We start from the raw sequence: 143402 nt of genomic DNA, 5'->3' as shown, positions 1-143402 counted from the left end.
GTATCTGAGTGTAACTCACCCTGAATTTCTGAGAAAGGTATGAGATAAATCCAAATCTCTTTCCATCCCCTCAATACTAAACCAATTTAAGTTTTATAAATTGGCACACCTGGGTCTATAATCTCTCCCTCTCTCTGTCCCCTCCTTGGGCATATCCAGCATGTCAGTCTCCTTCTTGCTCCCAAATGGCAGATTTGGCAACTCTTCCTCCCCCCTTTCTCTGATGATGAATTTTAAATCTCTCCCTCTCTCTGATGAGTTCAGCATTTCTTGAGTCTCACTTGACAGATGCAGCATTTTTCCTCCCTTCCCTCAGTGGATCTAACATCTCTCCTTCTCCGTCTCTGCCCACTAGATGAGTTCAGTAGCTCGAGTCCCTCTTCCAAACTAGATAGTATCTCTCCTGCTGCCTCTGTCTACCCCTCCCCAAACCTGCTTCTTCCAGCATCTCGTGCCTTCACTGATGAGCAACAGCTGCAGTGATTCAAACAAATGGCTTCTGGCTGCATTTGGGACCTTCCTTTGGCTATGTCCCGCCTCCTATGATGCAACTTCTTGTTGCTATGCTGGAAGGATGTGGGCAAGGGGATGGGAAGGTTCTCTGAAAAGCACTCCCCCCTACTCCCTCTTCAAAATTTTAAAGGCTGTGGAGAAGGCTGTTCGATACACTGCTCGCGCCAGCCTCATTCTTCCCTATGACATCACTTCCTGTTCACAGGATCAGAAGTTGACATCAGAAAGAAAGTCAGCCGGTGCAAGCAGTGGGTCACAACTGCCTGCTCACGATTGGCAAAGATCTGATGAGGTACAGGGACAGAAGTGGGGAATGTGCTGTAGAAGAGTGCGTCTGGGTGCACGGTGCTGTAATACCGTGCACCTTCACCTCAGGCCCCAACTTCCTCGTTATGCCACTGCCTGCAGCAACAGAAAATGACATTTTGCTAAGATATCACCTGCTGCCTGAGGAGGAGGTAGCTTGTTGATACCGTGGCCGAGGTCTGTCAAGATGGAGACAAAACGTCAAGTGGGTGGGTTTGGGGGATGTGATTGGGCAGAACTGAGGGTGTGGCTAGGCAGAGTGGGGTAGAGTTGGGGGTGTGGCTTAAATCTCCCTCTCAAAGATTAGACTCTTTTGGAAGCTCTGAAACATAGCTCTGGAAATCCCTTGTTTGAAGCCCACATGTATTCTTAGCCAAGATGAGGAGGGAAATTTTCAATAAGGCTAGTTTGTTCAACAGATCACTATTTAGCCAAGTAAACTGCTTTGAGAATTGCTATATCTGGGAAAAATCTTATAAAGCATTTTCTGCATCCCATCATAATAATCCAATATTTTTCTGTCGAGGTCAAGGATATGTGTGTCTAAATATTGTAGATGTTATATGCACTCCCTCTGATGTAGTCCTGTGACTTTCTGGCAGCATCAGCTTTCATGTTTCAAGTTTTCATTAAAATTTGATAAATTGCTTATCCATTTCCTAAGCGATGTACAAAAAACTAAAAACAGGAAAATAAAATATAGACTAAACTCACAGACAATCAACAAGAATCAAGAGGATAGGGAGGAGAAAATACATTTTCGTAAAAGGAAAACACTTAAGGTAAAAACAAACATGATAAGGGAAAAGAGATGCGTCAGAAAGAGGAAAAAAGAAAAACTTCTCCTTTTCATTATTGTAGGTGGAAAGCTAACTTGCTATTGGTTATCTTTTCATTGCGCTCTATACGATGCGATCATGTGACCCCCCTTTTTTCTTTGTTTTAAAGCACCCGAGTAGTTCGTGCCATTTTTACTTTCCCTTTGATAGTATTTTCAACGCTGCTGCTCGACTGCACGTGTCCTCTGAGGAAGGCGTTTTCTTAGACGCCGAATCAAGGATCCTTGTTGGGATAACCGTTTCCAAATAAAGACACCTTCCTTGCCTTTTCTGTCTTTTTATTGGTTATCTTTAGCCACTGCCGATGACCCAGTGCAGGCATCAGAGCACAGAATGTTGCAGCTTTTATACTAAGCAGGAAGGCCTGAATCACAGAGCAATAAAACAAAGGAGTCAATTTCTGGCTGAAATTCTGACAGGGCAAGGATTTCTAAACTTTGGTTTCGTTGTTCACAGAAGAAAGGGCTCCTTAAAAGCTAAGAAATGGAGATCCATCTTCAACCTGGGGCGCTCTGGCAATGACTCCAAACGCAAGTCTGCCAAGATGGATGAGAAAGGTAACTGGGCTCTAAGCTCTGCTTCCAGGTTTCCTGAATCCAGTTCTTGCTAAAATATGAGAAGTTATCTATGTCAAGTTATATCTGTTGCTTTCATAAAGGTTGCAAATTAATCCGTCAATCATCTATACAAATATAGGTTTCTGTCATCAAGAACAGACTAAGCCAGTCCTGATTTTTTCTCACACTTTCCAGGCTTTGTGTTTCCAAATTGGTCTTGTGCAATGTTCCAATTTTTTCCCAATAGACTGTTCCCTACCCAAAAACACATGGATTCATTTGATCTGCATAATGCTTCTCTTATTTTATATTTGCAGAAGGCAAATCTGGTAAAATGAATCTGAGGCCTGCTAAAAGCATGGATTCTTTGAGTTCTATGCCCTACACAAATGAAGGTAAGCCAACTAACGTAGTAAACCCATCATGCTGCTGGCACAGCTTGAAGAATTTTACACTATATCATTCGAATTCTATGGAGGCAATTCTGTAAGTGGATGCTTTCTTCAAACACCTTGCTACCATATGATGAGAGCTTCTTCTGTAATAGCATACGGGTGCTTAGATTCCATTGCAGCCTGATATCAGGAGGTATCTGCAGTTATACCAGCTATAGCTCTGTCTGTACCTGTGGGTGCACATCATCACCAGCTCCCGACTCCACCTCCTCCCGGCATTGTACATTAAATCTTCAGGGCAGCCTCTGCACAGCATCAACAAGCAGACCTGCCCCCAGAAGTAGAATGAAGGGTTCCGGGGCAGGCCTGCTCGTTGACGCTGTGCGTCGGCTGCCCCAAAGATATAAAGTACAAAACAGGAAACACGTGGGCACCAACCGTCAACTGCCAATTCTGGGGGAGGCCTTGGCCTCCCCCGTTCCGACACCTATGAGTTTTACATCTAAATGGCAGCCCTGTCCTTGCCCCTCCCATGTGAACCTTCCCTTGTAGTTATGCATTGTTCACTTGTATACCCTCACAGAATAGAAATCAATTGATTTGCTGCTAGTTATATGCAGGATTAGACCTACGGCCTGGCCGCCATGAGCAAGCCCATTCTTACCATCGGAAGTTAAGCAGGGTCAGGCCTGACTAGTACCTAGATGGAAGACACTCTAGGAATACCACGTGCTGTAGGCTGAGAGACCCTATGTTGGGCAGCAGTGATATAGCAGAGCCACACAGGAGAAGGCAATGGTAAACTCTCCTGTTCTCTGCCATGAAACATCACAGGGTGGATTCCTCACTGTGCACGTTGCCATGAATCAGTGGCCAACTCAGTGGCATAATTCATCCATCCATATGCATGATTGCCATTTTTCCTGTACATTTATGTACTCAAGGGTTGAATCATTTTATAGGATCACCCTTCATGAGAGAAAATGATTTTAACCTGCAGATACAAGCTTCTGAAGACATCTCGGTGCATAGAGAACATAAACCCACCCTGCACACCTTGCTTTTATGAAGTTGTAACCACAGAGTTGCCAATGGACCTGGTTGTAAGAGAGATCCTTTATGCTAGCCTAGTTTTTTTTTTTGAATTTGCACTTTGACCCATCCTTAATGTATTGGTGGATCTATAGTCCATCAACTGTCATCTATAAAGATAACAAAAAGTTAGGAAGGGAGTAATCAGAAAGCCATGGCTGGTCTGGTCTGAGGCTTCCCTGACTTTGGGCCATGTATATTAATGGAGGTTTCTCAGGCCCCACAGCTCCAGCTTTCGTACCATCTGCAGATTTACAAGCCACTGGCACTGTGAAGAGTGCAGTTTGATGCTTTGGAATCAGCAATTCCAGTAATTATCCCAGCATTATATGGGTCTTTTGGATTCTGTAGACTATTTCCATTGTGGAAAATCATTCCAGTACTTGTGGGAAATACTGGCTCTGCCATTTTCTTGTCTGACACAAAAACATATGTAGATCTTAAAGCCAAAACAACTCCCCTCAAACAAAAACCAGAGGACTATCCCAAAAAGTTGAATCATGCTTGTCTAAGAAATATCAGTGGAAGCACAAGCTAACACACAGAAAAACTAGAATTAAGGTATGCATCAGCCTAACATGTGAACTCATATTTTCTCCCACTTTGTGTCCAAAGAAAGTACAGAAACCTAGAATATAATAGTAAAAGCCTATCCCTTCTATTACAATGCCACATATCCTACTTGTTCTTCAGTTTTACCCCTCACTTCCAAACTGTAAAGGAACCTCTGTTGAACCCAAGGACTGTTTTGCTTCTTCTAGAGCAACAGACTCTTCATGGGGTCACCTTTCTCCAACCTCAAGCCTTAGTGAAAAAATACTGGCTCTTGCATGTTGTATTTTTGTAACCAGCTTGGTACATGATTTCTAGTACTACTAAAGTAGATATGCAGTATTAATTCATTATTTATTTTTTATTGTGCAGGTATTGAATAGGTATAATACATTACTGAATGATAAGTAAAAGCAAAATGATGTAACTGATACAAAAACTTCACATGAATATTATTTGTGACATCTGTAAAATAAAAAGAAACAATGAATAAATACCGTTGGCCCACCCTGTATTTTTCTTTGCTTTATGAATTCAGATCACAACGGTCTGATGAAGAAACGGTCCCCGAACAATCAAGTTCCATTCCGGCATGGGAGCATTGGCCCTTGCACTCAGCCTGAAGATGGCCAGGACCTTCTGGAGTCAGATGAGTATCCCCAGGAAAAAAGCAAAGGGGAGGAGAGTCAAAACCTTTCAGAATTTGAGACAGAGACCACCACCAAATCAGAGCCCACCACTCCTAAACCAGGACGTGCTTCACTGGTGGGGACCCCGCAGGGCCGTTCACCGAAAGCGGCACGGAACCGGGCAGAGAAATGTGCCGGGGTCCATATCTCTGGGCCCTTTTCGGTCACTGTCCCCTTTCACATTACCTCCAATCTTACTCTGTCCCGCCTGACCCGGGGACTGGAATGTCCAGCCCTGAATTACTCCATCGTAGATCACACTGAGTCGGAGAACACCTCGCCACAAGAAGATGACTCATCTAACCAGAATGAAGTGAGAGAGCCTCAGGAAAAAGCCAAGACAGAAGGTAATGCTGGTGAGTTTTGAGGATATATAGTTTATGTGATCATATAGTAACATAGTAAATGACAGCAGATAAAAACCTGAATGGTCCATCCAGTCTGCTCAACAGTCACACTCATTATATAAAATACTTGATCATTGCCTTTCTTTGGCATTTCTGAGAATAGACCAAAAAAGTCTGCCTTGCACTGTCCTCACGTTGCCAACAAGCCCTCTCCAGTCCATCCTATTCCTAAACCATATGGCCTACTGGTAGAGCTGCTCCCTCTACACCCAGAGGTTGTGTGATTGAATCCTAGGGCTGCTCCTTGTGATCCTAGGCAAGTCACTTAATTCTCAATTGCCCCAGGTATAAAATAAGTACTTGTATATATGTTAACTGCTTTGAGTGTAGTTGTGTAATATAAAAAGGCCGTATTTAGGGAGAGTGTGGTGCAGTGGTTAAAGCTAGAGCCTCTGCACCCTGAGGTTGTAGGTTCAAACTCAAGCTACTCCTTGTAACCCTGGGCACGTCACTTAATCCCCCCATTGCCACAGGTACATTAGATAGATTGTGAGCCCACCGGGACAGACAGGGAAAAATGCTTGAATACCTAAATAAATTCATGTGATGTCAGTGGGAGAGCCAACAGGGTCGCAAAGAGCATGCTGTAGACCACTGCAAACAACTTCTTCAACTAGAGGTATGGAGGAATGGGAAGAGGTGGGGGAGTGGAGAGGACGAGGGGTGTCAGCGCCTCCACCAACTTGGTAATCAGGGCAGACCATCCCCCACCCCCCTTACTAGGCCACATGTGTAAGTGATAATATTCTGTAATAAAAGTAGTATGCAAATGATACATAAATATGCACACCAAGTTCTAGACCAGATTCCAGGTGTGCCGCATGATGCCAGGGAGGAGGAGAGGCATTGGTGCCGGCTGTCTGCCTACAGGACATGACAATGCCTCTTCTTCTCTCCATGTCTTCCCTTCCAGAACCCCCCACTGGTGGCTCAGGGCCCATCTGGAGGGCCTTTGCGCATGCGTGGTCATCGACGTGATGCTTCGCATCAACGTCCGTGCACTTCCGGATGCCTTGAGCCATGGCCTCCTATGGGAAGGGCCTTAAACACCATCAGCCAATCAGAGCCTCAGGCCCCTCTCCTGTTGTACCGGGAAGGAGGGGGAAGAGGCAGAGGGGGTGGAGGAGGGGTACCAGTGCCCCCAACTTGGCGCCCTGGGTGAACAGCTGCCCTTGCCCCCCCTTTACTTCTCCACTGAGAGGAGTAATGACATTGAAATGGCGCCTACTCCACCATTTTGGTTGTACCTCCCCAGAAGGTACAAAGGAGAGAGAATGCTGTTTCCCTCCACTGATTCTTAACCTCTTTTTATTTCACTTTATGGCAGAAAAGACAGAAGCGCCTGACAGCCTTTCTTTGGAGGTCCAAGACTCTTTTTCCTTCTTAGACAACCAAGACGGTTGCCTGGAGACCAGCTTGCCCGAGCTGTGTGGTAATGGCCCAGCAGACATGGATGATCCCACTACTCTGGAAGAGAAGATGCCACAATATGCTGAAGACCCCATGGGCTACTTCCTAACAAGCAGTGACATGCTGGAGGAGGACATCAGGAGTAGGTTCATGAATGCATTTACCATGCAGGTAAGGATGGTGAACATTTCTATAGCATAGATGGTGTCATCTATTCAAGACACAAAGACAAAACAAATGCATTTCTTGATCTCGTATTATAGTGAATGTGGTTAAAACTAAGCTGCCCAATATTTAGCCCGCTTCAGTAAGTGGTGTCTGAGCTGCTCGCAGCTGCAAGATGAATTTACCCTGAATATTCATAGAAACATGATAGCAGATAAAAGCCAAGTGGCCCATCCACAGCATCCACTATCTCCTCCTCTGCCTATTGGCTAAAGTTCTTAACATTTCCATCTCCTCTTCCTATAGGCTAAGGCTCTTTACATCTGCACTGTGAGGTCATAGAGCTTTATCGTTATAGAAACATGTCGGCAGATAATGGCCCATCTAATCTGTCCATCCGCAGTAACCATTATCTCTTTCTCTCTCAGAGATCCCATGTGTACATCCCAGGCCCTCTTGAATTGATATTCAGGTTTTAACAGTCATCTGAAAATTAAGCAAATGCTGGCCAATATTCAGTCCGGCACCCGGTTAATTTCAATGCATAAATTATGAAAGCCTTTTTTTGCCGTCCTAAATTCATGCATTTATGTGGTTACTGAGCAAGTTAACAGACTGAAAATTGACGTTAACTGACCCAAGTAGGTGCTCTGTCCATGCTCTGACCCTGGCCCACCCCTAACCTAACCAGTTAGAAACAACCTTCTAAAAACATGGCTTTTTAATAAATCTCTACCAGGGGTCGAAAGAGACTCAGACTAGTCACCCAAAACAAATATAATGTTAATGGTCAGCTACTATTATGATACTGTATATTACCTCAGACTGTAGGTATAATTTAATAACAATTTGATTATGTAGCATATAATTCTTGGTAACATTTTTAACTCTATACAAAAGTCTATGTAACAATATGTTGCCTGTAACCCACTTAGATCTCTAATTAATGAGGATTCGGTGAGATATAAGATTGCACATAACATAACAAAAGCACTTATCTGGCCTGTATTAGGTGCTGGCCACAGAAGTGCTTTATTAAAATTTCCTGCAAAGGTAATGGGGCAATTTTATAAACTAGACATCAATCTTAATGTACTTTTTATACACATAATATGCGTTGCCCTACAGGGACAAACCGCAGGTCCATCAAGCCCAGTATGCCCACTGGTTGCCTATCCCACAGTGGATAACTTACAAATTACTTCTTCTCACATTTAAAACTAGACTTGTAAACACATCAGCTTTTATCGATAAACTCCTGACCCTTTACAGCCCATTGAGAACTCAGAATCTATTATTAATACCCTCCATCCATGAAACTGTCTATGATACTTTGGAATGATACGACCCTTGACCTCAGATTAGAATATTCAAATCCAAACTCAAAACTTTCCTATTCAGAGACGCTTTTAATACATGACATTGAAACTTTCAGCCAAGGATGACAAGCTTTTATTAAGAAGCTCTCCCCACCCTATCGTGATTCCCTCATTTACTTCCCTTTTTTTATCTCGATTCGTGTTACTTTCATTTTATATATTAATTTTATTGTAAACATTATTGATAGATGGTATATCATGTAATTAATAGATTTGAAACTTACCTGGCAAGATCCTAAGGAGTAAAACAGATTTTATGACAGCCTAAGTATTATTCTGCAAACATAACACGTACCTGCTAGGAAGTATGTACCATACAGGTGTGAAACACAAGCAGAACTCTCACTTTCTTATCTACCAGCCCTCCCCTTTTACTAAGCCACAGCAGAGGTTTCAATCGCAGACAGAAGTGCTAAATGCTCCGATGCTCATGGAATTCCTAGCAGAATCAGGCCCCAGGCTGCGGTAGAAACCTCTACCGCGGCTTAATAAAAAAGGGCCTTATTTAGGTTCACAGACTGCATATACATAATCAAAACTTCAAAACAAACAATACATACAAATAGTAATATAAAAAGAAACAAAACAGGTCCTTAGAAATAGTCATCAGTCCCCAACAGACCCACTATTGCTCATATATTCAGCATACCACAAAAGCCTGTTGGCAAAGCAAGGTTTTAAGTTGCTTCGTAATCTGAATATTGCTCAGTTTTTGAGGTAAAGCATTCCAAAATTGTGGACCTATAACAAAATATTGACTGAAAGTTTTGCTCCAAGTAAACTAGCAATTTAGAAGGAACCACCAACAATCTTTGAGTACTTGATCTTAATTAGGGTTACCAGATTGTCGGGAACAAAAATCTGGATCCATGGCCTCACCCACAGGCCCACCCTGTTCCACTCAACCACGTTCCATTCCGCAACCCCCCCCGACCTGTTTGCTCGTTGGGATGGCTTCTGCACACGCGCTGGTGTGACACAATGACATCAAGCGCACACAAATGCTCCACTAGAGCGGTTTGTAAAGGGGGGGTTATATTTTGCACAATACTAGGGGACATCTGTGGTGTTGCCTTGTATGCAGAGTCTGGCTTCTTGGCTGTTTAGTTTAACTTTTGTCCATATATTTCTATTTTTAGTTTGTGATTACTTATTCCATACTGGGCGAGGGTATATCCTATTTTTAGAGGGTGGCCGGAGGAATTTCCAAAACCTAGCAGTTTCTCCTGGTTTTGTGAGGCCTCGAGATCCAGGCCATGCCTGGAGGGCTTCTGCACATGCGTGGATGTCGTGATGATGTCACATGCATTGCGCGTGCACGTGATGTCATCACGTCAATGCTCATGTATGTGTGGAGGTCCTTCAGACGCAGCCCCGAGTTTGAGGGAGACGTGAGGTTCGTATGGGGGTGAGGCTGGGGTGGGGCCAGGTATCCTCTTTTTTAAAAGAGGAAATCTGTTAACCTTAAGCTAAGTGGCACTGAATATCAGGCAAAATGTTCACTGTTTTAACACGTTTATCTCTGTATATGCAGAGTAGCAGCCACCTTTGAAAGAAAGACTGATAAACAGAATTCTGTAGCTAATCCAGCACAGTTATGTAGTTTATCAAAAGTGAGAAAGAAAAGCAGCAGCTGAAAGGCCTGAGGGAAATGAAACCAGAAGTGAAAAATGTTTTCTTGTCTGTGTGTTTTGCATTCCATTCTGATCTTTTTGAAACCATATCTAAAATTGTTTTCTTTTTCACTCGGAACTGGCAGATGGAGGAATTCTCAGTGGAGCCACCTCCAGATGACCTGTCCTCTGATGAAGATGGCGAGCAGATGTACTATATGGCCACTTGCTGCTCCAGCACTGAGGAACTCAGCAAAGCGGTAGAGGAAAACTCTGAAGATGTGTTTCTAAGTGCTTACGATGATCTCAGTCCGTTACCCAGGGTTGCTCAGATTCCCCAAGAACTCTCTGAAGACCACATTTTGGACATGTCCACAACAGTGGAAGGTATCTCCAAAAAACCAGCCAATGTGCATCTCAGGAGAATGTCTGAAGGGACAGATCCTGCTACAGATCCTGTTGGGCCCTTGCCATCCACAGATGTTGGACTCACTGAGATACATCTGCTTTTGCCTTGTGAAGATGCAACAAAAATGGAACAATGCCTTCTAGCTGACCCTCGTGCTCGTCTTGACCAGCTTGAAGACCTACTAAAGAACATAGGTGAGGACACTGCAATTAATTCTCCTCCAGTTATCAAGGAAACACAGGAAGATGGTGCTCTACCTATGGAAACACAGTGTCAGTTCAGGGCAGAATATCCCAGCCAATATGGACCTGAAAAGGTTGTGCTACGCACAAATGATCCAGTTATAGGAAGCCAAAGGGAAAATCAAAATACAGAAAGAGGTCATCCTGAAGAAGAAAATGTTTGTACAGAACAGCCTACAGCATTCCTTAACCAATCTGATGAACACCAGGCCACTGCTCCTACTTCTGATTTTTTTGTGGAAGCTGATCTTGGCAATCTGGCAGGGAACCAAGGAGGAGCTACACTTCTAGACCAAGAGAAATGGTTCACAGATGATAAAGGTATGCCCCATCCAATGAAAACAGAGGATGTGTGTTCACTCGATGCCCTGGCTGAAACCTTTCTACATGAACTGGGGAAACTAGAACCAACAGGATTTCCCCAAATACCTGAAAGCAAGTCACACCCTGGAGTTTATCCGGATGGAAGTGTTTCCATGAAAATAGCTTCCACTGTTGCTAGAATCCAGCAAGTGAAATCGGTGCCAGTTGTACCTCCTAAGCCCCAGTTTGCTAAGCTCCCTCCTGCGCTAAAGAGCAAAATTCATGTGGGACCAGCTTCCATAGGTAACAAAGAGAATGGACTGAGCACTAGTGGCAAGCACAGCAGGTCAGAAAAGAGTTGCAGTGTGGATATTACTGATAGTACATCACCCTCCCTCCAGAAACAGCGTCAGTCCAATTGGCGCAATGGCGGAAGCATATCTTTTGATACAGCTGTGGCTCTTGCTAAAGAGAGGCAGTCATCACAACATCCAGTTAGAAGGATGCAGACCTACTGTGCTGGTGATTCGCATGAAACGCACGGACTCTCTGAGACAGATAAATCCCTGCATATTCCCAAACTTGCATCCAAGCCAGGAGGACAGAGATCAGGGAGGCCTCTTAGCTGTATAAACTCTCCATCTTCACTTGAATACCCAACTCTAGGGATGCTCTTTTCCCATGAAGCACCAGGTGACTTGGCTTTGGAATATGAACAAAATACAAGTCTGGACTCATTGGCCAGTGTTCAACAACTTCCTACAATAAACAGGTTCAGTATGCCAAAAATAGGTCAAAAATCAGACATGGAAGACACGCTGAATAATATCCACCAACAGCGGCGGTCGTTGGTGTAGCAAATATTGTTCAGATGCAGACTGAATCATGTCAGAAAACTTAAGAACTACTTTGCCTTTGTGGCTTAAAGGGGCATACCAAACGCCGGGTGATATCTTACCATATTTTGCCGTGTTTTCATGAGGAAATGACGTAACCATTTTAGATTCAGATTTCATTATTTTCTGAAGCACAATAAAGACATAGTGTCTGACTTTGGACTGGTTTCTACCTCCTTTATAAAGAATTTGGGGCAAATTAGTCAGCAGCAAACCCGAAGATTCAATGCCAGGCCATTCTAGTGACAGGCATTGAATTTACAGTCTATTTTTGCCGCCAAAAAATATAGGCTGCTAAGCCGATATTCGTTGGCTGGCCAGCTCAGTTACAGTGGCCAAAGATAGACCTGCTACACTGTTTCCCTGAAAATAAGACCTATCCTGAAAATAAGCCCTAGCATGATTTTTAAAGATGCTTCTAATATAAGCCCTACCCCAAAAATAAGCCCTAGTTAAGATCAACCCTCGAAGCCCCCCCAAATGTCCCCAACACTCCCTGACTCCATTCCTGCTCGATTTGCCGAAAAAATCGGACTTGATTCAGCAATCCCCACCTCAGTAAGACCTGTCATACCTCCGCTTTGAGGCCTCCTAAAGCAGCAGCGTTGGCAGCGCTCTGAATGGGCTGCTTCACGGCCTTTCCTGCTGGGGCCTTCCTTCTGCCACATCACTGAGTGCTGCCACTGTTGCTGTTTTTGGAAGCCTCAGAGCAGAGGTATATCAATCTCAAAGTGAGAGGGTCGGTGGGTTCTGCTGCACAGGGGGCTGGGAGGGAGGGTAGGAAAGATGCTGCACATGGGGGGAGGGGGGAGAAAGGAAAGAGGAAGAATTGAGGTAGATACGAAGGGAGAGATGATTGTTGTACATGAAAAAAAATAAGACATCCTCCGAAAATAAGCCCTAATGCATTTTTTGGACCTCAAATTAATATAAGACAGTCTTATTTTCGGGGGAAACACAGTATATATGCAGGTTTATGTGGCTGCTCAACTTAGCCATTGAATATTGCACTAACTGGCTATGTTGTGCGACATAGCCGATATGTAGGCTAGCCACTAAGCGCTATTATTCTGCGCTATTATATCGTTTTAAAATTATTACCACATAACTTCATGGAGTTTCCCTTAGTCTTTGTATTTTTTGAAAGAGCAAACAATTGATTCACATGTTCATTCACATATCGGGCCTGATTCTGTATAGGACACCGGTCTTGGTGGCTGCCTAAGAAGCGGCCGAGAATCATATGTCAATCACGCACTGGTGTCCAATACAGAATCGCGTCTACCTTAAGGAACAGATGCCTTACATCCTGATTCTCTAACCGCTACCTATGTCAACCAGAGTCGGTTAGAGAATCGCGCCTGCCTGATCATGACACAGAAATCCATGATCAGCTGAGCCAGCAGGATTCCCCAAAACCATGGCTTCAGAGAGTCCTGTCAGCTTAGCAATTCCCCTGCCATGATCAGCTCAGCTAGTTGTGACAGGCAGAGAACCCCCAACACCCACCACCAAGATCGGCAGGAGGGATGCCCACTCCCTCCTGCCTGATACCCCCAACACCCCCCCCCGGCCGAGATCAGCAGGAGAGAAGCCCCCTCCTGATGCCAGGCCCCCTTGAAACCCCCCCAACTCAACACCCCCATACCTGTAGAGGAAGACTGGTAAGGGGATGCCTACTCCCTCCTGCCAGTAGGCCTGCTTCTTCAAAATGGCGGGCCTTCTCGTCTCTGGTGCATCCTAGGATATACCGGGGAGGGGTCTAAGGTCCTGATTTGTCCAGATACCTAATGCACCTCTCCTTAGGTACCTGGGTCAGTTAGGGCCTTAGGTCCCCTTCCCGGTGCATCCTGGCATACAGCTACAGTTTCAGGGAGTCCTGAAGCTCAGCTGATTGGGAATTCCCGTGACGCAATCAGCTGCAGCGTCTACTTTTACAACTGGGAAATGTAGGCCAGCATTTTGCAGGCCTACATTTAAGGTGTCTGTCACGGGTCTATGGAAACACTTAGGGACACTTAAAAACACCCATGGCCCCTTCTACTATTCCTTCGTTATGTACTTATTTACCCTCAGATTTTAATAGCCTCCCTTTAAATTTCCAGGCTTCTACTTGGAATCAAGCACTTAATCAGGGTCTTACTATGGTAGCTACTACTTCTAAGACTTTTTCTCATCATTCTGGACCTCAATGGTTTCATCATGGCCTCTTTCTTCTACGCCAACATACTTGATGCACAGAAAAAATCTGGAGGAAATGAAAAACTGTTCAGTCCCTTACTTTTTACAAGCAAACTTATTCTATCATTTTCAGATAAAGCAAGCTAAGAAATCACATTACTCTTTACAAATTCAAGATGCTGCTAATAGACAGCGCTGCGTGCGTCTCGTAGCGCTACAGAAATAATTAATACACTTCCCCCACCTGATTCACAGTTTTAGGACTCGCGATTTCCTAAAACTGGAATCACCCCCACCTCCCCTGGTGGTCTAGCGGTCTTTCGGGGCAGGAGCGATCTTCCTATGCTCCTGCCCTTTGCAGATCACTCATCCAAAATGGCTGAGATAGTCTCGAGTGACTACGAGAACTCACGGCAGCCATTTTGGAAGAGTGATCTGCATGGGGCAGGAGCATAGGAAGATCGCTCCTGCCCCGAAAGACCCCTAGACCACCAGGTAAGGTCCAGGATGCCAAGGCGGGGTGGATCAGAATCGGCCCAAAAGTTATTCGCAAATTTTCAATATTTGTGGGCCGGCTCTGCCCCTAACCCCCATGAATATTGAGGGAGGAGTGTAGTAGTAGACCAAAAAACCTCTTTTCAATATTGCATGATCTTACTACTTCTCCCAATACTGCTTTAAAATCAAATCTTAGTCTCGCTCGATCTTGCTAATTTCTTCAGCTTCAAAGTAATACAGCTTCATAACCTTGTTATTTTGCTACTATTAAATCTACTGTCTACCAATCACCTAATGTGTTTGGACTACCCTCCTGTGAAACTATTTTAGTCACTCTCTTGAACCTTCTCCAGTCAGCCTTAGACAGGGGTAATAATTATCTTGTTAGTCTCTCTTGATCTTACCTGTGCCTTTGATATGGTTGACCACTCTATTCTTCTTTCATGTCTCCAAAATTCTGCTATCACAGTTAATGTTCTTTCTTGGTTCAGCTCCTTCTTAAGTAGTTCATACATGCATGAAATCCAAGTGAGGGCAGGGAGGAGGGAAGGCAGCAGGAAAAGCTCTGCAATATTGCTGCCAACTGCAGAACTTGGAAAGTTCTGATCACTGGACCTGGGGGGGGGGGGGGGGGGAAGGTGGTCATCATTTTGTGAGGCTTGGGGATCCCCACCAGCTATAGCAAGGGAGCTGTTCATTTTGAGGGGGCCTAAGCTCAAAGTGGGAGGTCCAGCCCCCTCTCATGGTTAAGCCACTGATTGTGAAAGTTCATGACCCTACAATTGTGTTAAAAATGAAGTACAGTAGTTGCTGAGTTTAATTTTTGGGGATTTCCAGTTCAGCTTTGGTATTCATATTTCTATTCTAATCCATTGTTCTATATTTGGTGAAGGTCTGTCTGTCTGTTTTGTGTGTGAAGAAGTAATTTAAAGGTGGGTAGGGAAATTGGGAGACATGCAGGTAGAAGGGGGCAACACCTTAATTTCTGCCCTGGGCCCCAGCAAGTCTAAAATCAGCCAATTCCATGTAGTAAAAAAGAAGGAAGGAAGACCAAATGGCAGCCAGAGTGGTTAACGAGCGAGGTGATCTAATCTAATTCTTAGTCTTATATACTGAATCATCGCCTAAAAATAGGAGCTCGATTCAGTTTACATAATTAGATCACAAAGAAAGATCCATTAACATTCACTGGAGCTATTGCCTAAAAAGCGATGCAAACCTAGTGGTTTTTAAGGTTTAGCGAAAGATCTGAATAGACGAGCACAATCTAATTTGAGGAGATGGTCCATTCCACATCGCAGTTAGTAAGTATGGAAAGGAGTGTGAAATTTCACTAATGGACTTGATTCCAGTTGATGGAAAAGAGAGCTTTATTCATTTGAGTTGTTCTCCTGCCTGAAGATCTGACAGATCTCTATCCCATGTCTTCTTAGGGAGCCATTCCATTCCCTTTATCACTCTTCTCTGAACTTTTTTTTTTAGATCTGCCATATACAACTCTCAAGGTGCTGTTGCATCATCGATTGATTGGGGGGGGGGGCATTATGATATTTTGAGTGGGGTTTTTTTGGGGGGAGGAGGTGGGGGTTCATTTAATTCTTGCTATTTTGACCACCACAACATACAGAGCAGAGAATTTCAATGTTTTGTCTACTACAGTGATGCTAAGATCCTTTTCCCGAGAGGTGGACTCTTGAAAATGGAATTTAGACTCCTCCAATCTAGCCTTTGGCATCGGTTTCCCTTCTAGGCGTCACATTTAACCTATTTAGACGCCAAAATCCCTCACATCTTTAAAAAAAAAAATGCTGCTCGTTCAGAGGGGGGGTCAAACCTTTCCCCCACCCTAACAATAAAAACTACTGCTGGCGTTTCTTCCACCTCCTCCTCCTCCTCCTCCTCGCAGGTGCCATCCTAAAATGGCGCCCACCCGGAAGCAGTCGCCGCCGGGCGAAGGAGGAACTTCCGCCCGAGCAATCATGGCGCCCAAATGGCGCGAGAGTGCGCATGCTCACATCTCCATGGCGCAGGGGACGGTGAGTGGAGGCGGAGAGGCGTTTGGGGTGGGGGGAGCAGCGGGAAGAAAGTAAGCGAGGCGCGGGGGGACGTTGTGCGGATACGTTTTGTTGGTGAGGTGAGGGGGGGGAGGGGAGGAAGAGGAGCCCCGGGGGCTGGCGCCGTTCTGCTTTGTTCCCCCCCCCCCCATTTATTCGTTTTCTATCCTGTTGTCCCCCCCCCCAAAGAGCTTACAGCTTAAACATAGCTGTTGTAGCGTTGACAGCATTCCAGAAGTTTCCTAGACAAGGAAGTCTCCGAACTTGATGCAAACTACAACAATTTGCCTAGTAAATCCTTGTCACTGCCTGTTCTGCTAATGCAAGTTTTGAGCCTGATGGGACTGAGATCTGGGTCCCTACCAATGTGCATTTGAAATGGCTGTTTCTTCTCTTCCCCCTCCAAATCCCCAGTTTTAGGCCCCCCCCTAAAGGCCCCCCTCCCCGGTGGTCTAGTGCAGTGATTCCCAACCCTGTCCTGGAGGAACACCAGGCCAATCGGGTTTTCAGGCTAGCCCTAATGAATATGCATGAGAGAGATTTGCATAGGATGGAAGTGATAGGCATGCAAATTTGCTTCATGCATATTCATTAGGGCTAGCCTGAAAACCCAATTGGCCTGGTGTTCCTCCAGGACAGGGTTGGGAACCACTGGTCTAGTGGGTTTTCGGGGCAGGAGCGATCTTCCCACGCAGGAAATAGCTCGAGAGACTACGGGAGCTCAAGGCAGCCATTTCCAGCGAGCGATCTGCCCCGAAAACCCGCTAGACCACCGGGGAGGGGGAAGCGGGGGTTAGGGGCAGAACCAGCCCGAATATTATTCGCGGGGCCGATTCTGCCCCTAACCCCCGTGGATACGGAGGGAGAAGTGTCCTGGCGCTTCCTAAAAATGCGATCGTGTAAGGGGCATATATAAACCTTACGAATGCCAATTTTGCGCGATGAACCGGGGCACGACATTAACTCGGTCACTTGCATGGCATTAAGCCCTTGCAATCTTTCCTTTTCGTTTGGTAAGGAATTGTTCTGTTGTTCGCCCCTTTTTGGAATAAGATTTGGTCGACTATTAACATGAAATAAAATTATGGGAAAATGCTAAATGCATTGACATTCATTTATATATATTCTTATTTATTTCATGTCAGGTACCTATTTAACCCTCTGTTTACTTATAAGTTTTAAAGTAATTATTGTGCTCAGTGCCTCCACCAAGGTCATAGCTGGACCAAGATAATTAAGGAATTGTGCAATGATGGTTCCTTAATTATCTTGGTCCTGAGTAACAAAAAAACTGCAGTGGGAATAGAGCTGAAAACCTCAGGGTGCTGAGGCATTTGCTTTACTTCCAGGCTATTCTTGCACTGTAGAACTTAGGGTCTTAGAATTAGAGAATGACACGGGGGACAAATTTTTCCCCATCCCCACAGGAGCTCGATTTCCCCGCCCCCATCCCTTCGAGTTTTGTCGCTGCCCCTGTCCTGTGAGCTCAGCCTTAACTGCACAAGCCTAAAGCTTATGATTTTAAAGTGTTTGAGGCTTGTGCAGATGAGGACAGAGCAGGCAGGAAAAAAACTCGACGGGACGGGAAAGTTAGTTCCCATGGGGAAGGGGGGGGAAACTTTGTCACCGATAGAATGTCAGATGATCATGTAAGGCACTGGGTGGTACGAGGGTGTCTCTAGTTGTCTCAATGGGCTTTTAAATGCTGGCCACCCTATTGTTGGCTAAAATGTCCTTGTATTTACAGGTGATATAGAGACCTTGACTTTAAAGTACCTTGTTCAGCTTATTTGGTCTCCAACATCATTTTTTCTCAAATTTGTAGCATTTTGGGTGGTACAGTCATTTCTGTGGAACTAGGGTTACATAGATGAAAGCAGAATAATACCAGTTGACTTATCTCGTCTCCCCAGTTTTTCCCACTCACACAGTTGTCTCATCGGTTTTCTATCATCCTGTATAAATAAGTGTATAAGATGCCGTGATTAATTCAGTAGTTCAAATGATAAACTACTAAAGCTGTTTTTGAACAGCTTGATATGTCTAATAGTTAAATTTCACAGTCCCGTTTCTGTTAGTCATAGAACGTAACAAGAAGTAAGGCTAATTGAGTGCGTTTAGTCCACCTAACTTCATTTTTGGTGTATGCCACAGTCTTCCAACTGTTCTGTAATTTAGAACAGCGGTTCCCAACCCTGTCCTGGAGGACCACCAGGCCAATTGGGTTTTCAGGCTAGCCCTAATGAATATGCATGAGAGAAATTTGCATATAGTGGAAGTGACAGGCATGCAAATCTGCTCCATGCATTTTCATTAGGGCTATCCTGAAAACCCAATTGGCCTAGTGGACCTCCAGGACAGGGTTGGGAACTACTGATTTAGAAGATCCCAAGCCTGCCAGTTGGGTTTTCAAGATACCCACAGTGAGTGCTTGAGAGAGATCTGCATGCATTATTTCCATCTGGTATATCTAGGTGGGATCCATCACTTCCACTAGGGATCCTATATGCTTATCCCATGTTTTCTTGAATTCTGTTATTGTTTTAATCTTCACTGTCTCCACTAGGAGACCATTTCTTTATATTACTGTCCTTTACACAAAGAAATATTTGTTGACGTTTATGTTAGAACTTTATGCCATGATTTATTTTTTAATGATCCGGTTTTCAAGCTATCTCAGTGAATGTACATGAACCAGTTCATGCAAATCTTGTACATCTCCATTACAGAGATCCTAAAAACCTGACTGGGTTGAGAGCTCTTCACATGTAGCATTTTTTCGAATTCAAAAGATTTGATGCTTGTCCATTGTTTATTATTTTGATGTCCAACACATCCCTTTTTTTTCTCTAGTATGCTTATAAGTTCTTGCATCTCATATGGCTTTTGGTATAGATTGCCTTTAATTGTCTGTACCCTTTCAGAGGTATGGCCTCTAAAACTTGACACAGAAGATGAAGGTTAGTTAATGACTTCACCTTCTTGTTTTTTCTAATGGTTATGGTTCTCCTTATGCACCCTAGCATTCCTCTGACCTCCATATCATGCTGTTTCACTACTTTACAAGATAATCAAATACTATTCTCATAACCCCAGATCTTACTTCTCCCTTTTTATTTTAAAAACATTTTAACGAACCATTTCCATAACAATTCACTTAAACCAATCGCATCTCAGTACATCTTACTGTTGAGTTGCACAACCAGAGACAGCTACAGGGAAATTGATGGTTTCTGTATGGTTGCATCTCGGAAGCAGTCTGGAGAATTGGTTAGGGAAGGAGCTGTATAATATGAAGATTATGTCTGTGATTTTACATCAAAGAGAACCCCTACATGGGTGAGAGTAATGTTGGGATTGTATGGGGGGTGGGGGTAATCTTGGAATGGGATTGCTGGATGGGGAAAGATCCTTTTTTGGAATAAGTGGATTGGCAGGGTGAGAAACAGCAACCAAAACACATTCAGAAAATTGAAAATTAGATGGAAACAAAAAATGTTCTCAAAAAGTGGAGAAAAGACCTCAGTAAGACCTTAATTACATAATATTTAAAGATTTTATGAACTGCTTAAACAGAGGTTTTTAACCCACTATAACCAAACTTAAGCATTTGTTTTTGTGAAAATAATTTATTAAATGAACTTAACATTAATGTGCTATTTCCAGCAATATTGCTTGTAACTTCCACCATCCAAATTAAGAAATCGGGCAGTAAAAATGTAGCCTCTTGGCATCTTTTAGCCATTCAATTCTTTAGACCGTGAAGTCTGGTCTCTGTGTCTTTCGGCTGTTCATTTCCTTAGGATGTAACTTAGCTGCATTCTCTTGTTGTAAACCGTCTTGATCTGAAAGGTATGACGGGATATAAATAAGGCTGTTATTATTATTATTTAGGATGGATTCCTGCAAGGACCCTGTTTCTCTCAAGATGCATCAGGGGAACCAACACAAAAGCCTTATACTAATACATTCTGTCAGCAACTTCCATTCAAAAATCACCCCGGTTTCTGTTCTTGGCGGTGCATACCTATTTCTCACCAGTGATTGTGTGTCCCCCCTTGGGATTTCTGCTTTCCTTGTGCGCGATTGCATCTTATAAGAAAGCTTGAGGAGTAGTTCAGTTCTTCTTAGATCATACTCATTCTCTCTGCTTTTTCTGTTAACAGATTTTTGAAAAGACAATCTTTTTCTTCTGATCCCTGCACAATATCACTCACATAGGCAATGAACAGAGCTTGCCCCAGAATTTATTTATTGGGATTTATTAACTGCCTTTTCATGAAGAGATTCACCCAAAGCGTTTTTACAATACTGTACCTTGAATACTAATCAGGCTCCAAATTTAGTCAACCTGGCACTTGTGGTTTTGTTTTTTTTCCTAGTTTTGCCACCTCCAGCAAGTTTATATTCTTTCAGAGATCCGGCATAAGGAATTGGACAGAGTATTTTAGGTCAGGCTGTAGTTTCTGACCTTTGTGTTGTCACTTTTCTGATTAGGGACAACATTTGCCCTTCGGCATTCTGGAAGGATCCTCCCATCTCCATGGATTACCGGTAAACAGATTTATAGAGGACCTGCCAGAACATTTCTGAACTTGCCGTATATATCCTGTCTGGGCCCTTAGTTTTCTCCACTTTTGTTTTTCTAGTTTCACAGAAACCTCATCTGTAAATGGTGCAACACCTTTATTGCCATATACACCCTGCCAATAATTTGTAATTCTTCTCCTGTCCTTTCTGTAGTGAATGTCAAACTGAAGTATTTGTTTAATATGTCTGCTTTTATTTTTTTAATAACTCATCACTCTCCAAACAGTTGCATTTCTCTTCTTTCACACAGTCCCGTTGTTGCGTTCCCTTCTTTCACTGATGTACCTGAAGAAGGTCTTGCCACCTTGCTGAAACTATCTTTGCTGTCCTCTCTTCCACCCTCAGCTTCACCTTCCTGGTTGCCCTCCCATTCCCTCCAGCTTTATCAGAGGTTTGGTGTCGATTGGATTCAGATCATAATCACGGCTTTGTATTCTCGGAGTACCCTATCACAATCCTTGTTGTGTTTATCATTTGCTTTGAATTGGATGCAGAATGGACATCATCGAGAATGACATGGGGACAAATATGTTCCCATCCCTGCAGAAACTCAATTTTCCCATCCTATCCCCGCGAGTTTTGTTGCTGTCTTTATCCCTGCCCCATTCCTGTAAGCTCTGTCTTAACTGCACAAGTCTTGAACACTTATGATTTTAAAGTGTTTGAGACTTGTTCAGATGAGGACGAAGCTTGCAGGAATGGGTAGGGACAGGAAAAGAACTTGCCTGGATGGGAAAAATTTGTCCCTGTGTCATTCTCTACTGCCGTCCCTAATACCTGGCTCCTTTCCTATGCTGCCCAAGGCCTCACTGCAGCATCCCGCCTGGAAACTTCCGAGGACGCTGTCAGAAGAGGTGGGGTGGGACGCTGCAGTGAAGCCTTGGGCGGCACAGGAAATAAGCATGTATTCAGCATGGCTGCTCTTTTATTCAGGTTCAGCGGGCATGGGGAATTAGGGAAAGATAACGAAGAAAGTTGTTCAGGGAATATGTTTTCAATCGGATTAAAAAGATTGCAAAAAAAAAAGTACATCTATATGACCTTTTGTAAGGTGTTTAAGGCTTTCATGTCTGTTTCTACTGGAGTTCAGAGAAAGAAAGATTGTTAATAATGATGACCATTGTTAGGTGAATGTATCCTAATTTTTAAAATAAGATTAGAAATATTATGTTTGAATTTTCAAATCATATTTTTAATTATGTAGTGCATTTTTATGATCCTTTGTTTAACATTAGATATTTATGTTATTAGTTTTACTTCTATGTAAGAGAACAAGTTCATGACCACGTTGTGGCCCTGAAAAGGCTTGAGTTTTGGTGCTGGTTACTAACTGGCATCGCGGTTCATCAGATGATCTGTTATCTCCGATTAGGTACTGGAAGAAAATGCCTTTTGATTTTGTGCTCTTAATTTGTATATATAATAGCAAGAGTCTGAAAGTGATGCTAACTGGTTTTTAAAAAAAGGTCTGAGAGCTGAAAATGCATTAGCCTAGCACAAACGCAATAAATGATGGCAAATAAAGACCCATAGGGTCCATCCATTCTGCCCAAAGAGGTGGCCAGAGCCATGCCCACCACCTTACCAACCATATAGGCAGCCAGGCATGATGATGTCTTGATTATAACCATCATCATCCCCAGGTATTGATGACTGTATTCAACTTACCAGTCAAGATGTCTTCCCCTCCTCTCAAGCTGCACAGCACCCTCACTTGGCAGATGATCTACAACACAGGAATTGCCAAATCTTCTTTCAGTCTTTTGCCATTTGTGTGAGTCTGTAGAAGTCTGCCGGCGTTGACCTTAGTCCCCACTAAAATTGAATGCTAAGAAATGCAAGGTCATGCATTTGGGCTGCAAAAGCCTAAGGGAATGGTACAGTTTAGGGGGTAAAGAACTTATGTGCACGATGGAAGAGCAGGACTTGGGTGTGATTGTATATGATGATCTTAAGGTGACCAAACAGGTTGAAAAGGTGACGGCAAAAGCTAGAAGAAATATGGCCAGTAGGAAAAAGGAGGTATTGATGCCCCTTCATTTTCTGTTACTTGTTTGCACCCAACCATAGCCCTGCTTATAAGCAAAAGAATTTATTTCCCTAACTCCTAAGCTAGCACTATAGATTTCCCAGACCAATCGGAGAATTCTCTTAAAACAATATGCAAGTGTTTCAGAGACCCCTTGTATGTCCTTTCTTCTTATGGGACCTCTCTAAACCCTCGCATGCAGGTTCCTTGGGTCGTCCTATTAAATTATCACCTTCTGGAAAAGGTCCAGGTTACACGTGCTAGAAAGCGTAGAGAGTGTGAATGAAATTATATTTTCATCCTTCTGTAGACACAAAACACTGCCTAACATTCTTTGTAAAGCTGCTTGGATGTGCAAAGGAGTTTGAACATATTTTACCTGGTTTCCTGCCCAACTGACTAACAAAATGCAAAGATTCTTTACATGTCGTACTCTTTAGGTGCTGTTTCCTTTCATATCAGTCCCCCCACCCCTTTTTTAATTAGACATATCATTTCAGAATGTCAGAAACCTAGTTTAAGGCAGATTTTGGTTGTTGATAGCTGATAATTGCTTGGGTTCTTATAAATTTGAGTGACGTCTTGTTTCCAATTGCAGGCATTAAAATTTGAGCTTGTGAGCTGGCTGGTGTAGTGAGGAGGTGGTCTTCTCATGAGTGACAGTAGGGAGAGATGAAGGGGTAAGTACAAGACACCAATGTCGCTGCCCCTCTTGCTTTTACGAGACTCCAAGGTCATGTTAGATCAGAGTTTCCCAACTTCTTCAATCCAAGTACCCCCTAAATCTAACAAATATCAACCGAGTACCCTCGCCCAAGCTCTGCCCCAGACCCCATCCCATAATAATAGTACTAATTGTAATGCAATTTCTTCCATCCATTTTTCATATACACACAATATGATCTTAATACATAATAATAATAATTTTATTCTTGTATACCGCCATACCCAATAAGTTCTAAGCGGTTCACATCCGTTAATTAAGATCCGCGATGACACACGGATTTACAAAATTTTAACAAAGTTACAGGCAACAAAGAGGGGAGCGTGGGAACGCTTTAACAGAGATTAAGCAGAGGTATAAGCAATAAAGAAGGTAGGGTAACCACAAAATTTTTTAAAAAAACCAAAGTACACTGTATGCAGAAAAAATGTTAATTGTCATTTATATTTGTTTGCTTTTTTCAAAGAGGTCAAGGCAGATGACTTTAAAATATGCAATGCCACCTCAGTAACAACTATAGAAAAATAGACAAAATAAAGTGCAAAACTGACGCATTTCGATCACTAAATTGAAAATAAAATTATTTTTCCTACCTTTTGTCTGGTGATTTCGTGAATCTCTGGTTGCACTTCCTTCTGACTGTGCATCCAATATTTCTTTTTCTTTCTGCTTCCTCTCCTTCAGACCTCATTCCCTTCACCCAATCAAGATCTTTCTCTGTCTGTCCATGAGTCCAACTTTTCTTTCTCTCTTCTCCATCCCTATTGGTAACATGTCTCCCTCTCTCTCACTGCCCATCTGTCTTGAGAGATCCAGGCATCTCTCCCACCTCCTCTACTTCCACATCCAACATTTTTCCTTCTCTCATCCCCTGGATCATGTGCAGCATTTTTCACCACTGCCCACCAGCCCCATGCCCATTTCTCCTTCTGTCACCCCTCTCCAGCACAATGCCACATCTCTCTCTCCATCACTATGTCCAACATTCTTCCCCTTTGCATCCCCTTCAACCTGCCCTTCTGTTCCCTCTCCACCACCATATCCAACATTTCTTCCTCTCATCCTTCTATTCCCCATGCACTCCTCTCTCTGCCCAGTTTTCCTCTTTCTTCCTTTCCCCATGTGACCATCTCTTTCCCTCTCATTCATACACTCATGCCCAACAATTTTCCCTTTCTATTCCCTCCTTCCTATATCCTATTAGTGCCCCCTCCCTTCCTTCTGTGTCCTGAGTTTATGCCCCCTCCCTGCCTTCCAGCCTTTGTCCCAAAATTGTGCCCTTCCAATGTCCCAACACGCTCCTTCCCCCCACCCCCCTTTCTCCCTTTGTCCAAGATCATGTCCTCTCTCTCCCTTACTTGCTCAACGGCACTCGCTTCCTTCAGGGCTGTCCAGCTGGGCTGCTCCTTCTGCCTTCAGCAGCACTTGTTGCAAGGAAGCATGGGCAACGATTCATACGCTGCACATGGCTGACCCACAAGCCTTCCCTCTGACGTTGGAGAGAAGGTTTCCGGGTCAGCTATATACAGTGTGAAAGAGCCGCTGATGTGTCCTCCCAAGAAATGCCGCTGAAGGCAGGAAGGAGGTAACTGGGATCCCCCATTGACTGGAAGGCTTTCCTCTGACATCAGCTTTGGTAGAGGTGGGAAGGCGGGCAGGAAGGAGGGATCCCAGCAGAGGGGTATGCATACCGTGTGTTGACAAACACTGTGTTAGATTACAAGCGCTCCTGACCACATAGTAAATTGATAGGGCCCTTTGGGACTGCTACAGGGCTTTTTATAGTGTGGGCTTTATTTTTTTGAGGAGGATCCTATGGAGAATCCTAAGAAAGGAAATCTATGTATATTGATGGTTTCCAGGTGTTTGTTTGTTTTATGCTTTAAAAAAATCAGAAGGTTTTTTCTAGTCTGGTGAGCCGATTGTTAAACTTATCATTTCATGGTGAACAGCGCCTCCATGTGGACAGCAAGGGAAATGCTATTTTAAACTCCAGTGTATAGGTAACATTGTGTGTTTTCTGCTTGCAGACAGCAAAAAACAACTGAATCTGAAGAGGGAGCAATACAGGTTCAAGAAGGTGTGTAAGTTTTCTTTCTCACTAATTTAGATTTGTTAATTTACAGAGCTTTATCAGGATATCTGGTGTGATTTATTGATTTATTTTTTAAAATATGGTTGCAGTTTTTCTTCTCTGCGAGCACAAGCAAGTTAAACAAGAACAGTCTTTCTTTCAAAATGTGTTATCACTGCTGACCAGTTTATGCCAATATACTTGCACCAAACAAGAAAAGGAGGAAATGGGGGTATAGTCAATCTAAATACCTTTACAAAATCTCCCCAAAAGAGAATTGAACACCCAGCAACAAGCACTGAACTCTGATACCACATGAAAGCCAACAAAAGAAAAAGCCTCAGTTATACCGGAGGGAGGAAAAAAAACCACCCATCCAGATGGATCCGTCCACCATAGGCAGAAAAAAACTTTCCTGGCTGCTATGTATATCTAGAGAAGTGCAAAAAGAAAAACATGAGAATCAATCATATATATTTCTAATTCCACTGTGCAAAACTATGCTTGCAGCAACTGCAGACTTAAACTAGAGGTTCAGGAAAAACTATGTGCAGCCAGCCTACGATCGTTTCGTGGCTGACATGCCACTTCTTCAGGGCTGCAGGAAACTGTTTGACTTGCTGCTCCTCTGGGTTCTTCAGGCAGTTTTTTCTGCCTATGATGGATGGATGGTTGGGTGGTCATTCCCCCCTCCTGTATAACTGAGGCTGTTTCTTTCGTTGGCTTTCCTATGGTATCAGAGTTCAGTGCTTGTTGTTGGGTGTTCAATTCTCTTTTGGGGAGATTTTGTAAATAGTATTTACAGCGTGTGTCAATGACATCCGTCTTTACCAGCCCACCTTCAGACTTCATTAAGGGGTATCTTTAAGATTGCGAGCATTTCCAAATGTCTTTTGAGAAATGCCATGTTCTTCAAGAATGTGGCTCTTTCCCTGCATCCACTTCTTCTTTCTGTCTTTAGCCCATGTAGAGCAGTAGAGTAGCAGAAAAAATACCCCAGAAAGATGATGGAAGAACACTGCATTAGGCAGGAAGTTCAAAGTATGGGTCTTGAGCAGAGTAACTGAAAAATTATTTTTTAAATGATGAACCCTGAAGGGAAAATAAATCTGAATATCAAATAGTAACACTTTTTCTTAAATTTCTGGAGGGCTTTATGTTTAACTATATTGCTTCCTGGTGAGATTTAATAGAATATAACATAAGAACATAAGAAGCCTTGTGCAAAAGGAGTTAGACCAGTCTTAGAGCCTAGGCTTGATATTGTGGGCCAGTGGCAACACTACCATACTGGGGAAACCTATGCTCAGTTTCTGGGCTATCAAGAAAAATAAGGGAGACCCAACTAACACCTCACAGTGGCGCCAACTGACTGGCATCGTTTGGAAGTTTGTCTAGCCCAATCACGGGGTGAAATGGGGGAGGCAAGAGAGGATGAAAATGGTAAGCCAGGATAAGCAGTGAATGTAGACTCATGACCCCATTGCTCCAGTGTAGGCCAGTTACAGATGTGCAGAAAGGAAGGTGGGAATCGAGGTTCAGCTCGCCTATGTTGCCAAATTACTCTTGTTTCTGGCTGCTGTTCTCCATCTGAATTGGTTTTCCTTTTTTTTCCCCACCTGCCATATAATTGTGCCTTTCTCCTGCTTTTCCTTGACTCAGTGGCGACAGGAGAGGATCCAACCAGCGTGGCTATTGCCAGTATCCAGTCAGCTGCCACCTTTCCTGACCCAAACATCAAGTACGTCTTCCGTACCGATAATGGTGGGACACAGGTATGGAGGCGGGACTGCTTTTGTTATATCACTCCTCAACCCCCAGCCCTTCCTTGTTGTGGCAACTCAGTCAGTCATATGTTTTTTAATTATCTGGAATGGGATCCCATTTAGTATAAGAGGACCAGGCTCTTTTCAATTATTTCGTAAAAATTTGAAAACATTATTATTTTTAAAATAATTTATATTCTGCATAGTTAGATTGTGAGCCTTCGGGACAGTAAGGGAATTTTTCAAGTACCTTTCTTATTTCTAATCTTAATGTATATTTTCTGTAAACCGCTTAGAACCTAACGGATGTAGCGGTATATAAGAAATAAATTACATTACATTACATTACATATCCTACAATTCTATGCGGATTACAAATTATTCAGGTTCTCAAGCATTATTCCCTAACTGTCCCGGTGGGCTCCCATTCTATCTAATGTACCTGGGGCACTGGGGAATTAAGTGACTTGCCCAGTGTGGGATTCGAACCCACAACCTCAGGGAGCCAAGGCTGTAGCTCTAACCACTGCACCACACACTCCCACTTGTTTTCAAAATATCTTGATATCTTTGTTTGTTTTATATTTCTTCCCCTTTATTTTATTTCTTTTGTAATTTCTAATTTTTTTAAATTCTTTTGTGAACCAAGTTGAGCTCCTAATTTTGGTGATGACCCGGTCTATAAACCTAAGATTTAGTTTAGTTTTAGATTTCCCTTCACCCAATTGCCCAAAATAGAAATGAAATCTCTTGGGTCCCAAATATAGCAAGAGATCAAAGTCTTGGTCTGTTGGAATGTAAAGGAGTGGGGCATTTTGGGGAGTAATATTTGGGTTCCGAATGGGAGGTTTTTAAGTTCTGAATTTCAGAAGGCTTGCACATGGGTTCCAAGATGAAGACCCTGTAGTGCTCACTCAACATGAAATTCACAAGGGCTTTGACTTCTTAGTATTTAGTGTTAAAAGTCACCTGAAAAGCCTGAGAAATGCATTTCCCCTTACTCTCTCGCCCTGGAGTGCACAGAGCGATGGTGTCTTTCACAGGCTAGCATATGCACCAATTGTGAGGTGTTCATTTTTCAGCTAATTAGGAGTTCAATCCATGTTTATCTGTTTGTTTATGCCACGGGTACTAATGCTGGGTACTTTTTTGGTGCAATCAAATACATATGTTTGTGTCAGTGCAGAAAAAGCACAAAAACTGAGTAGAGTATAGAAGACAACCTAGAGGAGGGGAGAAAGTCCTGGGGAAGTCGTGTTTCCCCACATATTTTCTTTTTGCTTTGAGTCCTCTTGGTTTTGTCGTTCTGTGTGTCTGAGCAGTTGAGAGATGTTCCTTTTTTGGTTAACATAGTAAATGACCTGAACCGTCTATCCAGTCAGCCCATAAGTTATACTCATTAAAAAAAATACATGATTAGATGAACCTGTCTCTTCTTTGATATTTCTGGGCTGTAGAATGTAAAGTCTCACATGTTGCGATAGCAAATCACTGTATAAGAATGGATTCCTATGGATTCCAGCTCAGGGTGTTGTTTTAATCTCAGCCCTGTTTTACTGGGATATGTTGCGATATATCATACTTTGGTTGTTTGCTTTGCAGGGAAAGTGTAGTGAGCATGTTAGGCTGACCTGATCTTTACTTCTCTCAGCAGGTGATGTATCGTGTCATCCAGGTAGCTGATGGCCAATTGGATGGCCAGACAGAAGGTACTGGTGCCATCAGCGGTTTCCCTGCTACACAGTCTATGACCCAGGTACTGCTGAATATCTAATCCCAGTGGTCTTTTCCTGTCTCCCCAACTGTTCACAGCTGGTGATTTAGCATCAGGCATTCCCAGAATCGGCAGGCTCCTCCTAAAATTCCAGTGCTACTTCCAGTCTGGTTCCTTTTAGGGCTGGGACTTCTATATAAAGCTACTTGTACCACAGACACCACCAAAGCTTTTTTTCTGATTGTTTTATCCTTGTCTTCCAGGCCGTCATCCAGGGCGCATTCTCCAGCGAGGATGGTGTGGAGACAGATGCTGTCAGTACAGAGACTCATTATACCTATTTCCCCACAACCGAAGTAGCAGATACCAGCTCATCCATTGGCCCCGGCACCACTAATGCCACCGTGGTGACCACCCAGAACTCTGATGCTCTCCTAGGTCAAGCTGCACCCAGTGGCACAGGTTAGACCTTTTGTTCGGTGCCTTAAACTCATGACTTCATCGGTTTGCTTGCACAGCCTCTAGATTTCAAAGGGAAATCGCAGCACTCTTACCAGGCAGAAACCCAGAGCTGAGATTGTGATGTCATAATGCTTCATTCCACCAATACCTAAGAGCCAACCTCAGCAGTGATGTCACAATGGCTTGATTGTCCTGGACTTGGCTCACATAAGAGCATAAGATCTGCCGTACTGGGACAGAGCGAAGGTCCATCAAGCCCAGCATCCTGCTTCCAACAGTGGCCAACTCGGGTCACAAGTACCTAGCTAGAACCCAAGTAGCAAAACAGACTCTATGCTGCTTATCCTAGGAATAAACAGTGGTCTTCTGACACAATATGGCCTAACACCCATCAGTGTGTAGCCAGCCCATTACAGCATTGCTGAGTATTTTATTGATAATCCTAGATGGGGAAAGTGTGATGGATATGAAAAAAGGTAATCCATTTCTTTTACCCAGTTGGAGGCATCTATTGAAAAATGTGACCCTTCCCATGAAATCCATGTTTGGTTTTCTTGATGCTTTTCATAACTGGATCATGTAGTAAAAATGTTTTTATGCCCTCAGCTTACTGTTGATGTGATTGCTTGTTGTGTTAAGGTGGCACAGATCTTAAAATTTCACCATGTTAACCATCTCATCTCTTATGCTGATTGGACAGGACAGTTTTTTGTGATGATGTCACCACAGGAAGTATTGCAGGGCGGTGTTCAGAGGTCAGTCGCACCTAGAACTCATCCGTATTCTTCGTGAGTATCTGCAGTTGGCTTGATTTCTGGTGCTTTCAAAAGAAACCATCAAAATATGTAAAAATAAAAAAAAGAGAAATTAATGGAGACATGAGGGAATATGGATAACAGAGTTGCACTAAATACTTACTTTAAAACATGTTTATGATTGCTCAGGAAGAAATTGGGATTGAGCTTCTGTTCTTGTGTCGACACACATACTTGTATGTTATATCACATTCATTATTGGCTTAATTAGGAGTTGATAATGAGTGATTGTTGGGCAAGACTGAATGGACAATTAAGGTCATTATCTGCTGTCATCTACTATGTTGCCTGGTGTACCTGAATGTAACTCACCTTGAGTACTACTGAAAAAGATGTGAGCAAATCCCCAAAAATACAGTAAAACCTTGGTTTGCGAGCATAATTCATTCCGGAAACATGCTTCTAATCCAAAACACTTGTATATCAAAGCAAATTTCCCCATAAGAAATAATGGAAACTCAGACGATTCGTTCCACAACCCAAAAACTTTAATACAAAAATATTGTACGTACTTGTATTGCAAGACCTCGCCCGTTTAGAACAGTCACTACACTCCTGCAACGTCGGAGAGAAAAGAACCATCGGCTCAGTTGTGATGACGTGACGCATATACTGTACATGCTTGTATTGCAAGACCTCGCTCGTTTATCAAGTTAAAATTTAATAAAACGTTTTGTTCGTCTTGCAAAACATTCGCACACCAAGTTACTCGCAATCCAAGGTTTTACTGTTTACAGTGTAGTTTTCAATAAGAGATAAGAACTGTAAAAACAGCAAATTTACACCATGAAATATATTATATATAAAATATAAGTATGGAGGAAACCTGGTGCATAGTTCCTGACTGAGGGCCCACTTGGGAGAAAGATATGAAATACAGAAAAATAATCCCTGTGATCCCAACAGAGATCCATTCCAGTTGATCAGGAGGAAGAGGAAACTAATGTGCAAAATAATTTTGAACTGGTGACTTGAGTGACAATACTATGCAGAAGGCAAGGGCCCAGCTATTCTTAATTGGACTACCCAGGACTGGGCATACTGTAAAGGGTGGGAGGGTATCTTGATCATGACTCGGTGGTACTTGTTGGCCAGACTAAGGGTGCAAACTTACCTGGCCTCTGGAGGGAGCTCTGATGTGTAGCCTCTTGTCAGAGACATTCCACAGGGTACAGAAGGTTCCAGAAGCAGAAGAAATTGTTTATTGAAACCTTCTATACCACTACTAATGACTGGGGAGTCCATTCAGAGCAGTTTACATGAGCTTCTGTAAAGGTGTTACAATACAGCGTTGGTGTTTTCTGAAATGCTAGAGGCTGATTTCAAAAGCATACCAGTATAGTGTATCCTTGGTTCTTCCAGAGCTTGCCTGTTGTTGTGATGTTTGGGGGGAGGAGGGGATTTACAAAGTCTTAAAAACGTAGAAAATAGTTATTTGCAGAAATGCTCAGGAGTTTAAGAATATACAAGTGTGTGTTGGCAAGAGAACACTTGCTTTTCAGTACATAAGCATTCCTGGGAGCGTAATTTGTGTGTAGCTGGGGCCAGTTTGCATATTTTCTAAAATATGAATGCATCGCAAGGGCACACGTAGAGTTCACACTCACCATTTATGACTTTGGTGCAGGTGTAAATTGAGTGGCACTGGTTTTGGGTGTTAGTGCACAGAGATGTCTACGTTACCCAAAAAACAAAAAAGGAGCAAAAAGTTATTTCACAAATAACCGGGAAAGGAAATCATAACAAAAATAAACATGAAAACCCGGTAAACATACAGCAATTTCTATGTTAGAATGCTGAAAAGTGCTCAGGAGAAGCTGGAGTCAAGGCCTAAACATAGAATCTCTCCTTTTTCAATCGCAGCATTTCAAACTAATAGGTTTAACTGAATATTACTGTATTAAATTATGTTTAGACAGTTTGTATTCTATGGATGGAGGGTCAGTAATGTATTATGATATATGAATGTGTATTGATTAATGGGGGGGTTTGTATTCTTAAAAAATGATAAAGCATTTCTAACTCGCTAAATGCTTCATTCAGATAAGTAGACATTTTTTATAAGATTATTGCAGTTACGAATGGTCTTGCTCAAGACTTTTGAAATGCTGTGATTGAAAAAGGAGAGATGACATGTTTGGGGCTGGACTCCAGTGTGGTCTCTCTTCAGCTCTCTGAGCACTTTTCAGCAGGTTAATGTAGAAAGTTCTGTATGCTTACTGGGTTTTCCTGGTTATTTATGACACTTAAGTGAAAAGTCAGTGGCAGGGTCTCGGTTACACTTGGTATCCTGTGTTTTTGCAGGATTGTAATTGCTGAGTGTAATTATCAAAATCCTGGGACAGAGGAAGAATCTTAAGTGCCCAGCAATGCCTCTGGTACCAGTTTTTGCAAGTAATCATCGACCACTCTCTCACTCTTCTCCCCATGTGTTGACAAAAGTTTGCACCTCACACTGTACCATCCTTGTTTTATGCGTAACCAGTTTTGATCAAACTTAGGAAAATCTTGAGACGCAGTGTACCTGTGTGGTTGTCTTTCTACGAACCATCTTTCTCAAGGGATAAATTGTCCCACAGAAAAAAATCTGGAAATAGCTAATAGCTCTTTTCTAGTAAATTTGGTTCCTGCATTTATCTTGAGCTTCTAGAATACTATATTAAGAGCTATTAGCTCACCAGATCCAAACCATCTTGTTGCTGGTATGGTAACATTGACACCTCCCCACCCCACCATTTCAATGTGCCAAATACACTCCTTGCATGTTTTGGCAACATAAGATAAATGAATAGAGGCAGAGGAGCCATCTCTTCATTGCTTTGTTTTCTCTTTCGTCTTGAATTTCCTGACTTCTCTTCCGGGTCCCCCCACCCTACTTTTTTACCCCTAGGAAGACTGATGGGCCTCGCACATCCCGGGATGAGAAACGCCGAGCGCAGCACAATGAAGGTACAGGAAATGATGTGGATGGGGCTGATGCACCTCTGGGCCAAGTCCAATCACATCTCCAATATTTGAGAGGCTCTAGAGCAGTGGTCTCAAATTCAAACCCTTTGTAGGGCTACATTTTGGATTTGGAGGGCCTCAGAAAAAAATTAGTTAATGTCTTATTAAAGAAATGAGGTAAAACTCTTTATAGTTTATAAATCTTTCCTTTTGGCTAAGTCTTAATCATAATATTGTCATGTATAGCTAAAGAGACATAGGATCAAGAAACTGTTTTATTTTACTTTTGTGATTATGATAAACAGACCGAAGGCCTCAAAATAGTACCTGGCGGGCTGTAAGTTTGAATATTTACTAATTCTACTCATTTGCCTTCCATACTTGTTGGCTGATGTGCCTCTGTCTGTAGGAAGGGTGACTCCATGACTCCATATCAAGGATCTTTCAAAAACAGAAAAATCCCAACTTGAAACAGTGCATGAGAAATATTCTTTCAAAACACACACAGAGATATATTGATGTTGATATCGAGTAAGAACACACTCGCTTATTTAGAAGGAAAGTAAAAGTTTTTTTAAAAGATGATAATCACAACTCTTTTGCAGGAAATACCTGTACCTGGAGTTGTTATATCTTATCCCCAAACAGGGCAATTCATTGTGAGAACATCCTTGGACCTTGTAATGTGTATTTCATAAACCCCAAAATAATATGGTGAAAAACCTTCTATGAAATCTGTGTTTTTTAATAAGTATTATTCAGAAAAAAAAAGTTCAATCTCCTAGTCAAATGCCCATACAGTCCACGCAGTGAATTGAAAATTGTACTTACCTTAAGCGATCATGATTCACTGTCTGTAGCCAGCTCTATAGAGCTGTTTAGCGCCATCTTCAATCCTTGATCCTCTCCTCATGACTGGCGTTTCCACCTTGTCCAGTGGTTTTGCTCCAGAAGAAGGGGGTATATCCTCCGAAACGGAGCTCTGTAGAGCAGGCTGATTTTCTGGCACGCTATGGACAGTGAATTTCAAGTTTATTTAAGAATTTTATAAACTGCCCAATCAGTCTTCTAGGCAGTGAACATGACGTTAAAAATTATGATCGCTTAAGATAAATACAATTTTCACTGTGTGGACTACAAATTAATTGTATGGGAATGTACATTAAGAGATTTCACAGAAGGTTTTTCACCATATTTTGGGGTTTATGAAATACACATTACAAGGTCCAAGGATGTTCTCACAATGAATTACCCCGTTTGGGGATAAGATATAACAACTCCAGGTACAGGTATTTCCTGCAAAAGAGTTGTGATTACTGAGTACCTTTATCACCTTTTTAAAAAACTTTTACTTTCCTTCTAAATAAGTGAGTGTGTTCTTACTCGATATCAACATTGATATATCTTTGTGTGTTTTGAAAGAATATTTTTATACTCCATATCAAGGAAGACAGGGTGAGCCAGTGAAGACATGAAAGTGGAACCCCCCTTTTTTGTTAGAGAAATCAGACGGGGAATTACAATTAACGTCTCTCCATGTGAGCAGTGGGGGGCAAAACCAGGACTGGTGCAACATGTGTCCCCTGTGCATGGAGATAGTTACCCTGTTTTATGTATCACAGGCTTGGTTCTCGGCTATCAAGAAGCAGACAAGTAATGGCCAAATTGAGGTTGTCGGTCTCTGGGTTGTTGGGGGAGCCAGCTGTAGTTTCATAGCCGAGGATGATTGATGGATTTGGTTAGATGGAAAAGGATTAGAATTAACCTCTGTTCTATGGCAGAAAGAGAATGCAGTTTGGTCCCAAAGTATGAATAATACATAGCAGAATGTGGAGGTTTTCTATTGTGGGTTTTTTTTTACAACACTAAGAAGTACTTATTAATCCTGAATGTAAGTCACCTTGAGTTGCTTTGAGACACTTGTAGCAGAGGTCATGGTGTAACGAGCTATCCGATTAAATTATCCCTTTTCTCTCTGCTCTTCTGATCAGTGGAGCGCCGCCGTCGAGATAAAATAAATAATTGGATTGTGCAACTGTCCAAAATTATCCCCGACTGCTCCATGGAAAGCACCAAATCGGGGCAGGTAAGGGACACGGCGTGTCAGCTCTCTGGGGTAAGTTCTTGGCTTCTCGGCACTCCATGGTAGTGGTAATGTTGCTTTTGTTTTACACTGAAACCTGGACTGGTGGGGGGGATGCAGTATGCTGAATGAGCCCAGATGACATGCTGGGCAGTGAATCCAGATTGTTGCATCTCCCCCCACCCTCTCAAGAGGGCTTCATGATTCCCCAGTCAATGCTCAGAACTTGCAAGCAGGGTCTTGCCATATCACAGCTCTGACTTGCAAACCATCATTTGCTCTCCCTGAGAAATGAAGAAACCAAAAAGGCCCAACTCATCAAATGCTCTTCCCTTTGGCTGTGTGAGTAGCCCCAGCTCTGTATGCGATATGTAGCAGGAAATCAAAATTTGCAGCAGATTTCTGTTGTGTTCCCAGCATCCTTTTGGTGTGTTCAGATTGGTCTAATTTGTGCCAGCTTTTTGATTGCCTGAATGATATGGCAAGAGCCGCTTGAGAGTTCCAGTGTTTGAAATCTCCTTTCATTTCTGTTTGTATTACTGTGCTTATATGTGATCCTCTGTCATTGTTATATGTGTGCACTGGGGAAAAATTGATTGTGCTCTAGAAGGGGGCTTAGACACACAGGGTAGACGGCCTTGCATACAGATTTGAAGGTAGCACTTAGTACCAAAATACTGCACCAGGAGAAAAGGGAGTGCTAGGATGTCTTAACAAAGCAGGACTGGCCTATAGTCTCTCCTCCCAGCATCTGGATCATTTGGCAGCTCTGTACTTAGCCTAGAAGAATACATCTCCCAGTCAGGTTTCACTGTATTCTGAATGTGGTACGAGGGGGTACTGAAAAGTTCTTAGCCCAACCAAGAAGGGAATGACGTGGAGCCATGAAACGTACAAGTTAGTCCATATATTCACCCCTAAGTTCAACACACTTGGCAGAACGTATCTGAAGTATCTGTAACCCTTCCAAAAAGTACTCTAATGTCTGGTCACTGAAATACTGCTCTGTTGCTGCAATCACCTCTGAATCACTCGGAAATTGTTGCCCTTTCAAACTCTTTTTAAGGTTTGGAAACAGAAAATAGTCAGATGGAGTAATATCTGGTGAGTAGGGTGGATAGTCTATGCACCGAAACCATCCATCGTTTTGCCAGCCTTATGAGCAGGTGCATTGTCTTGCAAAAAGAGAACTCCTTCCCGCAGCTTCCTTCTCCTTTTTTCTTTCAATGCTTCCTTTAATTGGCACAGCAAGGTACAGTAGTATTCTGCTTTAACTGTTTGGCCCCTTGGAAGATCGTCAGTCATTACAACACCTTCCTGATCCCAAAACACTATGGCCATGACCTTTCCTGGTGACGTTTGGCTCTTGAATTTTCTTGGCCTTGGAGAATCTGAGTGCCACCATTGCACGGACTGTTTTGTCTCAGGATCATAGTGGTGTAACCATGTTTCATCAACAGTAGTCATTTCAAAAAAATTGGCACCAGCTTGCTGAAAATGCTGCAAAATCAACTTGGAAACGTCCACTCGACATTTCTTGCCAGCATTCAAACATTCGGGCTGACACTTGGCTGACAGCTTCTGCATGCCCAGCTGCTCATGGATTATACACCAAAAACATCCCCTGGACATCTGTAATGTCTCAGTAGTTGGTTGGGCTGAGAACTTTTCAGCACCCACTTGTATATGAAGTTATGTGATGCTTTATTTGACAGTTATGTAAGTAGAAAAATAAATGATTTGTAGTATTGAGTAGAATGATCTAAATATACATTTTTGTGTCTTACATTGACTCTCTTTGGTTTAGTTTGTGCCATTTTCTCTATTTTGCTGTTTTTACTCAATTCTACCACACCCCCTTGCAGAGTAAGGGAGGAATCTTATCAAAAGCCTGCGATTACATTCAGGAACTGAGACAAGGCAACCATCGTCTTGCTGAAGAGCTGCAGGGTCTGGATCAGCTTCAGATGGACAATGAGCTCCTGCGGCAGCAGGTAAGAGGTGCCTTCTCCCTCCCCCCCCCCTCGACCACACACTGTAAGATCAGCTTCTATCCTTGGGAGCTGCAATCAGTTCTGTCCAGATTAGCTAAGTGTCCAAATTATATAATTAAACTAGAAATATGCAGCCCATGGCTGTCAGTATTTTTAAAAATGCAAGCCATTGTGAGCTGATTTAGACGTAAGAATAGTCTTACTGGGTCAGACCACTGGTTTCCAACAGTGGCCAATCCAGGCCACAAGTACCTGATAGAAGATCAAATGGTAGTAACATGAATGTTCAGACTGGGTCTTGTGAAGCCTCTGGATGTTATCTGGGTACTGCCACTGTTCAAAGCCCATACCCAAAGAGCTCTCTGGGCAAGTCAGGGCTTCTGTTTATGCATTGGAATTGAATATCCGATAACTGCTGGCTCTGTTCCCAAATTGCCCCAACACTAACTGGATATAGAGCTCTTATAATCAGACAAGATATTTAGCGGCGCTGTCTGGTTATCATGTTGGGACCCAGGTAGCTCCCACCAAATATTGACCCCTCATTCTTAGATCAAGTGTGTGTAGATAAATCCCCTAGATACACTCGGTGGCTATTCTGGAAAGAAAATGAAAGGAGGTCGAAATGTTCTGGAACCGTCTTGTTTGCAATATCTTTCCAGTGTGTGGGAAAGAGATAACTTGGTAACTAGCTTCAGCAGGAGATTTAAGAAGTTTATGGGACTGTGGTTCAGTTACAGGCACTAGTCAGGTAATGCACGTGTGGGTCTGAAGAACAGTTGCTGATACACTTAGACACTCCTTGAGGTTGTCAGGTTCAAGTTTTATTAAAAATTTCTAAACGATTACATAATAAAAATGGGGGGAAAGGAACATATAAAGACAGACATCGACTATAACTTACTTGAGTCTCAGGGAATTTATACAGAAAAGAAGAACATAGAGGCAGTTGATTTAGTTTCTCTCTTAATTTTTATGGCCAAGATACTCTCATGCCACATTAACCCTTTATTTGCACCTCCAAATGCCTCTTACTTGGCACTGTTGCTCTCATTCAACATCGAGTTACGTAAAGCAGCCTTTTCACCATCTGCCAATTAAAGGGTTAAATGAGGCTGGCAAGTCTCCTCCCCCCCCCCCCCCCAGTTTGGCTTTGCTGAGTCAGCCGTGTCTCTCCTTCCTCTTGCCTAGCGAAGGGGCAATTTGAGTCCCTGAAACCAAGCCTGGTCGAACCACTCAAATTGGAGTAACTTCAACCCTTGATTCGCTCCTGTGGAGACATAAGCTAAGTTTTTTCTATCTCTAGCTAAGGAGGTTGAGACTGAGGCAGAGTGCTACTCTGTTTAATTGATTGTATCACAATTGCACACACAGAGTGTTTGATTTATAAAGTATATTCACATTTAATTTAAATGCATGATGGTGTGCGAGTCATTGCTCTCGCTATTGAGCCATCAAATAAGCACTGGATTGGCGACATTTGTTGCTGATTCCTTAAGCTTACTTTCCCACACTGAGGGTACACCTCTTAGCACTATTTTTGTGACAAAGGTGTAGCTTTTGTGATCCATTGTTTGCTCTCTGCTCCCGTCTAGTGGCAGTCGCTGCTTTTTTTTAGTGTCTTAAGTCTGAATCTCTTGTCATACCCTTATTTCTTCTGGGGGTTTGTTTTTTTTTGTTCCCCCCTCCACCTTTTAGGTTGAAGAACTGAAAAATAAGAACTTGATCCTTCGTGCTCAGTTGAGTCAGCATGGTGTGGAAATTATTATCAAGAGTGATGCACACTGATTGCCAAGCAGAGGACTTGGATAGACTGTAGATCAAGAAGAGAGCCAAAAGATACCTCTTTGCTGTCAAAGATCACCGTGCTACTAGGTTTTGCAAAATGGAATATGTACAACTTTTTTGCAGTGATGATTCCCTGAAATCAAGACTATAAATTGTTTCATTTCTTTGCCTAATGAAACCTGTTTGCTTTTGACCTAAACCTCCCATTGGAATCGTGAGCAAAAAAAAACATCTATTGTGGCTTGTCTGTCTGGGGCATCCATCAGTTGTTCCAGTCCACAGAGGAGACTGCATCTTAGTAGGGAATGTTTTGTCATTGAAAACAAACTTTTTACCTTCAGGATTAAGTGACTTTATTATTATTATTTTTTCTAATCTCTGACTTTATTTTCTGCAAAAAAAAAAAAAGAGAGAGAGGACTTTTTGACTTAAGGAATACAGGTACTAGCATTGTCACATTCTTTGATTGATAGAGAGTTGCTCTTGGGTTTGAAACTTTATGCAAATAGAGGAAATTCAGAAATATTTATGTGGTCTGAAAAGGGGAAGCTGGGGGCTGCATCAGTGTTGCTTTATGTGTTTGGATAGTACAAAGAATGAAATTTTGATACTGATCTGAAGTCAGGGTGGCAGTTGCTGATGTGCAAAGATAAATGGCATGATGCAGGGCCAGTAGCCAAGTTTGACGTCAGGAGGCAGTTTGGGAAACGCTGGGCAAAGGCCTGTTAAAGGAGAAAGAAGCTATTGAGTCAACCAATACACTCCTTGCCTATTTGCTTGCTTTTCATTTTTCTCCCTGTCCCGTAGCAATGTTAAGTATCCACTTAGTATCTGCTGTTGTAAAGGAATGTGTTGTAAGTGGCAAGTTAGAACTTGCAGGGAGCTCTTTGAGATGTTAATGCTTATTTTTTATTTTCTTGATGATTAAGGTAGAGATTTTTTTGTGTATAACAGGAGCACCCAGAATAAAATTCAGGTACCTGCTGGAATTTTTGAGCTTGGTTTCCTTTTTTGTTTCAAGGCAGAAAAAAAACCCCATGCAAAGGTATAACGGGTACTGGAACATCAGGAAGGCAAGGCTTTCCTCCCTTCTGTGGTTTAGGGAAGATGGAGCGCTACAGCTTCATCTTCTGTGGTTGTATAGAAATAAGAGTGCTGCAGGGTGGACCAAAACCTCAGCCAACCTTAGAAAAAAATACTCATTGAAGTCAAGTGATTCTGTTTATCTGCATCTTTGGAACTGCACCTCTGAGAGGAGCACATTGAAAGGATGTGGTAAAGCTTGATGGTAACCCATAAATGAGTGTCGAGGAGGGGAATCCCTTTCCATGGCTAAAGGGAAATAGAAGAACAAGATGGCCAGGATGGGTTTATGGCTTTGCTACAGCCGCTCCTAAAAACAACCAGCTTCATAGGTGGAGCTCAGCCTCTTGCATTTTCATATTCATGCTGCTTCACCGCAGCAGAAAAACGTAAATAAAAGAGCAGAGCAGTGGCAGAATAATACATACTTTAAAAAATGTTTTCTCTACATGAAAAGGAACCCCAAACTCACGGTGATTTGGATCTTTCGATCTTAGAAGCTTTTATGACTTGTGCTTTGCTGTACTCAAGATACTATTGCTAATACCTTATTTTCTATTAATGGGGGTGGGGGTGGGGGGGGGTAGGGCATAAGGAATAAAGCATTGCCAAAATAATCTAAAACAAAAAATGAAGTATCTGCTTTTCAATAATTTTCACCATCTTAAACTAGAAAATTTACCTTTTGTATCTTTTCTGAATTGTGTTACTGTCTTTAAAACAGTTGTAGATAAAAACAAAACATTTTGCTATTTTTTTTTTTTTAATTGTAAGGTGAAATGGAGTTTGAATAGGTGGGTGTAGGTTTGCAGTTTTGGGTTTTTTTAATTGTAATATTGCTTTTCTTTTTGTAAAGAAAAATGGTTAAAAAAAAAAAATTAAATTACTGAGAATTTTCAGTGTCTTTCCCTCTTGATGGTGTCAAAGCGTGGCTAGGAAATAAACACACTGACCCCCGTCTTCTACAAAACTGCGCTAGTGGTTTTTAGTGCAGAGAGCTACGCTGCTTCCGACGCTCATTGAGTTCCATTCAGTGCGGCTCCCCATGTTAGAAACTGCTAGCGTGGTTTCGTAGAAGAGGGGGGTTAATGTAAGAAGTTTTTGAGAAGCTGAAGGGGGAGTGGGGAGGTGGATTTTGTTTGGGGGACCCCTCACATCACTGAGGGCTTGTGTGAGTTACTCCAGTAACTGATTTTATCCCAGGACAAGCAGGCAGCTATTCTTGACTGATGGGTGACGGCACCGACGGAGCCCCGGTACGGACAATTTTAGAGTGATTGCACTCTAAGAACTTTTTAGAAAGTTCTAGCTCGGCCGCACCGCGCACGCGCGAGTGCCTTCCCGCCCGACAGAGGCGCGCGGTCCCTCAGTTTCTTAGTTTCCGCGGAGCTAAGAAGACGCGTTTTCAACGGCTGTTGAAATTTTTTCCTAACTTGCCTTCCCGCTCGCGTAAACGTTTGGCTTAATTTGCCTTTTTTCTTTCTTTTATTTTGCTAAAAAAAAAAAAAAATCTTTCATTTTTTTCTTCAATTTTCGGTTTTCCCCGGCGGGGCCTTCTGCCACCATCGAAGCCTCGGCCTTCGATTTGGCGGAAGCCGTTTTTCCTTTCATGCCCCCTCAACCGGGTTTTAAAAAGTGCCAGCGGTGTGCTAGGCCTATATCTCTCACGGACCCACACAACTGGTGTTTACAGTGTTTGGGTCCTGAGCATCAGGCCTCTTCTTGCACCCGCTGTGCTACTTTGAAAAAACGAACATTAAAAAATCGCTTAATTCAACAGCGATTGTTGTTCGGTGCCGAGATGTCCGACCCCGTTCCTTCGACTCCGGCTTCGGCACCGATTCAGTCGGCACCCTCGTCTTCGACGCCGCGTGATTCCACACCGGCATCCCAACAGTCAGGTAAGCCGGCTAAGAAGCCTTCCCCGCTGGAACGTCTTCCGGCCTCGAGTGCAGTGAGCCCAATCCTGCCGCCGGTTCGACGCCAGCGGAAGCGCTCCGCCCCTATAGAGGTGAGTCCCTCGACATCGGGCTCCTCATCTCCGGGGCGTCGAGCGGCACCGCAGGTACCGCAGAAGAAAAAAGCGGTGCCGGTGCCATCCCTCGATGACCGCATTACGGCCATCCTTCAGGTGCAGCTTAAGGAGCAATTAGAACGACTCCTTCCTGCTATCATGACACCGAACCTTCCGGTGCCAGTTCGCACCGAGCCATCGGTACCGGTTGTTGAACAACCCGTATCGGTACCGATTGTGGAACCCGTATTAACCGCTTCCACTGTTTCGGTACCGCTTCACCTAACCTCATCGGTATCGATGCCAGTCCTTGCACCGGAGCCGAGAGCTCACCATCAATCGGTGCAGACTTCGGCACCGGTACGTCCGATAACTTCTCCGGACACGGTATCGATGAGGTCGGGTAAGTCGATGCGCAAAACCCGACACATGCAAACGTCGACACCTGAGTCTCGGGACCATTCTTCCCATGTAAGGGACCCTGATCTGTGGGGAGACTCAGAGGAACCCTTTCTTTCTGAAGGAGAATGTTCCTCAGAGGAGGAGGATTCGGCTGTCCCCGACCCATCCTCCAAACAAGCCACTTCCTCTTTCTCTAGTTTTTTGAAAGAGATGTGTGAGTCCTTGTCCATTCCTTTGGAGGCTGAATCCAAAAAGTCTAAAGCTTTTTTGGATGCCCTTGATTTTGATCAGCCTCCAAAGGAATTTTTGAAACTTCCCCTTCATGACATCTTGAGGGAAACTTTCTATAAGAATTTAGAGACTCCTTTAACTGTCCCAGGGGCCCCACGTAAACTGGATTCTCTATATAAGGTAATTCCCATTCCTGGGTTCGACAAACCTCAACTACCACATGAATCCTTATTTGTCGAATCCACCCTTAAAAAGACTTCAGGAGCCAGTGTATATGCATCTGTCCCTCCTGGCAGAGAAGGAAGGGCCATGGATAAATTTGGTAAGAGGCTCTACCAAAATGCTATGTTAGCTAATAGGGCTAGTAATTATGCTTTTCATTTTTCTTTTTATTTAAAGCATCTCCTTACCACCATGGCTTCTTTCGAGAAATATCTTCCTTCACGAAAGCATTCCGCTTTTCACACATGCTTGTCGTCTCTTCTCCAATTGCGTAAGTTTATGGTGAGATCCATATATGACACTTTTGAACTTACATCCAGAGCGACAGCAATGTCAGTAGCTATGCGTCGTTTGGCCTGGCTTCGGGTATCCGAGCTTGATGTTAACCATCAAGATCGGTTAGCCAATGCCCCATGTCTAGGGGATGAGCTCTTTGGGGATTCCATGGACTCAACCACACAAAAGCTCTCTGCTCATGAGACGCGCTGGGATACCCTGCTTAAGAATAAAAAGAAGCCTCCTCCGCCAAGACCATACAGGCAGCAATCGGCCTATCAACGCCGTTTCACAGCCCGTCCATTGCCTACCACTGCTCAACAACCTAGGCGTCAGAGGCAACTGCAACGTCAGCCTCCCAGACAACAGCAACAACAACAAGCTGTAAAACAACCTCCTCAGCAGAAGTCTCAGCCCTTTTGACTTCATTCTCCGCAGTATAGCCAGTATCCCTATTCCTGCTCTCCTGCCTCAACCAATAGGAGGTCGACTTTCTCTGTTCCTCAGCCGGTGGGAAGTGATCACTTCGGACCAATGGGTCCTCAACATCATCCGCCACGGCTACTCTCTCAACTTTCAGACTCTCCCACCTCAAAGCCTGCCAAAAGAGTCTGCTTTGAACAGTCCTCAATCAGCCCTCCTTATTCAGGAGGTCCAATCCCTCCTCCTTCTGAACGCTATAGAGGAAGTTCCTCTAGATCAAAAGGGGCAGGGATTCTACTCCCGTTACTTTCTAGTTCCCAAAAAGACAGGAGATCTCAGACCCATCCTGGATCTTCGCGATCTCAACATTCATCTAGTAAAAGAAAAATTCAAGATGCTTTCTTTAGCCATCCTTTATCCCCTTCTAAATCAATACGACTGGCTATGCTCCCTCGATCTCAAAGAGGCTTACACTCACATACCGATCAATGTAACCTCAAGACCATATCTCCGATTCATGATCAATCATTGTCATTACCAGTACAAGGTGCTGCCCTTCGGTCTTGCCTCATCTCCAAGGGTATTCACCAAATGTCTCATTGTGGTGGCGGCTTTTCTACGCTCTCACCACCTGCATGTATTTCCTTACCTGGACGATTGGTTGATCAAAGACACTTCTGCCCAAGCGGTCCTTCTGGCAACCAACCAAACCATCCAGTTTCTACAACTTCTGGGATTCGAGATCAATCTACCCAAATCCCATATCATTCCCTCTCAGAGACTTCAATTCATTGGAGCAATCCTAGATACACTCCTCATGAGAGCTTTCCTGCCATCCAATCGTCTTCAGACCCTTCAGTCTCTATGTCACCAGGTACTTCCTCTGCCGTCCATCTCAGCAAGGCAAATGATGGTGCTCTTGGGACACATGGCATCCACAGTTCATGTCACACCTCATGCCCGTCTTCACCTGCGCACTCCTCAATGGACCCTTGCGACCCAGTGGTCCCAAGCGTCGGACCCTTGCTCACGACACATATCTGTGACATCATCTCTTCGTCAGTCTCTTCAATGGTGGTTGGTATCCTCAAATCTATCCAGAGGTCTTCTGTTCCATCAGCCTCCTCATCAACTAGTCATCACCACCGACGCCTCTCTTTATGCATGGGGAGCTCACTTGAACGAGTTCCAGACTCAGGGTCTTTGGTCAGCCCAGGAAAGGAAGCATCAAATCAATTTCCTGGAACTCAGAGCGATGTTTTACGCCCTCAAGGCCTTTCAACACCTTCTCTTTCCTCAGGTCCTTCTGTTGTGCACAGACAATCAGGTTGCGATGTACTACATCAACAAACAGGGTGGGACAGGCTCTCGCCTTTTATGCCAGGAAGCTCAGAAGATCTGGACTTGGGCCATAGATCATCATCTCTTCCTGAAAGCTATATACATTCAAGGGAAACAGAATTCCTTAGCGGACAAACTCAGCAGAATTCTCCAACCTCACGAGTGGACACTCGATCCCGTAACTCTGCACTCTATCTTCAATCAATGGGGCACTCCTCAGATAGACCTCTTTGCAGCTCCTCACAATCATCAGCTGCCCCTTTTCTGCTCCAGACTTTACTCTCCACACCGTCTAACAGCAGATGCTTTTCTCCTCGACTGGTCGAATCTGTTCCTGTACGCCTTCCCTCCTCTGCCTCTCATGTTGAGAACCTTGTTCAAGCTCAAGAGGGAACGAGCCACCATGATTCTGATTGCTCCGAGGTGGCCCAGGCAACATTGGTTCTCCCTTCTACTTCAACTCAGTTCCAGGGAACCTTTTCTTCTTCCTCTGTTTCCTTCTCTGCTTACGCAACAGCAGGGAACCCTTCTGCATCCCAACCTCCAGTCTCTACACCTGATGGCTTGGTATCTCTCGGGCTGAACTCGACTGATACTCTTTTGTCTCAGCCCGTTCGTTCCATTCTGGATGCCTCCAGGAAACCAGCCACTCTACAATGTTACCATCAAAAGTGGACAAGATTTTCTTCCTGGTGTCTTCTTCATCATCTTGATCCCACTTCCCTAGCAGTGGAGACGTTGTTGGATTATCTTCTTTCTTTGTCTGATTCTGGCCTGAAGTCCTCTTCCATCAGGGTCCACCTCAGTGCCATTGCAGCTTTTCATGAGCCAGTCCATGGAAAACTTCTTTCAGCTCATCCCCTGGTATCCAGGTTCATGCGTGGGCTTTTCAATGTGAAACCACCTCTTAAAGCCCCTCCGGTTATCTGGGATCTCAATGTGGTTCTTTCAGCTTTAATGAAGCCTCCATTTGAACCTTTAGCTACTTCCCCTTTCAAATTTCTCACTTGGAAGGTACTTTTCCTTGTTGCTCTTACCTCTGCCAGGAGAGTCAGTGAGCTTCATGCACTGGTTGCAGATCCACCTTTTACGGTCTTTCATCATGACAAGGTGGTTTTGCGTACACATCCAAAGTTTCTCCCCAAGGTTGTCTCGGAATTTCATCTCAACCAATCCATTGTTCTTCCGGTTTTCTTTCCCAAACCTCATTCCCATTCTGGGGAACAAGCTCTGCATACTTTGGATTGTAAAAGGGCTCTTGCTTACTATCTGGAGCGTACGAAACCCCACAGATCAGTTCCCCAACTTTTTCTGTCCTTTGATCCGAACAAATTGGGACGTCCTGTTTCTAAACGCACGTTGTCTAATTGGCTAGCAGCGTGCATTTCTTTCTGTTATGCTCAGTCCGGACTGACACTGGAAGGTTCTGTCACGGCCCATAGAGTCAGAGCAATGGCAGCATCTGTAGCTTTCCTCCGTTCCACTCCTATTGAGGAAATCTGCAAAGCTGCTACTTGGTCCTCAGTTCACACTTTTACATCTCATTATTGTCTGGATGCATTCTCCAGAAGGGATGGTCACTTCGGCCAATCTGTATTACAAAATTTGTTTTCTTAATGGCCAACCTTCCCTCCATCCCTCTTTTTGTTAGCTTAGAGGTCACCCATCAGTCAAGAATAGCTGCCTGCTTGTCCTGGGATAAAGCACAGTTACTTACCGTAACAGGTGTTATCCAGGGACAGCAGGCAGATATTCTTGCGTCCCACCCACCTCCCCGGGTTGGCTTCTTAGCTGGCTTATACTAACTGAGGGACCGCGCACCTCTGTCGGGCGGGAAGGCACTCGCGCGTGCGCGGTGCGGCCGAGCTAGAACTTTCTAAAAAGTTCTTAGAGTGCAATCACTCTAAAATTGTCCGTACCGGGGCTCCGTCGGTGCCGTCACCCATCAGTCAAGAATATCTGCCTGCTGTCCCTGGATAACACCTGTTACGGTAAGTAACTGTGCTTTTCAGTAGAAATGTTCTTTCTTGTTTGTATCTCCTGACCTACGATGACATGGCATAGCCACTTGGGCAGCCTGGAACCAGTGCAGTTGGTTGGTTGCTTTTCTTTCTTTTGATGGCTGACTGGTTGAGTTCCAGGTGCCCGGGGGCTTAGGGCTCCCATATTTAGGCAAGTGGCTGTGTAGAGAGAGAACCACTTCTCCAGCTTTAGCCTGAAAGATGCAATATATAAGCCTAAGGTTTAGTTTAGTTTAAAAGATATCAGGCAGCATTTTGGGACAAAGACTTATCTAATGTTATCTATGTCTACTTCTTACTCACAGTTTAGGAGACAACCAAAACTTTTTTATTTCTGAAGTTTCTTAGCCCTTGGCTACTTTTTTCTCTTCATTGTAGTCAATCTTTTGTAAACCGCATAGAACTCATTGGTATTTGCGGTCTAGAAATAGATTTTTATGTTTTGTTAAAGGTAGCAATAGCTTTTTTGGAAGCTGTCTTCTTTACTTCTCCACTGCAAAGCTGCTGCATCTCTGACACAGGAGGGAATTTCCCATAGCCAGTCAGGGTGTCGTATGCCTCAACGCTGCAGTTTTTGGGGCGGGCAAAAATTTAGGAACATAACTTGGGCCACATAAACTTAGGAGCTCACTTTTTTGTTGTTGTTGAATACTGGGCCCCATGTTTGCAGACAATGCAAAAATTTGTAACAGGAGAGATTCTCTGGGAGGGGGATGAAAACATGAAATAGTGATGTAGGTCTGGATGGGCCCAAGCCACTCAAAACAGTAAGTAGTAGCCACCTTTCTCCCCTCTCTCCCACATCTATATCCAGCATTTGCCCTGCTAGCTGACCCACAGCCCGGCAACTCCCCCCCCTCTAAACCTTCCCCTTCCCAGTGTACCACACACCATTGCAGGTGGGGGCAGTAATGCATATTCGCTGCCTGTGCTGGCTCTGCATTCTACCCTCGGCTGTGCCTCGCCCTCACTGATGCTGCTTCCTGTTTTCTTTCTGGCGAGGCACAGCAGAGAAGCCTGCGGGGCCAACGCAAGTAGCAGATGCACATTGCTTCTGTTGCTGGGTCATGGGTAGGAGAGGGTGGCTACAAATGCCAGATCAAGGGCAGAAAGAGGAGGCAAGGTGCTGGCTACACTACTGCTATGACAATGTCCTGAGCATATTGGAAGAATTGCTCCAAAAAAGCACCACAGTGACTAGACCCACTCAGAGAAAGAAGGGAAAGGGAGACGTGATGGAAATATTTGACAAAGGGCAATGCTAGGCCAAGAGGTCACGAAAATCCAAATAGTAGCAGCACTCCATGCCACCAATCCAGGGCAAGCAGTGGCTTCCCCCATGTCTGTCTCAGCAATGGATTTTTCCTCCAGAAACTTGTCCAAACCTTTTTTTTAAAATCAGCTACGCTGTCTGCTCTTACCACAACCTCTGGCAACGCATTCCACAACTTAACAATTCTCCGAGTGAAAAAAATTTTCCTCCAATTGGTTTTTAAAGTATTTCCCTGTAACTTCCTCGAGTGTCCCCTAATCTTTGTCATTTTTGACGGAGTGATTCTGGGTGGGTTTAACAAATAAAAATTTGGGGTTTTTCTTTACAGTATAATCTCGTTATAACAGACTTTAGGGGACCTGGAAAAACAGTCCGTTATATCCAGGGTAGCATTTTTAAAAAACTTTATTTAGGTCAACTTGAAACAACGTACAATCAATGAACAACAGTCACTGCACAACATCAAGAACAAAACTCAGCAAAACATTGGAATGGCACGAAATGATTGCAAAACCAGAACCCTAGAAGATGTCCTAAAGCATTATGTCCTACTGTCCTGGAAAGAAAAATACTCTGTCATTTTCTTCTGGACTGCATTTTGATACTGTAGCACCGGCACGCCACGCGCCTTCCGTTATAGCCGAACAAAACTACGGCTAAAAGGGGCTCTGGGGACCAAATTGTTTGTTGCTATAGGCAGTGATTTTCTGCATGTTCATAAAGACGCACGGCCGGGACCAGCGGACCTCGTCTGCTATAAACCATATTCCGTTATAAGCGAGTCCGTTATAATGAGATTATACTGTATAAGTAAGCTAACTAACGTTTTCTTTTTACAAAGACAAGCTGCTCATTCGATTCCTTTGTAAAAGCCCCCGAAAGTCATTGGTAGAATTTGGTTTGTTTGTATTTTAAATATAAAGGGACCGTGGAGGAATTTGTGTGGGACACATTAAATACCTGTATATGGTCCAGATTCTATGTTGGGCATTGCTAGACCCCTAGTGATGCCTAGCTAAAAACCGCGCACAGCCCTAATTATGTTAATTAGCTTAAATGGCATGGTAAAAGGAAAAAATTGGAACTTAAAATCTGGCAGGGAGAGTATTGCTTTAAGCTATTTGAGCTTCTTCTCTTCATAACTCTGCCCTGTGCTTAGGTTCCTTCAGGATTGTTTCTGGTTATTAAATTGTCTGCTTAAAATAATTGACTATTCTAGCAGGTCTCACCTGCAATCAGGACTTTAAAAATAAAAATACTTAACTAAGGAGTCCTTTTATTAAGATGCGCTAACCGACTTAGTGCTACTTTTTTGCTTAAATTTCCGGCAAAATGTTTTCTTTCTTATCAAAATAAAAAATTTCCTGTTTTTTCAGCCCAAAGAGCTGTTAGATTTTATAGGACCAAAAGAAGGGTTGGTATCTTAGTCCATTGATAAATGGCCTGTAGGATGGATAACCCTTGCCGTCTTTCTAATTTTAATAATTGTGTTTAGTTTATTGAAATTTATTTCCTTTCTTGATTCCGAGATTGGTGGACTAAACAGTAGATTGTATTTCTATTGGGTAATTACATGTTTTTTTTTTGTTGTTCTTGTTATATTTCTGACCTCTTTCACGATTGTAATGCTTGATGAAAAATTGGAAAAGGTTATAAATAAAAAAAAAAAAACCCAGACTGAAAACCCACCTTTTGAGATAACTCTACTCCTCTGCCCTCCAACCCAAGCCGATGATTAACATTCCCCTTAACTGTATCCATGACACCCTGTCTTGCCTGTTTAGATTGTAAGCTCTTTTGAGCAGGGACTCTTTTCTTACTCTTTGTGACTGTGTACGTCTGGTAGCGCTATAGAAATAATTAATAGGAGTAGTAGTAACATAGAAACATAGAAGATGACGGCAGAAAAGGGCCACGGCCCAACAAGTCTGCCCACTCTAATGACCCACCCCCTAAATTCTTCCCTGAAGTGATCCCACATGCTTATCCCATTTTCTCTTAAAGTCCAGCGTGCTGCTGGCCTGAATTACCTGCAGTGGAAGACTATTCCAATGATCAACCACCCTTTCGGTGAAGAAGTACTTCCTGGTGTCACTATGAAATCTCTCACCCCTGAGTTTCAACGGCTGTCCTCTTGTCGCCGTAGGTTCTTTAAGAAAGAAGATATCCTCTTCTACCTCAATAGGGCCCGTGACATATTTGAACGTCTCAATCATGTCTCCCCTCTCTCTATGCTCCTCGAGTGAGTATAGCTGAAACTTACCCAGCCGTTCCTCATACAGGAGATCCTTGAGTCCTGAGACCATCCCGATGATTCTATGTGAAGAGTGAGTTGATGTAGTTATGAATGTTCTCTTAATGGAAACTGCTTAGAGTATAGACAGTATATACATTTTTAAATAAATAAATCCGGATCACCAGTTGAGATTTGTTAAAATAGCTGGCAGTGAGAGATTAATCATTCCTGCTGTCTGAGAAAATCATCAGCGGAGTATTTAACAGTCTAAGGAAGATAGCTGCCAGCTACACATGAGATGAACTTGCCAACAGGTATTATGGTTGCCAACTCATTATTTAAACCAGTGGAAGGGATGATTCCAGTATGAATGATTACCATTAATGACAAAGATGTTATCTTGCCTACAAATTGCAAAATTGTTCAAACCCTCTGAAATATTGTATCCTGAGTTGGAAAAAGGAAAAATTGAAGGAGACATACCTCCTGTAAAAGTGCATTAACTGAGTAGTAAAGGCGGCAAAAAGGCGAACAGAATGCTAGGAATGATTAAGAAGGGGATCACGAACAGATCGGAGAAGGTTATCATGCCGCTGTATCGGGCCATGGTACTTCTCGAAAGGCTCCAGAGAAGAGCGACTAAAATGGTTAAGGGGCTGAGAGATTAGACAAACTGGGCCTCTTCTCCCTTGAAAAGAGGAGACATAGAGGGGACATGATCGAAACATTCAAGATACTGAAGGGAAGAGACTTAGTAGATAAAGACAGGTTGTTCACCCTCTCCAAGATAGGGAGAATGAGAGGGCACTCTCTAAAGTTGAAAGGGGATAGATTCCGTACAAACCTAAGGAAGTTCTTCACCCAGAGAGTGATAGAAAACTGGAACGCTCTTCTGGAGGCTGTTCTAGGGGAAAACACCCTCCAGGGATTCAAGTTCCTGCTGAACTGGAACGTACGCAGGTGGGGCTGGTCTTTGACCCAGCAGCGGCAATTCTTATGTTCTTATTAATGATATTGGCTATATCATTCAGCATCGCCTCTCAAGTCTCCCTGCCTCCTCCTATATTTGCAAAGAGTATCTCCCCTGACCCCTGAGCCATCTCTTCTCAGAGGGACCTTTTCTAAGTCCCTCTATCTTTTTTGAGATACAGCATCAGGACCTTATAACACTTTAATCTTTGGTTTCCATTCCTTTCCTAGCATTTTATTTGCTTTTTTTAGCTGCCACTGCACACTGAGCTGAGAGTTTTAACATTATATAGTATAGTATCTTCCCCCTTTTACAAAACTGTCGTGTGCTTTTGGTGCTGGCTGCAGGATGAAAAAAAGGGGGTTCATTGACCGTTTTGTGCATAAAGCATGATGAATCTGACATCTTGAGAGCTTTTCATCCTTGTTCTCAGCAACCCTTCCTGGAAGCTTTGCAGCTCGAAGAAGTCATCCTGTTGCATTATGGGACTTGGGCAGGATGAAGCACTACAAATCCCATCCTGCTTTGGGCTGTAAATTAGCCTCGCAGCAGAGAGTGAAGGGGAATCCGCCAGGGGCTCTCTCCAAATTCCCGGCGAAAATGGAAACAGAAAAATACCTCTCTTTGCCCGGGGAAATTGCTTCCCGTTTGGAATTTGCAGACGGTGCCTTGCCCCCAGGCTCCTCCTCCTGGCCCTGGCGATGAGCCGCCTTAGGAGCCTCTTCCTGCGACCTCTGCCATTGCACTTGCACCCGGGAGCCAAGAGGGAGGCTGCTTGCACCATGGCTGCAGGTAAGGCAGCAGCTCGGGCTCTTTTGCTAACGTCTCCAGTTTGACTGTAAACAACAGCCTGCAGGAGGGTCCCTTAGTGGTGGCACGTGATGGGGGGGGGGGGGACCCCCTGGTACCCTACAGAGATCTGGCACCAGCATGATTGCATGCATGCAACTGACCTTGTGCTTGAATTTGGCTGTGGTTTAAATGAAAAATAAACACGCCCAGAACACTAGTTGGATATGATCAGATGTCCGAGTGATGTTGTTGGGCATAAAAGCCATTTTGACACATTGGCTGTCCACGGACTCCTGGTTTTCAGTTCATTTGGGAACACTTTTGGATGGATCTTATTCCTCATGCCAGGAGTCGACTTTTGTTGTCATTGTTGGGGGGGGGGGGGGTAGTGGTTAGGGATTATAAGGTGTGGAATTATATGAAAATTGTTCTATTTTGTCATTTTTGTATGCTTGCACTTTGTTTCATAAATATATTTTAACATTAAATGAAAAAGAAAAGTTGTCTGGGGTTATGCAAGCAAATAATTTTTTTTTTTGTTTTAAAAAAAGAAACCATTTCTTATCAGGATCTGAAGAAGCTGACAGCTAGTGGGGAGGGACGTATATTTGATGTTCGATCCCCAGAGGAGGTGTCACAAGGCAAAATCCCAAATTCCATTAATATACCAGGTAAAAAAAAAAGTATTTTCTCTTCCTATGTCTTAACTCTAATCCATTGTTTCTCAAACTGTGTGGTGTACCACGAGAGATTCCAGAATTTTATTTTTTAAAATTCCCTTCATACGTATAGACTAGAATAGTACACAAGAGTCTGTCAATGTTATGATCTCTGCGTGCGTAAGGATGCCACCGCCCAGACAAGCATCATCTTTGGTCCTTGAAAACTAAAGGTAAGTCGTTTTATTTTTATATTTTATGCAGTAGTTTTCTTAACTTGAGCAACAAAGCAGTCAAGGCTTTGTTACCATTTGGATCTTCTTATCTTTGCAAACTTGGATTTTCAGTCCTGACAGAAATTAAATATGAAAACAAGAGAACGACCGCGGATGATGAAATACGTGTTTTGAGTTAATTTGCCCTCAAAAACAAGCTCATCCGTCGCATTGATTAGCAATTCTATTCTATCTACTTTAGTTTCACCGTTAGAATTACCCATACATAGCTTAAAGAACTTTAAATCACTCTCAAATTTAATTTTTTGTTGGTTTTGCAATTTTATAATTTCAATTATAATGTGCTGCAAAAAACATTTGCTCCATTTAGTGTGCCGGAGCTAAAAAAATTTTTTGAGACCTGCTGCTCTAATCCCTGGCTTTACCACGGATTCTTTGTGTGACCGTGTGGTAAGTAGCTTTCTCTATCTGTGCTTCAGTTGCAATCCTAGATCTGCTTCCGAATTCTAGGACTAACGCAGAAATGAGCACTAGGATTTGCGCACCTATTAGCTCAGCTTCAATGCACAATTTTGTAGGTAACCAGTACAAAAATGGGTGTTGCAGACAACCAAACGCAAAGCGCATTTAAGTTCATGGTGATGAGGCAATTGGCTGTCTAGACATTCTTTATAGAACTGCATGGCCCATGCCAAGGATACTCGGTTACTTTCAGAAACATTTTCGTCCTCTTTGAAGGACCGTGTCAAAGGCCTGAGAGAGGATGGCTGTCTGAATTGGGAGCTCCGAAGAGGCTGTGTAATACCCTTCTGCCAGCGAGCATCTGCCTGTGTGTTATCCAAGAAAGAGCTTACTAGGTTTATTTTGTTTGTTTCTTTTCTTTTATTTATAACCCGCTTTTCCCAAAGCGGCTCACAAGTATAAACATACATAATAAAAACCACATAAAATCCATATAAAAACAGTCTTAATGCCCATATTTCATACACCAGCCCATTTAAGATCTGTGTTGGAGATGTGGGATTGACGAGGGTACCTTTTTACATGTTGAGTGGCATTGTTTGGAACTTTACCCAATCGTGGAATGAGGTGGTGGCTTCTCTCGCAGTTCTGTTGCAAGCACCTGTGCCTACAACACCTCACTGCTGGCCTTTAGGGCCATTTAAATGTCAAAAGCCAGTTATTAAGGATGGGCCTGGCAGCTGCAAAATGCTTAATTGCACATTTGATAAAGTGGGGTACCACCTACCTGGGATGCCTGGACGGCTCAACTAAAGGAGCGCACCTGTCTGGAATTGGGAGTAGCAAAAATTAGGAACTGGTTTATGAGTCAACAATGGACTTGGAACATTATTAAGGACAAACTTCAGATTAAGAGCTGTAAAGGGGCCTGATCAATGCAAGAGACTATGGAGTGGGGGGTGGGTTGTTTCCTGTGAAAAGTGTAGTGTCCGGCAGAAACAGTGGGACACTTTTCTATATTGTTGATTATGGGTTGGGGAAGGTTATTATTTTTTTTTTTGGGGGGGGGGTTGGGATGTGGGGGAGATGCAGAGCTGGATGTATTTTGGGAGGGAGAGATTCGCTTGAGAGCTACATTGTAATGGGATATAAGACATGTTTACTGGGTTAGTTATATTGTGTAGTACTTTCTATTAACTTTCATAAAAATTGAATGTGCAAAAGAAAAGAACATAAGAATCGCCATACGGGGACAGACCCAAGGTCCATCAAGTCCAGTATCCTGTTTCATCCCACATCCCAAGTACCCAGCTAGATCCCAAATAATAAAACAGACTTTATGCTGCTTATTCTAAGAATAAGCAGTGGATTTCCTCAGCCTATGGGCTTTCCCTCTTAGGAATTTGTCCAAACCTAGCACTATCCCCTGTCTGATCACGAAAGAGTGGATAGCGTAGCTGGTTTTAAAAAGGATTTGGAGAATTTCCTGGAGCCCATAGTCTTATTGAGAAAGACATGGGGGAAGCCACTGCATGGAATGTTGCTACTCTTTGGGCTTTGGTCAGGCACTAGGGACCTGGATTGGCCACTGTGACAACGGGCTAGTAGGCTTGATGGACCATTGGCCAGTCTTTGGTTCTATGACTGATTTACTTAAGGTACTGCTATTATAGAGTAGTCATTATAAATAAAGCATTCCGGCTTTTCTTTCTTTTTTCTTCCCTCTGTTTTCTCCATCTCTGCTTTACAGTTTAAATGAATTGCATTTTCTAAACAGGAGAAACTAGATGAACCATCATTTGATATATAAGCGTATCCAGCACGATTCTTTATAAAACTCTTTCTTTTCTGCACTATGTCTCTCTCAGTAGTATTTTGCTTGACCTTTACAAATCCCCTTTTTTTGCTGCTGTGTCTCACTTCTATCCCATCTCTTTTCACAGTGGACAAAGTTGAAGCTGCTCTGAAAATGGACCCAGAAACCTTCCAGAAGACGTACTTGGTGAAGAAACCGAAGCCGGAGGATGAGAACGTCGTTTTTCATTGCCAAATGGGGAAGAGAGGAGCTCGGGCCACAGAGACGGCAGTGGCGCTGGGATACACAAAGTATGTGCCAATCAAAATTCTGCAGAGAGTGTGGCGCAGTGGTTAAAGCCAGCACCCTGGGGTTGTGGGTTCAAACCCCCCGCTGCTCCTTGTGACCCTGGGCAAGTCACTTTATCCCCCCATTGGCCCAGGTACATTACGTAGATTATGAGCCCACCGGGACAGACAGGGAAAAATGCTTGAAATCGTTCTGTGCTCTTCTGGGAGAATGGTATAGAAAATTTAATAAATGAATAAACTTCTGGCAGTTTGCTCGCTGTGCCAGTTATAGCCGGTGCAACCTCACCTTGAGTAATGTGTTCAATTCTGGTCACCTTATCTTGGATGGAATTCCACTCGTATGAGGAAAGACTAGCAAGGTTAGAGCTCTTCATCTTGGAAAAGAGATGGCCGAGAAGAGATAGGATTGAAGTTTATAAAATCCTGAGTGGAGTAGAACGGGTACAAGTGGATCGATTTTTCACTCCGTCAAAAATTACAAAGACTAAGGGACACTCGATGAAGTTACAGGGAAATCCTTTGAAAACCAATAGGAGGAACGCGTTGTCAGCGGATGTGGTAAGAGTGGATAGCGTAGCTGGTTTTAGAAAGGGTTTGGACAGTGGGCGGAAGGCTTCAGTATATTGTCTACAGATCTTTTTCTTGGGTGGCAACCCCCAAGGGGGACCCTGCCATCTGGCAACTGTGATTCGGGTTATTCATCACTTTGCATTTGTCCACTTTTTAAATTTCATCTTCCAGTTTCTTAAGGTCTGCCTGCAATTTGTAACAACTTTGAACAGTTTACCGTCATCTGCAAATTTAATCACCTCACTCGCTCCAATTTCCATATGGTCTTTGTTTGCCACCATTTTTTGTTTGTATAAATGCTATGGGCTCATTGAATTAAATGTTTAAAATGTGATTTTTATGCTGCAGCTTGGATGGACTTGTGGCTAACAAAATCTAGATTGACCTTTGGCCTGAAAGTATTAAATGTCTTTCTATACTATCAGCCTTAACAATTTAGAGCTGTTGTTTCTTAGCCCAAGTGGGTTTGCTACAGGCTCTGAATCCTTTCTGTTGGATCGGAGGCTTTTGGACGTGAGTTTTCAATACCATGCACGAATCTTCTCCAGGTATCATCACCTTGGGATAATTCTTGTGTTTGGCTCAGTAAAAGCAATCGCAGTCTGCAAAGACTTCTCTTTTATGTATTCGGGACCGATCTGGCTACGCTAGACAGTGGCTCTGAATTTTAAATGGCCTTTTGGTGATGTCTTGAGTATTACCCATGGGCCAACAGATAAAGACAGGGCTAGATTTGTCTTCCTGGTGTCCTGACTGCCTATAATGTCGCCTTATTACTCCCTTTAGGGTTCGCAACTACGCTGGAGGTTACAAGGAATGGTCGGAAAAGGAACGAAAGTGAGGCAGGTCCCGAGGAGAGCGTGGATCGCCCCATCAGTGCGACGCCTCTTTTTCCACCGAAACTCGGTCACCTTCTTCTTGCTATAAGAAAATCACCCCAGCACCTGAGGAGGGCGAAAGCAGAGGGTTTCGCCTATTGCTAGTTCTACCTCATCTATAGGAGTCATTAAAAGCAACATTATTCATTCATTTTACAGGAAATGTTTGTGGCTCCTTCCCTCGTTAAAAAATATAATAATTTAAGAACAGGATAAAAGTTCATTTACTTCTGCTTTTCCATTACAGATATTATGATGATTTTATTTCAAAACAATACTGAGTTTTTTTTCCACAACATCTAGATCAGGGGGTCTCCAAAGTCCCTCCTTGAGGGCTGAATCCAGTCGGGTTTTCAGGATTTCCCAAATGAATAGGCATGAGATCTATGTGCATATTCATTGGGGAAATCCTGAAAACCCGACTGGATTCAGACCTCAAGGAGGGACTTTGGAGACCCCTGATCTAGAGTATCAGGGCTATTGAAAGGTAGGCCCAGTGAGGCATTCAGTGGGGAGGAGGGGGAACATGTTGGGAGCTACAGGGATAGTGCATCAGACTGCCATTTGGTCTTGGAGAGGAAGAAGGACAGTAAGACGTTTTAGGCTTCCAGTCAGAAGGGATCCAGGTTTCGGCCAGTATTCAGGGCTAATGCCCAGGTACCTAATCAGACGAAGGCAGAACTGATTTTTAAGCGATCCTCAGTTAGCAATTCAAGCAATGGCATTGAATGTTGCCGGTACCAGCACAACTCCCCCCGACTCAACGCCCATAACACCCCTCTCCTCAGTTTGGCTGGTTACCGTTGCTATTTCACGGCACCGTCTAGTTAAATGCCACTGAATATTGGTGGTTAGCCCGACGTGTGATTTAAGCAGGCAGAAGCCTCTCCTGCCTATTTAAATCACTTTGAATATCAGGTCTTGGTGTGTACCTGAGGCTATAGGAATAAGATGGCTGCTCAAGGGCACAGCATTGTAGTGGCAGCTTCAAAAAAGGATTCTGCCTTGCAGTCTGCTGAAAGGCTCCTCCCAACTGACAAGAACATCAGCAGAAAAAGAGGATGCTGGTGATGGGAAGGGGATCTGTCAGGCTTTTAAAGGGATCTCGGCATAAATAACTGAGAAATCATACTAGAGGGTAGAGAATGACAAGGGGACAAATTTTTCCCCCTTCCCGTTGAAACTCATTTTCCCTTCCCGGCAAGTTCTTTTCCTGTCCCTACCCCATTCCTACAAGCTCCGTCCTCATCTGTACAAGCCTCAAACACTTTAAAATCCTAAGTGTTCGAGGCTTGTGCGGTTAAGGCAGAGCTTACAGGAATGGGGCAGGGAGAGGGACAAAACTCACGGGGAAAAATTTGTCCTCATGTCATTCTCTACTAGAGGGTTATGCTACTTCTAAATTCCATAGTGTTAACAGGGTTATGCATTGCTGTAAAGACACACAAAAGAGAAAACGGCTCCAGTTCTTAGAACTTGCAATCTAGTTTGATCTCATCGTAATGCTTGGGAAGGTGGGTGTGGAAATGGTCATACAAGGAAAGGAGGGAAGGCAGGTAACACAAGTAGCAGCTAAAGAGTGGAGAAAGAGACAGCTCATTCCAAGAGAAGGTTTATGGCCTCCAGAAGTCCACCAACCAAGCTGAAGAGAGATTTATGTGAGAGGAGAGGAGCGACGGGACCCGAGACCTGCTCTTTCTCCACCAAGGGGAAAATGAGAGCACAGAGGATGCAGGGTGGGTCAGGCAGAAGCAGCAGATGCTAATCCCTGCTGAGAATTGGGTGCAGCTCTTTACAGGTGCGACTAGAACCAAAATCTTCAGATCCTGGAAGTGTCTTGTCTGAGGAGTCTTGAAAATCTTGTTGTTCGTGGGCTAAGCTGCGCTAGAGTTACCAGACTTTGTTTCTTTAATTCAATGAAGGGCTTGGCTTTAATAGTTATGATTTAGTAGAACAACTCTAATTACGCTGTGCAACAGAGGTTTGGGGTCACTGAATTCAAAACTGACCATAATTTTTCAGTATAAACCTCTGATTTTTGGCAAAAGAGCATTGTAATGCAAAAATTAACATTTTCGCTATATTTTCTAATGCTTGGAGTAAATGTTATAACAATTTCTGAAATATTAAGAAGTCTTGCAAGGACATGAGACAGGTGCATGGATAGCATTGAAGAATGTAATGATCTCAAATGCAACATGTCACTAAAAATCCATTTTCTCCACGCACATCTGGATGTTTTCCCCGATAATCTTGGTAGTGTTAGTGATGAGCATGAGGAAAGGTTTCACCAGGACATTGCTACAACAAAGAAACGATATCAGGGCAGATTGAATTCATCAATGCTGGCCGACTATTGTTGGACATTAATTAGAGATGCTCCTAATCTCGTTTATAAATGCACTTCAACAGCAAAACGATTCTAGAAAATAATATTTATAGGAACTTTTCAATTGGCACAATACGTTACATTATGACTTCTCATGCTCTAAATATTTGCGATTTGCTCAAAAACTATATGTGAAAGGAGAAAACAGGCCATTTTCATACACAAGAGGTCAAATTCTATAAAGTAAACCCCATTTTCTTCTTGCCCCTGTTGTATAGTGTTATTACAACACTTATCATGGCACTGTCCTAACATCATGGAACACTTCTCTGCTCTGCTTGACATTTCCCTGCTGCAGGGCTCACACTGCTCACAAACTAATTGCCAAGGAGAGACTATGCCAGTTTTTTCCTGCTCCAGCTAGGATAGGGAAACTCACTGTCTTCTCTTGCGGAGGAAGAATTTAAGACACCCCCCCCCCCAGACCTACCCACTCTGCCTCCTAGTTCCATCTTCTGACAGGCCTCAATTGTGAGACCTTGGCATTGACAAGCTGCCTCCACCTCCGGCAGCAGGAGACGCCTTAACAAAATGTCATCTCCTGCAGGACCAGTCTTGCGAAAAACAGGGCAGAAAAGGCTGCCGAGCAGAATTTCTTGGTTCCCCCAGCTTGGGGGCTGGAGAGAACTATGAGAATACGAGATGGTCTGCTATTTCCATCATAGGAGTAACTGGACCGCAAAGAGCTCTTTCTGATATTCAGAAGTTGAAGAAAATGCTCAGGAATACACTTTTTAGCGAAGCTTTCCAAGGAATGATGATTTTGAGTTAATATATTATGGAGCGCTGTGAATTGACTGTCTCTCCTCAAAAATGGATTTCCTGTCCTATTAACCCTCTTTCTTCCTCCCCTCTTAAAGTCACTCAATTTGTACCTTTGCTTAATCTTTGTAAAACGCATAGAACTTCATGGTATTGCGGTATATAAGCTGTTTTTATTATTATTATTCATTAAATGATCTGTAATCTTTGATGTTTGTACAAATCTTGTTTGTTCTATTTGTAAAGCCGCCTAGGAATAAGCGGTTGAGAAATCTTTTAAATAAAGAAAGAAATACCCTGGAAGCTATAAAGAATGAGTGGACAAAGAATGGAAATGAGATGGGCAAACTGGCTACGATGTCATACCCCGCTCTCCCCCCCCCCCCCCCCCCACACTCTTCACAGGAAGCTGAAAGATTCAGAGCTCCGGACAGCTAGTCGCAGAGTTAATAATATAAAGTTAGTCCAATAACAAGGTCTCGTCTATACCTTCCTTCTTCACCTTTGGGGCCCTTTTACGAAGGCGCGTAAGCCCTTAAGAGTCTATGGACGCGTTCCAAGAAAGCGGAGGAGAGGGAATCTAATGCTAGAGTTACTCAAATTTTCAGAGGAATGGGAAGACAACTGAGAGAAAACCTGATTGAAATGAAGTACTGATGGGCAACTGCAACAATCTTTTGTCTTTTTGCACCTTTTACCAGTGGCGTACTAAAGGGGGGGGGGGGTGATCCACCTTGGGTACCATGTTGGTGGGGGTGCTGGCATCCCTCCTCTGTCCCGCCATGTGTGTGACCCCTTCCCTTCTCCGTCCCTCCAGTTGTTCACCGCCGCGAGCAACAACTTCAATGTGCACCTTGCAAATGCGCCGTCTCTCCTGCTGATGTCACTTCTAGGGGCCGACAGGGTTGCGAGGTGCATGTTGAAGCTGTTCCTGCTCATGGCGGTGAACAACTACAGGCACGGGGGAAGAGAAGGGGAGGGGGGGAGAAGAGGTGCCACTGCTCTGGGTGCCTCTCACCCTCACTATGCCACTGCCTTTTACAGTAGACAAATTCTCCTCCTATTCTACTGGCTCTTCCTTGTTTCCCTCCCCCCCCAGCTTAAGCTCAAGATTTCCATTGTAACCTGTAGAACTCGGTGAAGTCTTTATCATTCAGGTCTCAGCTGCATTTTGTTTTGAAGAAGCTAAAGCAGTAACAGAACTGAAGATAGCCTGAAAGAGACATAGAAGACGCTGGGAAACTAGGATGCCAGGATAACACCTGTGAGTGCAACAGAAAAAGGAATAGGGGGGGGAGGGACGATTCACTTCAGCCTTCGGAACAAAGGTAACTTTATTAAAAATATGCAAATCATTAAAACATATGCATTCAAGCCTCATAAAGAGTCCTTAATCCTTTGTTCCTGGACCCCGATACAGTCCGTGTTTCGGCTTCTAAATGCAAGCCATCATCGGGGGTGTGCTTGTGATCACCAGTAGATGGCGCTGGTGCCATGCAAATACAAAATGACTTGCTCTAGGCTTGTATGACCAACTAAAACCGGAATAATCGGTCCTATACGCTGCTTGAAATGCCACCTACAGGCAGGCATTCGTTCATTGTGAAACAATCTCCTTTCTGTACCTTCCTATTTACATGTACAGCACAAACGTGCATGTGACACTTGTTTTAAGGCTGTAGCTTTTATTCTGTGGCCAAATGTAAAGTTCATTTAAAGTGCAGCAGCCTGAGTTTTAGTAGCTGGCACCTGTTCATTGCATTTAATACCAATCTTGAAGCAACTACATTGGCTGCCAGTGAAAGGTCGACTTTAATGATACCATATATACTCAAATATAAACCGAGGTAACCTTTCTTCTCCCCAAAAAGGAGGAAAAAAAGTTGACTCGAATATAAACTCAGGGTGGGGGAGCGGAGAATTGAGCACCCTGCAGCTGGGAGTGTCCGTGTTGTGTTTCTCTCACACTGACATTGATTGAGGGTTGGGTTTTTTTATCCATATCAAACAGACTGTGAGTTTTTCCATCTATGCAGTGGAACTGTGGAAGAAATTTATATTTACTTTGAATTTGACAGCATTTGAAAGAAACATCTATTTATATAGAGCGCTGTAATCCAGTCATTTGAAAACATTCACCACGATAAAATTGGGTGGTGGTGGAGGTTTTTAAGCCAACAAGGGTCCTCTCTTTCACGTATAGCTTGCAAGTTCATTAGCTGGCGGCTTACGGGGATCTGAGGCTTTTGCCTCCTTTTAGTAAAAGCTACATTTTCCTAGAAGACACGACAGAGCAAAAAAGCAGTTAAGGAGTGAAACGGAATAGAAATTAAATTAATCAATTAAAATTTATTGAGTAATTCAAGATACGTTTTTTCACGATCTGATCCTTTCAATGGAGAAGGATTCCTGGTGAAGCAAGAGATGTGAATTAAGAGTTTTGTGAAGTATTTTTTGTTAATACTGTATAAGTGGTTTTTTCGGTATTCTGCATATAATATTTTTTGCAATTGGAAATCTAATTAAATCTCAGGGATCTCACAGTTCCACCTTTAAATAATACTACTATTTATTATTTCTATAACACGAAAGAGCTTACAATCTAATTAAGATAGACACACAATAAATCCTATGGTATATCTCAATACTGAGCCCAGAGATCTGTAGATAAGTCATAGAAACTTGACAGCAGATAAAGGCCAAATGGCCCATCTGCAGTAGCCATTATCTCTTTCTCTCTCCGAGAGAGTCATATCTGTTTTAGAACTGCATCGTCACTGTTGTCTGATGTTCTTTCAGGTCCTGGGAGCTCTGGCACAGGGTCGGAGGGTTCTCTATGACTGACTGCTTTCATCCATGGTCCACTACCCCAACTGACAAGAATCCAGGGACTGTTCAGGACATTCCACCTGAGTTACTTTCTTCTTTTTCTTCAATCTTTTAACCACTTCTTGTATTTCTTTGGCAATACAAGTATAAGTTATTTTGATCTTAAAGTATCCTAAAGCTGAGAAGAAAGCATTCAAGAGACATCACTATAGCTCCCCTTCCTTGACATCACAGCAGCTGAAGAAACATAGAAACATGATGGCAGATAAAGGACAAATGGCCCATCCAGTCTGCTCATCTGCAGTAACCATTATCTCTCTGCCCTTTTGAATTCAGACACAGTCTCTATCTCCACCACCTCTTCTGGGAGACTGTTCCACGCATCTACCACCCTTTCCATAAAAAAGTATTTCCTCAGATTACTCTGCAGCCTATCACCTCTTAACTTCATCCTATGCCCTCGCATTGCAGAGTTTCCTTTCAAATTAAAGTTACTCGACTTATGCGCATTTACATTATGTAGGTATTTAAATTTCTCCCCTCTTCCGCTTTTCTTCCAAAGAGATCTTTAAGTCTGTCCCCATACACCTTATGATAAAGACCACATACCATTTTAGTAGCCTTCCTCTGGACCGATTCCATCCTTTTTATATCTTTTTGAAGGTGCGGCCTCCAAAATTGCACACTGTGCTTTATCTCTGTCTCTCCCTGCTAATTAGACCACAGAAGTCTGCCTGGCACCCATCCGACTTTCCCACTCCTGAAACCGCCGTCAAAGCCCACTCCGGCCTCGATCCTAATCTGCTTTTGTCATTGACCTGCCTTGGTCTTAATTCCCAGCCGTCAAAGCTCACTCCAGGCAAGAGGTCATCCCTTTTTCTACTTAGGGATCCTCTCCGTTTCTTCACAATCTCTCACGGAAGGGCGTTTTAGCCATTTACCACCCTGAGTCTCCTGTCTTGCAACCTCAACTTATGATCTTTAGTTTCACTACTTCCCCCATCTTTGAAAAAGATTAGATATTAATACTTTTTAAGTATTTAAATGTCTGTATCCTTTTCTCTAGGCAATGCAAATGCAGGTTTTATCACCATCTCTGAACTGTCCTGAGTCAACTGACTGCCCATCTAGCAGCAAAACAACTAACAATAAAACAGAGATTCTGTGGGGTCCTGAGACGAGTGCACAGATACTGGACTTCAAAATACCATTTACAGGCCAGTAAATTGGGATACTGCTATGCTCAGTGGTGAAGCCCCTGGGGGAAGAGGCCCCTGGGGCGGTGGCACCCCTCCGATGCATGCACGCCCCTTCCCTATACCTCTAACGTTCTCGGTGCGAGCAGCAACCTGAACCTGCTGCTCATGCCAGAGGCAGCTCTTCCTTTGACATCACTTCCTTGGCGCAGGCACAACCTGTAGGCAGTCAGCCGGTGCCAGTTCCTCTTCTCTTCGAGCACCCTCCACTGGCAGCTCAGGGCCCCATCTGAAGGGCCTTCACACATGCGCGGCCGTTGACGTGATGATGTCACGCATGCGCGTGATGTCATTGCTTCAATGTCTGCTCACTTCCAGATGCCCTTGAGCCGTGACCACCAGTTTAGTGTGCTGCGGCTTTGCAAAGTTTGCAAGACACTGGGATAAATGAAGAAATTTAAATAAATCCCAGAGATCTCTCAGCAACACCTTTGAGTCCTATAGCAAAGAGTAGGAGTCCAAAACAAAACAAACTGTGGAGTCCGATCTTTATTGCTATGAGAAGAAAGGTGTTCACAGTCTTAGAAACAATGAAGTACATCCACAACTTGAGTCAATGAAGAGGACCCAACACGGTCTTACTCAGGGGTCCCGATTGGACTCTTCTGAGATTTTGTGGATAGAGCAGCCTACACCCAGCGTAGGTTGGATGAGTTCCTCAAGCGTGTTGTCTGCTTTGATTTCAGGTCTTGATTTGATTTCTAGAACAATGTGGGATCTTTATCCATGACTGAATGCTTTCCTCTATGGTTCACCACACCAACTGACTGACTTCAGGCAAGAACCCAATGATCATTCAGGACATTCCGCCTGAGTTACTTTCCTCTCTTCCTTCAATCTTTTAACCGCTTTGGGCCAGATTATGTATCGGAAGCCTACATTAAGCACCTCTAGTTGCCCTAATCACTGTATAACCTTTTATTCATTGGCTTGGTAATGGACCGTGCCAGTTTTCAGTCAATCCCTTCCCCCCAAAAAAAATTAAATCACCAATTTAGAGATTCACGCGGAACTCTTAGGACACTTAGTGGATCCCTAAGCTGAGGTGCCCTCCAACGCCTTGTGTATTTTTCTATAGTTGTTACTGAGGTGCCATTGCATATTTTAAAGTCATCTGCCTTGACCTCTGAAAACCCCCCAAATACAAACGATAATTAACATTTTCTCTGCATACAGTGTGCTTTGTGTTTTTTTAAAATGTTATTGTTGGTAGATCATTTTGACTTGGCCATTTTAAAAGTAGCTTGCAAGCCCAAAAAGTGTGGGCACCCCTGCTCTAGAGTAAAAGATAGGAGGGATACGGGGAACTCCCCGAAACCAAGGTTCTGATCTGCTCATATAACGTTATAACAGCCAATAATGAAATTGTAATGTATAAATGAATTCAGAGTACACTCAAATTCAGCATACCTTTCCGAATGAACTGGGAATGCCATTGTAGAACTGACCTTCAATGTAGCACCCAATGCCTTTGACATAGCAATCTTCTCTGTCTATAAAACCTGAAAAGCACATACCTGCCTCCCCTTCCAGGTGCCTGTTAAAGATATTTCATTGTGGTGTTTTCAGACTGTGAACATCATATCTGTGTGAAGATTTATTGTATTCTGCTGACATCAAGAGTATCGTATGTATGGTATGGCATATGAACGTTTATAATGGAATCATTTGTATTCTGTCGACATTTGACCTATTTCTATTAAGACAATTTTTACTGTGTTGTAATGCGCAAAGTTCTGATACTGTCGCATGTCATTTATATTACTAGGGTTTTAATTTGCCATTTCCAAGTCTATCTCCGATTGATTGTACAGTACTTTATAATTCTGGTTATTTTGCTATTGTTACTTTTAACACAATGTAAGCTTTTAGTATTTATTTAATTCGTTTCTTATACCTGTTGCATACTACCTTCATAAAAGATTAATAGATTGCAATAAATAAATAGTCAACACAGCATAAAGGCATAGGCTCCCTGGTCCCGCCCCCTTCAATCCTGACCAATCAGTTGCCTGAGCTGTGGAGAGGTGAGTTAATGTAGAGCTGCAGGCTTTATTAGTTCTGCTCCTGGTTGTTTTCAAGTGGGTGTTGTATGTATTTAACCTCTTGTTCTTATTAATAGGTGAGACGTTAAAGGGCAACACTTGGACTACTCTACTCCTTGGGTTAATGTTCGGCCGCTCTCTCACTTGAAGGTCTCTTTTTTTCCTTCTGGCCCTGGTGGAGGGAGGTTTTAGGTCTGAAGAGCATCGGTTGAGGTCATGTCAAGTGGATCTCTCTTCTTTCTCCTCCTCGCTGTCAACTCCTGTAAGTATGACTCCCGATTGCCTTTGGACTAGGCTGGAATTTGAATTCCTCTCTCTCTCCCTCTCTTCCGCTTTGTAGGACTTAGTTTGGGAAGTTCTGGGCTCTGATCGGCTTGGCTTCATTTTGGTGTCAGCTGTTGCCTGGACCCCTTACACTTTTTTGTTAAATCTGGATTTGTCCTGTGGAATAGCTTCTTTTTTTCAAAGTGCTGTTAAGTCACAAAGCTCAGCAGGTGCCAGAGACAAATAGGTTTAGCAGAAAGTTGCTTCTTCGACAATGATTCTAAACAGTTTCCTGAAAATATTTTGTAAAGAAAACAATCTAAGAGGGGGAAAGGATCATGGGAGATAAATGTGGCCAGTCGTGGGTGTACCTTTCCCATCCTTATAAAATAGTAAACTCATGACTCCTAGCCCCTTAGACTCCTCATGTCCTCCACCTTAGCAACCTCATGAAACAATCAATTGATCTTCCCTAGTAGTGTAGCGATGGTGGTGGCCCTCCCAATCCTTCCCCGACCCCCCTGCTGTGCGCGCACCCCCTTCCCTTCCCCTATACCCGCGAGCAACAAGAACTTCAAAGTGCTCCTTGCGACCCTGTCAGCTGTCCCTCTGACACCACTTCCTACGCGTGACACCCGGAGGTGACATCAGTGGGAGAGACGACACGGTCGTGAGGAGCACGTTCAAGTTCTTATTGCTCGCGGGTAAGGGGGAAGAGAAGAGAGGTGCGCACATGGCAAAGGAAGGCGTGGGAAGAGGTGGGGGCGGAGGAGCCCGGGGAAGGCCACCCCCGACCCTCTTAGTATGCCACTGATCTTACCCCATCCCACTTCCACCATCCTCCCAATCCTATCCAGAAGATCCTCCTGCTTTACAGAAAGAGATATGCTCTTGCCTTCTGCTGGCTCCACTGCTGTAGATTGCTAGATTTATATATTTATTTATTTAAAAAAACTTAATATACCACCTGGAGTCACTGCGGTTTCCAAATAAATATACATAGATCAAAAACAATGCAAATCATTCTTCAAAATAATATCAACACATATGAAACCAAGACCTACAAATTCTTCAGTATCGCATTAAAATATGTTACAAAAATGCCCAAACGTTAGGAAACAACCTTATAAGGCACTGTTTAAAGTCTTATTCCTGGAATTGTCACCATATAGCATAAATCCAATATCAAATTCCAAGCTTCCAACCTTTAGAATATTCTTTCTATGTTACTCCTTTAAATCCTTAACTGATGTTGCTACTTCTGTTTTAGCCATAGACCTCAGAAACACCCCTCCTCCTCTCTTCCTCCGTCCCATAAAGGTTATGATCTCATAACGGGGAGATTCATGTGTAACCTCCTCATCGGTCAAGGCTTAAATTTTGAATGGCTGATGCTCAATAATTTTATATTTATTTTGAACACTTTTTATACTTCTAAACGACTCATGAAGTTTATGTTCTTATCTTCAAAAGTGTTGACAAAATAGTGACATAATTTCTGCATTGACCCATAGTCTATAGACTCCCCTCCTCTCCGAACTGGTCGCCGACACCCATCCCAACCAAACCTACCCAATCCCCCCATCTTAAAAACTATTCCTGGTGTCTAGTGGAATCCCCTCTCCCCCACCTATTGACCTGACCCTCTCACCCCCCAATATTAAAACATCCCTGTTATCCAACATCAACCCCACCCAATGTTCTTTGAACAGGAATGAATGATAAGTCTGGGTGGAATTGCTTTGATCCTCCAAAAGGTTCTGCTTTAGGCTCTAAAGTAAGGAGTTAAATAGACTGACAATATGTAAATTTGATTCATCTAAGGAAGGAGCTATTTAATACCTCAGTACTGGAAGGAAGAGGGGTCTAGACCTCCTGGAATCTGGGCAGTCAATTTCACCTGAAAAATAGAACATGGCTCTGAGATCAAATCATGGCTCATGACACCACTGGATGTTTCTGTAGAAGGTGATTCTCCCTGGCCTAGGACCACTTTGGCTTCCTTGGTGTGACCTGAATGATCAAGAGGTTTTTCTTCTTTTCACTTTTTGACAGGGCCTGGAACCTTTGGAGGAGTTACTGCCACAACCAAATATATAGAGGTGGACACTGGTGGTAGTAAGTGTTCTGTGTTTTCTTTATATGGTGGTGAGAGGGCAGTGTAGTCTCAGAGCTCCTGCAGTTCTTGGCTCTCCCAGCAGGAGGTGCTATTGAGAATGGTCTAGGAGCCCTGGCTTTGTGCTTTCTTATGCAGATGTGTTCTGTTTGCAGGTGCCACCCTCTCTTGTGACTACACACCTGATTTCGAAAATGCCAGGGTTGAGTGGCTGGTCCAAAAGGATGACCAAATATGGTTTGTGTACGCCCTTGAAACTGTATCAGGTACAATCTACTTGAGTATTATGGCAAGGCGATTCCATACAGGTTTTTAGTGATGTTTTCAGTTATCAGCACTGATTAAGCCAATTAAAACAAATTAAATTAGGCAGCTAGTTGGGTGGTAGTACGGTAGTGGTGGGGGAGGGCGGTCCGCCCCAGGCGCAATCTTCCTAAAGGCGCGGCATCCTTCCTCCCTCTGCCCCATTCCTTTCCGCGTGTGCGCACCCCTTGCTTCCCCACCTTCTTTACTTCCCTGGTGTGAGGTTGCTGCCCGCGTCGGCATTGGCACTCTCTCTGACATCACTTCCACGAACCGCGTCAAAAGGCATGCTGCTCACGCCAGAGAAGTTAAAAAGGTATGGGGAAGGGGGGCCCGTGAGCATGGGGTGGTGGGGGAGGGGGCGCCACTCACCCTTACTATGCCATTGGTGGCTAGATTGGTTAGGCACATTGATCCAGATGCCTAACTTTGGTGTCAGGTCAAAAGCGCGCCGGGACAAAGGCGCGCCCAGACAATTGAACGCAGCGCGGGGGTGCGCGCCACAGAAAATTACAGTTTTTAGGGCTCCGACGGGGGGGGCGTGGGGGGGAACCCCCCCACTTTACTTAATAGAGATCGCGCCGCGTTGTGGGGGGTTGTAACCCCCCACATTTTACTGAAAACTTCACTTTTTCCCTGTTAAGTTTACAGTAAAATGTGGATGGTTACATCCCCCCAAGCCCCCCCATAACGCCGGCGTGATCTCTATTAAGTAAACTGGGGGGGCTCCCCAACAAACCCCCCCGTCGGATCCCCTAAAAACTGTAATTTTCTTTGGCGCGCACCTCCGTCTTGTGCTCAGTTGTCGGCGCGCGCCTTTGTCTTTCGCGGGGTTGTCTATGAACCCCTAACTTTAGGGGATTTTACAGAATCAGCATCAAACAGCCTAATTCTATAAAAGGCATTACAAATTTGAATTGAACAATAATTGGCATCGTTAATTGAGCTCTAAACAATCAATTGTCCGTGCTAAGTGGCATGAATTAAAAATGAAAGGCCCAAGTGAAAATTTTTACACATGGCTCCATAAAGGGAACGTAGCCATGGGAGGATGGTGGGTGGATTCGGGACAGTCCTGAACGGTGTCCACTGCTGGCTGACTCCTAGATCTTGTGAAAAGTTTTCAAAGCCTACCCAGAACATGGTCGTTCTGTGGAACAGCTGAATTGTAAAATTGCATCCAAATACCGGTTTAAGGATGGATAGAGCGTGAATGGAGCTTCTAAAATAAGCCCAAACAAACGAGAATCTTCTCGAACCTTGGAGATAATTTTATTCTTGATAAAAGCTAGCACTGCAATGAAAACTGCTATAAAAAGACACTTGTGGATTGAGGTTTTATAGCAGTGCTAGCTTTTATCAAGAATAAAATTATCTCCAAGGTTCGAGAAGATTCTCGTTTGTTTGGGCTTGTTCTTCATTTCCTGTGGAAACCTGGGTCTTCTTGTTTTTGTTGTTGCTTCTAAAATAAGCACCATAGTAACACAGTAAATGATGGCAGCTGAAGCCAGGAGTTATATGTTTTGCTCCATGCATTTTATACTCCTCTAAGCTCTGTTTAAAAAAGTTAGCTAAGTTTTAATTCCGTCCTGTTTCTATATAGCAGGGGTAGGGAACTCCGGTCCTCGAGAGCCGTATTCCAGTTGGGTTTTCAGGATTTCCGCAATGAATATGCATTGAAAGCAGTGCATGGCCATAGATCTCGTGCATATTCATGGGGGAAATCTTGAAAACCCGACTGGAATACGGCTCTCGAGGACCGGAGTTCCCTACCCCTGCTATATAGGAATCCTCTGTATTCGACTAATTAGCAACATGTGAAGAATCTTTTCTTTTTTTTAAATCATTTTAAACATAAATTTACAAGATTCACTCTTGATACAGAAACAGAAGAAACAAACAAAAACAAAAAAAATCACAGATTTTTTCACACTTTCTTCACAATGAGATAGGAATTAGTAAATATATAATCCTCCTTAGACCACAGCTTTACCAGAGGGGTTATGTAGTACTTCTCAGAAAAAAGAAATCTTGAAAAGAAAGGCTAATGATAGGGAACAATTGAGCCAGTGTCTTTTCATTCCTTAGTTGACTCTATTCCTCTCGTGATCTTTGAAAGTTCTCAACTGTTGGGATTCAAAAAATACCTATTTTAACCCAAGGGATCTAGTCTCCTCACTCATGACTAGAAACAACTATCCTTTTATCCTGCGTGGTTTCTGTAACATCGGGATATATCCAGATTTTTTGTCCATAAAAGGGAAACACGTGAAGAGTCTTAATTGAGCTGGACTTTTTATTAATTGGGGCAAACTGAGATGGCTGTCGGAGGCATATAGCAAATCTTGATTATATGAGGTGGTACTTGTATCTGTAAGGACACCCATGAGGGTTGCTTCTCTTTTTCTCTTTCCCCTGCTTTCAGCTATCTTTAAGGATCGGGTCAGCTACTTTCTTAAGGACTACTTCAATGATCTGAATGAAATTGCGATCTCAACCACGATGCTTTTCCTCAATGATTTAACTCCAGACGATAGTGGGACATACTCCTGTGAAATCTCCAAAATATCAGAGCCAACATTGTTTGCAAGAGATACGATTGAGCTTCACGTGAGAGGTATTGCATAAGTGACGGCCCACAGGAGTGGCCTAGGGGTTAGAGGTACAGCCTCAGCACCCTGAGGAGGACAGATAGAATTAAAGCCCGGATGTTTCAATCCGTCTTCCTTTTTCAGGAGCCATATGGTAACCCTAAATTTAATGAAATGAAAATATGGACAATTGTCAACCATCAATAAGTTTAGCCATAAAATTAAGAGTCCACGAAGCAACCACACAGCACTTTTCTATAGCAACGGATAGTCTGAAATTAATCAGCTATCAAAACAACTGAGTCTTTTCAGATACTCATAAGAACACGCCTCTGCTGGGTCAGACCTGAGGTCCATCATGCCCAGCAATCCGCTCACGCCATTTTCCCCGGAACCGAGGTCAGACTTACCGGTCTGTAGTTCCCCGGGTCACCTCTCAATCCTTTTTTAAAGATGGGCGTAACATTGGCTATCTTCCAATCCTCCGGGATCACGCCTGTTTTACCTGGACGAGACCTTGCTCAAAGGAGCAATTTATCAGATTGTTTTCAGGCCTGGAAAACCTAGTTGTTTTCCGTCCCCTTCCCCTTTCACCTTCTTCACATTTGAGAACACGCTTACTCCACGCAGAAACCACATGGTAGAACTGTGAACTGATGGCTCAGCATGCGGCTTTAACCGCAAAAGAAATTAGAAAATATACCACAGTAATTAACGAGCATGAAAATCACGGCAGTATTACACAGTTCATTGCAAAATGTCGCCTTCAGTGGCAACACCTGAGCAATGATTGGCTCAAGTTACAGTACAGTGTCTATATTTGCATATAACCCAGCAACCCCTTTTCCTCCCCCTCCCCAGAACCAGTGCCCCAGATACCTGACTCCTACTGTCCCAAGAACTGGCGGCAGCCATTCACGGAGCGGAGCGGGACCATGCAGGTATGCCTGCCTCATGCTCTGCTCTGACGCTGCAGGTGAAGCTTTTTAATCCTCAAAAACGTCATGAGAGATTGCTAGGCTAGGCTGGACTGGGGTCAGTGAAAGTGTTCCAATCTAAACCAATTAGGAAGGGAATGTGTGAAAGGTGAGCCTTGCGGTTTATCAAAATAAGAAGAATGACCTACCCACATTTAGGGGAATCTTTTACTAAGATTTAGTGCATGCTAAGTGCTAATGCACTATATTCTATGGACGCATTAGTATTTAGCAAGCGCTAAATCGGCTAGAGTGCCTTAGTAAAAGACCCCATTAGCCTATGTTTGCAAATCTGGACAATCCTATGGTGAACCAAATCGATTTCCTCAGCTCCTGCAGTGGAGAGTCTGACCCAATCCTTTTTCTGATTGATATGTTCTAAGTCAGGTCAGGGGGGGGGGGTTCCAGGAGAAAACAGTCTGAGTCTTCTGATAAACTGAAATCTTCACTTTTTCCTTTTCTAGGCAATTAGCTGCCACCTGTGGTGAGAGACAGCTGCAGAGCCATCTTGAAATCGTCACCTCAAAAACTACTGCAATAAGTGTGCAAGAAAGCAAAATGGCCTCTGTCGTTGCTACAATGTATGGAAAGGATGAATTCTCTTAAATTTAACAAAAAACACTAAATACAAACTCAATACAGAATGCTGCACACAAAACACAAGTACTTACCTCCACCTTTAGAAAGCCGGCCGAGGCGGTAACAGCTCGGACACTCATAGGAATTCTATAAGCATCGGAGCTGTTACCGCGGCAGACGGCGCTAAAAACGCTAGTGAGGCTTTCTAAAGGAGGAGGGTAAGAGATATAAAACTTGGAATGTCGATCACATATTAGGGAAAACTGTGTAGGATGCCTCTTGTTTGCTTTTTCCCATTCACTTCTAGCACAATAAAATGCTAGTTGGATATTCAGGACCCAAAACCAGGCTCAAGACTCTTTATTCCATGCAAACTTTCAAATGCTTAGAAATATGGGGATAAAGCCACAAAACTCAGATAAGTGAAATATGATGATATCGTTATACAGAGAGTGAATTTCATATATACATTTTTAAAAAGAGAGCGTTTTGGGACAGTGAAATGCTTTGATGGTCCCAACGGCATAGTGTTGATTCATCTGGCTGTTAGGTTGTGGGTCTGAGCACTTCACTACGTTATTTCACATACATTTTAATTTATTATAATAAGTTTCTATGATTAGAATAAAGCAATAGAATTAACAACACAGATAAAGAGTAAGCTATTCCCGGAAATATGGAGTTGAATAAAATAAATCTACCATATAGACATGAAGACCTTCCAATGGGTGGATAAGTCCCAGAAGAAACAACGTCAGGATATAGGGGGTCAAATGCCAACATGCCCATTCTATTCAATGGACACGTTAGTATTTAGCGTGCCTTAGTAAAAGACCCCCAAAGAGAGGAGGGGGGAGGTGCTGGATGGAAGAGGGAAAAGAGAGAGAGAGAAGGTGCTGGATGGAAGCATTCCTAAAACTCGTTCCCTTTCCGCACGCTCCACCCTGTTGCACTCTTCCTAGCACTCCCTTCTTATACTCTCCGGTGTGTGTGTCATGGTGGTGAGCTTAAAGGGCTGGATGTGTTGCAGGCATGTGTCTATAAGGGCCACCAACTTTTTCACAGAGAAAACCCACCCCATTCTCCTCCCTTGCCATTCCCTCAGCCCCCCCCCTACATCCCTTGCCACACCTGCTGTTGTACCCTTTCCCTGCTCCTCCCCTGTGGTCTAGCAACTGCTCTGTTTGACCTCTACCCCCCCCCCCAACATGCTAGCCCTGCCTCTTCCGAAACAGGATATTTCCTCCTGAGACTATCACTGGAATGCTTTTATTTTTCTGATATCTGCATATTTTGCTTATTTATGACCCAAAGAATAAAGTATTGCATTTGGAAAGTTTAGCAAAAATGTATTTAGTACCGAGTTAAACCCTTCTCCCCAAGTGGCGTACCTAGCATATGTGACAGCCGGGCCCCCCCCCCCATCTGTATGAAAAACATGATTTTTCGTAACAATCCACACGTCGCACAAGTGTGTACCTAGGAAAAGGCAGCATCTTACTTACTGCAGTGAGCAGTAGAACATCAATACACCCAATGTAAAACTAAACAAGCCAGACTAGTACAGATCAATCCTGCAGTCAATCCTAACAGAAAACCATGTCTTTCGAACACACAGAACACAGAAAACACCTTCGCCTTGTATGGAATCACAAACTAACCCCTCCCTCTTTTATAAAACTGTAGTGTGGTTTTTAGCCACGGTGGTAACAGCTCATAGAATTACCACTACGGCCGGCACTAAAAAACGCTCTATACTTCTGTAAAAGGGGAGATAAAATAGAAATACATAGACAAAGGTTAAATTGAACCAGCAAGAAGCTGGACTCTGCATACAATGCAATACCACAGAAACAGTGACACACATCTCCTAAAGCAAAAAAATAAAGAGATTTTTTTTCTACCTTTGTCTTCTCTGGTTTCTACTTTCCTCATCTTCTTGTTACTCTCTTCCTTCCATCCCCTGTCTGCCCGCTCTCTGCCCCTTCTATATGACATCTTCTCTCCTTTTATGCCCCTTCCATCTCTCCCTTCATCCCATTGGTCTGGCACATGTCTCCTCTCCTTCCCTCTCCCACACCTCTCCTCCCCAATCCCTTTCTTCCCTTATTTTCCTTTTCAATTTATTTTCTGCATCTGTCTAGATTACGTTCTTGCTGCCCTATCATCAATTTCCTTTTTCACTGTCTACCTACAGCTTGCCACCTCTTTCCCTCACCCCCTCCAGTATTTCACTAACTCAATCCTCTTCCCCCCATCATGTGCCCTACTTTGTCTACCCCTTCCATCCAGTAACCTTCTCCTCTCTCTGTCCACTTCAGTCCAGCGTCTGCTCCCCTCCCCACTTTCTTCCTACATCTGCTCTCTTATCTCTCCCATCTGCATTTCCATCCAGCATAGGCTCCCCCTTTATCATCCAATGTCTGCCCTTTCTCTCTCTTCATCCACCCCTCTTCAATCAGCATCTATCCCTTGGCTCTCCCATCCACACTTCCATCCAGCATAGGCTACTCTAACCTCCCCACTACCATCCAATGCTTGCCCTTTCTCTGTCTCTATCCACTCCTATTCAATCAGCATCTGCCCCCTTTCTTTCCCTCCAATCTTATTCCATCCACTATCCTTCCCCCTTATGTCTCTGTCCCCTTTCCCTGCACACCAATTCCATCAACACCACTCTTCCCACCACCCTTCCATACTACCTTGCCCTCTTTCTCTCCCTCCACCCCCTAACCCCGTTTATTTCCCTCCACCCCCCCTAACCCCCTATCTCTCCCTTCACCTCCCCTAACCCCCTATCTCTCCCTCCACCCCCCAACCCCCTCCCTCCACCCCCCAACCCCCTCCCTCCACCCCCCAACCCCCTCCCTCCACCCCCCATCCCCCTCCCTCCACCCCCCATCCCTCCCTTCACCCCCCCAAACCCCTCCCTTCACCCCCCCCAAACCCCTCCCTTCACCCCCCCAAACCCCCTCCCTTCACCCCCCATATCTCCCTCCACCCCCCCATCCCCTCCCTTCACCCCCCAACCCCCTATATCTCCCTCCACCCCCCCCCCCCTGCAGCTGCCGGTCACCCCCCCCCCTTTGAAGGTCCTGCGAGAACTACGTCTGCTGGCTCTGGTCCGGAAGAAGTCCCTGAAGTCAGAGGGGGAGGAGCTGCGCAGACGCAATGGGGGAGTTGCTGCCAGGTCCCGCAAGGAGCGCGGTTCCATCCCTTCCGGCGTCAGGAACCTCTTCCGGAGCAGAGCCGGCGGACGTTGTCCTCGCGGGACCTTCCTGCACCCTCCTGGGGAGGTCCGTCCCCCCCCCCCCCCCCCCCCATCATCATCATCATCTTATTTTAGGCAACGTTTAGAGCGAGTAGCAGCCATTGTTCTCGGAGCTGCCCGAAATCCCAGAATGCACTGGGGCGGGGGAGGACCCGCAGCCCTCGCCCCCCTCTTTGAGCAACGCAGAGCGCCGACGCACGAGGGGCGGGTGACGGACGCAGGTGGGCAGCCAATGAGAGCCGTCCTGGCGCCCCGTCCCGCCCCCTTGCCAATCAGGTGCGCCCAGGTGAGTCAGCGCGGCCAGGTGTGGGCTGCGGAGTGCGCGCGCGGCGCTTCCAGTGTGCTCTTCCGGCTTGTAGGGCCGGAGGTTTGGTCCGCAGCCCCGGGAAGAGCGTCGGTTGCAGCCATGGCCGGGCCGTTTCTCCCCCTCCTTCTCCTGGCCGTCTTCTCCTGTGAGTATGACCCGGGCGGCCTCCTTCGCGCCTTTTTCTAGGGTTGGGGGGGTCGTTTTCTCCAGGGTCTCTGCTGAGCTCGGCTGGAAAAGAGCAAAAATGCTCGCTGAAGCTAATGTTCAGGCGCTTTCCAGATAGTTTTGCCCTGGGGGGAGGCAATGAGATGAGAAAACCAAAAAAACCTCTGTGGAGTGACGATGCTCCTAAATGGACTTGATTTGAAAGGGTCAAAGGTCCACCGAAATCATCCACCTAAGACCCAACACGGTCCGCGTTTCGACCAAAAAAAAGTCTTCTCCAGGGGTCCCTGGGGGCCTTTCCATTGCAAATGCAAGCAGGGTCTCACTTCCGGCTCACCACACCATTGTTTCCCACCTACTCACCTTTATAGGACCCCCAGGGACCCCTGAAGAAGGTTGGGCAGACTGGATGGACCATTCGGGTCTTTATCTGCCGTCATCTACTATGTTACTATGTAAAACGTGGACCGTGTTGGGTCCTGTCCTTTAACCCTTTCAGGACCAAGGGACCTATTTGTCCCATAACTTTAAAATCCTATAAATTTTGATTGGGATAGTCTACAGTTCTAAATTTGATATGTACGGATTCCATAGGATACTGCCTTTATGTAAACAAACTGGTTCCGACATTCATTCATTAGCGTCGTTGCCAGATTGACGAGAAGATTCACTTGCCACACTGCCCATAAGCCAGAAGTGTGATTTTTTTTTTAAAAAAATAATGATATTTCACAAAAAAAAATCAATTTTTTGGCATCTGCAAGCCCTTTTTACCATAAAAATGTCGTCAAAACCACAAAAATTGGCCTACGATCCTTATGGTCCTGAAAGGGTTAAGGCTCTTAGGTGGATGATTTCAGTGGACCTTTGACACTTTCAAATAAAGTCCTCCACAGAGGTTTTTTTGGGTTTTCTCTGAATTTTCTTCTTTGTGGATATTTCGGGGTCAATTCCTTTTGTTTTTTTTGGCGATGTGATGAGCCTTAACCTGGCTACTTCTGTGGCAGCCTTTGCTCGGGGGCTGTGGCTCGCTCTAGAGCCCAATAAGCACACTTTAATGCCGTCTGCTAGATGTCAATGTAAACCACCAAACAAGGACAACAATCCCATGTAGAGCAAACCACAGCAAGAAACAAAGTGGGGAACCATAAACTTTATTGATTGTAAACACAAACAAATATTCAGTAAGTGTCCTTGTGTAATGTCTTCTTTCGTTTTGACCAGGGGTCTCCAAAGTCCCTCCTCGAGGGCTGAATCCAGTCGGGTTTTCCCCAATGAATATGCATAAGATCTATGTGCATGTACTGCTTTCAATGCGTATTCATTGCAGAAATCCCGAAAACCTGACTGGATTTGGCCCTCGTGCAGGGACTTTGGAGACCCCCGGTTTTGACGGTCCATGTTTCAGGCTCCAGAGGGAGGCCTGCCTCAGGGGTACGGGATTCAATCCAGTATGTGGCGCTGTAGCACTCCAGTACTTGTGAAGAGGTACTTAAAACCCACACTGCTGTATGCATCAAGTGTTCATGCGTTCCAGCGTTTTAATTTTAAGTACTTCTTCACAAGTACCAGAGTACTACAGTGCCACATACTGGATTGAATCCCGTGCCCCTGTGGCGGCCAAAACACAGAGCGTGTCGGGTCAAAACGAAAGAGGATATTACACAAGGACACTTATTGAATATTTATTTGTGTTTGCAATCAATAAAGTTTATTGTTCCCAAGGCTGATGTGTACAGCCCTGTTCCACACTTGTTTGTTTCGGTCTGCCAGATGTCACCGTTTGGTAATGACTTGGTCTCCCTCTTCTGCCAGGATCTTTGAGTGCTGTCTCTCTGATAATCACCATCAGCCTTGGATTAAGGAGTAGAAACTGGCCGGAAAGTTCCTATATTCATTTGCTGTACATCAACTAAGACATTTACGTAAGAATAGCCATCCTGGGTCCGACCAATGGTCCATCTAGCCCAGTACCAGTATCCTGTTTCAGAGCCTCTGAAATAGTAGTTATTTTTCTATATGACTCCTTTTATAAAAAGGCTTTTTTTCTCTCTCTCTCTCTATAGTGCTGGAGTTTAATGAGGCTAAACGTACTGTGAACTTCCTTGTGCACATTTTGAAAACCATTGTATATATCTAGGGTGGTTCGGTAGCCGAGACTTCTTTCCCTGAACTAACTTTTCTGGTATTTTTGTAACAAAATGTTTCCCCTTTCTAGTCAGATTCTTGTTTTTTTGGGTTTTTGTTTTTTTTTAAATGTCCTCGCACTCCAGAGCCAAAAGCCCTGAAACGCCAGGCAGCAATTGATACCTGAGGTTTAAGTGTGCTGCTTCTGGCACTTCCTGGTCTGACACTGAGTTTGGTGACTCCAGCAGAGAGGAATGTCTCGTGCTTGATTACCAACTTCTGTGGGGGTGGGAATTCATCCTGGTAGCTTCAGTATCGGTCAGGCTAGCTGACTTGCGATGCGGCTTTTTGTTTAATGCAATTGGCTGAATTTACAGTTTGCTTCTATCCCTTCCCCCACCCAAAAAAAAAATACAAATACAGGGTGCTCACAAAAACACTCCTTGATTTAAAATGGTTACAAAACCAAAATTTATTGGAATATTCTTTCACCTTTGAGGCTACAGTTTCATCAACTCATAAAGTTTCATATGGCCTGTTGATTACCTGAAAAATTTCAAAATTATGCTAAATGTGCTGCAGGGGGGGCCATTATCCTTGGGAGTATTGTGTTGCAGCTTATAAGGGTGAAAGTGCAAGTGATTGTGTAAGATCTTGTGAACCGTGCTTTTTGGGGCTTGTATTTGCTGTCATCTTATTCATATTCCAATAAGTCTTGATTTTGTAATCATTTAAAATCAAGGCGTGTTTTTGTGGGCACCCTGGATATATATCTCGGCTAGTCATGTCCACAGCAATTCTGTGTGCAGCCACCTTTGGAATGATAAAATTGTATTACCATTCCTGAAAGGCATATTTTAGCTGATTACACACACAGGAAGAAGGGTAAGACAGGGGGCTGGACCTCACGGGTTGTTTTGTTTTGGTTTTTTTTTTTTCTAACCCCAGGTCACACCAGCCTCCTTAGTGAGGCATTTTCAGCACTTAGTAAGTGGTCATTAAAATACTCAACTATATTATTCATAAATATATTTTTCTCTATTGGATTCTTCATAGCTGCCTTTCTGTGGTACCAGCCAAAATTGTTCATGTATTACACACAGGTATAGGTAATTTTTACAGGCTGATAGGTTGTTTTGTTTTTAATTTATTTCATTATTATCAATACATAATTCAAAACAATATTCTAAGGCAAACTTAAAGTCCACATCAAGGGAGAAAAAGGAAACAAATATTTAAATCTATTCAAATCATATAAGAAACATTGCCAGTAATACAAAAAGTTTAGTTCTTACTTCGAAAAGCCGCCTCCTTATCTAACAGGAATATCTCTAAAACTGATCAGGTTAATGAAAAAAAAAAAAAACCTTAGAGAACTTTAAATACATAATCATACGTTTGGCTAGAAATTTAAGAAAAAAGTTGCCACACAATGACAAAACTCGAGATTTATTTTGAAAAATTGGCAAGGTTGATAGTTATGTGCAGAACCAGGGCCAGTGTGTTAAGATTCACAAACTGTTTAGTGTCTGGGTCAAAGGAGGATGAAGTGACTTGATCAGGTTCGGACTAGATCCACTAGAAACTGATAGGAAAGAAAGCAGAAGAATACAGTGATGACCAAACACACTTCTGCTTCTCATCAAAAACAAAACGGTAACGTATCTGTAACACAAATACTAACACGTGCAAGTGAAAGTGTGTTTACTTATCATACAGGATCCGCTGGATTTCCTCAAGATCTCTGGGTCAGCCTCCTGTTTACATTTTGTATTTTGGCATCTTTTTTAAAGTACCGTTTTGAAGGGGTATTTTTTTTCTTTGGACAGCGTGTATCAACATCCATCCCAACCAGCCCATAGTCAAATTTCATGGGGTGGGGGGGGTACCTCAAGGTTGTCAGCATTTCACATGTTTATTCACACCTTAAAGAAGTCGAGCAAATTGGTAAGGCAAGATCTCCCTGTGCTGACTCTGTCTTTATTAAATCACGTGTGGTTTCTGAATATTACATTACATTACATTAGTGATTTCTATTCCGCCATTACCTTGCGGTTCAAGGCGGATTACATCCAAACTAAAACAAGAATTACATTTCAACTTTGAAGTAATAGATTAAACGATGAGATAAAATTTTAAGGGAGAATTATGGGTTTTAGATAATGTTTGGTAACTAGAAAAATTAGAGAGTACTAAGGGTTTATAGAATGTTGGATGTTGGGTTGGGATTGTTGTGCTGGATAGGTTTAACGTGTTTTTTGAAGAGTATGGTTTTAATTTCTTTCTTGAAGGTTTTGTAATCTGTGGATGAAGATAACAGAGTGGTGAGTTGTTTGTCCAACTTAGCTGCTTTGGAGGCTATTAGGTTGTCATAAAGTTTAATATAGAAAGGGATGAACAGCACAGGCCGAAAGCCCGAGATGGTAATGCCGCTGTACAGATCCATGGTGAGACTCCCATCTGGAATACTGTGTGCAATTCTGGAGGCCGCATTATCAAAAGGATGTGCGGAGAGTTGAGTCGGTTCAGCGAATGGCCACCAGAATGGTTTCAGGACTCAAGGATCTCCCATATGAGGAACGGCTGGATAAGTTGCAGCTATACTCACTCGAAGAACGCAGAGAGAGGGGAGACATGATCGAGACGTTCAAATATGTCACAGGCCGTATCGAGGTGGAAGAGGATCTCTTTTTCCTTAAAGGACACACGGCAACAAGGGGGCATCCATGGAAAATCAAGGGTGGGAAATTTCATGGTGATACCAGAAAATATTTCTTCACCGAAAGGGTGGTTGACCATTGGAATAATCTTCCACAACAGGTAATTGAGGCCAGCAGCGTGCCAGATTTTAAGAAAAGTTGGGATTGGCATGTCGGATCGCTTCATGGAGGTAGATAGGGGGTGGGTCTTTGGTGTGGGCAGACTGGATGGGCCGTGGCCTTTTTCTGCCGTCATTTTTCTATGTTTCTATGCCTTTTGCTGTACCCATAGTGTGGCAAGAACCAACAAATCATCACTCAGACTGTTATTTTTGCATGACAAAAATTGCTGGATTCACAAAGAGGCGAAAGGCATGTCCTGTAGAAAGTCAGCCAGCACAGATGACTCTTCTCCTAGCCAGCATCTCTCCTCCTCTCCCTGCACCTCCCAGATCCCTTCACTGGAGCAGGTGGCGGCCAGATGGGCCTTCGTTCACTTCCGGGTGCCTCTGGTTGGGGCATTGGATTTCGTGTGCCATCGGCTGGAAAGTTTGCGAGTCACTGCTCTAGAGCCAACCCCCCCCCCCCCCAACCGCCTAAAGTTAATAATTCAAATTCTTTAAACATGGCAGGCAAACCAGCTTTTTGAGTGCCATGCAGAGATTGGCTTTATTTTGAAATGCTTCCTCTGTAATGTAATTGTGATTTGCATCGATCACTGAGTAGGACATCGAGTTTGATAATACTTTTTTTTATTGGCATTCCTGTCTCCTCGAAGACTGTGTCAATGCATGACGGTGCTTTTTATTGGTGTGGCCAACTCCCAGTACGTATCCAGAAAGAGGCTTTTTAAATGTTTTAACAAACAAGCTTTTTGGATGATGGTAATCCATGAGAGTAATTTTAGATTACCAACTCGATAATACTTTTTTTTATTGGCATTCCTGTCTCCTCTAAGACTGTGTCAATGCATGATGGTGCTTTTTATTGGTGTGGCCAACTCCCAGTACGTATCCAGAAAGAGACTTTTTAAATGTTTTAACAAACAAGCTTTTTGGATGATGGTAATCCATGAGAGTAATTTTAGATTACCAACTCTCCAATTTACTGATCATGACCCCAGACTATAAAACTTTCAGAAAAGAAATAAAAACCATGTTATTCAAGAAATCCTTAAAGACAAAAAACTAACACCACAAGAATCATCTCAGTCCCCTGTAGCAACCTGCTCCACTCTGTAATACTTCTGAAAATGTCTAGATAACTTCTTATGTAATCTGCCTTGAACTGCAAGGTAATGGCGGAATAGTAATGTAATATATACTTGAATATAAACAGAGATGACACTTTCCCCCTAAAAAGGCGGAAAAAAGGTTGACTAATATAAACTGAGATTAGAAACTTGGGTGATCCTGGTGCGCCAGTCTACAAAGACTATTGTCAACTTTCTTTCTCCAAGTACATAAGACTTGTACCAGTATTATAACCTCTTCAGAGCCTCAGTGGTACCACGCCACCGCTCAATAAACTTTCATAGCGGTGAGCTTTGTATGAAATTGTCACTGGCTCCACTTTACTTTATATTAAACTACCTAAGCAAATTTTTTTGTGCTCTCAATACTTCTTTTAAATATATGTAATACTATATCGTTTCTTAGATGTTAAGACAAATCGCATCTCAAGTGTTTCTCCCTCATTTAGCTCAACTCCGGAAGGCTGGACCCAACATGTTTCACACAAGCTTTCTCAAGGGTCCCCCCCCGAAGCCGCCAACGTCATCCCACTCCCTAATTCTGTTGGAAGCCAATCATACTTATGAGCATGACATAATGGTCTAATAGCCGTATTCTGTAACGATTACATCGATTTTAACATTCAGCATTTACAAGATCTGAGCTCTCCAGAAGCTAAGTGAAACTGAAAAAAACAGGTTGATAATTCTGTCCATCTGCACGTTCCTTCAGCAAACTGAAACTTACAGGTCAGGTTGGTTTCACTTGAATGAGATTTCATAACACAACAAATGCACTTTGAACCAGTAAATATCACAGTGAGATGTTTTAATGTACTCTTGTGGGCGAGGGTTGCCTAAAAGTATGCGCTTCTCTGTTTTGTTAGCTCGTTTTCGCTTTGGTCTAAATCTAGGTCTCCTCCCTTAAGAGACAAACCGTACAGCCTACTCAGGGCAAGATTCTCAAAACTTTAACGCCGTCGCTAAACTGTTTTCCGGCGTTCAGCATTTTAGCGGAGGATTATCAAAACGGATGATCTCTGTCTTTAGCGAGGTTTCTAGCAGTTTCCGACAATGGCATGTAAATGGGCTCTTTAACACTGAAATGAGCCTTCCAGTGGATTCTTAAAAATCGCCAAGACATTTTCAAAGAGCGGCGTCATCTTTTGGCGATAAAAAGCAGCAACTGGTTTGGGGGTGCCGTTACAATGCCAGCACATATGTTTTGACTGTGGCTAATGAAAAAAAAAAATGTATCTATATATTTTTAGTGGAGGGTAGTAAAATCTCCCTTCTTTTGAGTTTATGGGAGAGACAGGCATGTTTCATGCGTGCTTGTTAAAAGCCAACTTTTCTTGAGCGCGTGTATGATACCCTTATCTTGTGTGTTTCTGGCTGTGGGTCATGATTAAACGTCACATAAAAACCAATTACAAGATTATATTAGTTTTTTGTAGTGAAAGGCAGGGCGTGTTTTATGTGCAATTGATAAAAGTCGATGTAGCTTCTCCCCTCCCATTCATCCAATAGCTCTTGTGTGCCTATGATTGACACACCGCTTACGGCTTATATGACGCCACTGATGCTTTACGGCAGGGAAGATCCACAAGGCACGTGCTGATTGCATTGCGTTGCTTTCCAGCGACATGCGCACATTCACGCCTCTTTCCTTGAATATTCTGTGCACGTGCCGGTCACTGGCACCAGCGACTCGACGCATGTAAATTGAGCGAATGTCCACCAACATCATTTGCATGTGAGAATTTTTTAAATTTGTTATCACAACGACTGCATTAGCAGACTGTCGCTTTTTACTGCGGGTTTTTGAGAATCTTGCCCTCAGTCTGCCCATCCATAATGCCTGGCAGACTTCTGCGTTCTAAGCCCTGAAAACAGCAAGGACAGATATAATAATTTTATATTACAAATACATGCTATGAGTTTCTTATTGGGCAGACTGGATGGACCATGTGGGTCTTTATCTGCTGTCATCTACTGTTACAATGTAATCTCAGCAATCCCTTCCTCTCCACAGAGATCGGTAATGCTTTCTTGAATTCAGATAATGTTCTTCTTTGATCAGAGAACCGATTGAGATTCTCCAACTCCTTGTTGGATTTCGATCGCAGTTGAGCAGCTTAGAAAAGTGTTCTGTGCCCTCATAACATGCCGGGACTGGCAAGTCGGTTTGTCTCCACCCTGCCAGGTTTCTTTGGTAACGGCATTTGGATGGAGGAAGGTATTTGCTTTAATAACAATAATTTCAGTTCATCAGACCTGTTGTTTAAGCTCTAAGATGATCCATCAAACAAGCCACAGGGTGTGTCGGTAAGGAGAGAGGCGCGATGGTGTTCCTGGGATTTATACACACTTGTAGTGCGAGATGCAGAACTTTCTCCTGGCAGGGCCTTTTTGTTGTCTGAAACTTGCTGGAATCCATCATCCTCTAATCTTTTTTTTTCAAAGGTAAGACAAACCAGCAAACAAGCAGCATTAATTGATAATTTCATCATTTATTCTTAGTGCAGAGTTACTTAACATATCTGCAGATTGAGTTCCTGAAATGTGAGGACGCTTAAAAAAGAGTGAACCCTTGAGAAAGCCCGGTTATTGTGAAACTGGTCCCGTTGGGATATGTTAAGCAACTCTGCACTAAGAATAAATGATGACATGATCAATTAATGCTGCTTGTTTGCTGGTTTGTCTTACCTTTGGAAAAATTGGAGGATGATGGATTCCAGCAAGTGTTAGAAAGAAGACATTTTTTTCCCCTTTTCTCATAGAGTGAGGTGGAGTTTTGCTTTATCAAGATTTGAATGACCTCACTTTCATCTTCGTTGTCATTGAGAGCTCATTTTGTTACCCCTCTGTCTGAGGATGTGCATATGCGATTCAATGGACACTTTATCCTAGTGGGGCAAGTGAGCCATTGACCAGAATTAGGATTGCTATGCTTTTGACCCCCATCTCGGACCATAAGAAAATGTGACGTTTCACATGTCTCCATGGACGCATCTTTTGAAGTAATTTAATCTTATGTAGTCAATTTTTCTAAAGTTGTCTTTTTTTTTTTTTTTTTTAGTTGAAATTTCATATTCAAACTGGATTTGAAAATTGTTTCGGTGCTTATTGACCATTTTTTAAGGAGTGGTGTTCTGCTAATTGAACTTTGTATTTTTATTTAACATTTTAGACCTGTTTATTATGTAAACCGTACAGATAATATACAGTACATAAATGTTTAAATAAAGAAACAAAGATCTGTCCACTTCGAAATCTCTTTGGCAATGTGGTGTCATGGGACCCAGGTCTTCTCTTTCTAGAGCTGGAAATCTTGGCGGCAGCAAAGATAAAAATATTGTAGCGTGTGTGTTTGGAGAAGCTGGCGGCTGCTGAAAAGAACAGTGGCGCTGATTTTTGAAAATACTGAGCTCGCATTTTTGCAGAACAGCGATTTTTAAGCGGCCAGGAATGGCGCCCAACTGGTTAAATCGCTTGTGAAACCAGTTATCGCCATCGATAGTTAAACTGGAAGCAATCCAGAGGTGGTTGACACGTATGTGGTTATGTGCTAAGTTTAGCAGTCAAATAGGATAGATTTTTTTGTTTTTATGTGGTGTCGCTTAGGTGGTTAATGGCTGGATATCACATTTGGCCGCTTAAACCAGATATTCAGTACTGGTGCCTGGACGTGAGACAGCATTGAATATCTGGGAATTGTACAATTGACTGCTAAAAAAAAACCTCGCCACTGCTGGCTAACTATCTATCCCTTGAAATTTTGTACTTTAATTCTGCTGAAGGGAAAGGCTAGGCTTTATACAATGTTTTCAATGTAACTATTTATGCATTTCTCACCTGTAACGGGCATTTTCCCTGTTGCCCACTCGTGTGCCTTATCAAATTGTGTAGTTGCCATCATCTGATGGTACTGGGATGGACTACTGTCCAGAGCTCAGAATCTCCTGGCCAATGGGAAAAATAATTCTGAAGATCAGATCTGCAAAAACTCCACTTGAAGGGGGGGAATGATGCATAACAGGGTGAACAAGAAGAACCAGACTTTCTGGCTTCGGCGGAAGTGCCAAACTACCTCCTCCTTTCAGGATTTCAGAACACTTTTTTAAGAGCGACAGTACAGGCCTCTTTCGCTGATTTCTGCCTTTTTCAATTTTATTTTACCTCATTCCTTGGGTGTTTCAAAGAAAGTTTTTAAAAATGCTACGTAATAGTAGAAAGGTTCTTATGACATGCCCAGCCAGCGAGGGTTTCAGGATTTCCCCAATGAATATGCATATGAGAGATCTGCGTGCAATGGAGGTTCTGAATGCCAATTTTGTCATGGATATCCTGACAACATTATTGGTGTGTCCCTAGGACTGTGCTTAGAGCCACTAATAGTAGGAGCGAGCAAGATGATAAAAGGGATGGAACTCCTCTCGTATGAGGAAAGACTAAAAAGGTTAGGGCTCTTCAGCTTGGAAAAAGACGGCTGAGGGGAGATAGGATTGAAGTCTACAAAATCCTGGGTGGAGTAGAACGGGGACAAGTGGATCGATTTTTTACTCCATCAAACATTACAAAGATTAGGGGACACTCGAAGTTACAGGGAAATACTTTTAAAACCAATAGGAGGAAATGCGTGGTTTTTTGGTTTTTTTAAAAAAAATCTTTATTCATTTTTTAAAAAACTTTCAACAAGTGTAACATAAGATACAATCATTTAATACTTTAACATCACTTAATATACCATCAAAGTTTGACTCGCATCAAATATCCCTCCCCCTTATACCCGACATATTATACTTAAGCATAATAAATCATAAAATATTCCCTCTCCCCCTCCCCACCCTGGACGTGTATGAACAAAGGGAAAAAATAATATTCATTCTGTACAATATTTTGTTAATGGCTCCCAAACATCCCTAAATTTCTTAAAATACCCCTGCTGTATGGCTATTACCCTTTCCATTTTAAAGATTTGGCATAACGAATTCCCTCAAAAATTATAATTCAGCCGATCCCAATTTTTCATAATTTGCTGTATGGCAACCCCTGTCATAATGAGCAAAAGTTTATTATTATTAGAAGAGATTTGACTCTTGGTTTTCATGGAAGTACCAAATAACACCGTGTCATATGATAATGCCACTGGATTTTCCAGTAGATTATTCACTTGGCCCCAGATGGATTTCCAAAAACTAAGTATCAGTAGACAATAGAATAGTAAATGATCTAATGTCCCGGCTTCGAGATGACAGTGCCAGCATCTATTAGACTTAGAGCAATCTAATTTCTGTAAACTAACTGGGTCCAAACCGCTCTATGTAACAAAAAAAACCAAGTTTGTCTCATAGATGCCGACGACGTACATATTATCCTCCAAGCCCAAATATTGGCCATTGAGACACAGTAATTTGATGCTTTATCTCAATGCTCCAAATGTCACGTAGACTTTCTTATTCAAAAATCCAGATATTAATTTAGACCACTGAGTGGCCTGGTGTCCCAGGAAGTCCACCTGAAAACATAAGACCGGCAAACTCTACTGATTAGTTAGATTTTTCCAGCGCACATTCTTGTTCAGCAGGAACTTGTCTAACTTTGTCTTGAATCCTTGGAGGGTGTTTTCCCCTATAACAGCTTTTGGAAGAGCGTTCCAGCTTTCTACCACTCTCTGGGTGAGGAAGAACTTCCTTACGTTTGTACAGAATCTATCCCCTTTCAACTTTAGAGAGTGTCCTCTCGTTCTCCCTACCTTGGAGAGGGTGAACAACCTGTCCTTATCTACTAAGTCTATCCCCTTCAGTACCTTGAATTTTTCGATCATGTCCCCTCTCAATCTATGTTCGAGGGAGAAGAGGCCCAGTTTCTCTAATCTTTCGCTATACGTCAGCTTCTCCAGCCCCTTAACCATCTTAGGTCACTCTTCTCTGGACCCTTTCGAGTAGTACCGTGTCCTTCATGTACGGTGACCAGTGCTGGATGCAGTACTGCAGGTGAGGGCGTACCATGGCCGGTACAGTGGCATGATAACCTTCTCTGATCTATTCATGATCCCCTTCTTTATCATTCCTAGCATTCTGTTTGCCCTTTTTGCCGCCGCCGCCACACATTGTATGGATGGCTTCATCTTGCTGTAACCAGAATATCTGTGAACAGTAAATATAAGAGAAAAAAACTGGACATAAAGATGCCAAGAATGGAGAAGGTTCTGCAGACTCCTGAAGCGGGTGATCCCTTAACAGAGGGAAACTAAGCCTGTTGCAGTAAGAACAGTGCAACTCAATGCTCAGGCAAGGTAGGTACAGACCTAACCTGGAAAATCAGAGGGGGGGGGGTTGACATTTCTTGAAGGTTTTCACAGAAGATTGTCTACAGTCAAATTGCTTTGATTTTGTGCGAGGTGAATAATGAGGTTTTTCTTTCCCTTCTCTCATATAGGTTTTGGCACCAAGGCTGATGTTAGCACCAGCACACCCTTTATAGCAGTTGATGCAGGAAATTGTAAGTGCTGTCGTCTTGTTTTTTGTTTTCCTTAGCTTGGGGAGGGTTGAGCAACCACCATCTTCGAGGGCGACAACTCAGTTGGGCTTCTAAGATTTCCATATATGCATGAGAATGATTTGCATGTACTAATCTCATGCATATTCATTGTGGGAAAGACTGGGTTATGGCCTCAAGGACTGTAGTTCTTGCCCAACCCTGGGCTTGGTAACTGGTGGTGAGAGGGCTGTGTACAGTTGGGAGCTCCTGCAGTTTTCAGCTGCTCCCAGCAGGAGGCACTCTAGGTAAGGACAAGAGTGGTGAGTGGGTTGCAGCTCACTGCTCTTTTCTAGCGTTGAGTTCAATGAAATGTGTTCTGTTTGCAGCGCCTGAGCTCTTGTGTTCCTACACGAATGACTTTGGGCCAAATGCCAGGATTGAGTGGAAATTCTCGAAGGAGGGCTTTGAGAGTTTTGTGTATGTGGATGGAAAACTAACAGGTACGTATGTCCCGGTTTTTGCTTTTCACAAGTACGCAGTGATGTGACCTTGGATTGCTGCCGGATCCTGAATCCAAATGTCTGATCCCTGTTCAGGGCCGGTCTTAGGGAGAGGCGACGGGAGGGGTTGTACTTGAATGTCCTGCAAAGATCTCTGTCACTCCCACTGGGAGGCAGAGCAAAGATCTGTACATTCTTTTCTTTCATTTTCCTTCCCCCCCCCCCATTCACCCTTGTTGCCACTTCTCTGTGACCTGCACCCTCCATTCAAACGAGACATGGGGACAAATTTGTCCCCATCCCCGCAGGAACTCAATTTCCCTGCCCTGTCCCCATGAGTTTTGTCGCTATCGGTAACAGCCTACTTGATCTCTCCCATTTGCAGGTTGATAAGGTAATTTTGTTTTTTTCCTCCTGACTCAAATTGGTGGAAGTTGAATCTAATAAGAAATGCTGTGTTCTCAAACTTATATAGCAATGTGCAAAAAAATGAGTAGTCGGATGTGTGTGTTTTTAGAATTGCCTAATCCATTTGTAAGGATGCTGACAATGCTCTCTCTCTCACAGATGCTTATGCCAACAGGGCAGAGTTTTTTAACACAGGGCTTCGTCTGAAAAACGTGACTCCCAAGGATAATGGGACCTATACCTGTGAAGTGTCCAAAATATCCGACCCCCAACTCTTCGGAAAAGCGATTATCAATCTCCTTGTTCGAGGTACTCCACTCTTGCTGACTAGTATCAGGGTGATGGAGTTGAGTCTGGCTCTTGGGCCACCACAGTAGATGTAACGTCAGGGAAGGCTGCAGGATCACAACTTCAGCCACTGAATGTTTTTAGGCTTAACCTTTGTCATATTTAATATACCATGCTTTTTCTTTCCTTGAAAGTACGAGCTGGAGGGTTTCAATGCACTTTCTGTTTGTAATAAATCCTTATTGAGGAATTCATTGGAGATAGTTGTGTAGGACTTGCTTTTATTGTTGAAACCTGGTGTTTTAAATATTTTGTCCACCATGATATAAAGCAATTAATTGTCCATAAGAAAAGAGAGGTGGGGGGGTGGATATAGCTTTGTTATACAAGGATTTTTTTTTTCCAATCACATTGGTTGATAACTATATGGATTATTACTTGGTGACTATGATTTCAAGAATTTTCTAATGCTAATACCGTTTAGGTATTTTATTGATCTGCAGGCCTAATTTTACCTATGGCTCTCCAGGCAGCAGGCCCTGACCCTTTAATCTCTCTCCCAACTCTGTGCCTACCAAAGTACCTGGTGGTCCAGCCGGTGGTCTTTCTGGCAGGAGTGCAGCCCTCACTCCTGCCTTCTGAAACGGCTTCCAAGGCAGCTCGCGGTACTACAAGAAATGCCGCAAGCAGCCGCGGTCACAGCAGCCATTTTAGAAGGGACTTTGTCATCCCTCCTGCTGGGGGAGGTGGATGGATTCCTGCAGGAGGGACTGGGCATCCTTCCTGCCGGTGAGTCACATATGGCCGCGTAGGTTCACCTAAGGCCACTTCTGGGCGAAGCCACACCTAGCCTTAGGTGAGCTTAGGTGGCTACAATGTAGGCGGCCTGCCTCGGGCTTTTTTTTTTTTTTTTTTTTAAACGTGTGACTGCCTACAATTGGGACGTCGTTTATACAATTTGCCCCTGAATGCTTCAGTGTTTGGAACGCCATTGGTAGATGACTACATCAAAGTATACGTGTTTAGCTAATAGCGAATTATGTTAAATTTCTATTTTCCACAATATAGTGCAGATATTGAAGGTTAATTTAATAAAATACTGCTATATTTTTTTTTTTTTTTTTTTTGCATAAAATGTCTCTTATCAATGTATCATTGCTGAGCTATAGCTATAATTCCCCAAAATTCGCTCTATTAAGCAAAGAGCAAATTTTAAGAAAAGCGGAGCTTTATGTAATTGGTGGCCTACACCTGGATTGGCATTGGTACGTTGATCATTTGAGTGCAGGCTTAATACCTAGCCGAGATCTTGCAGATAAGTTTGAAAAATTTCAAAATATCATTCAACCAAATATACAATAATGAATATAGTTTAAATAAGCTTTCAAGTCATGAGCCGATGAAGAAGCAGAGCCACTTCTGATGGCTCCGTGAAAGTTATATTAATAAAAAGTGGATTTTAAGTGCCTTTTGAAAATTCGATTTGGTTTGGATTTTGTTTTTGGTGGTGTAAACTTTATACCAAACCTAAACTTTTTTTTCAACCAATTAAGGAGATTCATCAAAGATTTTAGGCATAACATTGGACCCTAAATTGCAAGTAAATCTTCTGCTAAAGGACCGTTTCTGGCTGTTGCAATCTCGGCAGGACTCGAAAATACTTTCAAGATTCAGTTCAGGCATTGATTTTGTCAAAACCTAGATTAGATTATTGCAACACTTATTTGAACTGCTCTAAAATCTACTGAGGAAACTACAAATCATCCAAAATATAGCTCATGGATTTGGTTGACACCTTTGGAGCATCCGTTTTCCATGGTTACCAGTCAAAGCTAGGATTGAATTTTAAATGATATTGCTTTATATTTAAGATCCTTCACGGGTTAGCTCTACCTATTTTTTCATCCTAGACATGAAACTCAAAATCAATGAAAACAAATGCTTCCATCTTGTAAGGCTGTTTAAACTTTTTCTGTGTTCTCCTACAGTGTCATTAAATTATGGAACCCTATGACAATATCCTATATATTTCTCTGTGTTCGCTTTCATAAAGCAATTAAGACTGTTCTGTTTTATAAATGACCCAAACTCATATTCTTTTTTTGTTTGTTTGCTGTGTGAGCAGTAGCCCCCTCGGTACCCACCATCCAGGTCCCCACCTCAGTCACAACAGGTAGCAAGGCAGAACTGAGATGCATGGAGACAGAGGGCAACCCCCCCTCTACCTTCAAGTGGTATAAGGGGAAAATCCTAATGCCGGAAAACCCAAAGAGCAGTCAGACCTTCCAGAATGCCTCCTACATCCTCGATGCCAATGCTGGCACACTGGTATGCCTGGGTTTAGCTCCTTCTTCTCTAATCTGCATATCTCTCTCTCCTATCTGTCTATCATGTTCAGACATTCAAGGTGGTGTATGGGAAAAAAAACAAAACCATAGTGCATAGGACTGTATTACCAAAGGCTTAAATAACATATCTATTTTCCAGCCCGTACCCCATGTTGTCAAATATGTCTTTGATGCAGTGGGACACTAGCCATTGGGGATTAATACCAAAAGAATGGTTTGTGTCCAGATGTTTAGATAGGCCAATTGGGACAGCCAGTAGCCACATTTTGTCTAGGTAGGCCAAGCAGGTCCTGGTTTAGCCCCTGCTTCATCCATCATCTTATCCCGGGTTCTCTCGGGTCCACGTTTCCATTCGGGCAATAAGTAAAACCAAGACTGGTTTTGATGTCTATTGATTTAAAGATATGGGGTAGGAAAGGTCGTTGCCCCAGGTATTGCCTCTCTTTTTATAAGCAATGTCTGGTTGTTGGCTTCAAATTAAATCTTTGTCATTCCATTCTTACATATACATATACCCACACACAACCCAAAAAATTTATATGTACACTTCAATTCCTGTCGTCAATGTTGTTTGTGCTGAAATCAAAAGTAGAGAATGACATGGGGACAGTGGAGAGTTAAGTGACTTGTCTAACGTCACAAGGAGCAGTAGAAGAATTTTGAAGCAGGTTTCCCTGGTTGCCAGCTCGACTGGAGGAATTTAACAGCCTAGAGCCGAACAGCAAGACAGCTGGGTCCACTGTCAAAAGCACTAGAGCTGTGGGTAATCTCCGTGTCGTGGGGTGGGGTTCTGTAGCTTCTTCTGAGTGAGCTAACTCTTCTCTGCTGCTGCCCTAACCTTCGACTTCAGCCTTTTTTTTTTTTTTTTATTCCTTCTCTCTCCTCATTACAGACCTTTAACTCTGTGTCTAAGGATGACGCTGGAGAATATCAGTGCTCAGCAAGCAATGGCATTGGGGCTGAACAGTTCTCGAGCGTCGTAAGCATGGAAGTCAGTAAGTAAGATTATCTGAAACTACTTAGAAGGTGCAATCTTATGCATCTAATGCTTTAGAAATGAGCAGTGCAGTGTCCAGAGTTCAGCACATTCTGCCTGGTCCGGGGAAAGGGAGCAAGTTTTACATTGGCGGGACCTTAGGGTTGAACCAGTAATACCATAATATGCTCAAATATAAATCTATCAGAGTATAAGATAAGGTACCCTTCCCCCCTCTAATATAAGAGGGTGGGGAGGGAATATTCAGGTGCTCTGCCAGGATCTACCCTGTACCCTGTCCTCCCCTCTCCCAATGTCCTGCAGGCCTCCACCGTGCTTGCCGTATGACTTGGTGGGCCGGAACAGGGTTATAAATGATGGAAAATTGAGTTAACAGTACCTGCTGTCTAAACACCTGAAGGGTGGAGGGCTAAGGGACTGGTTAACTCTCTCTCTCTTTCTCCTCTCTGGCTGTTCAGTACCCCCTCTTCAAATAACTGTTTCTCTTCTGCAGATGATGTGAATGTTGGTGGCATTGTGGCTGCAGTGATAGTTGTGATTCTTATCCTGGCACTGATTGGCGTAGGAGTTTGGTTCTTGTGGAGGCGTGGCTCTTTCAAACGTGAGTCTCCTTACTTGGGTACTTCAGGCTGAAACTGACCCACGTGCTCATTCATAGAGGGTTCCTTAAGGGACTACATGCACCACCCCAAAGGCCTTGCAGACCTAACGGGAGCCTGTGGCACTGCTTTACTCTTCCCCGCCAGCTCACAACCCTGGGAGTGTCTTCAAAACTCCTAGATCAGCCCTTCTCTATGCTGATTTTGAATACAATTCACAATGAAAAAGAATGAATTGTATCAAACTTATAGTAGTCCGAAAAAAAGTTAAATAAAATAGAAACTAAACTAGATCCACTAAATAGACTCCTTCGCTAAGTCAGTATTTCTTCTGTTGCTCTTGTAAATTCAGAAATTGTTCTCATTGTATAGGGCTGGCACAGGAGTGGTGGAGTGGCAGAGGTTGACGCTAGGGATGGCAAGGGAATGGAGGCAGGGTTAATGATATTGTGGATGGGAAGGACCTCACTGGGTTTTTTTCTCTCCTCTTTCTCACAGGTGATTCCAGGTGAGTGTCAGCTTCTCAAGCCTGCTTGCCTTCTGTGCGACTCCAAGTTGCTGTTCCACCACTTCACCAGCAGGTGTCTCATGATAGAGCCCATCTCTGGCCTGCAATCAACCAATGAGAGTGGAGTATGGCGACAGCCCTGGAGCTCCAACCCTTTCCCCCCCTTCTCTCTACCAAAAACATCCAATTTTTAAAAGAAGGGGTGTGCACCTTGTATGCTGTTTCACATCTTTTCTTGTAAGGGAAAAGGAGAGTTGTCAACTAGAGAATGATATGGGAACAAATTTGTCCTTGTCCCATTCCTGTAAGCTCTGCCTTAACAGCACAAACCTCGAACACTTATGATTTTAAAGGGTTTGAGGCTTGTGCAGATGAGGACGGAGCTTGCAGGAATGTGTGAAAAGTTTCAGCCTCTGATAACCAGAGCTGGCATTGTGACATCATAATGCCTCATTCCACCAATAAGAGCCAACCTCATCGGTGATGTCAGAATGGTTTCATTGCTTTATACTTGGCTCACCTTTCCTACATTTTGATTTCTAGGGTGGTGCAGTGTAGAGAATGTCCCCGTCCCCACAGGAACTCAATTTCCCCATCCCCGTGAGTTTTGTCTCTGCCCCATTCCTATATGCTCTGCCTTCACTGCACAAGCCTTGAACACGTATGTTTTTAAAGTGTTTGAGGCTTGTGCAGATAAGGACGCAGCTTGCAGGAATGGGGCAGGGACGGGAAAATGAGCTCCCATGGGGTTGGTGAAATATTTATCCCCGTGTCATTCTCTAAAATCAGCTAATCAAGGGTACCCCATGAGCCCCTCCCCCCCCCATGACATGTGATCCCAACTTGAAAGAGCATCCTGGTGGCTCTACTGCTCAAGTTGAGAAAACAGCTGCTGTACCCACAGTAGAAGGGCTCGTACTCCTCCCTTTAAAAGCTAAGGGGACAATATTCATCTGGAGATGGTCAGCGGTATGTGTTCTTTTTTGGTTAAATGCTGGTTATTGACTTCTGAATTAGACCCCAGGTATTGAGTGCTGGCCCCCTATCTGGAACTGGTACAGAGATCTGAGTCTGGGGTTGCTGCTGGGAGTTAAGTCTGGTACCTGCATAGCTACCCAGCAACCTTTTTTTTTTTCTGCCCAAGTCTAACTGGGTAACTATCTAGATAACTGCCTGGTTAACTTTCAGCTCCATGTGTGGACCACCATGACCAGAATTGGATCATGCTGTTTCAGTCTGCCTAGATTTTTATTGGCATTATCTGAGTAAATGCAACTTTAAAAAAAGGTGACTAGGATTTATCCAGGTAAGGATGCTCTGCCTGGATAACATTTGAATCCTGAGCTACCTCCCCAAGTAATTTTTGTATTTTTTTTGTAGTGTCAGTCATAGTACACACAGTTTTGCATTAAGGGATGTTCTGCTACAGTGCTTACATGCGTTTAAAACATGTTTGATCTTCGATACCAAGTTAACTGAGGGGGCGTGCTGGCAAGATGCTAATTCACATTTTTCCAGAAATAGAGAGAAAAGATGTAAAATTTGCCTAGTACAACAAAAACGAATGAAATCCTTAGTTTGTACACTCGGGGTACTTAGTTCTGCTTTGTGCACTCTACCTTTTTCATAATTGTACTTATATTTTTTTCTATGTCTATTAGTTCTGGAAAGAAAGTGATCTACAGCCAGCCTTCAGAGACCAGGAGTGATGTAAGTGTGGCTGGGATGGGGGGTGGGGGAGGAGGTGTGATAGCAACATTTATGATGAATCTGGATTGCTGGTTTATAGGTAGATATCTCATTTTGGCATCGGCAGGTAGCTTGTGCTAATGTAGAAAGGTTGAGCCTTTAGCTGGGGTTGCTGAAGTGAGTTTCCCAGAGGAAGGTGAGGGATTCAGCACTTGGTCTCTCTAGCAGGGTAAGAGTAAGGTTCTCCCATCTTAAGAAGTGGCGCATTCCCCCCCCCCCCCCCTCAAATAGCAATATGGCAGCCAAAGACTTTTTATAGATAGATTCCAAGTTTTATTTGTTATCCCGCTTATCCAATTTCTAAGCAGCTTACAGTAATAAAATTAAAAAAGGGGGCTATACATACATTAGTCATTACAAGATGATGTTTAGATAGTATAGACTAACTATGATTACATAGGATAAAAGGGGAGAAGTGCAATATTAGGACAGGAAGACATTGAGTGTAAGTATACAGGTCCTGGACTTGATGGGCCGCCGCGTGAGCGGACTGCTGGGCATGATGGACCTCAGGTCTGACCCAGCAGAGACACGGCTTATGTTCTTATAGGTAGGAACATAAGACTAGCCTTACTGGGTCAGACCAATGGTCTGTTCTCATGGTGGCCAATCCAGGTCCCCAGTACCTGGCCAAAACCAAAAAGAGTAGCAGCATTCCATAATACCGATCCAGGGCAAGCAGTGGCTTCCCCCATGTCTTTTTTTCAATGACAGATTATGGACTTTTCCTCCAGGAACTTGTCCAAACCTTTCTTAAAACCAGCTACACTAGACACATATACATATCTGATGTTTTGAATTTTGTGGGATTCCAGAAGCTTATGGAGCCTGCACCTGAAGGGTGTGAGATGCAAACAGGTCCCTGTGTGAGAACCTTAATATGGATTTGTAATTGAAGGAGTCCAAAACTGTAAAATGCTTTTTTCCAAAGAGGAATTCACACTGACAAAGACTGCCTTTATAAATAGCCATAGGATTTGAGAAATTCACACTAAAAGGCAGTTTTATTCATAAGGAATGATATTGGTGAAAGAAATTCTTCAAAACTTGCTTTTCATCCAGAAAAAAGCTTTTTGACCTTAACAGGTTTTGGAACTCCTCTTCAATTGCTTATTCACTGTGCACCTGAAGATCTCCCATCTTCTTCTGGTAAAATTTAACCTCCTTGGTCTTCCTTCAACATTTACATGAGACAGGGATAGAGAAGTACTTGAAGTCGGGTCACTTTTTCTCATGCCTCTTTAATAAAAAGAAATTTTTTTCTACCCTAGCGCAATTTCCAGCAGACCTCGTCTTTCCTGGTGTGAGCACTGTCTACTGAAGTTGCTGACTTATTTTACTCAAGAACCAGCTGCGTTAAACCAAATTCTCTTCCCACCTCCAACTCATTGTAAATTCTACTTGTGAATTTATTTGAGAATAGCTGCAGTATATGTGTTTGTCCTTTTTAATTTTGCATTTTATACTGAAACATCTCTCTACATCGAGAACGTGAAGTTGTCCAGCTGAGAATTTTATCCCTGTCAACGTTAGAGCACAGATGTCCAAAATAAGTACAAATTGTATCCTGCTGGAAGGTATTTCTAAAGTTTACTTCAATCAAGTAGTCCAAAGAGATTGCATGAAATAGGACATGTTCTGGTACTGCTGTTCATATTTTCGAGGAGTTCTGCAGCATCCTGTCTCTGATATACAGCGCTGGCAAGAAATTAGTGCCTTGACATGTTTGTCAGGATAAACCTTTATGCGAAGGAGACTGGCTTTTTAATTAGCAACAAACCTACTTTTAGAATGTATATAATACAAATTTAGTCCCTGTGCTCCCATCCAGCTGCAGTACAGTTTGCTTTCCAAATTTAATAGGGTTTGGGACAGGTTCTTGGATCACATGAGCTGCTGACTTTTCGGGATTAAGTTTTATAACGCAAAGGTGGAGAGAATCAAGACAGGCAAGTGACAATAGGTTATTCCCAAAACACGGGGTGGGAGGAGAAGGGACAGTGTACTTTAAATATGTATTTGTGAGGGAGGGCAGCCGGTTTTTAAACGGGAATGACTCTTGATTTTAGCTGTCTGTAACGTAACAGTCAAGGTGAAACCCTAGCAAGAAGATGGCAAAGCTACAAGGCAGTGGTGAGTTTCAGGCTAGTAGAAATCAAGTAGCAAACAAGGCCAGGATCTCCTGTGCTGTTGCCTGGCTGGACACAGGCTTTGGTTTTCTTGTGGAATTCTTGTTTATTTTTAAGCTAAAACACATGTACATTTTTTTTGAATATTTTCAGATGCAGAATTAGGAAATAAAAATAGAACAATGTTTATGGTGGTACTTTTTTAATCTCTTCTGCTAAGGCGCTGAACATATACATGGATATAATCAAGTAAAGAGTGACATCTAGTGGCTTTGCAGGAGATCCTTAATGAATATTCACGAGAGCACATTAATAAAACAGTAATGAACAAGTTGAGAAGCACACCCTTTGGAATGGGACATACTAGCAGGAGTGAAGGTTAGCCTAATGATTTAATGGAGTCCGGGTTTTGAAAAGCTTTCCTCTAAATCATGTCGGGCAGAAGGGCATCGGTGCATGTGTCCTGCCCGATGAGAGAGCAATTGAGTACCTCTTGGCAGGGCGCTGGCAGCTCTCCTCCCCACGCACCCATTTCCTCAAATCTTCATGTGCAAGCACCAGGAAATGATGTCAGAGAGAGAGCTAAGGCTGCTCACTGCTGAAGAAATGTGTAGGTGGAGAGGAGGAAAGGTGTCAGTGCCTCCAACAAGATGGTAGCATAGTAGATGAGGGCAGATAAAGACCCAAATGGTCCATCCAGTCTGTCCAACCTGTTTCAATTTAATTTCTTTTTCTTATCTATTTCTGGGCAAGAATCCAAAGCTCTGCCCGGTACTGTTCTTAGGTTCCAACTACTGAAGTCTCCGTCAAAGCTCATTCCAGCCCATCTACACCCTCCTAGCCGTTGAAGCCCTCCCCAGCCCTTCCTCAACCAAAAGGCCATAAACAGACACAGACCGTGCAAGTCTGCCCAGTACTGGCCTTAGTTCAATATTTACTATTACTTTCTGATTCTAGATCCTCTGTGTTCATCCCACACTTCTTTGAACTCCGTCACCGCTTTCCTCTCCACCACCTCTCTCGGGAGCGCATTCCAGGCAACCACCACCCTCTTCGTAAAGTAGAATTTCCTAACATTGCCCCTCAACCTCCAATTATGCCCTGGGTGGTCCACTTCCCCCCCCCCCCCCCCCCACACACACACACATACTACACCACTGTACTACTCATTTTTGAATTCTGTCACCATTGTTGTCTTCACAACTTCCTACAGGAGGATATTCCAGGCACCATCACCCTTTCTGTGAAAAACTCTCTCTTGACATTGCTCCTAAGTCTCACCCTGCAACCTCAGTTCATGATCTTCGCTATTTGCATATTAATATATTTTAAGTATTTAAATATATGTATTGTATCTCCCTCCTATTCATCCTTTCCTCTTAGGTGGCAAGAGTTCACAGAGAAAGCTGTGTTGCACGGACCTTTTGCCCTTACCTGAGGAAGGTCTGTCTGTTCCTGTATCAAGCTCAGGTTGAAATATATTCTGCAGGTCACAGAATATGCTCCTTTTATAGGGAGAAGTTGATGGATGTTCTTTGTCACCAAACCCTCCATGCATGATGAAGAAAATTCAAGACATTCTCACTGCCTTTGTGCTGTTTCAGAAATGTATGTGCTTTCACAAGCTGTTGATATAACTTGCAACCAGTCAGCTGAAAATACTCTGGGAAGATGATAATTCAGATAAGAGGGATGGAGGATAACTTGATCGGTAGCCTGAGTGTTGATTTTTCTCAGCAGGTAAATTCAGAATTCAGGACCAAGGTCCTCTTCAAGAAAAAGCTTTCACCCTGCACCAACAGCCATGGTAAAATGAGGCTGCCCTGCGGTGTGGCCGAGGCAGACCTGAAAAAACAAGTGTGAAGATTTCATTTTCAGACCACTACCATACATATACTGTTCACCATAAGAACAGCCACACTGGGTTAGACCAGTGGTCCATCTAGCCCAGTTTCCAACAGTGACCAATCCAGGTCACAAGTACCTGGCAGAAACCCAAATAGCAACATTCCATGCTACCAAATCAGAGCATGGCTTCCCCCATGTCTGTCTCAACAGCAGACTATGGACTTTTCCTCCAGGAACTTGTCCAAACCTTTCTTGAACCCAGCTATTCTAACCACTGTAACCACATCCTCTGGCAACAAATTCCAGAGCTTAACTATTCTTTGAGTAAAATATATTTCCTCCTATTTGTTTTAAAATTATTTCCATGTAATTTCATTGAGTGTCTCCTGGTTTTTGTACTTTTTTGAAAGGGTGGAAAATCGATTCTCTCTTTGGTTCTGTGCCATTCAGGATTCTGTAGACCTCTAAGACAGGGATCTCAAAGTCCCTCTTTGAGAGCCGCAATCCAGTCGGGTTTTCAGGATTTCCCCAATGGATATGCATTGAAAGCAGTGCATGCACATAGATCTCATGCATATTCATTGGGGAAATCCTGAAAACCCGACTGGATTGCGGCCCTCAAGGAGGGACTTTGACACCCCTGCTCTAAAAGGAATGCATGAGCAATTGCTCATGTGTTCTCACAGATTTTAAATGGTCACTTTCAAAAATACTTGCAAATATGGTTTAATTTTTTTAAATTAATCTTTATTAATTTTCAAATCAGTTAAAAGTGCAGAACACTATGCATCCAGTAGCCATAACAGTAAGTACTTATTTTCAATCAATAAAATGACATAAAGAATAACCCCCCTACTATTACTTATGCATTTATATATAAACAAAGAAATAACCCTCCCCACCCAACCTCCCACCCTACCCTACAATATTGACTTATCTGGCTACAAATATTCAGTGCCAGACACCAGAAACAGCCTGGCATTGAATATCTGTGATCAGTGCTGACCATGGTAAGGCTAGTCTCAGTTAGGGCACTGGTTTTTGACCTAAAGGCCGCTGCGTGAACGGACTACTGGGCACGATGGATCACTGGCAATTCTTATGTCCGAACATTGTCTCTTACATCATAAGTACCAATGTTTGCAATGTATGTTGGCTGAATTGGGGAGTGACTTTGCCCCTTTTAGGAGGTGCTATGAGCTGCCATTAAACTGATGTTTCATATTGACTGTTCACCGATTGATAAGATCGTAATCCTTAAGTTACTGGTGTTTTGGCAAGCTCTGCGTGTCCAAGAATGGCTCTTGTTAGGTCCTCTTTTATCACCAACTCTAAAAATAATTTGGGAGAACTGGAAGAATTGTGGCTTGGTGGAATCCTCTTTAACTTAACACTAAGAAGCTTATGGCTGGATGGAGAATTTTGGATAAGTATGTTGATAGGACATCTATGTTTTAGTTAATGGGAATTATGGTCATCGTTTATTGTGCTATTTTCTGCTTTATATTGTACACCTGTGTGATCTTTTGTTTGTTTTCTTTGATTTTGTATATTTTGGTTGGTTTGTATAATCATTTACAAAGGCAGACTTAATAACATAAAATGGCCCCGTCCCTGCCCCATTCCTGTAATCTTTGTCTTAACCGCACTTAATGATTTTAAAGTGTTTGAGGCTTGTGCAAATGAGTTCCCGCGGGGACAAATTTGTCCCCGTGTCATTTTCTAATATAAATCTCCATAACAAAAGCCACACCTCATAACCCAGGATTGGTCTTGGGGCAAAATGGGTGCTAAGTAAAGGTAGAATACCAGTTCATTGGGCAAATATTGTGCCATATGTGGCCACGACTCTCTGGACACAACACTGCTCTTGTTTTTCAGCTCCATGGCTCAAGCTTTTGTTGCAGCCCACCAAAGCCCCTCAGTTGAAGCTGCAGCCTTGACTGTATCATTTTTGATTGATCCAAGCAGATCCCAAGTTGAGAGTTGTCATCATACATATGAGTTTATTTAGGAACTTTCCAGCACAACAAACCAGAACAAAATATACATTTTATTTAGCATGAACTCTTTCCCAATGAATATATCATTTTTTTCTCTAGATTATAGATTTGGGGGTTTTTTGTTTTCAGTACAGTGCACAAATTAAAACAAACTAGTTGATATTCAGCTCACTGGGCTGAGCAGTTTTAAAGTCACTGACAGCTGCAGGCGGACTTTAGCTGGGATATTTGATGCCAGGGTCATGTCCAGGCACAAGAAAAGGTGCCTCTAAGGAATGGCCAGATGTGTGCAAAAATGTTTTTCCGTGTGAGCGACAAGTTCTATAAACCAACAATTTTTGATCTCAGTATTTAGCGATGCATTTCTATATATATAGCACAAAAACCATCACGCATATAGAAACATGACGGCAGATAAAGGCCAAATGGCCCATCCAGTCTGCCCATCCGCAGTAACCATTATCTCTTTCTCTCTCCGAGAGATCCCACGTGCCTATCCCAGGCCCTCTTGAATTCAGACACTGTCTCTGGCTCCACCACCTCTATTGGGAGACTGTTCCATGCATCTACCACCCTTTCTGTAAAAAACTATTTCCTCCGATTACTTCGGAGCCTATCACCTCTTAACTTCATCCTATGCCCTCTCTTTGCAGAATTTCCTTTCATATGATTTAGGTCCCCTTTTATCAAGCTGTGTTAGGGTTTTCTTTTTTTAAATCACCGGCCACTGCGGTAAAAACTCCGATGCTCATTGAATTCCTATGGGCGTCGGAGCTTTTACCGCAGCGGCTGGCGATAAAAACCCTTACGTAGCTTGATAAAAGGAGGCCTTAGTTTAGCTTAATTAATTTTTTATACTTTAATTTTGTTTGAAGGGCGGGCCAATATTTTTGTGGACAACATAGGGCCTCCATGTTGAATATCCAGCCTCAGGTGCTGGAAGTTACACACGTGTTGGTTCATATTCAATGCCAGAACCCACAGAGTTAATTTAAATATATATATATATTTATATTCCGCATATTCTACAATTTATGCAGATTACAAATGATTCAGGTATTCGAGCATTTTTCCCTAACTGTCCTGGTGGGCTCCCACTCTATCTAATGGAGATTAAGTGACTTGCCTGGGATTCGAACCCACAACCTCAGGAAGCCAAGGCTGTAGCTCTAACTTCTGCACCACACTCCCCAAAATAAGACTGCCTTCTCTGCAATCCTATCTGCCTGTGTAGCTTCTACGGGGCACCAGCACTATGGCTGATGTCTGCAGAAGTACCGGCTCCTATCCAACTCCTGGCAAATACACACGAAATAGAGGCAAGAATCTGCCAGAATGAGCACAACAAAACCCAAGGAGCAGATTAGTCCAAAATGAAGACTTATGATCTCTTAACAACAAAGACCCAACTTGGCCACATTTTGCCCTCGGGCTGCGTCGGGGGTAAAGACTATACATTAAAATAAAGTTACACACAAATGATCGTATATAAGTAAAGAAAAAAATTAAAACATTATGCAAAATTATGTAAATGAAAAATAAATAATCATAACCTTGACGCAGCCTGAGGGTGAAATATGGCCATGCCAGGTTTTTGTTGTTAATAAATCATACGTCTTCATTTTTGAGCTAATCTGCTTCTTGCTTTTTGATATAATGATAGGGCAGTGTTATAGCAGACTGTCCTGTTAAGTCCTGCTGAGTATGGTTGAAGCTGAATATTGACACCCCCCCCCAAACTAGGAAACACGAGGTTCTTTTAGGAAATCAAATAATAATTACCAAGCAACTGGAAGATGTGGCAGAAAGAACCCTCCTATCAAATTTTTTAAATGTGCCCCATTTTTCAGTCTGGATTACTGCGCAATCACACATTTGTCATGTGTTATCTTAATTATAATCACATTGGGCCGGTATTAATAAATTGTCAGTTATTTCTCTGGTGCCAAGGGTGGCCGAAAGGCAGACCTAAAATAAACCGTATAGGCTTTCAATGTATCGGGCTAAAAATTGAAGCCATATGGCATAATTGGATGTATAGAATCTCTTCATAAAGGTGGATAATAAATCTCAATCAATAAAAGAGCAGAGTCTAAAGCTCCTTATGTCAGAGTTTTTCTTAGGCCAGAATTTTGGTCACATTTTTTCATGTGTTATGTTGAAGAGTTGCTAGGGCTAAATGGTATTGTATAAAGGGCTGGAACCAGTTGTAAATCCCAGCATGCAAGTTGGCTGTGGATCCCCTGGATTCTGTAACTCTGTGTGCATTTTAAGGGAATGCCCTTGACCCACCTACTATATATCCCTCCCAGAGTTATGCCCCTTTTTCAGATCTGCGCAGAAACATTTATGCACTATTCTGTCACTTGGCGTGCAGGTGTAGCTCTGTGCTGATCCGCTGTTTTGGGGCCATTTTGATTAGAGTTACCAGGACATGTCCTCTTTTTAGAGGGCTGTCCGGGTTCCTGGATGGACTTTTGGACTGTCTGGGTTTTGGAAAGCCCTGAGCTCCAGTTATATCTGGAGGGCCTTCAACAAGCATACGTGGATGACGTCAGACGCATCCACACATGTTGGAGGTCCTCCAGACGCAGCCTGGAGGTCGGGAAAAAAAGAAATGAGGCTTTTTGGGAACAGGGCGGGGCTGTGCATCCGGGTTTGCCCTTCGTTAAATATGGTAACCCTAATTTTGGTGTCTTGCTTCTCTTATCTTTTGCACCGAAAAATGAGTATGGAAATAGCACATAAAACTAAGTATTGTATATAAAATTCCCTAATACAGAAATTCATAATATGGAGTTGGGAATGTGTGGGCACCAGTGGTGTAGCAAGGGAAGCTGATGCTTGGGATGGAGAGGCTTGGCATTCCCCCCTCCCCTCATGGCAGTTGACGTCTCTTAAAGGCACTCTCCCAACCCACTGTACCTCTTCTAGTTGTTATTGGCAGAAGGCTCTCCTACCCACTGCTCATTCCAACCTCAGCCTTCCCTCTCATGTCTTCTTAGTCTCATAAACAGGAAGTGATGTCAGAGAGAAGGCTCAGGCCAGTGTGAGCAGCAGTGGGGAGACCCTGCTCAAAGCTAGTGAGAAGTAGAAGAGGTATGCAGGGGAGTGAGAGAGAGAATGCATTTAAGAGATGCCTCCCCTATCCTGGGGAGAGGAGAGATGCCAGCAACCCTGTCAACTTGGTGCTCCCTGCCCCCCTTACTACTCCACTGCTCAGTGCATTTAACCATGAAAACAAAGTGCAGAATAACTTGTAAGTGTCATGGTTCCACATCATTCTCTTCTTGGTTGGCCCAAGAACTTTTCAGCGGCCCCTCGTATTGTGATGTCATAATGCCTAAGAGCCAACCTCATCGGTGATGTCACAATGGCTTGGTTTCCCTCGACTTGGGCCCATTTACTAGATGCATTTGCCTCATTGACACCCAAAGTGTAGAATAACTTGTAAGTTATGGCTCTTCTTGGTTAGGCTGAAAACTTTTCAGCCGTCCCTCATACACTTGCTTTGGAGCAGATGTAAATGTCTCTGCCCGTAATTTTTAAGTCCATGTGTAAATTGAATGTAAAGAAGTGTAGAGTGATGCACTTGAGTTGCAGAAATCCAAATGAGATACGCAAGATTGGAGGTGAGACACTGATAAGCATGGCTCAGGAGAGACCCCTTGGGGTAATAGTGTCTGAGGATCTCAATGTGACAAGGTGGTGGTGACTGGAGCCAGAAGGATGCTCCACTGTATTGAAAGAACTGTTAATGCTTCTGTAGAGTCATTGGTGAGTATTGTGTTCAGTTTCGGAGGCTTTATCTTGCTAAGGACATAACTTGAAACAGTTAACAAAAATGATATGGGATTTCCATCAAAAGATGTATGAGAAGAGGCTCGAGGACCCTGCTTTTCAAAACCCACAATTTTTATTCAGTTTGTTTTAATTTTTCTTTTATTTGATCATAATTCATATATTCATCTTGTTACTTACTATTTATTTTTTGAAATGTAACTTTTATTTTTATCTTTCCTGCATACTTTGGGGCTTTTTCTCTGGAGGTTCTTCCTCCAATTTATCTTTTAATATAAGCAAAGTTTTTCTCTCAGGCACTTTAGTTTAGATTGTGAGCCCATCCGGGACAGAGAAGTTGGTTCAATGTGCCTATTATATTATTAGCTTTGTAAACCGCTTTATACTTATCGATTCCAGTAGTTCAAAATTAAGTCAGTGACTTCTAAGCTTCATATCCTGAAAATGGCAAGGACAGACCAAGGTCAACTAGGAATAGGCTATCATATCCTATTTACTATGAGTTTCACCACAAAGGCTGCATCAAAAGAAAGTCATGTAGAAATGAAAAAGAACAGCAGAGTAATTGTGACAAAATCAGAAAAAAAACAAAACCAGCACAAGTAAAACTCCTTTGTCTTTGAAGGCTGGACAGCCACCTTTAAACAAGTCCTAAAGTTGAAAAATCACTAGTAAACAATTTCAAAATGGCCAACACTGATCATCCATCATAAGCCAGTTTCGTTTTTTTTGGCAACTTCTTTTTTTAAATCCCAACTAAAATCAAAATGAAAGAAGGAAGGTGAGCTGCTCAACCACAATGTCACAACACCAATGCATTGTTAAGTTACCATCATGGAAAGGTTCCATCTATTTGTCACTAAATAGATGTGAATATTGTGCCAGAGAACAGCTGGAGCCGATGGCATGACTGGCAGACTACATGGGATTTATGTCTGTGTTTCTGTAGGGAAATGGTGAACCTAATGCAGAAATATTAGATTGCCAGCTGGCACTGAAGTGGAGCTCGGTTGAGAATTTGTGCCTTCCTACCCTCTGAAATTCTGGTGCCAGGGACAAAAATACCTTTTCCATATCATAGCGCAGTGCTATTTATTCCCAGTAACTTGGAGGCTTATTTGCTTATTCTCTGTTTCTGAACATCTATGTCCTAATAGACCTACATTGCAATTTACGCCTGTTATTTAGGACATCAAGGTTTCAGAAAAGCACTTCTACTGAGCAGCAGGAATTAAGGGAGGTCACCCCTTAATTACATTACATTTCAAACTTATATTCCACAAAACCTATTCAGTTCCATGTGGATTGCAATAACAAAACCCAAAATCTTCAAAAGGTGTTTGCACTTTTATTTTTTTTGACACACTCTTAAATATCTGAAAAGGTGAGATGGTTTGCCCTTTTACCACTTCTCCCGCAAATACGGAAACCTTTCAAAGAACCAACGTAGTTTTTACAGTTGGCTGTTTTGTGGCTTGAAAAGTTTTAAGCAAAAATATATATATATATTTTTTTGCACCAATCTCAATGAAGCATACCCAGGTCAAAAGTGCATTTTACAAATTGTCTTCTTATTAGAAAAATGGAACACATAATGCTTTTATGTTACTATGAACTTTATAGCACAGCCTAAAGTATTTGGATTTTTAATGTCAGAAAATACCACGCCACATACGTATATGCTGACACCAGACAGTCCTATATCCACTTGTAGCATAGGGGTTCCAAATTTCCAGCAAAGGGAGTTCCTGAACATTTTGAATGAAACCATTTCAGTAGCAGAGATAGATCGGAAATTGACACTGGCACATCCTTATAAGGTAAAATCAAAATCCTTAATATTTTACAAGGAAAATTAGGGCAGTGGGACTTTATCCACGGTTATGCAGCCTATTCTTTCTTAAAGGTAAAGATTTGCCCTGATTGTTTTTATTAGGCAGACAATGGCACTTTATGGCAACTTTGGTTTCTCTTCGGTGCCATCATTGTGAAGGGAAAATCATCAGGGGTGAGCCCAGCTGCAAAGTCCCACCTGTACTTTGAAGTATGTACAAAACAACCCACACACATACCCTGGCATCCAAAATTGGAATTTGGAGGGCACTGGGCCTATTCTCTGAATGCGTGTGCAATGTAATTGGCAACCGTTTGAATTTACGCCTTGGGAGAAGCACAGGTGGTTCAGGGGCATTCCTAAAATATGGCAGATTTGTGCCTAATTTAGGCCTAATGATTTATTCCGGATTTCCATATAGTCTGCCTAAAGATAGCTCTGATATCTGCCTAATTTAATTGTGCAATAGGCTTAATAAGTGCCGATATTGGGACTCAACACCTCACATACAGCTTAACTGGGCTTAAACGATTCTATAAACAGTAGGCACCTAGCCCAAAGGGGTGGCTTACGGGCATGTTTTTGTGAATCAGGTGCCATTAGGCTCTGATATAGACATAGGAAACCCTAAATGTTGGGTGCTGAGCGCCGCCTAAGAACGCTTAAGGGATGCTAAGCGTGATTCTAGAATCTAATCTAATCTGACATTTGTGTGTCGCCCAGTACCTATACAGGCTCAAGGTGACCTGCAGGAGAAAGGGTTACTAGGGGCAAGGAAGAGGAGATGGACCTAGTCATATCAAGCAAAATATTTGGAAGGTTCCTGTAGGGATCAGTTGTCAAAGAGAAGGGTTTTCATTTTTTTCCGGGAATAGGGAATGGTTGGGTTCTGTTCTAATTGTCTCTGCGAGTGCCTAAGTTTTACAGAATCAGGGGGAAATTCTAAAAGATGTGCTAAAGGTTAGCCGGCGGTAGGGCACTCTACCGCCGGCTAACCAACGAATCCAGAGGCACGTTTTCTAAAAAAGGAGGCATCAATGGCGCCTTTAGGGGTGCGTAAGGACGCCTAAGGCCGGCGTGGGCGTGGCTTGCATTGGACGTGGCCTTAGATACCCCAGATGCTTCTGTAAGTGTGATCCTGGCACCTTAAATGTAGACTTTAAAAAGTCTGACCTCCATTTTAAGGTGCCGGTATAAAAAAAAAGGTGAAATTCTATCATCAGCATTGGCACACTATTGGCGGCTGCTTCTTAGGTAGCCACTAAACTTGGCACCGATAATAGAATTTCCCCCTCAGTGCCTATATTGCTAAACTTTATAGAATCAGACCTTATTTTTTTCAAATTTGGTTGAGATTTACAGAATCTTTTCTAGTCCTTTCAGGAAAATGGGTAGAGAAGAGCTGGTTTGTGAAAATGTACATTACAGCCCTGTTCTATAAAGTCCGCCTAAAGGTAGGCACCGATATTGGCACTCGACACTCATAAGAGAGTAATTGGACTTGATTGAAAGTTGGGGCCTAACTTGAAAAACGATTCTATAAAGAGGAGGTGCCTACACTGAAAATGGTCATGGTTAGGGGGCCCTGATATCGGCATCTAACTTTATAGAATCAGGGCCTCATAGCTAATGCCAACATTTTTTTAGGAAACTGGAAAGCCACTGTGGCAACTACAGTACATAATTTCCACACATCAATCCTTGTGAAAATGTATCCAGAAAACTCTTATATCCGGGAAATCTTTTCTCATCATGGCAGCAGTTTTTGGTTTCATGTTTTCTGGGGGGGGGGGGGGGAAATGGGCTCAGACAATATTAAATATATATAATTCTGTATTCATATATTAACATTACATAAGGTGCAAAGTTAAAATGTAAGTGCAAAACAAATATTTTGGATCCTAGAAGCAAAATCCTTCAAGGAAAGACCTAGAACCACTAGAGAAATGACAGCTTAGTTCACATCTGACATATTTCATCTGCCTTTAGAATTCATGTCATAAAATATTTCCAGCTTGCAAGGAGTGCAAGATCCCAAACTCTGCAGGTCCAATATTTTTTAAAGAAAATGCCGAGATCCTAAATTTGTCTCCTAATTTCAGTTAAACGTGGTGCTAAACGCCTACTATTTGCCCCACCCCAAATCTCCCTGAATTTAGGAGTGCTGATTTCGAAGCAGAACTTTCAAAGTTCCCTGAATTCAATGGCTCAATCCGACCTCTTCTTCCCGGACAGACTTACCAGCACTTCGGTTGCCATGGGCGCATGCGCAGAGGCCCTTCCGCCACAGTCCCGAGCTGGGTGCCCGGACGCTCCTCTGGGATCCTTCAGTTTAATGGGCCAAAACACAGGCCCCGCCCGGACCATTTCTTCCTCAAAACTGACACAATTCCAGCACTAAATTCAAACGGAAACCGTTCGCCCTACCTTCGCTGCCTCCCGCCCTCCAAGACCAGCTCGCGCCCGACCGTTTCAGGCGGCCGCAGTGCGCACGAGGCACCGCGTGCGTTCTGCGCTCGAAGCGGAAGCTGTTTCTCTGACGCCGGATGGGGCGCGCGAGGAGCCTCACGCGCACTGCGGTTGGGAGGAGTGTTTCCGCTCATTGGCTTCTCCAGGTGAGCCCATGGTTGGGCTGATCAGGCCATGCCAAAACGCCTCATTGAAGAGCCTCTGAATAGGCAACAGTGCAGAAAATAACTGCTAAGCACCTACTGCCCTTCAATGGATGAGTTTCTATTTGACACCCCATAATTATCTACATTTTTATTAGTTTTACACATCTGATAAGTGGGATATCAAATTTTCAATAAACTTGAAATTAGAACCCTAAAGTGCACCCGCCAACAAGGCAACACTTTTAGGGGAAATTGGATCTTATATTTCGCATGTCTAAATTAACAGCATTAATGCATCATGGCCTTATGTGAAATGGCTATCCAGTTCGTCCTAGTTCCCTTTCTGTCTATTCTTTAGCAGTGTATTTTGTTTGCTACACACACACACTATCCTTCGGGTCTTTGTGGCTGGTTTGTTGGGTTGGGAGGAGTTTGGGGGGAAGGGTGGGTAAACATTTTGAGTTGGCTAGTATTGCATTGTACTGAAGGGTACCAGTAGGACTGTATCTGTTTTGGGATGGGGAATTGGCTACTTGTTGTTTTGCTTGTATTATTTTGTGTTGTATTTGCTGCTGTGGAAATTCAATAAAATTTATTAAACAAACAAACAAAAAAAAAGAAATTAGAAGCCTAAATTTAGGAGCTCAGCATTAGTAAATGTTCAGACAGGCTAAGTTGGGGGGTCCACCTCAATAAAGTTACATGCCCAAACACTTTCTGGCCAACAGTCATCTGAGGCGGCCACTATGGATATTCAATACTGGGTCATGTGCAGACGCCAGCACTGCATATCTGATGGCCACTAAAACATAGAGTTAAGTTCAATGACAGAAGATAAACCATATAAGATAGGACTGCTTTTTATGTGGCTCAGTTTATACAGTTGTGTGGTAATAGACCAAATATTAGCACTTAACCACGTAGGTGCAAACTTTGTCCTCCCCTGGAATGCCGATAAGTTAGCCGATTTTGGTTAACTGCCATTGAATATCTCTAGTTAGCCACAGTCAAGCAATTTAAGGAGCCAATTCAAATCACTTTGAATATTGGGCGATTTGAAAATTGGTCTCCGCGCAATCAACACAAGCTTTTGATCATTCTGCTATGTCACAATCATGCAACCCCCATTACCAATCAGATTTCACAATTGCTTCCATCCACTTTTTATGGTAAAGGTTATAGGAGGCCTAAATTCTGCAAAAGAATAGCCTACAGTTAATTCCTAGCTGGAGTTAAAATAAGAGCTCCAGTCTTCTTTCAGACTGAAGTTTCTTTCCAGTTGTACCAGATTTCAGCTGTTAATAGCAGATTGCAGATGTGAGATGAGGTGTTTAAAAGTTCACACTGAAAATGACTTTACTGACTGTTGGTTCTCTATAGGTAAGATTCCCTTTTAGAACAGCTGAGAGGCTCTATCTGCGTCACTCCAGATATCATCCCAAACATTCCTACGGTGAGCTTAGCTACAACTGCCTTATAAAATTCCAGTAGACATGAAAACTGGAGAAAGTAAAAGGCAGGGTATCTGGAGAAGGATTACAAAAGATCTAACTGTAATAATCAAGACATCCTTCTTGAAGGTCAAACATTGCTGATTCGGACACTTAAGGGACTTCCTTCTTTCTCAGGTTTGTCCCGGAAGGATTCTTCCAGCTTCAGCTTTTCAGGGTCTCCATACCGAATGGTTTCATGCATACAGCATGGTGGAGACACCTTAATCACTTTGTCAAATAGGCTGAAGTCGGCCACATATTTCCCACTTGCTGATAATGAGATAAGAGGGTTGAATTCATAACCCCACAAGATCTCCTCAGGTAAGTAGGAGGTCCGCACTTGGCAGGTGGCACTGGTGGACTCTACAGTTCCACTGAGGATCACCACAAGTTCATAGTCCCCCTCTCCAGACTGAAGTGCTACATCTCGGAGGGGGCTGGCATCGTCCACCACATGATAGAAGGTGAGTGGCAGGATCAAGAAAGGGCTGTCGGAGGAAGTGTCAACTTGGAAGTCTACATTGATCTGGTTCAGCCTAACATTTTCACCTTCCTTGGTAAGGTAGGTTCGTAGAAGCTTGCCAATTACTTGGCAGCCAATCAACAGGCTCTTCCGCATGTTGGCTACTCGGATCATCAAACAGAGTTTTCCATCATGTTGGGCCACCACTGCATTCTGGCTAAACTTAATGGTCTCTGCCCTCTTCTTTGGCCGGGCAATCTTGGCCAGAAAGGTTCCAGTGATGAAGATCTCCATAATGGTGGTGAGAACCAGTTGGCTTATGAGTAGGATAATGGCAAAGGGACACTCCTCACTGATGTAACGGAATCCATAGCCTATAGTGGTCTGAGACTCCAGGGAGAAAAGGAAAGCGCCAGTCAGTGTGTGCACTTGCATGACACAGGGGGTGTGGTTGGCTGACATTTCAAACTCTAGAATGTCTCCGTGCACCAGAGCTACAAGATACCAGATCACTCCAAAGATAAACCAAGTGCCTGCGAAAGTGGCAGAGAAGAGAAGCAGCTTATACCGCCACTGCATGTCAATGAACGTGGTCCACAGGTCCTTGAGGTAGAGGAAACTCTTGTCTGTGATGTGGTCCATTCGCACGTTGCTCCGTCCATCCTTTGTCATCACCCGCCTCTTGCGCAGGCCTGGGCTAATCAGAGGGCGGCCATCTGTCTGCGTGGTCTGACTGTAATAGACTTTGACTGGAGAGGTCATCTGGAAAGCAATTGATAACGAAAGTTTAATACACTACGAAATGCAATAGGAATGTATAAAACTATGTATTGTAGTATCACAATCAGCAGAAGGATAAAAGTGAGTTTCTGTTATACACACCCTAGTCGTTGGGACAGGAGAGGCCACAGGGACCAAGGACCTCCCCCAAAAATTGGCAGTCGTGGATGGACAGACTGGATTGGCCATTTGGTCTTTATCTGCCATCATGTTTCTATGTAAGAAGCAACCACAGTTCTTTGCAGAATATAGTAATGCCATGTTTTAAAACAAACTGGACCATTAATGACTGAGATTGTGGGCCTTTTCTATAATTAATATGGACATATTTTTGTATGAGGTGGGTGATGCCTAGGACATAGAATGCTGCAGGGAATTAGAGTGGCCACAGTCCAAGCAGTGGGAGGCAAACAAGCTATAACCATTGATCTCCACCAGATGTCACCACTATCCTGCAGATCTATAATGATCAGCTTTTTGTATAAGCCTGGATGAGTGGTTCTCAACCTGTTGTGACACTTGAGAGACAATATTCACAAGCGAGACACACTAAGCACTACAATTTGCAGCTTCACAAAGGAGTAAACTCTATACATCCTTTAATTGTTGTCAACAATGATGTATGAGGAAAGACTAAAGAGGTTAGGGCTCTTCAGCTTGGAAAAGAGACGGCTGAGGGGAGATAGGATTCAAATCTATGAAATCCTGAGAACGGGTACAAGTCCATAATCTGTTACTGAGAAAGACATGGGGGAAGCCACTGCTTGCCCTGGATCGGGAGCATGGAAAATTGCTTTTTGCCAGGCACTTTGACCTGGATTGGCCTCCACGAATACAGGATACTGGGCTAGATAAGACCATTGGTCTGACCCAGTAAGGCTGTTCTTATGAGATACAGAAGCAAGATAATGTCTGACAGGGTGTGAGAGAGAGGTGGACTGTAGCCTTTTCATCTGGGGCTGGTGACAGAAATAAGGATCAGTTATGGAGATTTCAAGTACCTGACTTTCTGGTTCTCACTCCCTCATCCTGCAGCATATACTGTCTGTCAAATATTTGGTGATACACCTTCAGCTCTGGTCTAAACTGAATAAAAGATAAGTAAATGGATACATTCAGTATAATTAAAAGGGAGAAATATGTGAGCATAAGAACTGCCAATACAGGGACATCAAGTCCAGGATCCTGATTCCAACAGTGAGCAACCCAGATCCCAAGTAGGAAAACAGATTTGATGCTGCTCATTCTAAGAGTACGCAGTGGATTTCCCCAAACCATCTCACTAATGGCCTATGGACTTCTCTTTTAGGAAATTATCCAAGCCTTTTTTAAACTCCGCTAAACTAACTGATTTTACCACATTCTTTGGCAACGAATTCCAGAGTGAAGAAATATTTTCTCTGGTTTGTTTTAAATCTACTACTTAGTATCTTCATTCCATGTCTCCTAGTCCTAGTATTTTTGGAAAGAGTAAACAAGCGATTCACATCTATCTTTTCAACTCCACTCAGGATTTTATAGATCTCTATCATATCACCCCTGAGCCGTATCTTCTCCAAGCTGAAGAGCCTTAGCTGCTTTAGCCTTTCCTCATAGGGAAGTCGTCCCAAACCTTTGATCATTTTCGTCACCCTTCTCTGTACCTTTTCTAATTCCGCTATATCTTTTTTGAGAAACGGCGATCAGAACTGCGCACAGTATTTGAAGTGTGGCCATACCATAGAGCGATTCAAGGGCATTATAACATTTTCATTCCTTTTCTGATAATTCCTATCATTCTATTTGCTTTCTTAGCAGCTGCCGCACATTAAGCTGAGGGTTTCAACGTATCCTCAACAATGACACCTAGATCTTTTTCCTGGGCAGTGACTCCTATCACGGAGCCCAGCATTGCGTAGCTATAGTTCGGGTTCCTCTTTCCCACATGCCACACTTTGTAGTACTTGTTCACATTAAACGTCATCCCAAGAAATACACTGATGAGGTGAGGTGAAAGTAATTTCTAATCCAGTCCCCCACCTAAAGGGTTCTAGGCTGTTTGAGCAAGCCACGCTATGTCCAAATGTGACCTGTACACCTGTCTGTCCTCCCCACTAGCGCATCTCAGTAGATCTTCACTGTCATTTATGAATCAGATGTAGAGTACAACCACCAAGCCTGCATTTACACTAAATTATTTTAATTAATTAATCTACTTCATTTCTATCCCACACAATCTCCAAATTCTTGGCAGCTTACAACATGACATATTGTATAGCAGCACAGACAAAAATAGCACCTTACTAAACTCTTATCATTCAGCCATATAACATTAAATAGTATGACTATCCCTTTAAGAAGATACGGTATATCTCTAAGCCCTGCCTTACCTTCAATAAAGAAAAACAAGCCCAAAAGGTTCTCATAGCACTTCAATGATTTTTACTCTACCCCTTAGGCTTGTTCCGATCTCTTTTAACAGTATTCAGACTGTGTTTTCCATAACTCCCAAGGTAAAAGTGTTCCACAGTGTTAGACCAATTCCATTAAAAATTGACAGCCTGATTTTCAGCTGATGGAGGGCTATAACCATGCTGCCCACCACCAACATGGATCCCGAACATTTCCAGCAACTGAATTTGAATATTCGGTTTCATTTTTGGCCACCTGTGGATAATTGATTAAACTGATATTCACCACTAACTGGCCACTGCCTAGTGCATAAATATAGTGCACCTACTTTTGCTGTCCTGCTCTTTAACATTGAAAATTAGGTCCTAAGTGTGACCCACCTCCGGTATGCCCCTGAGACTCCCAGTTATGTCCTAACCATTTATCTCCTGTTGAATATTTGCAGATAGCTGGTTTTGTGCAATTTACCCCGTCAGCGGTTGTTGCTACAGGTTAAATTGCTGTGAATATTGGGCCCCGATTTCCTATATTCTTCTAATCTAATACTTTGAATAGGCAAAATCTCAAGTAAGGCTTTCATTGCTCATGTCAACACTCTTGTAGGTTGATAGGTATATAGCATAGCTTCAATCACTGGTGGAGCAAAGATGTTTAAAACTATAAATATTGGACCTTAGACAGACCAGGGAAGCCAAGATTTAAATATTTCACTCAGTGACACTCATTGTGAACTTGGAAAAGTCATTTATATTCTCCAGTGTATTAGCCTCATTTACTAAGCGTGATAACATATGATAATGCATATTAACAAACATTAAATAATGCAAGCTGCATTATTTAACCTCTGCATATTATTCAAGTTAACGCATGTTACTGTGTTTTAAAACCTCTTAATTGATGTGGTCCTTAGATTGTAAGCTATCAACTGTAGGTTTACTGGGACAGTCAACATAGATTTAACCAAGGGAAGTCTTCCCTTACCAATGTACTATATTCCATTAGTTTCTTTTATTCTGCCAATACCTTACGGTTCTAGGCGGATTACAAAAGGATGAGATTCTGGTCATATCCAGAAGATTACAGGGAAGCTATTGGTTGGAACATTTAGAGTCTGGTGATGGAGTGAGGTTATTGGTTGTATCATGAGTTTGTCTTGATATATTTCTTGACAAACCTGGTTTTTATTTCCCTCCTGAACGTTTTGTAGCTTGGTGCTGAGATCAGTAAATTGGATATGTGGCTGCTGCTAGCATATTTGATACTTACTACCACCTCGAAAAGCTCCAGATTCAATCACTTCCCTACTCCTATACCTCCTAATCTAATCCACATTCCTCAATCCAATCCTCCCTTTAGAACCTACACCCGGATCCAAACTCCTTCTCAGTCCTCCACTGCTGCTTCTGTGTAATGCTGACCCCTAATGGTAGTACCATGAGACTACCACTAGGGGTCAGCAATGCATTTTGAACCAAGTACCAGATGAGGTAGGAACAGAAAGGGACCATTAATGCTTCTTGCCACTGTACCACTAAGCCTTACCTCTGGGTGTAAGGGTTGGGTTGGGGGCAGACTGGAGGGGCTGCACTACATGGGAAGAAACTGGTGGGAATGGAGGCTGGGGGAGTAGGTGATCTGATGGGTGTGGTGGGTGGAAGAGAGGATCAAATTGGACTGGAGAATGCATGATAGAGGGGGGGGAGTGATAGCAGGATCAAAAGACTGGGAATGGATGGCAATACCCAAGGTAGCTGTCATGTTGACAATTAGCTCCCAGTTCACATTAAATGTATGGACCAATGGTGCGGAGATCCATACTGTCAGACTAGGCATGTATTGTGGTGCCTGGGTGCTGTCTGCCTCCTGCATTTATTACATAGATACTGTGTTACACTTGCAAATTTATAATATGCATGTAAGTTTGAAAGTTTTACTTTCAAAAATGTATTAATGAATGCACATCTCTAAACATCAGAAAGGCGGTATATCAAGTAAATGATCCTTTACCCTTATATATAATGCAGCCCAGAAACACAGTTTGGTTGTCAATTGAGGCCAGGGTCCTTTTCAAATTTGGATTGCTGTTACAAGGTGTTGTTTGGCCTCACAGCTGACTATCTTGTAGAACATTTTGTATTAGCCACTTCAAAACATCCCCAACTCATTTTGACATTCTTTGCCTTTCCTTATGTCAAGGATTGTCGAAACAAAAGGTACTTTAATAAATTACTCTCTTTTCAGGCAGCAGTCAAAGACAAAGAATTAAGCCAGTTAATACTTATTTGACAAATTCTTATAAACGATGATCTGTATTGAATAATTGTGCATTGCAATTCCTGAGAATGTCTCAGCTTTTTTGAGTTGTAAACTGCATAGAACTGGAAGGTAATACGGTATAGAAATGATAATGTACTGTAATGTAAAGTTTTGTCTTTGGCTGGCTAAATCACTACACCGGTGTGTAGCTGAGTAATGGAGTTGGAGGCCAGAGGTGGCTTAGGAGAAAGTATGATTTTGTGATCCTTCAGAGGGAGTTGGGGATTCAGAAGAAATTGCCTAGAAGGGCAAGGGTCCCAAAGTTAAGAGGACAGGTGTCCAAGAGTGAGACTCATGTCCACTCAAAAAAGTTAAGATTTTTAAGTAGAGCCCCAGCGAAAACCCATGGGAAGCTCAGGAGTGGCTAGACAAGATTGGGGGCATGACGATGTTACTGGTCTTTGCTTTGGTGGTAGTTCATGCTGCCTTTAACAATTCAGGAAGTTTTGATTTGTTCTGGAAGTATAATAGGAAAGAACTGTGCCTTCTGTCTGCTTCCATGACTAATTCCTGGCCTGAAGAAACCTCTGGCACCAAGTCCTGACATGGACAACTCTCCAAGAGTTCCGAGTTTCTTATAGCGTCAAGCTTGGATCCAGCTCAAATCCCTTTGTACTCCAGTCACCTTGGTTGAATTATGTTCATCGGGAAGAGGAAGGAGATTTATCCTCACAACAGAATCCGTGGGGACCTCGACATTCATTGCATTGCAAAAGCGGCTAAAGGCTGTCAGAAAAAAGAATCTCATTACCCCTTTTTTTGTTTCTGAGGTTGGACCAGGACATGTCATGCCCAGCCTGGTGAGGTGGTGTGATGTGGGTCAGCGGCTTACGTTTAATGTTCTCATGCAGATTTATTGCATTACATCAGAGAGCAGTGGTATCCATGAATCCAAAACCAAGAAATCTCCCATATAGACAACATGGCCCAGATAAAGGCACTTTCTCTTTCTATGGCAATGTAATCCTGATGTGAGGAAATAATCCTTTCCAAGCAGCAGAACAACAATGACCTAAGACAAACCCAGATAGAAGAATCACCCTCCGCTGATCATAGAGTCAAAGAGAAAAGTGGGAAGAGCCAATGGAAGTGGATCATGTATGCCACCGAAGCTACTAAATATGGGAGATGAGCTTTATTTATAAATCTACGATCTGACAGCTGCGTTTCAGCATGTAGGCACATGCTTACATTAGGGGTCCTGTATTTATTCAACAGAACATTACAAATATGCACAGGGGGGAGTCTCAACAATTTTCTTGAACTGATCTTAAAAGACAGAAAAACTTCAAAGATAGGGATCTGGCAAGAACCAATCTGATCTTTTAGAGCATACTTTATCTGTCTTTTAAGATAAGTGGAAGAAAATTATTTTGAGAGGATTCTTATACATATTTGTAATGTTCCACTGAATACAGGACCCCTGAATTCAGGCACTTGCCAAAATACAACCACATTCAGTCACTGTTTTATCAGTAAAGCTCAACTCCAATATTGTGTGGCGCAGTGGTTAAAGCTACAGCTTTAGCACCCTGAGGTTGTGGGTTCAAACCCACACTGCTTCTTGTGACCCTGGGCAAGTCACTAATCCCCCCATTGCCCCAGGTACATTAGATAAATTGTGAGGCCACTGAGATAGAAAGGGAAAGATGCTTAAGTACCTGAATAAATTCATGTAAACCATTCCTGGGAGAAGGGTATAGAAAAATGAATAAAATCAACAGGTCATCCCTGGTTTGTTTGTTTTCTCTAAGACACACTGCCTTCCACCTGAGGACATGGCTTTAGTTGGCTCAGGAGAGACCAATATGGCTTTGGTTTCATCCCACCAGTTCTTCCTTTGATCAAAACACCCCTCTTTCAGGAAAGTTAATCTGGGTGACTAGATAGCAAAAAAACCAAACAGATGCATACTGGCCTTTCCCCAAAACTGCTGGGTCTGTTGGTCACCCTAGTTGCTGGGAGCCGTGCTTTGTTCTATTTTATTCAAAGAAAAGTTTTCAAACAGTGGCACCACAGAGAAATGTGCTTTCTTGTGTCCCTCTGGGCTTGTTGTCTTTGATTTGAAGGGAAGGAGGGAGAAGCAGCAATGGGAGGGGAGGGAATGGAGAGGCTGCTGGCACACTCTGTCGGAAACAAACACCACTTTCTCTTTCTCGCTTTGGTTTGTCTTTTGTTGGCTTGGTTTAATGATGTATAAAAAAGATATTTGTTTAAAGTAGAAAAGGGAAGATGAATGCCAGTGTGTATATATTTTCACACATTAAAGAAGATCACATAGTCCTTTCTCCTATTCTTTTTCGGCTATTTTCTCTTTCATTTTGTGTTTTCCCCTCATGCGTCTCCTTTTTTTAATGAAAATTCCTCTGTTTTGTATGCTGGTTCCTTTCTTTCTAAATGCACCAGTTTCTTTCAACAATGTGAACACCACAGGAATTATAAGATCACTTTAAAGTCTGTCCCTCTTCATAACATTTAAACCATTCTTCAGATTTTTGCTCTAGAAAAAAACAACAGCCAACAATGTCCCACTTACACTTTCCGTGTGCCTCAAAGCCTTTGACACTTAGGATCCCGTCTCCTGTTTATTCCCTATAAGTCAAATCAGTTCAATGCCATTGAAATTTCAGGTCGGTATAGGAACATTGTCATAAAGCATAATTATAGGGATTCTACTAAAAGCTGCCTTGTGGTTATCAGCTGACTCTAGTTTTTGCCTAGATTCCTACAGGGATAATCCATCTGGAATAAGAGTTACACCTGTTTCAGTAGGCGTAAACTCTGGCAATCATATTTGGGTACCCATTATGAAATACCTTTGAGTGCCAATTTTTTGGCACCACTTATAGGATTTCTTTCCCTTTATGATAGTAAGTTATTTACAAGGTCAACCAAAAGTTGTAGTATATATTAGGGACTAGCTTCCAAATATAACAATACTATATAAAAAAGACGCTACTAAACCTATTTCATTAATAAACATTCATTACATATCATATAGTTGTAATCTTTTATCCTCATATTCAAATATACAAACACATATTAAATATATTTTACAATTACATTAATAGTGCCTTAAAGAAACCCCACCTACTATTTCATTAAAATTAGTAAATCTCAGTAATTACTACAATAGTCTCTAATAATGTCCAAATAAAATAACACATTCTCAAATACATCGTGGTATCCTCTATCTTTGCATAATAAAAAAATCCTGCTTCAGAAGGCGTTCAACAAGGTCCCTCATGAACGACTACTTTGAAAAATTGCGAGACATGGAATTGAGGGTGAAATACTCACGTGGATTCAAAACTGGTTGGGGTAAACGGACAATACTCGGACTGGAAAAGTGTCATGAGTGGAGTGCCGCAGGGTTCGGTGCTTGGATCCGTGGTCTTCAACATATTTATAAACGACTTGGAAAATGGTACGACGAGCGAGGTAATTAAATTTGTGGACGATACGAAGCTATTCAGAGTAGTGAAGACGCAGAAGGATTTCGAAGACCTGCAATGTGACATAAACACACTTGAGAAATGGGCAAATGAGGTTTAACGTGGATAAGTGTAAGGGGATGCATGTTGGTAACAAAAATCTTATACACGAATACAGGATGTCTGGTGCAGTACTTGGAGAAACCCCCCAGGAAAAATACTTGGGAGTACTGGTCGACATGTCAATGAAGCCGTCCATGCAATGTGCGGCGGCGGCGGCGAAAAGAGCGAATAGAATGCTAGAAATGATTAAGAAGGGGATTACGAACAGATCGGAGAAGGTTATCATGCCGCTGTACCGGGCCATGGTACGCCCCCACCTGGAATACTGCATCCAGCACTGGTTGTCTTACATGAAGAAGGACACGGTACTACTCAAAAGGGTCGAGAAGAGCGACTAAAATGGTTAAGGGATTGGAGGAGTTGCCGTACAGCGAGAGATTAGATAAACTGGGCCTCTTCTCCCTTGAAAAGATAAGACTGAGAGGGGACATGTTCGAAACATTCAGGATAATGAAGGGAATAGACTTAGTAGATAGAGACAGGTTGCTCACCCTCTCCAAGGTAGAGAGAACGAGAGGGCACTCTCTAAAGTTAAAAGGGGATAGATTGTGTAGAAACATAAGGAAGTTCTTCACCCAGAGAGTGGTGGAAAACTGGAACGCTCTTCCGGAGGCTGTTATAGGGGTAAACACCCTCCAGGGTTTCAAGACAAAGTTAGACAAGTTCCTGCTGAACCAGAACATACGCAGGTAGGGCTGGTCTCGGTTAGGGCACTGGTCTTTGACCTAGGGGCCACCGTGGGAGCAGACTGCTGGGCACGATGGACCACTGGTCTGATCTAGCAGCGGCAAGTCTTTTCCAAGCTGAAGAGCCCTAACCTTCAACAATGTACTTCTGCAGTTGGTACCCACTATCTATTGCTTAAATGTTTTGGGAAAACCAACCTCAAGAGTGTTTTAGTAGTTTCTAGAATAAGAACATTTTGTAAATGGAATAAAACTCAAGGAAAAGCAGTGTAGAATGCTAGAGACCTTAAAGCATATATCACAAGATAATGACCAAATAACCCTCTGACGATAAATAAAATATCAATCTATAAAAAAGTAATTTAAAGAAAAGCTAAAGTCACCAAACTCACAGCAATGCTCTCCCAGGATCATTAATAGCTTTTGAGTCACTTCCTCAAATTTTGAAAATGACTTGCCTTCTGCCTACTTGACGTCTGTAACATAATACTTTAATCAATGTCTGATCAAATATTATCAAAAATAACTAGTAAAGTAAAAAGTGCTGTGTTTGCTTTAGCACAGGGGTGTCACAATCCAGTCGGGTTTTCAGGATTTCCCCAATGAATATGCATTGAAAGCAGTGCATGCAAATAGATCTCATGCATATTCATTGGGGAAATTGCGGCCCTTGGGGACACCCCTGCTTTAGAGAACAGAAGTTGTAAGCATTGCATATCGTTTCTCTTTTCTTGTTCAAGACAGCTCCACGTAAGACACCCATCCTGTGGGCATTGTTGAAGTTGGTGCTGGAATGGCATAGTTCTCTCCACGGGCACTTGAGTGAAAGGGGAAGGCAGGAAAGCTTGTGAATGTGAGATTGTTGCTTTGCTAAGAAGGCCAAGTGAGGATCAGGAGACAATTTCCTTCTTGTTGAGCCAGGAGTGAGGTTTTTCTTATTTGCTTGGAAAGGATGAAAGACACTAGTGACAGGTTGATTAATTACAAAGCTATCTTCTATCTCTCGCTCTTTCTCTAAATGGCCAGGCTTTTTGATGGGAAAGATGTGATCCAGTTCTGACCCTAGCTAGGAGCTTCTTGAAAAAGCAAAACAACCAACTGGATTCTGTGGTTGTATCAACTTTTGACGACCATCCAGTTCACATCCAAACCTGATTTTACAAAAGCCCCTTTGACATCTTTGAATTGCACTCTAAAGAAACTTTCCAGAGTCTAAAGATAAAGTTTGTGAGCCTAAATGGCAAGGGACGACTTGATAAAGCTGGTTAGCAAAACATATCGGATCTATTTTCCCCAGACCGTGGACTTTAAGTAGCTTAATAAGATAAGTCTGAACAAGTTTAAAATTTTTCTATTTAGCTAATATGTAGTAGAAGTTAAATATAAATACACTTTGCAAACAGAAAAACTAAGATAACTAAGATTGAGGCAGAAAAACATATGCCATGGTAGTGGACCAATGACGATAACACATGTGAAGCTAAACCACTATAAGATGGTTTGATCAGTGAGAGGTGTTGCTGAGGTCCCGAAGATAGTTATATGGATGTGGTAAAGCTGGTTTAAAGACATATTAAAACTGGGTGGATGGAGGAACTTGGGAATAGAATTTTTGGATTTACTACATCCATCTTTGGTATTAACTTTTAACATTCAGCTTTTCCTCAAATATATCTACTTTTCCATGTCTTCCCTTCCCTTTCCATCTATCTATGTGCACTCTCTCCTTCCTCACTCTGCCCTTCCCCTCCATGCATGCCAACTCTTTCCTCTTTCTTCTTCCCTATTCCCATCTATCCATAAACAGTATTTCTTCCATCTCTTTCCCCTTCCCCTCCATCCCTATGTACCTCCCTCTCTTTCCATCTCCTATGATCTGACATCTGTCTTCCCTCTGCTATGGTCTGGGATCTTTATCCTCTCCTTCCCACAGTTTGGCATCTCTCTCCCCTCCTTCCTTTTTCTCCTCTCCTCTTTATGGCCTGGCATCTCTTTGCCTTAGTCTGGAATCTCTCCCTCCACCTTCCTTTCCCTGGTCTGGCATCTCTCTCTTCTTCCCCCCTTCCCCATCCAGAGGTCTGACATCTCTCTCCTTCCCTTTCCCCTCCTCCCATGGTCTGGCATTTCTATCTGCCCCTTCCCTTTATTCCTCTGGAGGTCTGGCACCTTTCTTTCCTTTCCTTTCCTCCCCAACCCCACAGTCCAGCATGTCTCTTACCCTCCCCATGCTATTCCCCACCCCTCCCCCCATGGGATCTGGTGCTTGCTCAATGTTCTTCCCAATAGTACCACTGTAACTCTTCAGGCTGATGGTAGCGTGAATGAAGTAAACATGCTGCCTTCGGCAATCCGTAAGCTTTTCCTCTGCTACTGCTTCCTGTCCCCACATAGGTGGGAAGCAGTAGCAGAGAGAAAGCTTCTGGGTTGCCAAAGGCAGCGTGTTTACTTCATTCATGCTGCCATATGCCTGAAAAGTTACAGCGGCACCACTGAGAAGAACGATGAGCAAGCACCAAATCCCATGGGAGGGAGAGGGGAGGGGGATTCCAAATAGGGGCTGCTGTAGGATTGCTAGATGTCCAGTTTCCCCAGACAAAAGTAGCAAAGCAAAAAAGCAGCCTGGACTCCCAAGAGGACATGTGTGGGGTAACACTAGGCAGAGCCACACTACTAATTTGGGGGAAGGGGCTGGAGCCCAAAATGGGTGGATGGGCACCAAATTTTCTCCCTACCTGAATGCAAAATATAAATACTTGAGCTGTTGGGGATCCTCAAGCATAGGGTTACCAAATGGCTCCAGAAAAAGGAAGACAGATTGAGACATCTAGGTTTTCCTTTGGTTGCTTTCAGTTGAAGTAACAGGTAGATCTGTCCTTTTGATAGAAGGAAAACCCAGATGTCCTTTTTCTGGAATCATATGGTAATTCTACCCAAGCCCTGCTAACTGAAGACCTCCTCCTCTAGTCTGGCAACCAGAAATCTCCAAACTTTGCACTAGTGGCTGTATCCTCAAGCTGCCATTGCTTTCATGCATGCAAGCCAAGGGGGAGAGAGGAGGCAGCAGCAGCAGCTCTGAAATACTGTTGAATGCTGCTGAACTTGGAAAGTTCTGGTTGCTGGACCTGAGGAGGGGTCATCAGCTGGTGAAGCTTGGAGATCCCCACTAGCTACAGCAAGGGAGATGTTCATTTTGAGGGGGCCTAAACTCAAGTGAGAGGCCATGGTTATGCCACTGATTAAGTATGAAGGACTTGCCCAGTTAAACTTTTTGGGGTTTCCAGTTCAGTTTTGTTATTCATATTTCTATTTCTAATTTGGGATCCATTGTTCTGTATTTGGGGAAGGTTTTTCTTTGTTTTGTGTGTGAAGCAGTCATTTAAAGTTGTAGTAATTGGGAGAGGGGCAGGTAGAAGAGGGAGCCCCCTCCTTAGGGATTTCTCCGGACATGTCCTCCTTTTGAGAACATGTCCAGGGGTCCAGACGGCTTTTCAACAAATCGCCGTTGGGCAGGAGGGCATCCGCGCATGACGAGAGCAGGCCTCAAGGGTGGGGCTAGGGTGGGATTGGTGGCGGGACTGGGGCGACGATGGGTGGAACTGGACGGGCCAGATGTTCTTCATTAATCCAAGAGGCCCAGTTCCCTTCTATGGTGATTTTTTTAGAATTAATTTCTTGTGCATGTAAATATTTTTGTACCTTGCTTAGTTGTAGGTGGTTTGTGCATGTAGTAAGTCGGTTACTTGTAAATTTGGCCTCATTCCCCACAGTCCCCTGGGATTAAGGCATCTCTCTTCAGGCAATGGGTGTGAATCTGAAATTGGATAGTCACAAGGTCCAAGAAGAGAGTGCTTGAAAGCTGTTCACATTGCAGTGGGTGATTGAATATTAACAGCATTAATGGGAGTCCAGCTGTGGTACTTTGCACAAACAGGAAGATTCATGAAAACAAAATGTAATCACCCACCCCTCCCCAAATGAATTAGGCAGTTGTATTTTTGTAACAGACGACTGCAGTGGATGGAGGAATACAAAAACAGGCAGCACAAACATATCCACATCCACCAAAAGACATTCTCTCGTTATCTCTCAGACCCACACACACATCTACCTCTGCTGCTCTTCCCTTTAAGCCGAGCCACAGGCCTCCATCTATAGTCCTGCCAGTGGGGGGCGCTGTTTCACTGTCACATTTTCAATAGTGAAAGACAGGAAGTTCTGCAGGACTCCAGGGAATGTGACTGTCCCTTGTGACTGAAAACACAAACTTTTTAGGGTACAAACAATACATTTCTTGACTAGCTTCTAGTCACCAAATCCTTTCTTTGAATAAAGAATAACTTTTCAGGATTGTTTGCTGTCCCTTGGGAATTAAAAGCTTGTCTACTGGAAGCCTGTAGAATAATCCAATCTTTCTTTTAATGTAAATGGCTCCATTCAGTGGCACTATAAGGGGGGGACAGGGGTTGCGGACGCCTCTCCTCTTCGCCCCCTTACATCGCTGTACCTCTTTACAACTTCACCAGCAGCAAATAGGCTGTCCTACATGCTGCTCATGCCATCCTCATCCCTCTTGGTATCACTTCCTGTGCACGGGACCAGGAAGTGAAATCAGAAGGCAACTTCAGCCGGTGCAAGCAGTGGCTATTCCAGCCTACTCACTGCCGACAAAAATGGGAAAGAGCTACGAGGAGAGGGCGTGATGTCATTTTGGGGCAGCAGGGAAGATCTCATGGGAGAGTGCACGGGGCAGTGATGCCAGCCACCTCTACCCCGGGCACCAACATCCCTCGTTGTGCCATTGGATCCATCTTTTTTACAACCTGAACCAGTTTTGGTTTTACCCTCTTGCCTGAATAGACTTATATTTCTGATTTCTGCCATAGAAAGCAGGAGCTACAACTTTGGTGTGTAGCACCCCTCACCCCCATCCACACCATCATCAATTCTCTAGAATCAGGGAGTAAAGGAGGTAGAGGTAGGCTTGTGATCCCTGGAAATAACTGAACCCATCTCCTCCATTCCCACCCCAATCTCCCCTCCATTATGAGCCTAATCTCATCAAAGCAGAGACTGGCCGTGTGTTGTAAAGATGCACATTCTGGGGACTGCATGCTCCACTCGCAGGTCTCACCTGAGAATGGATCATGCCCCTGATTCAGTCCCTGGCCTGTGTGCCTTCCCAAAAAACTGCTGTCATCACCACTACAGTCAGCCACTATTAAGACAAGGAGAGGTAGGGGAGAGGGCGACCAGAGTCTGTGCTGGTGAGACCTTTTTTGTGATAATGATGTAGAGGATGACTTTGCTGTAGGGCATGGTTGAGGGATGGAGGTGGTTGCTGCAACTTAGCTGGATACAACAGTGTTCCTACCCTCTGGGGACAGAGGTTAAATAGTAACTTGTAGTGAGCATTATAACACGGTGTGAAAACATGTTCTTTTCCCTCCAGCCAGCGTACTTGAGGTTGGAAACAAGAACTAGCTTGTTAAAACCTGTGTCTCAACAATTGTGGACAGAAAGGGCACGTCTGGGGGTCTTCTGAGAAATAGCTGGGACCCTAATCGCCCAGTTTAGAGAAACATTTACAGCAAGAGAGTCCACATTTGCTCAACAGAGATCATACCTGTGTATACTGCATGAGGATTGTAGACTCTTATAGCATAATTTCTATTTTTATTTTACTTATGTGATCAGGGATGGCGTGGGGGGAGGGTTGGGGGGATGGGGCAAACAGGACAGCTTCCCTGGGATATGAAAACAAAGAAATAACTAAGTAATGGTAAGAGCACTGGGCTTATCCCATGGCAGCTTCTTGCGATCTTGGGCAAATCAGTTACATCTCCGTTTGCACTTCAGTGACAAGACTTTTATCTTTTTGGATTGGCATTTTCTTCAATTTTAGTTTTTTATTGATGTTTTATTCCCTGACTCACCCCCCCTTTACAAAACTGCAAAAGCGGTTTTTAGCGCAGGTCACTGCTCCCGACACTCAGAGGTCCTATGAATGTTGGGAGCAGCACACAACTATTAATCTTTTTTTCCCTTTTTTTTCTGTCCTTATAATATTGGCATTCCTTTCCTTAATTTTTTGTGAACCGCACTGACCGGTATATAAATATTAATAAACATACTTGAGACAATGTTTATAAACTCTCCAGGGACAAGAAAATACCTGGATGTAACTCTATTACTGGAAAAAGTACTTTTCTACTTTGAGAGGAATCGCGCCTGTCACCTTCCACCCCTTTGAGAAAACGATGCTCGTGACAAGATATTCCACTGAGAATTCCCTCAATGCAGGAGATAAGTTTAGGTCCAACTTGAAGTTAAACTTTGTTTATTTTCTGACTTATCTTTGGTTGCAAACATCATTGAAGACATGGCTTTGTGAACAGATAAGAGTAGTTAGGTTTTGATTTTGCTTAGATTTGTAGTTGATTGTTTTGGTATATGATTGAATGTATCATAATTTATTTATTGTGTATTACTTGTTGCACGGTGCCTGTATTCATCCACGTTAAATCTCTTGGGAGTACAAGCAGAATATAAACGACTTTTTAAATTAACTTATTAATGAGTAAGAGTGCATGTTATTTCAGCAATCAAGTTGAAAGAAAGAAGAGTCTAGAGAATGACATGGGGATAAATATTCCCCATCCCATCCCTCATCTGCACAAGCTTCAAACACTTTAAAATCATAACTGCTCGAGGCTTGTGCGGTGAAGGCAGAGCTTGCAGGAATGGGACAGAACTTGTGGGGATATTGAGATCCTGCGGGGACAGGGACAAATTTGCGCATGTGCGTGACATCATCACGTAGCATCCGTGCAGGCGCTAATTTCCTCCTGCAGGCAGTGGGGGGCTGGGGGTGAGGCTAGGGTCTAGGGGTCCGGATCTTACTTTAGATGAAACTGAAAGAAGACAAGACAAAAAAATGGAATTGCAAGACTGAAAGAGGCTATAGACCACTATGTGGAGAGTGATGAGGAAAAAACAAATGTGCTAAACAGAAAAAAAATCCTGGAGGACCACATCCCTGTGACCCTGGGCAAGTCACTTAATCCTCCACTGCCCCAGGCACATTAGATAGGGAAATGCTTGAGTAACCCATTCTGAGCTCCATTGGGAGGATGGGCTACAAAATCTAATAAATAAATATCTGCACGTGCCCTCCCCCATTCTCCCTTTTGCTGACAGACTGAAATCCATAGGCTGGCACTGCCAGCTTCTCCTTTCCCTAAGGATGCTTGATTGACTGCGAAAGACATTTTCACCCTCCATCCTCCACCCCCGATATTAATTTTGTCCCAGCAGGAGATGCCTTCTCTCCTTCTACACTAACCCCCTGTCAAACTGGCAGCCCCTCGGCCTGAGGCAGCAGACTTGGATAGGCTGCAGGGAGACTTTGCAGGTTTTGGTGCTGCTGCAGAAAACCATCTACACTGGGCCCCATCCATGCAGGGGAAGGAGGGAGGGTTGGGGGTGGCAGGTTGTGAAAGCAAGAAACTGTTTCGGGGCCCGGAGTGGACAGAAGCAGCATTGTGTGCCCTGTAGGAGAGAATCTGAATGAAGCTTCCATTGCACAAAGGCACTTTGACAATGGCAGTTTCATTAGCATGCAGAGTGGGGGTTTAGGCTGCTGCCCGATCCCTCCCTCTCTCTCTCTCATCATCTCCTTCTTTCTTTCTCTACCTTCTCATTCCTTTCTCTTTCTCCCTCCCTCTCCTCGCTCCCTTTCCCCCTTTCCTCTCCCTCCCTCCTTTGTCCTCCACTCTCTTCAAAGTCAGCAACCCAGTGTCAAACCGGGGTGAGCACACAGTGTGAGTGAGCTAGAGAGTACAAAAGAGGAAAATCTGGCTTAGATGGGAGATTACAGAGAAAAAGAAGGAAAGTCTGAATTAATGGATTGAAATGAGGGGCCCTGCTATTTGCTGTTTTCTGATTTTTCATTTTTTAAAATTCAAACTAGGGGAGATTGCTTTCTGACGTAAGGAGCAGTGCTGCTTTATGTTATTTTTACATTTCTGTTCTTTTAGGGGAGGAGGGTTGTAAATTCCAAATATATTGACTTCCCATTGATTGCTTACTTCTACTGTATTGCTCTGCAGTTATTTTATGCTATATACGAAATGGAGGGAGACAAAGAGACCTCTAGAATTTGGAGGTTGAAGTGGTGCGTGGCATACAGGAAGAGAAAGTTTGTGTCCTTCATTCTTGCCCTTCTAAACGCTGATGCTCAGAAGATAACGTTGGCGCTACAGCCAATTAGGGACGGACTAACACCAGCATTAGGCTACGCAGAATGTTTAAAGGGCAACGGCATTGGAAGCGATCTGCCCGTTAAAGATTACTGCAAATTGTATTTAAATGTAGGCAGACAGATGTAAAAGAGATCATTAGGTATTCTCTTAGGCTTCCCCAGCTGGTGTCATGGGTCTTGCCACATCTGGGTAGGCAGAACCGCAATTTCAGCCATCATGCTGAAGAAAGGTACAGCATAGAGAATGACACAGTGACAAAATTCCCGTCCCCGTGGATAACCACAGGAAACCATCTCCAAGTCATTCTTTAAGGAGAGAGGGAAGAATCAGAGTCAGAATGGGCCCAGCCACTGACCCTCAAGCCTCGCATTGAAGAATGCTGGTGTGGAAGGACTGAGGTTGAGATGGACACTGGATGGTTAGAACATAAGACCATAAGCGTTGCCATAGTGGGACAGACTGAAGGTCCATCAAGCCCAGTTTCCAACAGTGGCCAATTCAGGTCCCAAGTACCTGCCAGAAACCCAAAGAGTAGCAACATTCCAGAGCTGAGATTGTGATGTCATAATGCCTCATTCCACCAATGCCTAAGAGCCAACCTCATCAGTGATGTCACAATGGCTTCATTGTCCTATACTTGGCTCACATAAGAATCAGAGTCAGAATGGGCCCAGCCACTGACCCTCAAGCCTTGCATTGAAGAATGCTGGTATAGAAGGACTGAGGTTGAGATAGATACTAAGGAATGACACGGGATGATTTCCCGCAGTTATCCACGGGACAGGAATGGTGGCGAATTCTTTCACTGTGTCATTCTCTACCACAGCATGATGGCTGAAATGTTGGCTCTACCTACCCAGATACGGTGAGACCTGGACAACTGCAACAATCAGGTCATTAGGTATTCCATCCCAATACGCAGAGGAGCAGTGCACAAAACCCTAACTCCTAACATAGAAAACTTACTGCTAGCTCAGAATTGGCACTTGAGTGTAGACCAAAGGGTTCACAGCCTTCCTTGACCCTGTATTCCTTTTCATACGGCAGGTATGTTGCACTTTCCTGTTTGCAAATGCAGCTTTTTCTTCTCTCCCATCCTTTCCCTTTTTAAAACGTATGAAAATAAGCTTCCTGGTTTTTAAACAAATCAACTTTAGTCTTCAATTTTGGGGGGGGGGGGGGGTGTAACTGGGATGAGGCTGGGTGCCATTCTTCCCTCCAAGCATGTGCACAAGACTTGCGCTTACTGGAAGATTCTTATGTGCATGCACCAGGCAAATTGAGCTCCCTTAAATTCCCAGCGTTCAATGCTAACAATGCACATATACTTTGCATATTATTAGTGTTGAGAAATGGGAAGCTTTTATTCGGTGCTGCTCCAGTGGAATTTTCCAGCACTGTTCCTTGCCCCATTGGAGCACTTTAAAGTTAAGTTTTAATCCGGCGCGCATTTGTCTGAGCGGCTTTGTTGGTGTGTGATTGTCTCGCATGCTTATGACTCGTCACCCAGTGGTATCTGGCATCATATTTTGAAAAAGTAGAGTGGCTCAGAAAAAATATCACATTAGAAGACTTCTATGCTGCAGTGGTTTGCTATGCTCTACTGACAAACAGCCACCCCTTACAGTTCTTGGCTATGAAGAAGTGAAAAAATTAACTGGGGTCTATGGAACTCTAGTAGGGAAATATATTCAGATGTATCGCATCAGGTGCACATGATTAGAACATCGTTACTCAGCATTTTAAAAGGAGTTTTGCCCTACTTAAACCTCAGACATTTAGTTTGGTGTGCTCATGACTGCTGCGGTGAGAATGAACACCATGGTGAGATCAAAAGAGCTGTCTGAGGCCTTCAGAAAGAAGATTGTAGCAGCTTATAAGTCTGGTAAGGGATTTAAAAAGATCTCAAAAGAATTTGACATTAGTCATTCCAGGGTCCGGAAAATAGTATATAAGTAGAGGATTTTCCAAACAACTGCCAACATGCCTAGGTCTGGCCGTCCAAGCAAGTTGACCCCCAGAGCAGACTTCAAGATGCTAAAAGAAGTCTCCAAAAAACTCTAAAATGTCATTACGGGACCTACATCAGGTTCTTGCTACTGTTGATGTAAAAGTGCATGCCTCTACAATTAGAAAGAGACCGCACAAATTTAACTTGCATGGGAGGTGTGCAAGGAGGAAACTTTTGCTCTCTAAGAGAAACATCAAAGCCAGACTGAAGTTTGCCAGAGAGAACGTAGATAAACACCAGGACTTCTGGAATATGGACAGATAAGTCTAAAATTGAATTATTCGGACATCAGAAAAGAGGACATGTTTGGCGGGCACCAAATACAGCATTCTGGAAAAGAACCTCATACCAACTGTGAAGCATGGAGGTGGAAGTGTCATGGTTTGGGGATGCTTTGCTGCAGCAGGACCTGGCCAGCTCACCATCATTGAATCCACCATGAATTCTACGAGAGGATGCTTGAGGAACATGTGAGACCATTAGTGAGAAAATTAAAGCTGAAGCGGAACTGGACCCTGCGACGTGATCCAAAAGATACCAGTAAATCCACCAAGGACTGGCTGAAAACTAAGAAATGGAGAGTCCTGGAGTGGCCGAATCAAAGCCCTGATCTTGAGATGCTGTGGGGTGATTGGAAACGAGCTGTACATGCAAGAAACCCCTCAAACATCTCACAGCTGAAAGAATTCTGCATTGAGGAGTGGGCCAAACTTTCCTCAGACCGATGTCAGAGACTGGAAGATGGCTACAAGAAGCGCCTCAGTGCAGTTATTTCAGCCAAAGGGGGTAATACTAGCTGTTAGGGTGTAGGGTGTCCTAATTTATTCCAATCTCCCTCGCTATGCCACTATTTAGATCAATATAAAAACTCTTTAAATAGTATGATTGTATGCAGTCTTTTAAAGACCTGGGTGGGAAGTGGAGCACTTCTCTAGACCCAGCTAGAGAGCTCATGGTACAGGTCACTTGTGGTCAGTTTTTATGTGGACCAATAGGGCTGCAAAGAACTGGTGGTTTATTTTTCACTAAGCATCCTCAGCCTTTTTAAAATGAGAAAAGTCTCTCTCTCACACACACACTATGGCTACCTTGTGCAATTTTTTACGGTTCCTGCAGCTAAAATGTACCTCAGTTAATCATTAGCAGCCAGGCACCGAAATCACACATCCAAATTCTGAACCAGTGTCTTAAGTTAATGAAGAAAATCATTCACTGGAGGATATGATTTTAGAACAAGGTTTGTTTATTTACCTTGAACCCAAATTCTCAATTTAGAAATCAGGCCCCCTAGGCCCCATCAGCCAATAAGATGCAACAGTTAGACACAAAGGGCAGATTTTTATGGCCAATCAGAAGTGGCCATTAGAAGTTTCAAGTTTATTTAAAATTTCTTATACCGCCTAATCAAACCTTCTAGGCGGTGTACAAAAATATTAAAACCATCTAGTAACTAAAATACAGTTTAAAACCACACAACACTAGGGCATATATTGTACTTAAAGTATTCATGAAGGAAAATCAAGTGTGTGTTTATAAGATACACTTGTTGTAATATGAAAAAATCAATAAAGAAATAAAAAAAATCAACACTAGGGCAAATACTAACTTTAAAAGACTAATAAACTAAAAAAAAAAAAAAAAATTACAAACAGAGACAAGAGGGAAAGAAGGGCTAGAACTACAATATGTAAAGAAAAGAAAACTGTAAGGGAGAAAAACAATAGGAAGGGGAGCTGGTATTAAGAATCATTCTAGGGTTAAATATTTGTATTATAAGATATAATAGTAAGAATATCAATTGATGTAAGTTTGAAAATGAATAAAGTTTTTTTTTTTTTTTTAAAAAGAATCATTCTAGGTCCTAGGCCGTCCTTAAAAGGACAGTTAGGTTTCAGAAGCGTCAAGGAAATGTCTTTAATTTCGACTTAAAGTCTGTTAAGTTTTTTGTGTAGGTAGTTTGGAATACTGTTCCAAAGAGAGGGGGCACACCACAGAGTCCTTTGGCTCGTTTGAAAGTCCAAGAGACAGGGCTATCATAAGTTATCTGATTCCCTAGATAAACCTTCAGCAAGGGTGGCTCAGGCAATTTGCCACTTGAGGCATGGGATGAGAAGTACCCAAATGGGAAAACTAATGCAATTTATATTCCCAGATTATATAATAAAGAAATGAAAACTTTGCATTTGCTGGTTATACTCATCAAAAAATTACAGCAGTTAAATTATGTAGCCTAAGACTCAAGTGTAAAAAATGCTGACTCCTGACCCTACACATTGTATCCTTGGGTATTGACTGTAAGCATATTCTGCTTCCATCGAGGTCCTCATTCAATAATGAGTGCAGAGCAGAACTAGGACAGTTCCCCAGAGAACTCATTATACCCCCCCAATAAAATAGACCAATTCTGGCTCCATCTCAGTATCAACAACATAAACCCCCTCCAGTACCAGGTACAGAATGAAGTAATCCAAAAACAAAAAATCATTCAGAACCAGAACTCACATATAAAGGAGCTTACCCAGAAAAGGTCATAAAAATTGGCAATGGACTCTAGAACATCAGTAATTAATTAATTAAATTTACTGCCTTTTTGAAGAAATCTACCCACAAAGAACAAGCCAAATATAAGAATAGAGATAGCCAAAAGGGTGTATGTGAAAAACAATTTTAAAGCATCTGGAGTCCTGGGGAACCTTATGCACATAGAAGTCATCTAAACGGAGAAGCTGGACAAAAAGCTGGTTGCAGATATCCTTAAGCTGAATCTGAAAGAAGAGCTGCTGTTACTAGGAGATTTCAACATTCCTGATGCTGACAGGAACATCCCAACTGCACAATAAGAAAGAAGCAAAGAGCTCTTCAAAGTGTTCTGCTCAAACAAATGGCGATGGAACCAACAAGAGAAGGGCCAACTCTAGATCTGGTCCACACAAATGGAGAAAGTGTGTCTAATGTCTGGTCATACAGAACTCAAAGTCCTGGATTTCAAGCATACTGATTTCAGTAAAATGGGAGCATTCCTGAAGAAAGAACTGATAAAAGGATAAAAGGGAAGTAGAAAGACTATGGTCCACCCTGAAAAAAAGCTATAAATGGCAACTGAATTCTATGTAAGAAAAGTTAATAAAAACAAGAGGTAAAAGAAACCATTATGGTTCTCAAAACAGGTGGCTATAAAAATAAAGACAAAAGGAGGTGGCAATCAAAAAATACATAGGAACTCAAGAAGAGGAACACAGAAAAGAATTCTGGATAAAACTCAAAGACGAGAGAAATTTGGCAAAAGTGCAGGTGGAATTAAAAATGGCTAGAAATGTCAAAAGAGGAGACAAGACTTTTTTCAGGAGGAAGACTAGAAATGGAATTGTGAGACTAAAAAATGCTGAGAATTTCTATGTGGAAAGTGACAAGGAAAAAGCAAACATGCTAAAGAAATACTTTTGTTCTGTGTTCATGGAAGAAAAGTCTAGAGAAGGACTCCGGTTGGTTGACAAAAGTATATTTGGGAATGGAGTAGATATCATGCCATTCACAGAAGAAAGTGTTTATGAACAACTGGGAAATCTAAAAGTGGAATAAAAATCATGGACCTGGATGAGATATTGAGGAAACGCAAAGGATATTGAGGGAACGCAAAGTTCTTGCGGAACCTCTTGGAGGACCTCTTGTGGATTTGTTTAATAATTCATTGGAGATGGGAGAGGTTCTGTGGGATTGAAGAAGAGTGAATATGGTCTCTCTCAAAAGTGGTAACAGAAGTCGGAGACTAAAGGCCTGTAAGCCTTACTTCTGTAGTTGGAAAGATAATGGAAACTCTACTGAAGGAAAGAATAGTGAACAACCTGGAATCCACTGGGTTACAAGATCTAAGACAACATGGTTTCACCAAGGGAAAATCGTGCCAAATAAATCCGATTGATTTCTTTGACTGGGTGACCAGAGAATTGGATAGAGGATGTGTGCTAGATGTGGTCTGCCTGGATTTCAGCAAAGCCTTTGACATGATTCCTCAAAGGAGGCTCATCAATAAACTTAGTGGGCTGAACTTGGGACCCAAAGTGGTGACTGAAAGTGGAGGCAAATGAAATTTGGTCAGAGAAAAGAAAGTTGAGTAGTGGCATGCCTCAGGGATCGGTATTGGGGCCCAATTCTATTCAATATATATGTAAGTGATATTTCTGAAGGATTAGAAGGAAAAGTGTCTTTTTGCAGATGACAGGAAGATTTTCAACAGAGTAGATATGCCGGAGGGAATAGAAAGCATGAGAAGAGATCTGCAAATGTTGGAAGAATAGTCTAATGTCTGACAGTTAAAATTTATGTGAAGAAGTGCAGAGTGATGCACTTGGGGAGTAAAAAGCCAAAAGGAGTTTTCCATGCTTGGGGGGTGAGAAGCTGATAAGCACATACAGGGAGAGGGAACTTTGCATGATAGTATTTGAGGATCTCAAGGCTGTAAAACAATGTGACAAAACGGTGGCATAGCCAGAAGGATGCTGGGCTGCATAGAGAGAGGAGTCACCAGCAGAAAAAGAAGTGTTGATGCTTCTGTACAAGTCGTTGGTGAGGCCCCAGTTGGAATATTGTGTTAGGTTCTGGAGTTCATACCTTGCTAAGGATGTAAGAAGACTTGAAGTGATCCAGAGGAAGGTGATGAAAATGATATTGTGATTGAACTGAGAGACGTTTGAGAAGAAGTTTGAATACCCTGGAAGAAAGAAGGGATAGAGGAAATATGATAGATGTTTAAACATCTGAATAGTATTAATCTACAAGCAAATCTTTTCCAGAGATGGAGAAGCAGTAAAACTAGAGAACATAATATGAGGTTGCAGGGTGGTAGACTTTAAGAGTGACATCGGGAAATACATCTTCATGGCCTGTCTATTCTCTCTCATCCTGTCTTACTTTTTCCCCTTACCTCCATATTTTCCTTTCAGCTTTCTTTCATTTTTTTTCTGCTTCTTTATTCACTCCTTTGATGAGGGACTTTGTCAAAAGCTTTCGGAAAATCAGTTGTGCTTCATTTGGCAATCTTTTGAGCTACAACTGAAACAAAAGGTGTAAGTTTAATCCAAATCCCACTTCCCCCTCCCCCCAACCTCATGCTTCTGGATGTGACAACTCAAGCAATGGAGGGGTGGCTATAGTTCCTGGAGGGGAGGGCTTATCCGAAAGCCAAAGAATTGGGGGAAGGATACAGTATGCACTTTAAATGAGGTTATGGATCTCCTTTCTCCTCCCCAAACTCTTCTTCAAGGTTGACGTTGAACAGATGGATAGAGAAGGCATCATCCTGCTGACTCAAATTACATCCTTTGAGAGCCCAGATCATAGTTCCAGAGAAATGCTGTTTTTTTCTGTGGAAACCTAGGTCTCTAATCTCTAATCTCAGAGAATTGTATGGGCTTGTTGTTCACTTAATGCTTACACCTGTTTCACTAGGAAAGGTGTGTCACACTGGGTTCTGGTTCTGCAATCAGAGAGAGGAGAAGGGGGATTTGGGCTGATCTGGCACTCCGAGGCCATGTGGGTTAAATTTCACTTATGAAGTTCCCTGATATCATCTCACCTGCTTCTGCTCTTTGGCCTTATTCAGTCATTCTTATTTTGGAATTAAAGCTGTTTTATGCCTACTGTACATTAAATCTCTTTCCGGTGCGCATCTGCTTAACACATGATGTGAGTTGGGAGTTATCATAGAGACCTACTTGGTGTGGTGAAGTTGTGAGTTCAAATCCTGTGCTGCTCCCTGTGACCCTGGCAGTGGCATAGTGACGGCGAGAGGCGCCCGGGGAAAATTTGCCCCTTCCCCCTTCCCTGTGGCTCTAGTTGTTCACCGCTGCAAGTAAGAACTTCAACATGCTCCTTGCGAGCAAGGCGGCTCTCCCTCTGATGTCACCTGGAAGTGATGTCAGCGAGAGAGCTGACGCAGTGGCGAGGAACACGCTGAAGTTGTTGCTCGTGGCAGTGAACAACTAGAGGTACGGGGGAAGGGGGTGTGCATATGGCTAGGGGAGGAGGGGTGCCCACGCCCCCACCAACATGGCACTCGCCACTGGACCCTGGGCAAGTCACTTAGTAAATTAGAGAGACAGGGAAGATGCTTTGAGTGTGGTCTCCCCCCCTTTTCAAGTATGTTTATGCGATATGCATTGGGCTTTCATGAAGGTCTACCTCTGCAGCTGTCTGTGCTGTATTCCTACTTAATCAGTTGATCCCACAATGGATGGATGCTCAGTAACTGACAATAATACTAATCATTACCATGAGAACACAGTTATCAGTCCATTTTTTTATCATGGATCTTCAGACGGCTATACTGAACCTGTTTCATAACTGGGCCAAAACCTTTTTTATATCAAATATTTATTAGGACCCTTTTTATTAAGCGCAGTAAATGCTCTTACTCTCATAGACTTCCTATGAGCGTTGGAGCACTTACCTCACCAGCCTGCGCTAAAAACCTCTAGTGCAGCTTGATAACAGGTGTGTATGTGGGGGGGGGGGGGGGATTAAACTTCTTCACTTTTTTAGAATATACTGATCTGATTCTAGAACTGTGAAGGGCCACCTCTCCCGACATGAGGCCCCTCGCCTAGATCAATTTTCTTGACAATCCCAATATGTTTGTCTCATTCACCCACTGCTGCTGGGAGTGTCAAGAAAATGAACAGAGTTGATGTATGCGAGGGGCCTGGGTATAATTTTCTGGTTCTTGTTCTTAGGGGGCATTAGTTAATTGGGCACCATCGACTCGTGCTCAAGTCCTAGCAACGTGATGAATTTTATGCTAGTCCGGTAAGGTCCTCCAGCATCATCCCCATGGTTATTTTCAACAGGGCACATAAGATGTGTAAATTTATATGTACAGAAAACAGAAACAAGTGTCATGCTGCTTAAACGCAATCTGAATATTGGATTGAACAGCTAAGGAGAGGCTAATAAAACTCCTAAATCCTGGGACTGTAACCGAGGCGCAACTCCGACCCTTAACGTGAAAAATTATCAGAGCACACACTGCCACAAGGCCACCCCGCAAAGATCCCACTTTCTGCTTAACTCCTCTCTTTAAAATAGAATTCCAATGTGTCCGTAGCACTCTGCCAGAAAGGCAAAGAAGGAGAGGGCTACGGGAATTTTTGGACTTAACTCATGCCAGATATTTGCCAGGTCCTGGGGTTGGTACCTGCAAGATCATGCTGACAGCTTTTTCGACAGAGGGAAAGATTCCTTCTCCCTCTCTCCCGTCCCCCCTCCAAAAAAAAAAGCCAATATTTTCTTTAATATGGATACAATGCCACTGCTGTCTCCATCTCATATAAGGCTGTGAAATATTATTTTTCACAATTTTCATGTTTGTGGCGCATAGAAGACACGACTTTAAGCAGACCTGGCTTGCTCAATTGCACAGGAAAAGATAAGTGCAATTTCACCAGTGTAAAAGCATAAGAACACTAACTAGTAAGAGACATCAATACAGAAAAGAATGCTTTAATTGAGTGAATTAGGTGAGGGAACATTATTGTGCCATGATGGTTTCTTAAGAGTCATGGTCACGGTATCTGCTTCGGATGTGACTGAGCACAACACACAAATTTGTATTATTATTGCTATTATGAACCTCTTAATTGAAGGATATTTAATAAAGAAAAAAAAAAAGCATTACATTACATTACATTAGGGACTTCTATTCCGCCTATACCTTGCAGTTCAAGCCGGATTACAAAAGAGCTAACTGGACATTTCCAGTGACGTTACAACAGTTTTGGGTTTTTTTGGTTACAAGGGAGGAGAGGTACCTGGATTAATTCTGGAAGAACTTGCAAATTGGATATTAAATTGACTGTAAGTTACTGTGTGATTAGATTTAATAATAAGTATTTGAATGCCAAATTCACACTTTTTTCCCCAAAATTTTGCATATTACTGTGCATGCCAAAATTCAAAAGTGACAGGATTTTTAGAATACCGACCTGCCCTCGTCTCTTTCTCTAATGGTTCTGCAGAAAATGACCCTGAAAAATGTCTTGAATTTCAGAGTGGGATGCTGAGGTCCTGTACCCTGCGCACAGCTTTCCTGCTGGCTTTCTCATGGCACCTGCAAACTTTCAGAAGCAGATAAACCTGTCAAAAGCTGCCCTTTTCCTGATCAAATCTATCTGAAGAACAATATAGTGCAACAATATAGTTGGGGTTATGTGAAACCCCAACTAAGGAGAGAAACCGAGAGATTGCTTGTTTTGAGCTCACCCAGATCCTGAGTGGAGGAGAGAAGCACCCTTTCTCTTTTCAAAGATAGGAAGAGGAACATTTTCTGATCCTCCAGGAACCTTTGCCTGGCTGGCTGATGATGAATTACATAATTTTGCAATTACAGCAGAAAAAGAACATTTGACCCATGCATTAAGAACATAAGAAGCGCCATCTCCGGATCAGACCTTCAGTCCATCAAGTCCGGCGATCTGCACACGCGGAGGCCCTGCCAGGTATACACCTGGCGTAATTTTTAGTCACCCATATCCTTCTATGCCTCTCGTAAGGAGATGTGCATCTAGTTTGCTTTTGAATCCTAGGACGGTCGATTCCGCAATAACCTCCTCTGGGAGAACTTCCTGATATTTGTCCTGAACTTGTCCCCCCTTAGCTTCATTCCGTGTCCTCTTGTCCGTGTCAAATTGGACAATGTAAATAATTTTTTCTGCTCTATTTTGTCGATTCCTTTCAGTATTTTGAAGGTCTCGATCATATCCCCTCGCAGTGTGCTGGCATGTGTTAAACAAATCATTATACTCGTAAATAATAATAATATCCCAGCTGTCAGCAGACATTTGACCAGTTGTACATTAAAAAAAAATTGTCTTCCTCTTTGGCTCTTTACTATCTTGGGTCCATGAGTGTGCATGATCCCAAAATGAATCTAATACTTAGCCACCCCTTTCCATCCACAGGATTTAACATCAAGCATCAGAAGTTGAAGCCTGACAGATTTTCCATTGAAATTCACAGGAAAAATCACTGCTTTCTGCTCAGTTGAAACAAGCACCTGTTCCCAGCTGGAACCAAGTGAATTTTCTCATTTATAGAAAAGCATTTCCTTACCTTGACCAGCGCTGGGAAGGGACCAGCAGGGCTCCCTCAGTGCCAGAGAAACTTCCCAACAGGAGCAACTTGATCTTTTTCCCCACTCCCTTGACTTCCAGACTTGTGAACCTGTGCCTGCAAACTTTGTCTCCTGCTAATACTGTTCCATATGTAGTGAAATACTTTTTCGCATTTTGTGCTTAGCACTTCTGGGTCACCAAGAGTGACATCCGTGTCTGCAGAGTGGGGAAAGCTGCAAGGAAGCAATAAAAAGGGGGGTCTTTTAATGGATTTTTCCCCCTCCAAGATCAGATAACACATCCCATCCTAAAAGGCCTGTCGCCTTTTCATTTTTTTTGCCCTGCTTACCAAACTTTCTTCAATTGAATGAATAGATTGTGTAAATGAGGAAGGGGGGGGGGGGGGGAGTGAGTAGCAGCACAGAATCTAATGGGAGCAGGGCAAGGCACAGGCTGGAGAAGCTGTGATTGGGAGGTGGGTGGTTCAGTAGTGGGAGGAGTGAGAGAAAGTGCTGTCCTGCTAAAGGAAATAAGTGAAAGTTTTTTAGAACAGAGTTAATGAGGCAGAAAATAATCCCTCACTGGGATGGGGATCAAATTATTTCTTTTTTTTCCTTTCAATTTGTCGAGCAAGAG

General features: G+C 43.0%; 5 protein-coding genes and 1 long non-coding RNA gene across 18 annotated transcripts in view; 4 read left to right on the top strand and 2 right to left on the bottom strand.

Annotated features, from left to right (window-relative positions):
• The window catches only part of ARHGAP30 (Rho GTPase activating protein 30), a 27352-nt gene extending 15430 nt beyond the window's left edge, over positions 1–11922 (top strand). For 2 of the 4 annotated variants that reach the window (XM_033925548.1, XM_033925545.1), the window contains exons 8-12: positions 2115–2215; positions 2533–2610; positions 4793–5299; positions 6678–6931; positions 10064–11922. In XM_033925548.1, the coding sequence (XP_033781439.1) occupies positions 2115–2215; positions 2533–2610; positions 4793–5299; positions 6678–6931; positions 10064–11728 (2605 nt within the window). In that variant the 3' untranslated portion in view covers positions 11729–11922. The remainder of the gene's footprint in view (positions 1–2114; positions 2216–2532; positions 2611–4792; positions 5300–6677; positions 6932–10063) is intronic. The other 2 variants (XM_033925546.1, XM_033925547.1) reach the window with 2 other exon arrangements.
• On the bottom strand, positions 4597–5257 carry LOC117350870. Its single transcript, XR_004537295.1, has 2 exons — positions 5130–5257; positions 4597–4893 (listed from the first exon to the last, which is right to left on the bottom strand). It is a non-coding gene; the product is annotated as an uncharacterized LOC117350870 (long non-coding RNA).
• A 4470-nt stretch (positions 11923–16392) lies between the features above and the next one.
• Positions 16393–40474, top strand: USF1 (upstream transcription factor 1). 8 transcript variants are annotated; one of them, XM_033925555.1, is made up of 11 exons: positions 16393–16482; positions 23718–23799; positions 25874–25923; positions 27580–27692; positions 29338–29439; positions 29661–29859; positions 30560–30647; positions 33565–33623; positions 35612–35706; positions 37569–37697; positions 39396–40474. In XM_033925555.1, the coding sequence occupies exons 2-11, from the start codon at positions 23792–23794 to the stop codon at positions 39483–39485; spliced, it is 933 nt and encodes a 310-aa protein (XP_033781446.1). In that variant the 5' UTR covers positions 16393–16482; positions 23718–23791; the 3' UTR covers positions 39486–40474. The 8 variants fall into 8 exon arrangements, with proteins under 8 accessions (XP_033781446.1, XP_033781444.1, XP_033781443.1 ...); XM_033925553.1 differs by having other exon boundaries at positions 16400–16482; positions 29335–29439; XM_033925552.1 differs by having other exon boundaries at positions 16401–16482; positions 35612–35736.
• Positions 40475–52634: 12160 nt separating this feature from the next.
• On the top strand, positions 52635–57832 carry TSTD1 (thiosulfate sulfurtransferase like domain containing 1). The gene is made up of 4 exons (XM_033923005.1): positions 52635–52769; positions 53321–53440; positions 56070–56232; positions 57589–57832. Exons 1-4 carry the CDS (start codon positions 52679–52681, stop codon positions 57641–57643), a joined length of 429 nt encoding a protein of 142 aa, XP_033778896.1. The 5' UTR covers positions 52635–52678; the 3' UTR covers positions 57644–57832.
• Positions 57833–77354: 19522 nt separating this feature from the next.
• Positions 77355–99790, top strand: F11R (F11 receptor). Of its 2 annotated transcripts, none has more exons than XM_033923979.1 (10): positions 77355–77514; positions 90036–90098; positions 90464–90577; positions 91145–91294; positions 93399–93601; positions 94514–94616; positions 95112–95219; positions 95716–95725; positions 97387–97435; positions 98746–99790. In XM_033923979.1, exons 1-10 carry the CDS (start codon positions 77469–77471, stop codon positions 98779–98781), a joined length of 882 nt encoding a protein of 293 aa, XP_033779870.1. In that variant the 5' UTR covers positions 77355–77468; the 3' UTR covers positions 98782–99790. The 2 variants fall into 2 exon arrangements, with proteins under 2 accessions (XP_033779870.1, XP_033779871.1); XM_033923980.1 differs by lacking the exon at positions 77355–77514 and adding an exon at positions 89712–89892.
• Positions 99791–106935: 7145 nt separating this feature from the next.
• Positions 106936–143125, bottom strand: KCNJ10 (potassium inwardly rectifying channel subfamily J member 10). Of its 2 annotated transcripts, XM_033923976.1 has the most exons (4): positions 143116–143125; positions 142765–142999; positions 138584–138711; positions 106936–114422 (listed from the first exon to the last, which is right to left on the bottom strand). In XM_033923976.1, exons 3-4 carry the CDS (start codon positions 138587–138589, stop codon positions 113286–113288), a joined length of 1143 nt encoding a protein of 380 aa, XP_033779867.1. In that variant the 5' UTR covers positions 138590–138711; positions 142765–142999; positions 143116–143125; the 3' UTR covers positions 106936–113285. The 2 variants fall into 2 exon arrangements, with proteins under 2 accessions (XP_033779867.1, XP_033779868.1); XM_033923977.1 differs by lacking the exons at positions 138584–138711; positions 143116–143125 and having other exon boundaries at positions 142765–143089.
• Positions 143126–143402: the final 277 nt, after the last annotated feature.

This window comes from Geotrypetes seraphini, chromosome 16 (genome assembly GCF_902459505.1).
Source record: "Geotrypetes seraphini chromosome 16, aGeoSer1.1, whole genome shotgun sequence".
Lineage (NCBI taxonomy): Eukaryota > Metazoa > Chordata > Amphibia > Gymnophiona > Dermophiidae > Geotrypetes > Geotrypetes seraphini.
The sequence above is the reverse complement of the archived record's forward strand: the minus strand, read 5'-3'. Positions and strand labels throughout refer to the sequence as shown.

Excerpts from the sequence above, each read along its gene's own strand:
- USF1 (XM_033925550.1), top strand. Across the intron at positions 27,693-29,334 it reads CCGATAATGGTGGGACACAG|CAGGTGATGTATCGTGTCAT; the intron begins GTATGGAGGCGG and ends TACTTCTCTCAG. Across the intron at positions 30,648-33,564 it reads AGAACTCATCCGTATTCTTC|GAAGACTGATGGGCCTCGCA; the intron begins GTGAGTATCTGC and ends TTTTACCCCTAG.
- TSTD1 (XM_033923005.1), top strand. The coding sequence starts at position 52,679 with ATGAGCCGCCTTAGGAGCCTCTTCCTGCGACCTCTGCCATTGCACTTG. Across the intron at positions 53,441-56,069 it reads AAATTCCATTAATATACCAG|TGGACAAAGTTGAAGCTGCT; the intron begins GTAAAAAAAAAA and ends CTCTTTTCACAG. Across the intron at positions 56,233-57,588 it reads GTGGCGCTGGGATACACAAA|GGTTCGCAACTACGCTGGAG; the intron begins GTATGTGCCAAT and ends TACTCCCTTTAG.
- F11R (XM_033923979.1), top strand. The coding sequence starts at position 77,469 with ATGGCCGGGCCGTTTCTCCCCCTCCTTCTCCTGGCCGTCTTCTCCT. Across the intron at positions 90,099-90,463 it reads AGCAGTTGATGCAGGAAATT|CGCCTGAGCTCTTGTGTTCC; the intron begins GTAAGTGCTGTC and ends TTCTGTTTGCAG. Across the intron at positions 90,578-91,144 it reads TGTGGATGGAAAACTAACAG|ATGCTTATGCCAACAGGGCA; the intron begins GTACGTATGTCC and ends TCTCTCTCACAG.